Source organism: Gallinula chloropus (assembly GCF_964237585.1).
Source record: "Gallinula chloropus genome assembly, chromosome: 1".
Classification (NCBI taxonomy): Eukaryota; Metazoa; Chordata; class Aves; order Gruiformes; family Rallidae; genus Gallinula; species Gallinula chloropus.
In genome coordinates this window covers 184711631-184855809 of record NC_140085.1, presented here as the reverse complement: position 1 = coordinate 184855809, position 144179 = coordinate 184711631, and the positions used below count along the sequence as shown (strand labels likewise).

The 144179-nt window shown below is 44.0% G+C and overlaps 3 protein-coding genes across 3 annotated transcripts in view; 2 read left to right on the top strand and 1 right to left on the bottom strand.

Moving 5' to 3' along the window:
• TMEM272 (transmembrane protein 272) overlaps positions 1–12989 on the top strand; it is a gene marked incomplete at both ends in the record, with an annotated part of 18358 nt that extends 5369 nt beyond the window's left edge. The window contains 3 exons of the mRNA XM_084277766.1: positions 1733–1792; positions 8633–8715; positions 12627–12989. Of these exons, the coding sequence (XP_084133892.1) occupies positions 1733–1792; positions 8633–8715; positions 12627–12989 (506 nt within the window). The remainder of the gene's footprint in view (positions 1–1732; positions 1793–8632; positions 8716–12626) is intronic.
• Positions 12990–27817: 14828 nt separating this feature from the next.
• Positions 27818–55387, top strand: DHRS12 (dehydrogenase/reductase 12). The gene is made up of 10 exons (XM_084266849.1): positions 27818–27899; positions 28418–28551; positions 33304–33386; positions 38311–38403; positions 39911–39992; positions 49228–49289; positions 50043–50147; positions 50695–50785; positions 52579–52716; positions 55167–55387. The coding sequence occupies exons 1-10, from the start codon at positions 27844–27846 to the stop codon at positions 55292–55294; spliced, it is 972 nt and encodes a 323-aa protein (XP_084122975.1). The 5' UTR covers positions 27818–27843; the 3' UTR covers positions 55295–55387.
• Positions 55388–65667: 10280 nt separating this feature from the next.
• Positions 65668–135769, bottom strand: WDFY2 (WD repeat and FYVE domain containing 2; the record flags this gene model as incomplete). The annotated part of the gene is made up of 12 exons (XM_084279141.1): positions 65668–66793; positions 67439–67547; positions 67880–68010; positions 69841–69942; positions 73252–73357; positions 75247–75373; positions 76285–76397; positions 79895–80045; positions 87478–87532; positions 94601–94674; positions 100033–100100; positions 135633–135769. The coding sequence occupies 12 exons, from the start codon at positions 135767–135769 to the stop codon at positions 66764–66766; spliced, it is 1203 nt and encodes a 400-aa protein (XP_084135267.1). The 3' UTR covers positions 65668–66763.
• Between the last annotated feature and the right edge of the window lie 8410 nt (positions 135770–144179).

Below are 144179 nucleotides of genomic sequence, written 5' to 3'. Positions count from 1 at the left end.
CTTAGTCAAGTGTAGGACACCATTCAAGCAGAGGAAGAAGAATTATACTGTGCAGCATTCAAGAGATAGGAGAGCCTGAGCAAAAATGTGTGTCTGTGAGAGAGAGAAAGAGAGAGACTGGCCGATGGGGAGAGGAGGAGGGGGTGGCACAAAGGAACAGAAGTGCTTTCTTCAGCTCAAAATATCTCCAGTCTCTACCAATTCATAGAGATAACAAACGCGCTGCTTCTGAGAAAGAAAGATGTCTCTCAAGTGCCGAAGTGTAGGATCCTCCTTCTCCGTGGAGAAAACACGAGCAGCGTGTGGGGGGTGGTGTGTTCCCATGAAAAGTGTCTGCGAGTCAGAAAGCCTGGTGGATCTGCCCTGAATTTTGATGCCGCTCCTATGTCCTCCATCCCAGCTTCTCCTCCTGTAAAATGGAGTCAATGATGCTTCCCTTTTTCTCTAAGGCACCCTGAGGGTGATGTTTTGGCAGTGCTGTGGAGTATCCCAGCATGTCATTGTGCGCAGGGTGCTGGCTGCGTCCCCGCTCCAGCATGGCAGGGAAGATGCCATTTGCCTTGCAGAGGTGGCAGTTCTCTGGCATGGAGAATTGTGTGACACAATTTGCCCAGGGAAGGGCTGGTCCCAAACCAACCCCAAATGCTTCCTCCAAGATTTTCTACTTGGAATCCTACTCCTTTTCTTACCCGTGCCCTTCTCGGGCCCTCTGCAGTGGACGCCTACCTCCACGCACTGTCCTTTGGCCTCCTTAGGCATCTACTTGCAGATGGAGCCATTTGCAGAAGCGCTCTGCAGGGATGCTCGCCACAGAATGTCCTCATTTCACTTTGCTCTCATTTCACAGGGCAGGGTTTTGCTTTAATATTGCCAAGTGTTCATGATTAGGCACAGAGGTGACAGCTCTTGTAAGGCAGGCTGCTCACACTGCTCGCGACGCTGTTGTCTCTCACTTTCTGCAAAGGTAAGCATTCATCCCTCTGTAGCGACAGGCTGTGCTGGGAAAATATCAGGGCTCAGATAGACAAGCAGCTCTCCTGGGAGTAACTAAGCACCTCAGATCCACTCATCTGTGGAAGCGGTCTATGTGTGTCCCCAAGAGCATCCTTCCACGTGGCTTAAGCGGATCAGTGACAAGTCCCACTCCTCGCAGCGGGGCTGCTGCCTTTGTGTGCATGAGCTGAGCTGGGGCAGGGAGCGAGGCCAGCCAGAAACTGTTCACATCTCTGAGAAGTTTATTTAGCTGTCAGTGAAAACTCAGTGGAATGAGTTTAAAGCTGCTATTTCCTCAGCAAACAGACACGGCTCATCAGTTGCCATGGATTAGCTGATGCAAAGTTACTTGTCACTGTGCAGTCACCTGGCAGTGGCTCTGAAGCTGATGCAGGCTGAGGCAGCAGTGACTGAGTCCTTGCCCTTGCAATAAGACAGCTAGAAGTAGTAGCAACAAAAAGCAGTTTGTGTCTCTCATTGCTCTTCCGCTGATACAAGGACTAACGATGTACAAGTTGAAAAACAGAAGCTTGAGCTCTGGGAGAGTGATAAACCACTTGCTGGTCCCATCAAGTCAAATGCTGCAGGATAAACAGGATATTCCCACCACATTGGGTGCACTGCATTTGTTGCAACACAGTTTTATGGGTAAGGAGCATCTGTAAAGAGCTGGATGGAACTGCAGGTCCCTACACTTCACCTAGCCCCAGTAACGCTGCTTTTCTTTTCTCGTTCACAGCATGCTTTATATTTGGGCTCCTTGCTTTCCTTGCCTTACCACTGTCCATGACTTTTACAGGTAAGCTGGCTAGTAAAGCAATGTAAAAATACAAACACCCTGGCACTGTGTGGGGCAGCTGAAGGCATCTAGTGGGAGAAAAGAGTCGGAAAACTTAATGAGTAAACCTGTGTGTTGGTGTTTTAGTTTCAAACAGAATCCCAGCCCATGCTGCATGGTGGGGAGGAAGTGGTGCTTGAGTTCTGACCTTATTTGTCTTCAATACCCCTCCAGTCAGTCTCATCTCAGTCTGGGGCGGGAGTCATGGTACTACAAGACCTTACAGATACATTTCTATACCTCACAAGGTTTGGGTTTCTTTAAATTTAACCATAGCTCTGAAGTTTCTGGTTGTGCACTGTTTGTTTTGGGTGCACTGCCCATTATTTCTTTTTGCCCTGGAGCTGCTGGCATGTTCTGAACCTCAGAGTGATATTAACTCACTTTTTTTACTGGTGTATTTACTTCAGCTCAATTGCTGCTCAGGCTACCAGCCCCTGGCAAAGGGCTGTGGGTGTTTTGGCTCTGTCTGTGGAAGCTCAGAATCCGACACATGGGAAGATTTCATTAATCAGAATCCCTCTGTATTAAGTGCACTGCAAAAGGCTCAGAAGTGCAGGGCTGGAAGGGAAGAGATCATCTAGGCTGTGATTTGTCCACCCTTTTTGAAAGTGAGACCTGTTTTTTTTGCTGATCTGCCTCTGTATAAACACCACCACTCCCACCCCCCACCCCAAAAGGCTGGATTTGCAAGTAGCATTTCATGATCAAATATTTGAGAAAGGAAAATCCTTTAAGCTGCAGAATTTTGTACATTTTTAAGCTGCATAGGGCTCTTCTTTCTTAACCATCCCCTTTTCTTCATCATTAGCATAGGTGGGGGTTTTCTTTCTTTTAAAAACCTGAGCATTTTCTAACACTTCATTGTTCTCTTTGGGCCCTTCGCATCCTCCACAGGGGTTGTGGCCCCTACTTGAGGAACATCGGTAGAGACAACAGCTCACCTCTGCTTTCAGGCAGGGCTGCATGTCCACGGCATCCCTGACAGATGTCTGACTTGCCCTTGCTCAAGGAAATTCCACGGCTTCCCAAGGAACCTATTTTAGCATTTTATTGCTCTCTCAGACAAAATATTTTTCCCCATATCCAACCTAAATCTTCCCTGTGGCAAATTAAACAGATTACAGCCTGTCCTACCCACTGTGGTCACAAAGATAGATTGGACACCAGCCTACCCAAGAGAATCTTTGAACTGTTTGAAGGTTGCTATTATAACCCTACTCCCCCCCCTTTTTTTTTCTAGACATCTCAAAACCCTACTTCTTTCAATCTGACCTCACAAGCCACTGTTTCTCTTAGGTTTCCTCTCCCTCTCCCTCTCCCTCTCCCTCTCCCTCTCCCTCTCCCTCTCCCTCTCCCTCTCCCTCTCCCTCTCCCTCTCCCTCTCCCTCTCCCTCTCCCTCTCCCTCTCCCTCTCCCTCTCCTCTCCTCTTTTTCCCCTTCCCTATTTTGCCTTCCTCCTTTGGCCTCTGGAGGTAACTATTTTTCCCCCCCTCAAAAAAAAAGGCCAAACACAGGACTCCAGCTGAGCCCTGAGGAATGAGCAGTGCAGAACAATCAGCTCCTCTGTTTAACATGCAGGATTCCTGTAAACACACCTCAGAATGAAAGATGCTCTCTGCATCAAGTTGCTGGATCCAATTTAGTCTATGGTGCATTGTAAGCCCAGATGGTTTTTGGCAGTGCTGCTCCCAATCAGACACTTCTCATTTTTTATTTACATTGAAGTTTTCTCTCCTATACACAGTGTCCAGCTGTATTGGCTGTTGTCTTGTAGATTTTGGGTGTCTTTTTCCAGTATATCCAGATCACTTTGAGTTGTAAGTCTTTCAGCCCTGAGGAGTCCTTACAATCATTACAGATGGGTATCCTTGAGAAGGCTGCTCACCTTCTGCCTCATTCATGAAAGATGCTGCAAATGAACTTTATCTGCAGATGCTGTGGGCAAGATGCATCCCACCTAGGTTCAGACTGAACACATCTGTGACCAAGCTGAGAGCCGTGTGTTGTCCTTGGAGTCAGTTAGGAGAAAGGGGCACTGCTGACTGTGAAAGCCCCATACCCTTTTTTAGGGATGAGGTTTTTAGAGATCTCATTAGGATGAGATGACTTTGAAGGGAGTGAGGACACCTCACCTGTCAGCATCTATAGTTGACCAAACCCAGAAAAACCTTTGTCCAGCTAAAGGCTGGTGCTGCTTCTTTGAGCTGGGGCCTTCCAAGTACCAGCAACGACCGGAGTAGGATTCTGATTAGGGCATCCTAATTAGGAATTAGGGAGTTCTAATGTGGGATTAAGGAGCAATTAGGAAGTAGGGAGATGGACCGTGCTGTTACATCTCAACAGTTAGGCTCTTGTGCTTATCCATGACTTAAAATTGCTATTTATCCCTTAAGAGGATTTCAGCTTTAGCTTTTCCCCAGGCTGAATATGCCTGAGCTGTGGAAGAGGGGTGGAAAGGTATAATTCAAAGTGTGGTACAGCTTGCACGTAGCTTGACAGCCAGCCTTCTGGAGATGAACCCAGGATTGGAATCTGACCACTCGTAAATGTGATTTCCTTGGAATATTCCATAATATCTTTAAGACCAGAGAGAAGTGGAAAGTGTAGGGTAAGATATTAGCCTGGAGCTCTGGGTATCTCCTGCATCAGATATAGAGCTTTTTTTTTTTTTCCCCAACTGACTGAAATTAAGAGATAATGTCATTGCAATATAGTATTGTCAGAGGATATTGGTTTCCTGCAGCTACATATCTGCAAAGGTTTTTTTAGTAAAATGAAATGTCAAGGAAAATGCAGATATTTAATATCCAAGCAAAAGCCTCTGATTTTCTGTTACCATGATCTCAGAAAGCAACTTGCTGATGTGCCTCCAGTCATTTTGGCTCTTGCTTTCTGCAGAGAAAAACTGTGAGATATTTTCAAATATTAACAAGCAAATTATAATAATATTTCTTAGAACAGGGACATGAATGATTATAGAAATATATTCATATTGCTATTAAATATATTTACATTTTATCTTTAAATTAACATGAAATGTTGTGTTATATTTATTATACCGGTAGCTCTGATAATAATTACACACTAGCATTATACACTTTTAATATTTGGTAGTACTTTAAATCACAGTATAGGTTAGACACATGAAGAGGACTCAGCGAATTTTCCAAGCTCCAGACTTGTGACATCATTTAAGCCACAAATTGTTTAGCAGCTTTCTAACTTTTGCTGCTGGAGATGATCTTTCCTTCCCCCTCATAACACTCCAAAAATAAGGAGAGCTATGGAAGGACCTCTGAAACCTTTTTCAAGGGGTTTTTCTTTTGTTTTGTTTCCAGGACAGTGAGGGATTGCTCCCAATAACACATTCTTGTACGTTGTCCAGACTACCTTTATACACAGTGTTCCCCAGGGGTAGCTAAATCACATTTGAAAGCTGATGACATAGTTTTCTCCATAGGCAGTCTAAATTTTCCCCTGTTCATATTTAACCCAGTGCTACTCCTCATGCTCATATCTACACCAAAGAATTCCTCAGCTCTCAAGTGCTCCCAATAGTTGTCTGAGGTCTATTCTCATAGTCCGGATCTTTATGTGGGGGCCAGTCTTGTTCTTTGAGGGCTGTTATTAACAAAACCTTTTTTCTTGCATTTCAGTCCTTCAGTCACTCACAGTTTCTGTGAGATTCCTCTTATTTTCTGATAAAATGGTACTCAGAAGCCCAGAAATGTAATTGTCAGGTAATTACTCTTCAGCATCTAGGTCCTGGAGTAAGGCCCGCTGTCCAGGACTGAGCAGAGGTCTGCACTGAGTGATGGCAGCTACAGTCATCCCTGGGAACAACTGAAAATGGCCTGGCATGTAGTGTCCTCTGGCTATTATTAGAAGGGAAGGTGGGGAGCAGGCACCAGACACCAGATTAGCCTTGCTGTAGAGCAGCTCTCCTTTATTGTGGAATGCACTTCAGCCATTTTCAGCTGACTGAGAAAAGCAAAGTAGCTGAAAGGAGGCCACTGTATTAGCTTTCATCTCATAGATGACCACAGGTCATAGGGACAGTTGGTTAGTAGTGACCTATTGTGGGCCATCCCACAACACTGCCCAAATCGGTGTCCTTAGGGAAGTGGGCATTGCTCACATCTTGGTCGTTGACACGGGCTCTTTCCACTTGGCTGGAGTCCGTGTCCTAGATCCCACTGCAGTTGTTCTGAGGTAGCCAAGAGGTAAAATGTGCAAGGACCTCTGCTTCCCCAAGCTTCCCATCTCCTTTTATTTTTCGTTTGGACACTGTGCAAGGTATTGGGTATCCTTGCTGTGCCTGATGGTCCAAAGGCTGCTGCCTTATTCATTTGGACTCATGCACTGGTCTGTGTCATAGTAAGGTTCAATTCCTCTTCACTCTAAACCACAGATCACCCTGGCTTGCAGGACACACTGAACTAGAAAAATAGATTTGATCTCTTATGGTCTATATATCTCATCATTAACAGCCAAAGGAGAACACGGCTGGTGTCCACAGGAAAGAAACGGTAGAACTGATGCTATTCTACTAGTTTTGGTGTTCCCAAACAAATCAGGCACATGCTGTGTGTGAATTGATTGGCACATGACGTGTGTGCCTAGATTTCACTGTAACAAGAGTCAATGGCCATCTGTCAACAGCATGTTCATGTTTCCTACTGACCCACAGTGCTGTACGTTTTGAGTTACTACTGCACTATCCCCTTTCACGTCCTTCTCTACTGTCATATCTGCCTGCAATATTCTCCCCAGAACTACAGAGTGGCACTGCCTGTCATTCACCTCCTTCCCAAGAGTAACGGCTGTCATGTTGCATATATGAAAGGACCCCAGAACAGATTTGTCAGGAAAACAGTATCATAGTTCCATTGAAAAAAATATTACATGTTTTCTTGATTAACTTTTTTTGGCCTCAACCCAAAATCTCAGTAATACAGTGGAAACAGCAAGTGCCTAGGTTCCTAAACTGAAATACATTCCCTGAGATCCCTGGCCAGCTGCTCTCATGGTAGGCTATTACAGGGTCAAGGACTCTGGAAACCCTGGCAGTTGCTTTCTGAAAATGATATAATTCTCGACTATTTCCCTGCTGACCACCCCTGTAAAGCTGGGAGTCAGAGCAGGTCTCAGTGTTACTTAGTGGCAAAATGGACAAAAAATTACAGCCTTGAAATAGGGGACAAAAAGGGACAAAGTCCAAATCCACCTACAGTCAGCCCCTTTCAGTTATGAGAAGGTTGTCAATAAATACTGAGTGTAGAAGGTTCCACTGGACTCCATAGCCCTTACACACAGCAGGCTGCAAAACACTGCCCAGTATCCTATGACTAATTTAAGATCCACAGCAACCAACCACAATCCAGAACACATTTATCATGCTATGCAAGGAACACAGGAGAAGTTCAGGACATCACCAATGTTCTTGACCAACAATAGCAGTGGCTTGGTGGTCAGGTTGACAAGATGAAGAGGATTACAGCTACAAAAAAAAGCAAAAAATACTCACTGTCACATCTTTCCCAATCCCTTCTGTTCAGTGTAGTTATGAGCATGAAGGCAAGACATTCCACCCAAAGCACAAAGACCAGCACATTGCTTTCAGCATCCTGCATCCATTTTTAATTCAAATCAAAATTTCTCCTTGAAATAAACAACTCATTGACTTACACAACAAGAATAAAACAGGAAATCCTTTCTGTCTTCAGCAGAAGCCCTTAAACATGGAATCAGTAGCAACAAAATTTTGGTGTAATGAACAATTTAAAATTGACTAAAGATGCCACTGTGTAGGTAGGAGGCTTGGGCAGGGGATTCGTCTCAGCTAACTTTAGATATCTAGAGCTGGCTGTCTAGATTCCTTGTATAGTCACAGAGAGAAAGAGGCACTTTCAGGGCCCAGCTCATCTGACCTATTTTAAATGCCTATCTTAAGATGAGATGAATTGAATTTTACAAGTGTCTATTCGTCCCTATTGACTATAAAGAGAGTCGAGGAAACTAGTTCAGATATGGATGCCTGCATTGCAGACATCTATATTTGGACAGATGAGTCTCACTGCCACAGACCAGTATCACAAGCTTCAGTGTCTACTGCCAGCAATATCCTTATATTGCCATACACTCCCTTAAAACTCACCCAGCTTTCTCTTTCTAGCAGTAGCTTTGAGGGTTGCCAGGATCCCCGGCTCCATAACAACCAATGCTTTTAGCCTCCAGCAACCCAAACAGCCTGGAAACTTGAGCTTCTGTGGTTCCCTGTCAGCTGCCTAGGAAGCGAAAAAGGTTCCAGGCGCTCCCACGGGTGCTGGCTCCCAAGCTTTGAGGCATCTGACTCAGGAACATGCCACACACAGGTGCCAATGAGCAGGGAAGACCTGAGAGAAGCTTATCAGAATTCCTTCTTTTCACAAATGGCTTCGATTTTCAATGAATTTTGTACTGCTGATGAAAATTTCCTGTCCAGCTCAGTCAATCGTTCATTTAACAAAGACTCAGTGGCTGAACCTAATGACCCGTGGACATGGCTCAGAGCCGTAATGCCAGAGAAACAGTAATGCTGTTGTTATCTTTGCTCTCTCCCTTCCTTCTCCTGCCTTTTGTTTGCTCTTGGCCCTCACTCCTGCAGTGGGAGGTGCAACTCCCATTTAATTCAGCCCCCATTTCAATAGATGCTGGGTCTAAGCACCACACTTCACCTACAGCATCTTTAGTTTTCACTGTACAGCTTGCTGCTCTATCTGATCACTTGAGATAACAAACATTATTTTTGCTGTTCAGGAATGAAGTTTTTGGAAGATTGCCCAGTTCAGCCACTAATTCCATTATATCTGTTGGTGGGCGGCGTGATTGGCAGCTTAAAGGTAATGTGTCTTCTATGTGTGAAAAATATTTTCTGTGACTAGACTTGGACATGCCAGTTAAGACATAACGATGGCTCCAGACAGTTATGTGCATGCAGTACTCAAGGGAGCTATCTGGGCTGAACTGTGCTTGTTCCAGCACCTAAAGCACCTACCAGTCAAGCGAGACACTAATGAGTTCAGCATTCAGCATTGTCCCACACATTGTGGTGTGACTTTCTCCTACTTCACAGCATCTGTGCTACCATGCTTACTGAGTGAAATGAGCACATAATGCAGATGCCTGTGGTAAATGGGGTCCTATTTTTACAAGCAGCCCTCCAAGCCTGTCAGACCTTTCATTTCAGACACACAGGCTGAACAAAAAGTGAGATTACTCCCCTAGTTTTGGGAATACTGTAAAACGATAGGTGTTTGTACATAGTCCTTCACAAGTTCAATTTACTCACACTTCAACCTGGCCAGAAGCAGTGACTATGCAGCAGCGTGGCTTCCTTCCAGAGTAAATATATCCTTGCCTCACAGCAGAGCTCATTAATTTAGGGGGGCAGTATTTTCTAACCACAGCTACCTGTCTTCTGTGGGACTGCCTGACAAGTAGAGACACCTCCATACCCATGTTGCAGCCTGGTCTCTATAATGCTGTAACTCTGCGCTGACATAGGATTAGGGATCACCTTGTTCTGACAGTCCCTTTGCGGGCTGGTTTAGTGGACTGCTAGTGGCACGGAGAGGCCTCACACCAGACTGCAGAGTTGCTGTAAGGCTCCTCAGCAGGATTAAACAAAACTGGGGTTTTGCTGCCCAGAGATGTTCCTGCCAAAGGAAGGAAAAGAGGCAGAGCTGAAGGGAAAGCTATGGTAAGCTGCTGCTGGGGCACGGAAGGGCATAAGAAGAGCAAGTGCTGCTGCTGGAGGGATCGTCTGTACTGGCAGCATTAGGTGTCCTGCAGAGCTAACGAGGGCAGCATCAAGCCCACCTTGCCAGGAGCCCTGCACCCAGAGCACACAGAGGAGGACTGGTGGGTTGTGGGCTAATGTTTGGGTACAAGCAGCTTGCCCTTTGAAAGGGAACCCACTAGACTCTGACTTGACAGCACTGCATATAGCACCCAGCAGACACGGCAGACAGGAGCTCACTACATTCACCTTGGCTAACGTTTCCAGCTCTATTTCTTTGCCAAGATAGAAAGAAGGGGGAAAGAATATTCCTTTGCAGGTCTCTGCATCCCCTGCACTCTTTCACATTGGTAACTAAACCCCAGTACATCAGTGGGGTATGAATCATTCCCCTGAGGACCTTTGGTCAGTAAGTAAATGGAGAAAAAGAGAAAGTGCTTAATCTTGTTATAAGGTTTTTGCTATGCTGTGAGTTCCACTGGCAAATGCTTAGTCATTTGATCACACCAGTGGACTTATCTGTATAATCAAAGGTTCATTTAATAATAATTTAGAAAAGATTAGAGCAGAATTGAAAGGAAATTTTCATGCTAATGAACTGAAGCCCTCATCAAAAACATTGACTGTTTCTTAGCTATTTCTGGTTTAAAGTCAGTTTTTCACACCCTACATACGACGGTAAGTGGGTCAGTTAATGTTCCTGCTGATGTCAAATAATGGCTTGAATTTGGCTTCAGCTGACAGCAGGACTGTGTATTTCACAGTCTGGCAGTACATTTAGTCAGCATTCGATTGGCCTAACTCTTGTGTCACTTCATAGAGCTTGAGCTGTAGCCAAATTCTACCAGTTTCAACTCTGCCCTCTGTTCTTTTCCTCAGACTGCACTGACTTCACTGAGCAGTACATTTGCTTGACCTCTGAGAGTTAAAAGGTCAGAGGACAAAGGATGAAGTCTGACTGACTGCTGTCCTGTGATGGACATCATTTAATGGCAAGCCATTCAGGCCCAGATCTCTGCAGGCTTTAGGCTCCTCATCTTGTTTCTCTGCCACTTCTAGTCTTTTAAAAGGCAATGATAATCTACAGATGTTCACCAAGGCAACCAAACCATTCTACACTGTCCAGAGAGGCCTGCTGAATTCATGTCACACTGCTCCATAAATGTATATTCAGCAGTTGTGAGCAACTGCCAGAATTAGCTTCAGGCACGGTTTGGCAACTCAATACGCACAAGAAATAAATGCACTTTCCTGGAACCTGTTAGATACAGTTGAGACCCATAAATCCACCTGGGAGGTTTCTCTGACTTCCCCAAAACCAATGCTCATCTGCCATTTGACCCCATTCCTATTGCTGAGCTTGGTCACGCTTGAGGACAGGCAGCTGCCTATGTGCTGAGTTCGCCTCAAAACTAAGGAGCTGCACAGAGCTTCAGGTCAAGCCACAGGTCTCCATGCAGAAACCTCAGAACCACTGGCCAGGTAGGTTTATCCCTCCTGTGGGTCACGAGTCTACCTAAAATAAATGAGAAGATGCTCTGCTGGTTTTAATGAGCCTGCCAGTTTGAGAGCTCAGCTGGATTGTGAGACATCCAGTGGAGACACAATTTTTTTCTGATATTGGTGCTGGGACTTTAATCTGTTTCCCACAGACTGATACCAACTTCTGGGCTAGAAAACTAGCTGGTTTTGTAAACAAACATTTAATCCTTTATATGTAATTGAACAGGGAAGAGCAAGAGAATCCTCTTCTCAGGATGTCCTGGATCCTCTTGGTAAGCCTTGCCTCTAGAGAACAGGGCACATGGACAAAAGCTGAACCAGGCAGAACATATACACAAATGGGTTTACTTTTGCTCGTGTTTTCACTGTTACTCATTGTCTGCAGGAGAAGGGACAGTGTAAAGGGAGGGCTGCTCCTCTCTCTCATTTCTAACAGAAAAATGAGCATGGAATAAAACTGTGGGAAAGGGAACATGGCTGAGAATGCCTGCTTGGACAGTACATACCTCTCCATGGTCACTTACAAATCCACACTTTTTACCTTTCCCTCCGAATTTTACCCCTGATTGGCCAACTTCCTGCTCAGTTGGTTTCTTAGAGTCCCTTTCCCAAAGGGACTGAGTCCCCACCAAAGGGAGTTACAATTAGAATCTAGTGTCTTGAGGACTGGGCCAAGTGTTTCAGCTGTAGTAAAATAACACAAGTTACACAATGTTGGCCCAAATTCATGTTGCACCCTGTATATACCTCTCATATGAATCTACCAAAATTAAGAAAGTAATTTAGGGGACAGAAATTTGAAAACTTCTCTGCGCTGCAGTCAACCTACCCACAGACTTTGTATCGCCAAGACTAAACTAGAAATCTTCTAAGCAATGCTGATGGGTCCTGCTGAGTTTCCCTGTAGATCCGACCTTCCAAACCTCACAGTCTTGTGGTACATCACCTATTTCTCTACTGGTTTGGATGGAAAGCAGGAATGGAGCAATCTGAGAAAACTACACTTGATTGAAAAAAACTCGACAGTTTCATCCAAGTTTCTGAAGCAATTTACTTGAGGTCAAATTCTAGATACTTCATAATTTTATTTAAACTGATTCACCTTTATAGCCATGGAAAATAGAGTAAGGAGAGACAAAACCACCCACTACAAGGCAGGAACTACTCCAGTCATTTAGCAGTTACTCTGATCTGTTCTTAAAAGTCTCCAACGTAGGAGCTGCTGCCATCTCCCTCCACAATCTGTTCTCATGCCTTTCCATCCTTACCACTGGCAAGTTTTTTTTCCAATGTCTGGCCTAAATCTCAATGGTGAATAAACTCCAGGGGAAAAAAACAAAAAAGCATTATTTTATGCAGGTTCTGCCCCATTTGCAACTCCTCAGCTTTCTCATACATGACTTTCCCACACCCAATTTTAAATTGTCCCAAAGGCTGGCAGTGGCCAGAAGGTGTTCAGACTTTCCACAGCCAGTTTATGTATTGCTTTTTCTCCCCCAATGCCTCCAGGTGACTCTCCTGCTGTACGACTCCACCAGGATGAGGCAGCTGCTTTCCAAGTCTGTTGTGATTGATGATGATGATGACGACGAATATCCCTGGAGGCAGAATGCTCACAAGTACTACATCCATCTAACCCTCAGCCTTTTCCTCTTTCTCTGGTTCATTCTTGGGAACTACTGGGTTTTTTCTGTGTACCTGCCAAATTTCATCCCACCTTTCCATCAGCCTCAGGATTACTGTGACAAAACCCTGTACATTTTTGCTGTTGGTGTTCTCGTTATTAGCCATACTGTTCTCTTTCTCCTTATCTTTTGTAGCTGCTGTATATATTGTTTTTCCAGGCAAAGATACTCTTCTGAAGAAGACTAACTGCCACATAAATAAAGCCCCAGATGTTTCAGAAAGTGTGTACAACGAAGAACAGGCAATAATTCACCCTTGTGTACATCTTTGTTGTACTATATATATGTATGATAGCAGTCAACTGCAAGAGGAAATTGTAAAATACAGTACCCATCTGGAAATAGCTATGCTGGAATACTGTAGAGTCAATGTAAAATTGCTGCTACAGATGCCAGGGTGCACTCTTGCTGACTTCTACATCCCTTTTTTAACTCTTGGGTATTCTATATGGAGTAAGCGCTTGCAGATGGTAAACTCCTTGAAAACCAGATCTTATTATGTTGTTTCAGCATAGTACATCTTTGTTTATAAAAGTAGCCATGTTGTCCTCTTCCTTGGGATCTGAACATCTCTGTAGGCCTGCTGAGGTATGATACTGTCCCTGCATTACAGATGAGGGAGGTGAGATAAAGGGCTGTGTTCGGACAACCTTGCATGGTGCATAGACTTTGACACTAATTTAGATGCTCACTAGAGAGGTATTCAGGCCACTGTTAAACCAGCCAGGAAGTAGATATAATAGCAATCAAGCATGTATAAAAGTCAGCCTGACTATCACTGAATAACAGAATGGTTTGGATTGGAAGAGACCTCAAAGATCATGTAGTCCCAACACCCTGCCGTGGGCAGGGACACCCTCCACTAGGCTGGGTGCCCAAAGCCCCATCCAACCTGGCTTTGAACACTGCCAGGGAGGGGGCAGCCACAGCTTCTCTGGGCAACCTGTACCAGGGACTCACTGCCCTCACAGGGAAGAATTTCCTCCTAGTATCTAACCTAAACCTACCTTCTTTCAGCTTACACCCATTACCCCTTGTCCTGTCACTGTACTACCTGATAAACAGTCCCTCTTCAGCTCTCCTGTAGGCCCCTTCAGGTACTGGGAGACTGCTATAAGGTTTCCCTGGAGCCTTCTCTTCTCCAGGCAGAACAAGCCAAAGTCCCTTAGCCTGTCTTCATAGGAGAGGTGCTCCAGCCCTCTGATCATCTTTGTATCCCACCTCTGGACTCTCTCCAACAGCTCCATGTCATTCATGCACTGAGGGACCCCAGAGCTGGACACAGTACTTTAGGTAAGGTATTGTGAGAAGAGAGGGGCAGAATCACCTCCCTTGACCTGGTGGTCACTTTGGTTTTCATGTAGCCCAGGATACGGTTGGCTTTGCACCAATCAGTATTCCCAAGTTCTTCACCTCAGGGCTGCTCAAAATCTATTCTTTGCCCAGCCTTTAGTTGCATTTAGGATTGTGATGACCCACGAGCACAGCCTTGCACCTGGCCTTGTTGAGCTTCACGTAGTTCAACAGGGCCACCTCTCAAGCCTGTTTAGGTCCCTCTGGATGGCATCCCTTCTCTCCAGCATGTCAACTGCACCACACAGCTTGGTGTCACTGGCAAACTTGATGAGGGTGCACTCGATCCCACTGTCCACATCTCTGACAAAGATGTTATACAGTCAGTCCCAGTACCAATCTCTGAGGAGTGTCACTCGTCACTGGTCTCCATTTACACATTGAGCCATGGACCACAACTCTGAGTGCAACCGCCCAGCCAATTCCTTACCCACCAAGTGGTTCATCCATCAAATCCATGTCTCTCCAATTTAGAGACAAGGGTATTCTGTGGGACAGTGTAAAATACTTTGCACAAGTCCAGGTAGGTAATATCAGTTGCTCTTCTCTCATCCACCAATGCTGTAACCCTGTTACAGAAGGCCACCAAATTTGTCAGACACGATTCATCCTTAGTGAAGCTGTGTTGGCTGCCACCAATCACCTTATTTTCCATGTTCCTGTGCATAGTGTCCAAGAGGATCTGCCCCACGATCTTGCCAGGCACAGAGGTGAGAATGACTGGCCTGTAGTTAGCCATGTCTTGCTTTTTTTTTTTCCCACTTAAAAAACAGGGATTATGTTTCCCCTTTCCAGTCAGTGGGATCTTCACCAGACTGCCACGACTTCTCAAATATGATGGAGAATGGCTTAGCCACTTTATCCACCAGCTCCCTCAGGGCTCACGATTCACCCGGTCAGGTCCCATGGACTTGTGCACCTTCAGGTTCCTTAGATGGTCTCAAACCTGATCTTTTCCTACAGTGGGTGGTTCTCTGTTCTCTGAAACCTTGCCTTTGTCTTCTGCAACTTGGGCAGTGTGGCTAGAGCACTTGTCAGTGAAGACAGACAGAAGTACCTCAGCCTTCTCCATATCCTGGGTAACCAGCTCTCCCATTTCTTTCTGGAAAGGGTCCACAATTTCCCTCATCTTCCTTATATCACTGATGTACCCATAGAAGCTTTTCCTCTGTCCTTGATGTCTCTGACCAGATTTAATTCTATCAGGGCTTTAGCTTTCCTAACCCAATCCCTGGCTGCTCAACGTCTCTGCTTTCCTCTCATGCTACCTGCCCTTGCTTGCACCCTCTGTAGGCTTCCTTTTTGTTTGAGTTTGCCCAGGATCTCCTTGTTCCATGCAGACATCACTGTGTTTTCTCCTAACTTTCTCTTTATTGGGATGCATTGCTCTAGAGCTTGGAGGAGGTGATCCTTCAATACTGATGAGCTTTCTTGGGCACCTCTTTCCTTCAGGCCTTTGCCCCACGGTACTTTATGAAGAAAAGCTCTGAAGAGGCCAAAGTCTACTCTCCTGAAGTCCACAATAGTGAGCTTGCTATGTGCCCTCCTCACTGTCCTAACACCATTTCATGGACACTGAAGCCAAGGCTGCCCCTGAGCTTCACATTCCTCAACAACCCCTCCTTGTTGGTGAGAACATGCCACCACTCCTCATTGGCTCCTGTATCACTTGGAAAAGTGATGAAATCAGTGATACATTCCAGGAACCTCCTGGATTGTTTGTGCCCTGATGTGCTGTCCCTCCAACAGATAGTAGGGTGGTTAAGTTCTCTGATGAGGATCAGGGCTTGTGAACATGAGGCTGCTCCCATCTGCCTATAGAGGGTGTCATCTGTTCAGTCTTCTTGGCTGGATGGCCTGTAGCAGACCCCTACTATACTGTCCCCTGTCTCTGTGCTCCCTTTGATCCTGACCCATAAGCTCTTGGTCATCTCTTCATCCATCCCCAGGTGGAGGTCCATGCACTCCAGCTGGTTACTGACAACCCTGTCTTGTCTCCCCTTCCTGTCCTTCCTAAAGACCCTGTATCCTTCCATCCCAACACTCCAGTCATAGGAAGCCATCCCACCATGTCTCCATGATGCCAATAAGATCATAGCTCTGCAGGTGTGCAAATCTCTCATTCCTCTGGTTTCTTCTCCATGCTATGTGCATTTGCATAGAGGCATTTCACTTGGGCCCCCAGTGAAGCTGATTTTTTGGTGGAATTCCTTTGTCCTGCACTTTAGGTGCTCCCCTGCTGACCTGTGATCCTTATCCCAGGTCTGGGCATCGATTGCTGGCACTGGTATCAAACTGGTAGGAGTAGGCTGGATCAAGGTTCCCCTCCCCTGGCAACTTTATTTTAAAGACCTCTTCACCAGCATGGTAAGCCTATGACTGGAGATGCTCTTGCCCTCCTGGCTCCCAGGTCTTTTCCAAACTTGGATTAGAAAGCATCTATATCTACATTTGGTGCTAAAACAGATAGTCTGAATATATCCATATACATCCAATACATCCACAGTGAGCCAAGGCCACTTGGTAAGTCTTTGGCAGAACAAGGAGCTGAGCTACGGAGTATCAGATCGGTGCTTTAACCAGGGCTGAGCATTCCCCAACCTGGGGATACTCCTTCTTCTTTTCTGTGTGTAACATGCATTTGTCAGTACCACATCAGCACAAAGATGGTTGCCAAATCATTGGGATCAAGTTCATTGTTATATTGGTATTTTAAGTATAAAACACAATAAAAACATGGCAGGGATGTGCAAATTTCAGGCAGATGTGTTCACTCCAGCAGCTCTCTGGTTGTGGCATCAGTGTGCATTTGATTTGTTCCCCTTGGTGCTGTACATATGGAAATCTATACTTAATGGACAGGTGTAACACAAACAGCTTTTAAGTCAACAGCAGTGACAGCTTTAAAAGTACCAGCATGCACTGAGACAATTGTTTTGTGACATGTAAGGGAGCAGCCCCATAACTGGTCCTGGCAGGCTGGTTTGTCATGTGTTGATGAACGTGGTGTGAAAGTGCTCTTTCTGCTTTTGCTTTAATGCAGTTCTGTTAAGACAATCAAAATGCAGGGGCTCCCCCCCTGTGCAAGCATGGGGGCAGCCCCAGGCACAGGAAGAGGATCTGTGTTTTGGGTATTTTCTCTGTTAAAACCCTCACAGCTGAAACCTGTATGTTAGAGACACCTGAAAGAACTATAGGATGGCTGTGGAAGTTAGAGATCTGTAAAAGAACCTCGACAACATGCCACAGACAAACAGGCTCTGCTCAACCTTCCTTCCTGGCAATGAGGCACCTGTGGGAACCACCTGTCTTCAACCATGAACCTTGACCTCAGGGCTATTGTACAGACAACTAAGGCTGCATTTTGTTCATAAGGATTTTAATTCAGGTCCTGGCTCTAAGAATTGTTTATTTTTAGAAAACTAATCTAAGAAAGAAGGTGGGATAAAAGGTGAAATAATCTGCTAAGAGGGCAGCGTGAGTGTCGCCTGCCCTGCAGCAGCCACTCAGGAGTCATGGTCAGGCTGTCCCTGCTCAGAAATTCATGGAATGGTAATGACTAACACTGCTGGCTGACTTAGGCCATGCAAGGTAGTACGTAAGGAGACAATATCAGTGGAAATCTTACACAGATTGTGCCTGGGAGAAATCACAGGCTGTGTTTTCTCAAGAGCTGCTCCACTTCACGCTCTCCACTGCCTCTCTGAAGGTACTACACATTTCAGAAATAATAACTGCTGACAATAATGGAATGCTGGAATTCCTGTTTCCCACCCCAAGTGCTTTGCTGGCTCAGCACTTGGGCTCCCAGATTCCAGTGTTCAGTTCTGAACTGATCTAAGTGATTTAGGTCACTCCTCTCTTAGTGGAGAGCATCTTTCATTCATTAAGATGCCAAAGTGTTTAGAAATTGCCTATCAATCAGCAGCACTCAAATGCAACAAAGCAGCTGTTTATCATTACACATGAACTTTACCCAAAAGCTTGGAACATGCATAAAAAAGACAATGAGAGTTGCTAATGCAAAAGAAATTTAAGAAGAAAATAGCTACATATTCTCCACACATAAAGCTCTAGTACAAACTGCCCTGTTCTTCAAAAATTCTGCCAAAATCACTCCTGATCACAAAGAATTAAGGGCTCATACTCCTGATTAAGCCTGAATTGATTCCCACGTCACTGCACATCCAGTGGCCTTGCAGCAAGTGATGATGTGTGCAGTCTATCTGAGCAAACATGAGGTGATTTTAGTTCAACTGTGAGGGGGAGAGAGCTGGGCTAAGTCACATTGCCTTGTGTTTTCTGCGTGCCTGTGGAAGCACAGTTAGAGCAGCTCAGCCCATGTGCAGCGGTTTAGCCAACTGCAGCCACACAAGGGTAAGCCTGAGGCCTACGCCTCATTCACAGGAGGTGAAGACTGATCCTCAGCTGTCCCCAAGGGAGGATCAGTTCTTCAGGTAGGAGAACCTGGTGCCTTCATTGGCATCTTGGGGAAGTGCTGCCAAATCACAGTGCTAGTCTTCAGTACCCGGTAGGCACAAATGTAAAATGATACAGGAGGTAGTAATGAAGCAAAAGAAACTGGTGAAATACTCTGAAGTTATACAGAGGGAACAACAAAAAGCTTTGTTGGGGTGGGGAGAGGAAAATTCTGAACTGGTAGTATTTACCCTTGCTTCTCTACATCAATAAGCTATGGGACATGCAGGTGTGAACATCATCACCTCCAAAATTGTTGGAGTTCTGTATCCAGAGAGATATTTGTGTGCCTTCTGCACTTTCACTGTTACTGACTCCTTCAGCAGGCTGGATTCATGCAGGTGTGGAGCAGGGACACCTGGTTTCGGGCACACGATGAAATACAGCTGAGTGACAGTGACTTAGCAAGTTACCACTCTTCTTCTGACTCACCAGCAGCAGCACAGTTTCTCTTGGATAGCTCCAGTGGCTAAATAAAGCACTCAGCTTAAACCCAAATGAAAGTAGTTTAATTGAAGGCATTTTATTTCATTTGGGGGTAAACTAGGAACGGTGCATGGTCCACAACACTGTAACTTGCAAGCAGAGACTTTTAAAATTGCCACCAACTGATGGTGTCCCAGACACATGCTCAGTCCCTGAAGGAGTAGGCACATTTCCTCAGAAAGTAGCTGGTGTGGGGAATTAAGTCATCACAGTCCAAAGGCTGAATGGCTAAACATACAATCTAAACCTTGGCATGAAAATGTTTAATATTTTGTCACTAGACTAAAATAATAACTGAAAATGTTAAATTATGCATTTTTTTCATGGTAATATAAATGGCTTCTGGAAATTGCACAAAACACACCCTTAAGCTAATTATTATGAACTCAGAAATCTGTTGACTACAATGCAGAAAACCAGGTATATCTGTTACAGTTAAATGATATCCCTTGAGAAATAAAGTTCTATTTCTAGGAAAAAAATATACATAATTCCAATAGATTAGATAGCCACTGCAATAGATTAGTACCCTCTGCCAGCTGTGGGTACTACAGCAATCTAATAATACAAGGACACTGACATTTCTGCATGCACACACAGACTGGGTGCAGACATATACACATGATAAATGGAATGGTAGTAGCCACGAAATAAATCACACTTACTACAGATTATTGCCCACAGTATATTTCTCCTCCTGCTATGTTCTTTAGCGAAGGGTATAATACTGCAAAGTGCTAAGGAGCAGCTTCCCACAGATTTTTTCGAAAGCAGCAGCCAATGTTTTGTTCCTTCATTCCAAGCACTGAACACAGACAGCTCCTACCTGCTGAACCAGAGAGGAAAGACGAGCATCAGACATATCACAGACCTCATCTCCTCAAGAGTAGAAACAGGAACGTTGTGCTGTTGGAGGACAAACAGGTCTCTGTCACACAGCACTTGCCCTGAGTTTTAGGAGGTCCCAAGACATCAGACTTTAAAAGTACAAGGTGACTGAACAAATAAAAAAAAATCAAAACCCAAAAACAAAATAAAGAAGCAGGAGGTATTCTAGGTTATGTCAAGAATCACTGCAAATGTCTCAGACCCCAAATGTCAACAGTTGGTGGAAATGAGCCTAAATGCTTTGACTTCACAGGCAAAGGGCTACAAAGTTCAAACTGGTGATAACTTGTATATATTGTACAACATTCTCACAGAACCATTCTAAACCAGAACAGCTTCTGTAACTTATCTTGAATCATATCTCTGATTACTTATCTTACGCAGATTCTAGCTGATAGGGACTTTGTGTCACAACCAATGCCCATGTATGTTCTATGTATAATACAGAAAGGATTGTTACATCAGGACTGCAATTGGAAACTGCTGCTTGGCTTAGGTTTCTTGAGGTTCCTGTTCACTGCTGGAAATCCAGTTCACTGAGTGGAAATCCTGCAGGTGCTAGCCCTAAGAGAGAAAAGAAAGCTTTTGTAGAAAGTACAATATTTGAAGGAAAATAAGAAAGGCTGAGAAGTGCAGTCTGATATTGCATAGTGCCAGAAAACAAAGTACAAGAAAGCTGCTAAAAAGAACAATGAGGAAAGTGTGAAGTTCTGAGAAATCCTATCTGTATGTTTCTAACACTGAATTTCTATCAAACGTCTCATTTAAATAAAAATGCAGGGAGGAAGATACAGACCAGTGTAAGTTCATGAGCCTATGTGATCAGAGTTTAAAAATTAAGGTACTTTACATTTACCAGCCATGCTAATCACAATCAACCCGACTGCAATTTCACTGAATAGCTGTATCAGAGTCTGATTTCGCCCACAGGTTTGAATCTAAGCCATACTGACTCTTCTGTATGATCATCAGTACTCCAGCAAAAGGGGAATCTGTGATACTCTTCTTCCTGCTGTAGCACAACAGCTCAAAACTGAGAGATGCCCTGAGATGCAAACCATGGGCCTGTAGGCCAACATGCAAGAAAGCTGCTTTTTAACAAGGTTCTCTTGATTTCCATGTGAATTTTGTCTTATGAATTTGATTCTCAGTCCTTTGGAAAAAAAATATTTAGCCTTAGATTGAGTACTGGGTGCAGTTTTGGGTGCCACAGTACGAGAGGGACACAAAAATACTGGAGAGTGTCCAGAGGAGGGCAATGAGTATGGTGAAAAGTCTGGACAGGAAGCCTTACCAGGAGAAGCTGAAGTCCCTTGGTTTGTACAGCCTGGAGACAAGGAGGCTGAGGGGAGACCTCATCGCAGTCTGTGGCTTCCTGATGAGGGGGGTGAAGGAGCAGGGCTGATCTCCTCTCTTTGGTGACCAGTGATAGAACCAGAGGGAATGGAATGAAGCTCCAACAGGGGAGGTTTAGGTTAGAAGAGGTTCTTTACTGAGAGGGTGGCTGGGCACTGGCACAGGCTCCCCAGGGAAGTGGTCACAGCACTGAGCTTGGCTGAGTTCAAGAAGCGTCTGGATGATGCCCTCAGTCACATGCTCTGACCTGGCTGGTCCTGTGTGGAGCCAGGAGTTGGACTTGGTGATCCTTATGGGTCCCTTCCAACTCAGGATACTCTATACTTCTGTGATACTAAGATGAAATGAGTACACAGGGTGCAAATAGTGGAGAAAAGAAAAAGTCCAGTATGCACACTTACAAGTTGCTCAGTTGCTATATACAACACATTTTTATTATCATAGCTTACTTTTGCTCTTTGTGTTGCTATTCTACTTCTGCATGGACTTCACAAATTCTATTTATTTTCAGACTATATCAGAAAATGACTTGCTTCATTATTTGTAGTGGACTTTTAAAAAATGTTTGTACAACAACAGGTGAATTAAGACTTTTAATAAATGAGTCTGGTGGTTATTTGCAGGAGAGGATTTGGCTCCATAGCTTTTCATGGCTAAATTTTACATATCTCTGTGGTTTCTGTTACCACAGCATGTGGACTGCTAATGGGCACAAAACTTCAGTCTGTCCCTTTGGCATTTCAACACAAGATACAGCAGTCATTTAACCTGAGCTGTGTTTATTTCCCTGCTTGTAGAGATCTCTTGGTGGCTACATACTACTAGGCAGGGTTGGCAACTTAGTGATAACAACTGTGCTGAAATAATCAACCCCAATGAGCTATAAGATTTCCAAGTGAATATGAAAAATAGAAGAATGAAGCATAGCAGAACTCACCTGAGTTAATAAGCCCATGAGCATCCCTGTCCAAGAGCTGGTAGCAAGAACAACAGGATCCACTAGAAGAGTGGCAAGAAGAGACACAGGGAACTGAAGACAATATTAGTAGAACTGCATTACTGTCATAGCCCAGCAACAGACATGTAAGATATTTTTTCAGTCATGGGAATCATTAAATTAATGCTTTATTGACTAAATTAGGTTAGCAACACGTTTAGTGGTTGTTCTCAAGTCAACCCTGTTCACTTTGGGAGGACATTCAGCATTCCCTCTCCTTGTCAGGATATACCTGTCCCCTGGGAGGTCCTGCAGGTTCTCAGAGACCAGAGCCCTCAACAGCTGGTGGAGCAAACCTACAGTTCTGATAAGGCAAAATAAGAGATTCCTTTTACCGGCCCCTGAGTAAAAAAGGAGCCATTGAGCTGAGCTGATGACATACTGCCACATTTGTTTCTCCAGAACAAAGGGCTATTTGGTCTTGGGAAAGCCTGACTGTTCACTGGAAACCACACTGCTGATGACAGCGGCTGGCAAACTTAGCAATGACTTGGGTATAAGAGCGCACAACAAATAGAACACCCAACTGTTCATAAGAACACCACACATGCCAGAGCTTTGACTCCTCCCTGCATTCAGGATGAGCAGCTTCTGCTTCACTCACCCTGCTAATAACACAAACACTTCAGACACAGACCTCCGGGCCTGGGATGTTCCTCTTCGACCACTCGCCAAACCCTCAGCTTCAGCCAGGCAAAAGGAAGAGCGCCAAGTGCCTCTCCCCAAGCTGCTGACAGCTCTTAATTGCTATTACACTCACTGGGGCAGCCCTAGTTCCCAAAGCTGGAGTTTCTGAGTGTTCTGCACCCAGAGCTGAGGCCAGCATGGCAAACACAGGGTTGGGAGTAGCTCCCACAGCAGTAGTGGCTTGCACACAGTTGCTGCTTCCTTTGAAAACCTGGCCCCAATTATAGATGCCAAACTTTTCTGCAAATCTGGCCCTTAAAGCCTGATCCTGTTCCCATTGCAATCAGCAGTGACATTCTGATTGATTTAATGGGGGCAGGCACAGAGACTTAATTGGAAAATTAGTAACTGCAAGGGAAGGAGAGAGAATGCACAACAGCCTGCCATATCTCCAGCTGGAAGCAAGCAAAGGAGCCAGTTGTCCTTAAGACAGACACTTCATCCTCTCAGAAAAAAAAAGAGATCTGCAAGATGGCCTTGAAGCTGCTCTTAAACATCTTGTATAATATATAATTGCTTTTCAGCTCTTGAGTACTCTATCTACCTTTTAGATCTGTCCCCTGGGAAGAAAACATAAAGCATGGTGAAACACACAGCCCTTAACAGCATTAGGTATTTTCAACTTCTCTTTTGTGTTGGGAGGCAATTAAAACTTTTGCTTAAAAGTCCTTGCTCTTTGACAGACAGGTACAAAGATGGACCAAGGCTTAGGTGCGTTTTTTGCAATAGTCCAGCTGGGGGCCAGGGAGGCAATTTTCACCAGCTCTCGTGTTTCCAGAAAATACTGAGATTCTCAATTCATTGCTGTGTGAAAAATCCTAATACCTGGAGATTCACAGTCACAATGCTCCAGAATTTTACTTGCTTTGAGGATTATCTGCATTCATGGAGGGCCTCCATAGCATATACTGGGGCTACTTCTACGCTGGTAGATGCATCATCCTGAATGTAGGTGCAGTCTCAGTCATAGTGCTTGGGAACAAATTATCCCTTGACCAAACTATCCCCCTCCCCTGATTTTGGACAGAAATATCTGTTTAAAACTTAAAATGAGAGCCTGACCATCAACAGTCATTTGCCTAGTATTGGCAATAAGAAGATAAGGACATGGGAGAATGCTAAGACTTATTTGATAGTGTAGATATATCTGAAGTGTTGTAGTCCTCAAGGGGAAGAGTTAACTTGGGTGTGTTTTATTAGGGCTAACCACTGGGTTGTGTTTAGCCAGGGTGAAGCCATTTTGTTCTGTGCTCAAATGAGGGAAATGTGAGGAGCTCAATAGACTTATGGCTCTCTTGATCCACACCCCCACCCTATTCCCGTGGGGGAGCTGGGCTACACATATACATTGGTTGCTGGCTGTGATAACTATCCAAGATTTTGGCTGCCCATCCATAAGAATAATTCCTTGTCTAAAAAATGCCTTATATTCTAAGCAGTGTCCTGCCAGAGTTTAATGCTAGGCTACAAGCAATCATGAAAGAAAACAAAATCAATAGCTTTCCAAATTCCCAAAGCTCAGGAATGGATTCTAATTCAGCTAACAAGGTGTATCAACTCAAAATTCTGTACAAAAGGCAACATGCAGCCAAAACTCCTGATGTGAGCTGACAGTCTGCCTGTGAGAGTACTGCAAGGCAGGCCCTTCATTCCTGGCAAATCTAGACCTTACCTTTCTCCTGCACAGAACCCATAGTGCCTCATCGCTGTGATGGCTGGGTTAGCAGAGAGCACTCTTGCAATCTCTACAGCCTCCTGCCTCTGGAACAACACCACAAAAGCAAAACATCACAGGGGGTGAAATGAGGTAGCAGAAACACCTAGGTGTTAGAACAGTGCGCAACAGCTCGCTTCTGATGTGAAGCTGTTCAGACAGACAGAGAGATTTCATGGCTGAAATATTTATGCATGGATGTGTCAACACTGTGTTGTGATGATTCCTTCCTGGGTTCAAGCTTAGGCCCTCACGAGGGAAAAAGCAAGTGTTTCTAAGCACAAATCTCTCAGCTGGTTGTGCCTGGGGATTGGATTAATGTATGCTGGCAAGGGCACCGTTTCTAGGCATTTACAAAAATCTCCTGAAAGTGGCATTGTTTAGAAGAGTATGGCTAACATCACAGTAGTGCTGCTACAGTACTTATATAATATCCTCAGACAATAGTGTGTGTGCACCAGGGCAACACTGGTTCCCAACCCTACATTCAAATGTCTTCCTAACTATCTTATCTTCTCTAATGGTAATAGGAATTATATGCCGTAATTGCTCATTACTGCTTAAACTCCAAAATATTATGAGCTGCTCCCACTGCCTCCTGCAGTAATGTATTTTTGTGTTTGACTCATGGACAGCTTCTGCCATGCCTACTCACACTGGTTAGTACCTCAGGGCTGCACTATCCAGCACCTTGCTGATTAAAATCCCAGTGGTTTAGCCTGCAAGGAATCCCATGTATCTGCATACTCCTCATTTACTTTCAGAGGTTGGCAGACTGCAAGAATGTACTCCTCAGTCCATGAGAACACAGACTGATACTCAAATAAAACACATCAGAGCCATCATCCAGCTTTCCCTGTACTAAGCCACAGTCTGAATGGTTAAGAAAGGGGGTATGTAAACAAGGAAATGACAAGAGAATGGAGCACAGACGGGCTTACTGCATTTATTCACAGAAACTTCCACAGGGGTTTTGTTTGGGGGTTGCTAATGGTTGTGGGTTTTTTTCCCAAAACTAAAATCTCATTTCCTGCAAAGAATGCAGCTAATTCAGTGGGATAAGGAACCTTGGAAAATTATTTCTCCTAACAGCACACTGAGATGCACCAAGGGTTACAAAGCCCAAGGTGAGGCATCCTCTAACTGTCATATGGATGCAGGGCAGCACTGCAGTTTTCTGCCTGGCTATTTATAACAGCAGGCATGCCCACTTAATTCTCTGGTTTCCCCCTGCTGTGTATTTTCCCTGAGCCAGGGTTTGAGTACAGTAATCAGACAGGCTTGTACAGGCTGTGGGGGAAAGGGAGAAGCTGAAAGGCTAGCAGGGCAAGGGATTGAAAGTAGGGAAGAGGGAACGTTGTCTCAGGCTGCGTGCAGGACTCTCACAAGCCTAACATCTGCTCTGTTCACAGCGAGTGTGATTATCTGACATCATTATAGCAGTCTAGGCTGTGCAGTTTTGGTTGCTAATTGTACATTGTAGGCGATGATCACAAAACTATTTCCATATAGCTCCCAATAATAGACTTACAGACATCATAGTACCTATCTGTAGTTCAGGCTGCCATTCATTTTTCATTGTAGGAAATAACATTCTGACACACATACTATTGCCAAGCCGTTCCTTTCTGGGCCAGAAGTCTCCATTTTGAGCATCAGAATCAGGATGAATTGTTTAGGAACACTTCAGTCGAATAATCCCAGCCATTTCCAAGTACAAAATCAGCTAAAACTGACTCAGGCTGCTGGTTTAAAATAAATTCCTTCAACTTCTTAAAATAAGAACATGCATTTTTAGATTTCATGCAAAGGTATGACATTAAGCTGGATGGTATCCAAAGGGAATAAAACGTTGCTGTGAAAATGTGCCTTTTTGCCCTCTGAAAATTTATGTCACACAGAATACCTAGTACAAGCGGACAGCGCTGAGTTCAAAAATTTTAACTTCATGGTGGGAAGTACCTTTTGTGTGAGCCTAATACTCATACAACATGCTGAGAAAGTGGAAGACTTTAGTACGAGGCCTTTGTTGGAGCGAAGAGATTTAGAAAAAGAAGTATCGGGGTGTATCATACAGGGTCAAAAAAATCAGAATATTCCTATTCCTCCCCTATCTCTCCTATTGAAACCAGGTAACTTAAGCTCTTGAAAACTTGGGGTTCTCAAAGTAGCTTCTCTGAGTGTGGCCCTGTGTGCCACATAAAATACACAAATTTCTCTTACATGCTGAACTTTGTGCACAGTCCTTTAATGTGTTTTAAAATATAATTACACCTACAATGACAACTTCCTTATGGCTAACATTGGCTGTCCAGATGTGCAACTCTTAAGTGATTCTCCGGGGCTTCACAGCTCCAACACACATACCAGAGGAACTGAAAACACATTTTAAATTTCACTCCCCTTACTGCAACAGCCATTCATGTGCCCTGCTAGTGTACTTCAACTCATTAGAAGGAGCCAGGAATTTCACAGGTTTATCTGTTACATAAAATGGTGCTTGGTGTGGTTTGTTTTTCCACATGTCCCTTTGACAGCTTTCCAGAGCAGAGGATACAGGCTCAGACCCTGTAGTGCTGCTTCCGGGTCCCATTTCCAGCCCCAGCTTAGGTTGACAGTGGCATTTATCCCGTGCCAGAGCCCAGGGAAACTCTCCTTCCTTCCTCTGCCACTGCCTTTGCCAGGCACAGCAGTCCCCAGCATTGTAGAGACCAACCGGTGCTCGCCATAACACCCAGCTGGCTGGCCAGAGGCACCCAGGTCAGACGGTTAAAAGCAGACCCCTTTCCCTGCTGGCTAATTAAGAAAGGAGAAAAAATGGCAGAGATAAGAAATAAACAACCCCAAACCGCTGTGGCGGAGGAAGGGGGCACAGCTCCCCCCACAGCCACACACCATCACCCCTCGCACCCCTCTGCCCCTCACGCAGCCAGCCCGCAATGGCGGCGGCCGCAAGCAAGGCGGGGCGGGGCTGCCCTGGGCCTTACCTAACGGCGAGCGGGCGGGCAGGGCTGTACCGGGCCCTTTATGTAAGGGCAGAGGCGGGGCCGCTATTGCTGTGGCGGCGGCACCACCACCACCATGTCCTGGTACCGTAACGCTGTGTGGTTCGTGAAGGGGCTGCGGGAGTACACGAGGTACAGGCGGCTCCCGCGGAGCGCGGCGTGGGGCGGCAGCGGGCTCTGTGGCGGGGCGGGCGCTGCGGCCAGGCTGGGGGCGTTTCTGCGCGGCCGCGGGGCGTTTAACCATTCCGAGCTGTGTGTGTGTGTGAGGGGGGTTGTGTGTTTTTATTCGAAGCCTCCCCGCTCCCGCCGGAGCGGACAGATTTCAGCGCCGCCTCTGTGACACCCGCCCTGGGGTGCAGCCCGGCCCTTGTCGGGCACCCACCCCGGAGCAGCAGCTGGGCCGCCTCCGAGTGTCAAAGTTTGGGCCCTGTGGCTGGCGGCCGGCAGCTGCCTGGAGTTACCGCTTCATCGCTGGTCGCAGCGCCTCTGGCGCTATGTGTGGCCTGTCCCACAAATACAGAGCGCAATTGAGGTGGGGGGATGCTCTGTGTACCCAGAGCTGTGAGGGGGGAGCCCCTTTCAAGGCTCCCACTAGGTCTCTTTGGAAGTGCTCTCTTCTGGCTTCTCACAGGAGTCTCTGATTTACACAGGAGCGGCTATGAGTCTGCTTCCAAGCACTTCAATCCGGCCGATGTGGAGGTGAATGTGGCAGGAAGATCCTTTCTGGTCACTGGTGCGAACAGTGGCATTGGCAAGGCCACAGCCAAAGAGATAGCGAGGAGAGGTGAGCTGGGCTGCCAAGAGCTCTGAGGGGTTCTTATGGAGAAGGTGGAAGAGAGAAGGTTTGGCCTTCCAGGGCAAACCCAAAGATGCAGCTCCCTGGGGTGAGGGGTTGGGCATGTTGTTTTACAGGGCTGTCAGTGTGGGTTAGAGGTTTAAGCAGAGTCAATACTGTGAAAACTGGAATAATGAAGCAAAACTAGTGGAGAGGATCTGTGAAGTGTTTTTTCAAGTATATGTCTGCGCTGTAGTGGCATGTAAGGATGTTAGTGAAGGGTGAAGGTTTGTTTAAGGCTGATTCAGTACAAGTAGCAGGCTGGCAGAATTTGAACTATTTTGCAGAACTTGCAAAAGTATCACGTGGTGAAGGGAAACAATTGGCTTTGCTCAGCTGAGATGGGAGAACATGGAAATAGCAATTTAGTTTTGCTTGATCTTGGCAATAACCTCGAGTCTGTGCCCTTTGACTGATCACATGCAACCATTTTTTCTGTCGCTCTCTGTAAGCAAGGAGATGGTATGAACTGGAGCTAGCTACAGTTGAAAGATAAGCCTAATCCCCTTCAGACTTGATAAAATAACTCCTGTTGTGCAAGAGTGATAGGAGTTTTGGCATGTTTAAAAAACAGGAGGAGCTTGCGGCTCTGCTCTCCCTTTGCCTCCTCAGGTTTCGTAACTACCTTATGAAGGAAAGTAGTGACTCAGTTAAACTAATTATTAGCATCTAAGAGCCTTTGAGTTAAAGATCCCCATCGTTGCCAGTATGGGATTGATTTCAGGTTCCCACTATTGCTGTTTTACAAAATAGCCTTACGTAAGCATTGCCTTGTCTGGTAACTGTTTTGCTCACAAATGGATATGCCTGCCAGGTTTTGCAAGCTGTCAAGCCAACTGAATCTGTACAGGATCTGGTCGCCATGTCTAATATTTGGACTCAAAATGCTTGTCTGATACCTTATGTGGGCTTTGCTGTGCATATGAGGTTAAAATCACAGTATGGTTTGGGTTGGAAGTCACCTCAAAAATCATCTAGATCCAACTCTGTCATGGGCAGGGACACCGTCCACTAGACCAGGTTGTCCAAAGCCCCATCCAACCTGGCCTTGAGCTCTGCCAGGGAGGGGGCAGCCACAGCTTCTCTGGGCAACCTGTGCCAGGGCCTCACCACTCTCATAGTAAAAAATTTCTTCCTGATACCTAACCTAAATCTCCCCTCTTTCAGTTTAAAGCTATTATATCTTGTCCTATCACTCCACTCCCCTGCAAACAGCCCCTCTCCAGTTTTCCTGTGGGCCCTTTCAGGTACTGGAAGGCTGCTATAAGGTCTCCCCAGAGCCTTATCTTCTCTGGCCTGTCTTGATAGAAGAGGTGCTCCAGCTCTCTGATCATCAAGGGCAGAGGACTTCTGAGTTGACCGTGAAGGTCAAGTGGATTGAGGACAGTTTCTTTAGCTTGAATTCATTTTTTCACTGAGTCAATGTCTTATGGGTATTGCAGATTTGGGCTTTCCTGTATGTGTTGCTTCCAGTTTGATGCAGTCTCCCAAGCACTCTGACAATTTGCATGTGGTGTTTAAGTTCAAATAATTGCAATCTTTACCACGGAAACTGTATTTAAATCCCTTTCCTAGCCCATAGGTCACACCAAAACTTCCCTCTCTCCTTAATAGTAAGAAAAAAGATCATATTCCAAGCCCTTAAAACTTCTGTTTTCAATGAATGTTTTCTGCTCTAGGCTGTGAGCATGTTCCTGATCAGCTGGAAGGACAGCTACTTCTTTCATGTATTTAATTTGTACCTGCACACATTTCTTGTGCTGTCTGCTGTGTTTTGGGCAGAGCTCCTTAAATCTCTGCAAGTGCAGGTCCTTAACTGCCTTAAGTTCTGTAATTAAAACCCTCCTTTGCAGTGAAGCCTGCAGACACTGTGAGAATGGCCGAAGAGGTGAGCATTGAACACTTCTGATTGCCTTTTCTCTCAGTTGTGAATTCTCTTCTCCCTGGGGCAAAGGCTGTCTTTCATTCTGGTCTGTATGTATTCAAGTGCCTGTCTGGGCACAGACCCTTCCATACATGGCATGTGTGTAACACAAACTGAAGATGAGACTATATTAAACATCAGTTAGTGTCATTTGCATGATTATCCAAATTTTGAGAATTTTCCACTGCTGCCTGCCCTTGTGCATTTAGTAAAAACCCAGCCAATTCTGGCAGAGCAGTGGAGGAATCAGACCCTGTTAGAAAATCGTAGAATGGTCTGGGTTGGAAGGGATGCCAAGGATCACAGAGTTCCAACCCCCCTGCCACAGGCAGCACCACCAACCTCCAGGCCTGGAGCTACACCAGGTTGCCCAAGGGCCCCATCCAACCTGGCCTTGAACACCCCCAGGGACGGGGCATCCACCACCTCTCTGGGCAGCCTGTTCCAGCCCCTCACCACTCTCTCTGTAAAAAACTTCCCCTAATATCTAATCTAAACCTTCCTTCCTTTAACTTTAGTCCATTCCCCCTTGTCCATTCCCCCTTATCTACCCTTGTAAAAGCTGATTCCCCTCCTGTTTATAAGCTCCCTTCAGGTACTGGAAGGCTGCAATGAGGTCCCCCTGCAGCCTTCTCTTCTCCAGGCTGAACAAGCCCAGTTCCCTCAGCCTCTCTTCGTAGGGTAGGTGCTCCAGCCCTTTTAATCACCTTCGTGGCTCCTCTGAACCCTCTCCAACAGTCCCACATCTTTCTTGTATTGGGGACCCAGCTCTGGACACAGGATGAGATGGGGCCTCGCAAGGGCAGAGTAGAGAGGGACAATCACCTCCCTGTCCCTGCTGCCACCCCTCTGCTGATGGAGCCCAGGATACCGTTGGCCTTGCGAGCTGCAAGAGCACACTGCTGGCTCATGTTAAGTTTCCCCTCTACCAGAATCCCCAAGTCCTTCTCAGCAGGGCTACTCTCTAGGAGCTCTTCTCCCAGTCTGTATCTATTCTTCTGGCCCAAGTGCAACACCTTACACTTAGCAGTGTTGAACCTCATTAGGTTCACCCAGGCCCACCTTTCCAGCCTGTCAAGGTCTCTCTGGATGGCTTCCTTTCCTTCTGGGGTGTCGACCACACCACTCAGCTTGGTGTCATCCACAAACTTGCTGAGAGTACATTCAATTCCATCATCAGTGTCATTAATAAAGATGCCAGAAGAACCTTGATTCTTGCTGCCTGCATCAGCTGCACACCAAGTATCCTTGCTGTAGTGGCACCCAATAGGAAAACCTCTCTTGTAAACAGAAAATCTCATTATCAGACCCCAAACAAGGCTGTGCAGTGTGTGACTGCTCTGTCCCTCAGCTAGAGTTGGTGTCTTTCGTTTGGGCTCTGGGCACTAGAAGAGTCAGTCAGCACATGTTTCTATTTCCACTCCTTTGGGATTGCATTGTGTGAGCCTTCCAGTGATGGGCTGCTGGTAACCCCAAACCACCTTTAATTATAGCTAAATGTAAAGAGTGTGGGTACTCTGATTGACTTGGAGAGGAGCCTTCCCCTGTGTACTGCTTTCATAGGAAAGTTGGTTGTTTGGAAGGGACCTCTAGAGATCATCTTGTGCAGCAGTCCACTTGAAGCAAGGCTGTTGCTAACACAAGATCAAAACAGCTATTGCTTTGTCTCACTGGAACTTGAAACCCCCAAGGATGGAAATTGTGCATCCTCAGGGACAGCCTGATCTGTTTAGAAGAAAACCAGTGAAAACATTTTCTTTCTTAATACCTGGCCCGAGCCTTCTAAGCTGCAATTTGTGGCAATGGTCTGTGTCATATCTCCCACTGCTCAGAAGAATTCTGATATCTGCCATTTCCTTTTCCCAGAGCAGTTCCAGTCACTTGTGTTGTTCATTAAGCCCTTTACTGAACTTCCTAAGGGGTGTGCAAGAGGAAGCATTTACAGTACAGGTGCCTTAGCCTCAGTTTCCAGTGTAGCTCTACTGTTTTGTCAACATCAAACATTATATGCGAATGTGACAGAAAACAGTGTGAGCAGACAGTGCCTAGAGTGCAGTGGCCTTTTCCATGTATGCAGCCTGGTGTGAGGACCCTGTTACAGCATACTTCCTCCTTCCTTCCTGCCTTCATTGAGACCAGAGCCAAGCTGAAATTTTCTAGCTTTATTATTGTATCTGCTCTTTCTGTCCTAAACCTTATGTTTGAAGGACCTTTAACTCAGTCCTTTGAACAGACCCTGTTGGAATTCTTGGTCTGTCTGATGCTACTGCTGGGTCAGTGCCTTTTGGGGAGAATTTGACCCTGAGAATGGCTCAAGGGAGGTGCATGTGGCATTGCTATGGGGTGTGATGACCCTAACCAGCTCCTAGCTTATCAGTAAGCGTGACAAGAGCCCTTGAGAGCCTCACAGACCTCAACTTCAGCAACATTGGATGAGAAGCCACCTGCCTCAGCTCTTGGCAAGAAGAGAATTAGAACCATCGGCTGTGCAGAGCTCAGGAACATTCTCCCTGCTGGGAAGCCCCTGAGGTACTTTGGTGACCATCTGATCCATATTGCCACTGCTACCAGCAAGCTATGTAGATTTCCCACAAGCAGGGCTGCAATCACAAAAGGGCTTTTTGTTTTATTTGGACTCTATAAAACCCCCCCAAAACTAATGCTGAACAAGAACTGTGAATTGCATATCACTTCCTGGCCCTCCCTCTTTGCTGATGCCTCCCCAAAATGCAATTAGCAATTAATTGTCGGATGTGTTTCTTGTCGCAATCCACCAGGTGGCACAGTTCATCTGGTTTGCCGGAGTAAGGAGCGGGCTGAGGTTGCCAAAGGGGAAATGGTGACTGAAACGGGCAATCCGGTGAGTTGTTTTCAGTCTTGTGTTTGCTCGTAGAAAAATTGTTAATATTAAAGACCTCAGAGGCCTTGAGATACTCTGTTTCATCAGTTGGGTGTTGGGGTTTTAATAGTATTTTTTGTATGGACGTGGAAGCATCTAGTAGTTTATTGTCCATATGGTTTGAAGTAATTTAATTTCACTAGGTGGGGTTTTCAGTGATTAATAACATCCCTAGCAGCATGCTGTGTTATTTAATGCTTCTTGTCTATATGTTTTGTGATGTCCTACTTACTATTCCTGACTGTTTGGCTGTGGCTTTTAAAAGTTAATGCATTGCAACACTCTTGCAGCAACATTTATGAGTTTACAGCATTGGAGTTGAAGGTTTTATGTGTCGGAATAACACACTTTTGATTTGCTGAGGTTGACTGCTCTGTGAAGTCCTGTGTGTGGTCCTAATTCTATGCTCTACAGGGGTTTCCACCTCCTTTTCCTACAATAACTCTTCCTTACCTTCTCCCTTTTTGCTCCTGCATGTTTCACCACTCTGTAGTATACCCCTGTAGCTGTCACTGTTGCTTTTGCTAATTGTTAGTAGAGTGTGCTCATGGAGAAGTACAGTCATTGTCTTTCTATCTTGCTCATATTGGTTTTGGCTAGAATAGAGTTAATTTTCTTCATAGCAGCTCCTCTGATGCTATGTTTTGGACGTGTGACCAAAACAGTGTTGACATCCCATGTTTTAGTTATCGCTGAACAGGATACTCACACAGCTTCAAGGCCTTTTCTGCTCCTCACAGCACCCCACCAGCGAGTAGGCTGGGGGTGCACAAGGGGTTGGGAGGGGACACAGCCAGGACAGCTGACCAAAGGGTTATCCCATACTATACCATGTGTTCAGCAGGAAAAGATGGGGGAAGAAGGAAGGGGCCATTCACCGTTACAGTGTTTTGGTTTTCCAAATCACTACTGTTTGTGACAAAGCCCTGCTTTCCTGGGGACTGCTAAATGCCTGCCTCACAATGGAAACTAGTGAATCAGTTCCTTATTTTGCTTTGTTTGCACACACAGCTCTGCTTCACTTGTCTTCTTGCTTGTCTTCATGTCACCCCACAAGTTTTGTCTCTTACCCTTCTGACTCTCTCCCCCATCCCATTGTAAGGGGAGTGAGAGGGTAGCTGTGGAGCTTAACTGCCTGCCAGGGTTAACCCATAACAGCATCTTCATTTAAATAGTGACTTGTGCTTAAACACAGTATTTTGATTGCAGTAGTAGTTTTTTATATGGATCAAAAATGCTGAGGAATTTTTATGGTTAGAGATCCTGTATTGACAAAATTCTCGCTCTTTGGTTTCAGCTCCCTAGTGTGACCCAACCAGCCCTACCCCTCAGTTCTTTAATGGAAGTCACTCCTTATGTATAAATAAATACTTTCCAGCTGTCCATAACTCTGTAGCCCCATGGCTACAGTGAGGCTGGTGATTATCTGTGTTACCTCGTTTTCTAACTGCAGTCAGGCAGCTGGGGAAGAGGGGTGGGTTCGATGACCTCTGAAGGTTCTTCCAATGTTCTATTTTCTGTCATTTGGTGAAACAAAACTCCAGGAAAATAATGTTCTTCCTCTAAAAGCAGCACATTTACTGTATTCCCACCTGCAGGTAGGCTACAGACCTGTAGTTTCTCTAGTCATGAAAGAGCATGAGGGCACTGCAGAGCTTGTTTGTGATGCTGGGGACAGGGTGCTTGTATAGAAAGTAGCGTTCAGTGAAATGTTAGACAAGCTTTACAAGAGGCCCTGTGGGACCTGTGACTCTGTACTGGGAAGAGTCATTTTAATATGGAGTCCACAAGAACATCCTTCTTCATAAATACTCATTCAGAAGCAATCCTGGGAGATAAAGCATTTTATTATCTGCGACTTGACAAGCTGTATCCAGCCTTAACTTGCTCTTCCTGATCATCTGGATGAGGATCCTGTTGTACTGTATGCCAAAGGTTTTGTTCCATTTCCACAGCAACACATGTAGAAGTTCAGTGCTGAAAATGGAGTTACTTTTTGGCAGGCACTTGCACCTAGACCTGGGAAGCTCCCCATATTTGTTAAAGTAGACCTGGTCACAGAGATTAGGTCTCACTTTGAAAATTACTTTGCTACCATCAGGGACTTTTACAGGGAATAGGCTTGTGGGTCCTTTTTCTGAGCCAGTGCCACAGTCTGCAGCAGATAAGTGTTGATTTAGATCTCTCTTAGTCTCTGAAATCACTTGTAATATTGAACATCTGGCCAAAGAACTTAAACTTTTCTGTTCTAGTAGATAATGGTAGTAGCTTTAAAATTATAAAGCTTTTAGAGAGGTATCCAGTTAGAAACAGTAGAGCACTCTCAAATTTTTGGTCAGAAATGAACATATGATGAGAAAATTCTGACCTAACTCAACTAAGCTGAAATCAATGGCTAGAGAGAAAACCATGTGGCTTTTATCTGCAGGGAAGGAGAATTATAGGTAGGGAATAATGCCTTATAATTTTCTCAGCTTCTTCACTTATCTCATTTGCTTGTATAATGAGTATTTAAAGAAGCGACTTGGAAAGAGTGGAGGCCCTTTAATGATTATTTGTTGTTTTGCATGAGAACACATCCTCTGCATAATTATTTTAGAACTGCCTTTTCCTGGGATATGTCATCAGACTATCTGTGTCTTTGAGACTAAGTGCTACCTAGGAGAAGAGTAGGAGTTGACATGCCTTTTGTATGCTGATAAATGCCACTGTGCATGTACTAGGTGGAACACAAATTTGCAAAAAATCAAGAGAATTGCCTGTAACAAACAGGAAAAGGGGTTTTGAAGTTTTGGGGAGAGGAGATATTTCTAGCTTTAGTGGTTTAGACAACTATAACTTTGCTCTTATGTCAAGGTGGGTTTTTTGTTGGTTGTTTTTGGGGTTTGTTTTTGTTTTGTTGGGTTTTTCTACGTACTGTTCCATCCACATCCCTGGCCATAGCATTTCAAAACATTGCAAGACTGTTGAGACATGGGGTGGCTAACAGGGGCTTAGGCATTCATGCAGCAGTTAGCATGGAAGGGGGTGCAGAAGGCACCTGGCTCTCTGAGGCTGCTGGAGTGGGTGCAGTGATTGATGCCTCTGAACACATGCTCTCCTGCCTGGGTTGGAGCGGCTGTGCCTGGCACCAGAGGCTGCCCAGGCAGAGCTCCAGGGGAATCATGTGGCAGATGTTGAGCTGCAGGGAGTGACTGGTAACTTTCCCTGAGGTTGGGGCTGAGGGTGATGGTGGCCTCATCTGTTGGGTTGTGCTGTGGTCAAGGTGCTGGGCTGCCAGGAGGAGCAGCTGCAGATGAGTTTGATGCATAACTGTAGAGAATAAAAACAGGATATTGACGGAGTCTTTGAGGGGGAACAAACTCCATATGGCATGGAAGGAGGAACAGCTAGAAGCTACATTCAAATAAGCAGTGGATCAAGACTCTTAAGATGGGGAAGACTGCTGGCAGCAGAAGGTAGGCTCATTCACTGCCTGCAGATGTGTGTTCACAGGAGAGATATAGTACCATGGTAACAGATGAGGAAGAACAAGCTTTGTCAGGGGAGGTGTTGGAGCCAGATGAGTCTGAACCTTTGTCAGCACTGGGAGGTAGTGGTGGGTAATAATGGCTGGAGGCTTCTTCCTGTGGGAGTGGAGGCACCTGTCTGCAGTCTTGGCTTGATGTCTTGAGAGCTTCATCACTTGCTGGGGACTTAGAAAGTCAGGAAGGTGATTGAGAAAAGTGTGGATTTATCAAGGGCAAAGTTGGCCTGACCATCCTGATCACTGCCTTTGAGATGACTACATATGGACAAGCAGAGAGCAGTGCTTGATGCTTTTCTTAAGTTGCCAAGGTTTTTTTATGTGGTTTGCACAGTATCCTTGTAACCAGTTTGGAGAAATGTGGTTTGAGCTGCTGGATAACAAGCTGGGTGAAAAACCTCTCTGGAACATTTGCCTCAAGGTAGCAACAGTACAAAGCTGATCTGTAACTATTGTTTAGTGGCATCCCCCATGTGCCTTTGTGAGACCACAGCAGGTGTCTTGTGCCCAGTTCTGGGCTCCCCAGAATGAGAAAGTCATCAATGTCCTGAAGTGAGTCCAGTGGAGGGTACCAAGGTCACGAGGGAGATGGGACATGTGATGTGCAGGGAGGGGCTGAGAAGAATGGTTTTGCACAGGGTTAAAAAGGGAATGCTGAGTTGGGTCTTACCATAGTCTACAGCCACGTGATAGGTGGGGTCAGGGAAGGCAGGACCATGCTTTTCTTGGAGGCTTGCTGGGAAAGGACAAGAGGCAGCAGACAAATTGTAACAGAGGAAAAAATCTGGCTAGATTGTATGCAAACTTTTTTTCACCCTGCATGGTCAAACTCTGGAGAAGGTGCTCAGAGTGGCTGGTCAGTCTCCATCTTTGGAGATAAAACTTCCCTGGACAACCTGATCTCAGTTACCTATGAGACAGTGGTGGGACCAAGTGTCATCTGAAGGTCCCACCCAGACTAAATTGTTCTCTAATGGTGTGACCTTGAGCATTGCAGCTAAAGAGGAAACTGCTGTGTGAATTGTTTAAGCAGAAGTTTTGCAAGCTTTGCAATATTTTTCTAGTTCTCTGATATGCCTGGCTGTCTGTCATGGATATCTGTCTAAGTAGGGCTCTCCTTTCAATGCCAAATTTAATAAAAGCTATGGCTCAGAAGCAACTGAATCCAGTGAGGAAATGTGTTTTAAGGACTAGAATTAGATTTCCCAGTTGTGCATGTTAACCATAAGTGGTTCAGTTGTGTTCTGGAGATCATAGTTTTTCATACTGCCTAAACACCTTTTTGCCTAGAGAGGCCTTATGTGACCAGGGTCCCTTCACTCTCCATGTTGATTATAACATTTTTTTTCTTTCATTTAGAATATCTTCTTGCATATTGTGGATATATCTGATCCCAAGGAAATCTGGAAGTTTGCAGAAAAATTCAAAAATGAACATAAATTAAATGTGTTGGTAAGTCTTCATACTTAAATCATAGACTTGTTTGTGTTGGAGGAGACCTTTAAGATCATCAAGTCCAACCATTAGCTCAGCAAGTCCTTAAATCACCTAGTCTCTCCTCAGAGTGTGGAGCTTCTGACCTTGTCCAATGAGTAATCTTAAAATTTTACCATCTGACCCACAGTTCTCTGCTTAATTTTCTCTAGACGTTGCTGCAGTAGTCTCCAAGGTCTGTTTGTCCTTGTTTGTTCTTAGTTGACATGCACAGATATGACATTAAAAAAATAGAGAAATGCAATAATAATTTTAGCTGCATCTTTTGAGGTTCTCACCACGCAGACTTTGTGGCCTTTAGGTTGCACATCAGGCAGCTTGTGTTCTGCTAAACAGAGTATGGCAGGGACTGGGGCCTCCTCCCAAGGGCAGGTTACACTTGCTTTGAGCTAGTCCCTCTTAAAGATTAAACTTCTATAGAAAGTCTAGTTAGGGCAGTCTGAAAGTGAGACAGGGTTTACAGTTCAGTAGTATGGGTGGTAAGGGGCTCAGTACCCTCTCCCCTTTATTTAGCAGTGCAGATCTGCTCTGGGAGCTGTACTCAAACTGAAGTACCTGGAGCAGTTGTTTTGGTGCTTACTAGATGAGGAAATTCTGGTGGAAATGGGAAGGTAGGTTGTGAGCAGTGGCAGTGAAGGACAGGGAGGTATGGAGGGGCAGATCCCTCTTTCAAAATGTGAAAGAAAAGCTTAAGCTGTCTTTGAAATGTAAGGCAGAGAAAGAAGAGTCTGAAAACATGCTGGCTAACACACAGCAAGCTTCTTAATATCCACAGGGCTTTACCTGGCAGTGCATCCATGCTGTGTGGCACGGTGCTGTTTTAGCAGTGCATGAGCCAGGTGGGGTATCTGTGCAGGGTTGCCAGGCAGAGACACTCTGGGGTACAAGCTGGGCACACAGCCTGTATGATGCACCTCTGCTGCTTAGCTCTGCACTTGCAGCACTAACCTGCTGACCTGGCTAAACTGCTGCCAAGTTTGGAGCTGTTTCATTTAATGTGCTGAGGGTTGGGGTGCCTGCAGACTGTTCCACTGTGTGTCATACAGCTTCCCTTAATGGATTTTCCCTGATACCAGGAATACCTGATACAGAGAATACATCACCACATAGCACAGATCATGTGGGATCAGTGTGATCTCAGCTGAAACCAACCAACTACACTGCATATATATATATGTTCTAGCATCTGCTCTGTAAGTTCCACATTACTTTGTGTGAGAAGTTTAAAAACATGGAGTAAGGCACTAAGAGGACTGTTGGTGATCCATTCCTCTGAAGATCCTTTTGTGGAAAACCTTTAAGGTGAGTGACAGCAGTGGGACTTGGAATACCATGGTTTATCCAAACAGTTTGTAAATTTGTGTTGCAGTGTTGGAAAACAGCAAGCTGACCTGGAGGGTTTTATGTGTGGTTTGATTGTAGATATTTGTGTAGGTTGGTTTTGTTTACAGGAGTTGTTTTGCAGATCAACAACGCAGGATGTATGGTGAACAGCAGGGAACTAACTGAAGATGGACTCGAGAAAAACTTTGCCACAAACACTCTGGGTGAGCATTAAAGGCTTCCTTCTGAACTATGTGGTACTTACTTTGGTTACAGATGTGTGTTTATAGCTGTGTGTGAGGTGTGTGTTCCTGCTTAAGAAATGATTGTACCACTGCCGTGTCAAGGAAGGAGTGGGAAAGGCAAAGAAGCAGTATTACAGCTTGTTGGGAGTAGGTGTTTTTTTTTTTAACTTCTCCATTTTTTCAGCTGTTCTAATATCAATGCCTTTATCATAGTAGCAGTGGCCAAATGCAGATAAGATTTAATTAAATTGATTCTGCTAGGAGACTTTGTTCCAAGCAGTGCTGCTAATGATATTCTCTTTGTAATCAGTGTGCTCCCGTGACTTGGCTGGAGCTCGGGGCATGGTCAGGTATTTGGAGACATTCAAGTGTATGGGTAGACCTGAAGAGCCCCACTTGATGTGACAGAAATGCTGTGTAGGAGAGCTGTGCCTTCCATAGTGCTCTGGCCACTCTCAAATGAGACATAACATCTAGTTAAGTGGTTGGGCTGTACTGGGTAAGTCTTAGGTGCTCCAAGTGTAATAGATGTATCCCATGAACTGTGTGGTGGAGGGATGAGGGAGACAACTTAAGGGAAGCAAATAAAGGGGAAGGGGGGAGATGTGAATGAGCAGGGAAGATGGCAAGCAAAGTGGATGGTTCCCCATGACAGCCGTGGAAAAGATGTGAGCAAACAGCCAGGCAGCAGAGAGTAGAGTTGTCTGCTGCCACTGGTAACTGTCAGGCTGAAAGCTGTACCTCTTGTAAAGAGGGAGGTGTAGAGCTTGCACTTTCCTGACACTTTTTTGCCCTCTGCTGCCATGCAGGGTATGTGTCTTTCTCACGAAATATTCTTAAATGTATTCAGAAGTGACACACTAAGGAGGAGCTGTGATGCTTTATTTCTGTGTTTTCCTCCTGTTCTTCAATACCTGGGATGAGGAAGGGGGTAAGCTTAGGCTATAAAGTTTGGGCATTTGTAGAAGCCATTGTTGGGTTTTATTCTTAGCACTTTTCCTGTGTTGCTTCCTTAACCCATAGTTACTTTTGAAAACTAACATTTTAGGTATAAATGTCTTGTGCTTGCCTGATGTGGTGCATACAGCTTGCTTTTTCTGCACATCTGACTATATTAAACTGACAGATAATTCAAGTTTAAAAGCATAGATTCACTTCATTCAAGCTTATCTTCTGCTGACGTTCTTCTGCTTCTCCTAGTCAAAATTCAAAATGAATTTTATTTTGCCCTCAAATTTCCCCTGGCTGCAGAAGTACAAGGGCTTCTACCTTGAGAAATTTATTCACCTTGAGTTAGTTTAACCCTCTTGTGATCCTTCAAACAAAAATCCAGGAATGTGCAAAGGTGCAGTTCCTCCAGAGAGAAGCAGGGTGAAATGCAATAGCCTGAACAGGAAAATGTGTTTTGGTTTAGTTTTAAACATTGAGGAAATTAATTGCTGAGGAACTGTACTAGTACATGACTTGAATTAGATTTTATCACACCCATAGAAGCAGGAGGTTCTGCTTTCCCAGCTGTAAATCAGCCTCACTGGAGATACACAGCTGCACAGAGGAAGCTGAATTATGATAATAGTGATCTAGGAAAGTGCCTGCATTATCTTTTATGAATGTTACAAATAGATCTCCTTTACTCATTTGTCTGTCACTTGCTGCATGACCGTGTAAGAAGGTGAGGGAAGTCACTGCATGTTTGATGAGATGAGGTAAAATGGGTCAGTCATCCTCTGTTGTCCAACATCTGCAGAGTTCAGACAAGGACTGGGTTGTTTGCTTAGATTGGTTCTCTCTAGGCAACAATAAAGATTAAAGTTTGAAGATTTTAGAACAGAGTGGGACTTGGTTGAGCTGGAAAAGGCTATGCAAGAAGAAGCTTCTGTGTTTGCAGGTTAGATACACATGAAGAGCCAATGCTATCAACAGTGCAGGGTTGTTTTTCTTCAAAGTCAGAGATGGGGTAATAATTCACTTCTGCTGGAGCCATAGTAAGAGCAAGCTGTATGGAAAAATGCATGTCAGAGTGGATGCTCTGTTGAGTCATTTCCATAAGCAGGAGGTATGTTAGGGCATGCTTGACTTCAGAGAAGTTACTTCTGTATCAGTAACTAGCTGTGGTTATAGGCTGCCAGAGGAGAACCTGGGTAAGTTAGAAGTGGCTGGTACATAGGTTGTCCACAAGCTAGAATGCAGTCTGAGAGAATGAACTTGATTCCTCTCAGTGCCTCTTTTGTCCCAGAAAAGCTGAAGGATGACATGGGCTCAGGGCCCCTGTTTTGAAAGATCTTCAGTTGTCCCCTTCATCAGCAGCATGGAAACAATGACTCATGGTTGCCTGACTGCTGCTGAAATAAGACTGAATAACATTAATTTTTCAGTTTTGGTTGTTGGGTTTTCTTGGTTTTTTTCCTCTGGATCTTCACAAGCAGGGTGTTCTTTCCATCTTTCTTTCACTGTTTCTATTCTGGATCTTAGCTCTGGTCTCAAAGTAGTGTGTAGGCTGTAACTATCTAAGAACGCAAGACTCTGAACTATAACATGCTTGAGATGCAGGGCAGAGAATTCTGTATCTGATATCTGATTAACATTTACATAAGCTTGTAGAACTGCTCATTTAGGTGTCTAAAATGCTGCATAGCTTTTTTTAATCAAGGCTAAGGGTATTTTCCTCTTGGCTCACTTGTTAGTCTGTTTTCATGCATAATGGATGTTAGAGCTCAGTTCTAATTGACCTCCCAACTTGTGGAACACACTTAATATCCTGATCTCTTCTTGGACATACATAGGACAAAAATTAATGCATAAGCCCTTCAACAGATAAAACGACTGTGTCCAAAATGATAGTGGTTAGAGTAGGAAGGAAACTTTCTGTAATGAGAAATGCCACTGACAGGCTAATTGAGGACAGCTCCCTGACGTCGGAGGTGCAGAGTGCTCTCTGGTGGTGTCAGAATGTACAGGTGGGTAAAGGTCATGACAATGCAGAATGAAGGTCGGTAGTTCAGGCTTTGAATGATTTCCATCTGGTATTCAAGTTCAAACTGTAAACTGCTCTGAGGAGGCAGAGGCAGGGCTCCTGAGCCCTGACATCCTTAAAAAGGGGACTCGGCACAAACGCCACGTGGCTGCTCGTGGTTCTGTTGTTGCTGTCACATGAAGTATCTTACCTTTTCCTCCCTGCTACATCCCCAAGGGCTGTTTCTGTGATTTTTTGGACCTCACTGAAGGTGTGGAGAGCCAAATAGGTATGGAACACTTTGATTGTGGTGTGGGAGCACTAGCCAGACACGAGTCCAAAATGACACATTGCCGATTGAATCATACCTTCTGTATGGACTTGACCCCACTGGCTTGGGGTAATGTGAGCAGATTCCCTGGGGACCTGCCGACCCTGATGGGCAGGTTTTGTTTCTGCAGCCTTTAGTTTGTGTGGTGTTGCCCTTACGCTTCCTCCTGTGGACTGCACTCGGGGTTGTATCCAGGAGCTGGGCAGCGACAAGGAATTGTTTCTTCTGATATGTCTTGCAGACTTCCAGTCAACACTTCTTTTCTTTTTTTAATCTTTTCTAGTTTAACTTTTTTAGTAAAAAAGGCTATTTAAACTGACAGTATCCAGTCATTTTGAAAAACCCCCTGTCAGCATCAGTAGGCAAACAGAGGCAACAGAAGCCTGTTCTTATGGAAGCACAAGGCGTTTAGCTGAAACAGTCCTTGTTCCTCTCTTTTTATAGCCTGCCTCACTTTACTTTCACTCAACACATCTTCTTGCTTGACATGGAAAAATGGCATATATGTTACATTTTTATTGCTACTTGCCAGCCAAGGGATGCTAAAACACACTCAGCCATAAATAAATGATGCTCCCTGTACACATCTCTCCTTCAGTCTCATATTTTAGTAATATAGGCATATACGTTTACTCTCTGTGCAAGAAGGGGTAGGACCAGAGGAAATAAGATGCTTTGCTCCCACAACAGCAGTATGGCCCATTTATGCCAAACTGCCTAACCTGCATGGGTATTTGTCACTCTTCCCTACTTGTAAACCTTGCCTAACTGGTGTTTCACACCAGCTGGTGTGGCCTTGTGGACTCTGTTCCGAATTCCTTGGAAGTCGGGCAACTTGGATACCACATACCACACTGTCAGGTCAGTGGCTGATCTTTGGCAAGGCAGCCTTACCTGTGAAAAGGAGACTCTTTTTGTATGAATTTTATCTCTGAGTAACTTTGAGGCTGACAGATGAGAGGCACTGCATGAAAGGATAAGGTTAAATATAATTGCACATCTAGTAGTACAACTGAAGCCTAGGATCCCAGGAACCCTTGCTGAGCTGAGCTTTGTAATTCAAGGGAAATGTAAACCTTTGGTTTGTCTTTCGTGTTCATTAGCTCTTCCCATACACTCTGTTATTGTTAGTGTGGTGGAATTGGCCCTCAGAGACAGAACACTAAAATCCTCACTTCTGATCTTGTACTCAAGAAACAGACTCAGGGATGTCTCTTACTTGGAACTACAGAAATTAAGGCTTGAAAAGATAACCAGGTCAAGAAAGAATGTCAGTTTGTTCTTCTCCTCTGCCCACCTCCCCCCATCCCTCCCCCCCCAAATTAATGAGCCATTGAATCATGTACAATAAACATGGTTTGGGGGTTTTTTGTTCCTACTTTTTTCACAGTTGAAATAATACTGTTCCTAATAATAATGCAAAGCTCAGGCAGATAGAAAACTTCACTGAGTGTGCTGCTGGCTGTCTGCCCTTATCTGAATGTTAGCAGATTAAAAACCTCGCCAACAATTTACCACTAATTGCCAGATAGATCATCAAGCAAAAACTATTCTATAATCAACCAAGACACTCATCAGGTCTGCAATAATTACATCATCAATTAATTTGATGTTATAAACAGGTAGTGGCTTTACAATATTACTTCTGCTGAAACCATAGTTTTCTTTTCATAAATAAGATTTAAACTGTGGGTTCTGGAGTCACTTTAGGTCTGTTAAGCAGGTAGGAATCTATATTCATGCACCATTCACTATTAATATCCATGGTGTCCTATTGATTTCCAAATAACAACTATGTGAATCTAAATGATTCTCTGAGGTTTCAGCAGGCTAAAGCTGAGTCACACCACCAGTGTTTTGCCTTCACAGTGCTTGTGTGTATTCTGTTAGGGCTGCTCTATGTTTTGTTTAGTTTCGTGTTCTAGTAGAGCAGGCTCCAAATGCAGCCATCTGAGGGCAAGGCCACCAGTGTCTAATACACCAGGAGAACTTTCACTTTGGTTGTGCCGTGGTGGAGATGGTGAGATCCACAGTGAACCACTGGAAGAACCTAACGGTGTTTTCTGTAGAGCTCCACATGACTTAGGTTATGTAAAAGGTGACATTCTTTTATTTAGGAGTTCATGAAGGAGCCAGGCTGATTTTTTTGGTAGTTTTGGGTTTGTTGTCTTTCCTAAACATCTTGGTGTACAGCTGATTGTTTATCTCTGTAACAGCTCAATTTTCTAGTTTTGCTCTGTCATTGTGAGACCACTGAATTCCTGCTCATGCAGGTTGACAGAGGGGCTCACTGTTGGGAGTTAAAAACTGGAGTAGTTAATTAGGTCATGATATCAGATTACTCAACTAAATTGAGAAGATCTCAGAGCAGCTACAAAACAGGCCACAAGGGAATGTCTGGTGATTTAATTTTATTTTTTTATTTTTAGCAAATAAACATGAAAAATAAACACTGATGTGACTGGCACTTAGGAGGGAGCATGTATGAACAATGTGTGCTCTTGCTAAGTGCCATGCTCTTTGTTTTTCCTGGAATTACCATGTTTAATGCAGTGACTGACAACCCCCACTGCCTAATCTGCCATGTAATAGAGTTGGTGGTTGGTGTGTAATAGTCAAGTTGTTGTATCTTTATAGGAAGGTTTTAATCACACTGTATGATACGTGATTTCCTATTATGTGTGCTCAGCTTCAAGACCTAAAACTTGCAGGAATTTTTCCAAAGAAAAACAAATATTGACAGGATGTTTGTCTTTAAAAGAAATGGTGCATCAATCCCAGGAGCCTCTTCAACTGGAGAAAAACGTGGCCAGCAAGTATTGTGTCAAACCTCATTGCAGAGAACAGGGCTGTAGCTTGTCCAGTAGGTTTCAACTTTTCACTTTGGCTGAGTTCAGCCAAGTGAAATCATCTGTGTGGGGGTGATTAGACTGGGCAGTTGTTCACCCTCTTCTGCATTCCTACTGCCTCTGAGCAAGCTCCCCAATTCATACTGCAGCTCGCTGTACTTTGTGGCACAGCCAGTACTCTGAAAAGGAAGGTGTTGTCTACTGTTTCGACTGTTTCTAAAGGAAGTGGTGTCTGCTGTTTCACCGTAAAATTCTTGTCCCCCTTCCCCTGCTCTCACATCAGTGGGTGTCAAGCCTTCAGGCCATGCAGATAATACATATACCATCCTGTGGCAGGACCAGGTGATGTGTAACAGTCTGGCCTCTGTCACACCATCACAGATACAGGTAGTACAGCTGTATGTCCAGCACTGCCTTGTATGTGTACCCACAGCTCCCTGCCCGCTGGGTCTGCAGCCTGTGTGAGAGGGGCTGCTGCTCGAGTTTCCTCCCTGTGAGTAACTCAGAATAGCCCACTCTTTGCCACAGGCACTTGGATCTGTGCAAGAAATGGGCTGTAGTCCAGGAGATCTAGAAAAAAAAAGTTTCAAGCAAGCATGCTAGAATGCTGAAGTATTTATTTAGAAAAGACAAATGTCCAGTACTTGATGTTGATAATCAATTGCTAGGAAAAGGATAAGTAATTTGGATGTTATCTTGAATTCCTTGAGTGGGGATACAGTCTCTTCTACTGAATCAGTCTTGGCTCTCCTTGCAAACTTTTAATTTTTTTTAAAACTAAAAATAAGAAAGCTGCCCTCTCTTTTTGTTTGTTTTTATAACTTTACTGTGATTCATGGGTTTTTTTATAAGGACCATAGGAGGCAATGCATCCATTTGCAGCTTCACCTTTTGCTTAGAAATTAATCTCTGGATTGCAGCATGCTGCCATACAGCTGTGCTTGGCCAAATGCTTGCCATACTGCACCTTGTTCCTGTTTGCTTGAACGTAACCATCAAACTCTGTGACATAGCTCATTAACAAGGTGTATCTATTTACTGTTACTGTGCTAAACTTCTTGTTGAGGCTGTTTCGAAGGCAGTTTTGGGGACAGTAGTTGGAGAAATATTTAGTAGAGGGGGAAATGAAATGTATCAGTCTTAATGCCTGACACATTGCATCTGTGTGTTTTGAGATACCCATTATTGCCAGACGAAGCTGGGGGCAAAACTGGGCTTTATTTGTACTCTGTCTAAATGAGAAGTGGGTTTGTGGGGCAAAGAGATTGAATGCTCTGGCTCTGTGAGATTTACTGAATTCTTGATAAACTTGAAGAGAGGAGATGCTGGCTTTGCAGCTAGTTTGTGGTTTGAAATAAGCACTTAAACTTCTGTCAAGCTGTAGTTGCTGTAAGCAGGATTTTCAGCATTGAACATTTCTCTCATCCAGCTGGAATACAAAACAAACCCCAGTTGTTAATGAGGCAGAGTTACTGCATTCATCTTTGTATCCCTTTAGGATTAGCAAACGAACACCAAGCCCCTTAGAAGCGTTTATTAATCTGCAGGACAGTAAAATGAAGCATCCTTAGAGCTGGTGCATTGCAGCTCTGCCTTTAGGAGCTGCAGCTTATTTATCCAAGACACGATGTTACTTTGCATTTGAAGAATCCATAGCAAATCAAAATTTAATCCAAGCTCTCAGCCTGTACTGAAGTGATTTCTTATTTTAGTTTCTTTCTTACCTGGCAGCACAGACTCCCATGACAATCAGTGGTAGTTCTTGCCCTGATGATGTCATCATTCAGTCTCCCCACCACTACCAGGGGAGAGATACGGGCTCTTGTTATTCACTGGCAACTGCCTTTGCTTGCATTTTCTGCTGAAGACAGGCTGCACTGATTCATCTGCTCTGTGTTTGATTTGGGAGGGGTTTAAATGCGGAGTGTGAATGCGGGTGTCCCTCTGATGATACAGGGAAAATGAAGCCTGTTGTGACTGACAGGGGAACTGAACAGCTTGTTCACCAGGCGTGCAGCACGTTTGACTTTGGTATCATGTTTATAAACATGCTGTGTTTTAACTGGGTGATCTCACTGCCTCTGTGGAAGAAAGGTTATAAAGGCACATGCTGAAGTGCTCCTGTCTGGTGAGAAGCATGGCCTCAGCAGCCCATGGCAGAAAATACAGCTAGCACTGGCACAGAACTGTTCAGCTAGAGCCACTGATGAGACAGGAGAGAGGAGTGTTACACTAGACTGAACGGGGCTGGATCAATTCAGAATGAACGTGGGTTTTAAATGCAGTTTAAAGGAGGGAACAAAATCTAAAGTGTCTCTGAAGAGACAAAACCAAACAAAAACCCCTGTGTTGCACTTGAGTGTGTGAAACGTCTCTAGGTGTGTCTGAGTCAAACACATCAGCTGTTGAACAACGTTTTGAATAACAAACTTTGCTGGTCATGGCAGCAGCTGTGATGGGCTGTATTTGTGTGGTGTGTACAAGTCTGTGCTAGGTGAACACCACTGAAGTGGGTAAGGACACCATTAAGTTCCCCAAGTAATCTCAGCTCAGCCTTGGGCATCTCACATTAATATTTCCCCCCACCAAGGGTTCCTTATCATCTGTAATAGTCATGCTGAGGATTTAAGAAGTCTCTGTGAGTAACACATTAGAAGTGTTGGGGTACTCAGAGTGTTTTCACAGTGGGAAGGCAAAAATGGCTGAGTCTTAAGTTCATATGCAAGTGCCTAAGAAACACAAAGGTGAAGCACAGTTCCTTCTCTTGTTCATGACCCAGCATAGATAGGTGTATGCATGCCACACCTGGAGGGGAAGCATACTCCCTAGTTCTTCCCTGTGGCTGAAGCAATGCCAGTGAGATCCACACCTGAGCTGTTCTGCTTTCACAGCCCTGGCTGGGATGAGGTGACAGAGTTTGGTCTGTCTATGTGCAATAAACATACAAGTCTGTAAAATAAGCAACATCCCTTTTGAACAGTATGCAGCAGTGTGGACCACTGCGAGTTGAATGGGCATATTGCAGGTAAGAAGGAAGCTTTTTTTTAAAAATGAATGTTACTGTTGGTGTCTGTCTTGTAGGTACCTACGTTCTGACAACCGCCCTGCTGCCCCTCCTGGAAAAAGAGGTGGATGCCAGAGTGGTAAGTCTGCTAAGCTGTTTTACTCTTCTTACCTTCTGGGTTGTGACAGCATTCCCTTTACCATGCTAGTGGTTCAGGATTAGTTGTAATGCTGTAAGCATCTCTAGAATTCTTTTGCATTTTGATAACGGCAATCCCCTTTTCCAAGGCAAAGCTCCTGCCCATTTTTCCTCAACCTTTCATTGGAAAGCAGAGTAAGACACTTCCTTTAGAAACTTCCCCTTTTCCTTTCCCTGGGGCAATCCTGATTGCATCCTAATATAAAATACCTCAAACAGGACTGCAGGCTTAAAAGAACCTTATAGGTCTTGGTCTGAGGCAGGGCAGCAGATTCATTTTTAAATGAAAATTCCTGAGTTCTGAACAGTCCCTCTCACTTTCTGATCAGCTTCTATAAATACAAACAGAGAAAACTACAAGAAACTAAGCACAAAAACCACAAAGAGGGCTGTTCTGCTATTTCCTTTCTCCTGGTTACTTTCCAAAAGGAAGAAGCACAGTGTCACCTGACGGGAGTTGACATGACTTTGAATGAAAATCACTTTCTAAAACAATGTTTCCTCCAACTGATCTCCAGGTACGCTCCATGCATGAGCATAAGAGTAGTGCAGGGGCACCCTGCTCCTCAGGACTTCACAATACGGCCTGAAGGGCACACTGCACGCATGGGTGTGGTTGTGGGGAGTTCCTGGGGTTCCATGTCATTCGTTGGCTTTTCAGTCATTCGTTGGCTTTTCATTCATTTGGTTACAGATAACTGTCTCCTCTGGGGGGATGCTGGTTCAGAAGTTAAACATATCTGACTTGCAGTCGGAAAATGGGACATTTGATGGAACTATGGTGTATGCACAAAACAAGGTACAGTCTGTGGTTCTGAACACAGCGCCCAGCACCTGTTTGCCAGGCAGCTTGTACCACCTGCTTTGCTAATAGCCTGTTGTTCACTGTTGCTTCTCCATCACATCCGACCTGTACAAAGCTGTAATCTTCAGGAAATCGATGGTGAGCACTTCAGAGCACGTGCCATCTTGTGTGGAGAGCGTGGCTAGGCCTCACTGGGTTTGATTCAAGTCTCAGGGTTGAGGGGAGGTGTGGGGGAACTGTCTTTAACTGACAGGCCCTTCCTGCCTGCTTAGTTCTTACCTACCTGTGCGGCAGGTAGCCGTGGTCAGTAACAGTAGTGCAGCCACTCAGTGAGCTGTGGCCAGGGTATGGATTGCAGTGACCATGGTCTCTGACAAAATTCTCCAGTAAATCCAGTCAGGATGAGCAAGGCTATATTTCTGCTATACATAACTGCCCTGGTCTTTACAGCACTTCTGGTGTGGTTTATCTCCCTGAGAACTAACTTAGTGGATGGGCTATTGAACTTGCTGCTACTCTGATTCTTTTTGCTCTCTCCTAGAGACAGCAAGTTGTCATGACAGAACAGTGGGCAAAAGCTCACAGAAACATCCATTTCTCTGTTATGCACCCTGGCTGGGCAGACACTCCAGGTAACATCTGCTTGACACAAAGTATATGATTGTTCTGTTTTCAGGGTTAGTGTAAAAGCAGAGTGAAATGAGACTTTCTGGTGGGTTTCTCCAGCAGCTGCAGTGATTTCTTGACTCCAAACCGGTGCTTGAAGTTGTTCGGTACCCCTCTAGTAGCTCTGTTCTGCTCAGTGTCTGCTGTCTGTGTATAGCCAGAGAATAGTAATGGGCAATGAATGGTTCCAGCCCTTGCAAATGCACAGCAGAGCCCCAGTGCGTTAAGGTAGCCTTCAGGTAGGTTTGTAGTGGGGCTGTTAAACATCCAGGTAGAGCTTTTGCCACACAGGTGTTGGGAATTTGCAAGGGCACATAGGAAAAAGGAGCACACACACCATTGCACAAGCCCTGTCCCTCTGCTCTTCTTGTAAACATTTACTGCTGTCAAGAAGCAGCGTGCTTGGCCAGACAGTCCTTTGTCTGAGCTGCAGCTGTTCTTCAGTGACTGTGTCTCAGCAGGCGGGCCAGCATCAGTTATGCAGCATGCATGGTGTGATCTGCAGTGTGTTACCAGCCCCTGACACCCCAGCTCAGGACACAGGCCTAGGTCTTTTCTAGATTTACAGTTTCTAAAATTTGCTTCAGATGACAGAAGCATTTACCCTGTCTATGTTGTGCTTGAAAACTGCACTTTCCAGCTGAATATCCTAGTGCACCTTTTCCTTTAAAACGCACTGATTTTTGCACATCCTTTGTGGATTTCAACCCCAATGAACCATAAAGTTATCCTGCTTCAAGTTCAAGGACTCTCCAATCCCCAAAAATAAACAGCAGCAGGGGCTGGGCCTTCAATCACAGAACAGAATCAGAGAACATTAGGAGATGGAAGGGACCTCAAAAAATCTAGTCCAACCCCCCTGCCAGAACAGGATCACCCAGACTAAATCACACAGGAATGCATCCAGGTGGGTTTGAATGGCTCCAGAGAAGGAGACTCCACAGCCTCTCTGGGCAGCCTGTGCCAGTGTTCTGTCACCCTCACAGTGAAAAAGTTCCTCCTTATATTCACATGAACTTCCTCTGCTCCAGCTTGCACCTGTTGCCCCTTGTCCTATTGCTGCCTCTCACTGAGAAGAGCCTGGCTCTGTCCTCCTGACTCTCTTCCTTCACATATTTATAAACATTAATAAAGTCACCCCATGTTCCCCTCTTCTCCAAACTAAAGAGGCCCAGCTCCCTCAGCCTGGTCTCATAAGGAAGGTGTTCTGCTCCCCCCATCAGGGGTTGGACCTGATGATCTCTCGAGGTCCCTTCCAACCCCTACAATTCTGTGATCATCACCTGTTGACCAAAACAAAAAGAAACCAGAGTTTAAACATGAATTTTGTCATTGGTTTAGGTACTGTTCACTGTACAGTTTTAAATACTATGCTGCAAGTGGTTTCCTAAAACTGGTGAGAAAATAAGAGCTAAAATTCCTGTTACAATAGCTGGGTCTCTGTATTTCTGTTTCTCCCATGCCTTACTACTTTGCAGTTTGGCTCCGGAACCTCTCCCTGATCCTCTTCTTGGCTCCTGCTGGTTTTAACCCCGTAATTTGACCGAAATGAACAACTGGTGGGTCATCTGGCAGTTTAGCACTATTCCACCACAAGTCCTCATACGCCCAGCTGAGGGGAAGTACTCATTCTCTCATAAACTCTGAGGTGCCTTATCTTCTTCCTGCACTCACAATGGCAGTTCTAAGCTGCTCTCTCTCTTTTTTAAACTATTACTATCAAAGAAATCAATCACTGTTCTGCTGTTGCCCTTTCCAGCTGTGAGATCAGCCATGCCAGACTTCTACCAGAAGATGAAGAACAGTCTGCGCACAGAGGCTGAGGGTGCTGATACTGTTGTGTGGTTGGCTGTGTCACCTGAAGCAACCAAGTTACCCAGCGGCTTGTTCTTCCAAGGTGAGGCAGCAGTGTCTTATGCTGTGTGGGAGTGGGAGAACCATAAGCTGCCTGAGCTGTAGGGTCCCCCTCTGGCCTGGAACTCATGAAGGCTCGACCAGCTAACCCTTGTTCAAAGGATAAACCATTTCTCAAAATCCTTCCAAGACTAAAAGCTGGAGTGAGCTTTGTCCAACCAAAGAATGACTCTGTTGTTATGTTCCTGGTTTTGTCCTCTGAAGTAGCTGATAAGAGACTTCAAAGCATTTCTTTAGGGAGGGGTGGCTTTGTTTTTTTTTCCTAAAATGGCTGTATGCAGGGCTGTGCCAAGGGAAGGTGAATCACTGCAGTCAAACAGCATCTTTTATGATGGTGGGAAACAAGCATCCTTCTCACTGAGCACTGGGGGTTGCCTTTGATTTGACAGGCTCTTCGTCCTACCGTTCCATGCTAGTTAATCTGCCAACTCCCCTTTCTCTAATGCTGGGCAGGCACTTGAAGACAGTGGCATTTTTGGCACCGTAATCATAGGGAATGGAAAAATAGGGCAGAGCCTTTCTCTGCAAGTGACAGGCATCTCAGTAGGAGCAGCTGGAAGCATAGATGGATGCCTTAATGATGGTGCAGGTCAGGCTGCAGGAGAAAGGAAGTGCTCAGGGTAATTGCTTGCAGGAGCCCAGTAGTTTTGTTGGATGTGGCCCTCGAGTCCTGATCCGCTGAATTCCTGGCACAGTGTGCAGGAAGCTCAGACTTTTCTGGAGTTGGGTGACCTTGTCTTTTCTGTCCCCCTCCCACACAGTCACACAGCACTGGTTGACAGATAATGAACTAGCGCTTTTCCACGTCACCATGTGGTGCGTGCAGAAACCCTACAGCCCATCTGGTCAGTCTTCTTTAGGTCTGTTTTTCTTGTTCTAGATCCTAATTCAACCAGGCTCTCACCTTTGACCTTTGTCTACACGTGGCTTTAGTAAGCAGGGAGCATGCCTTGGCTCTTTAGCTCTAGATTATTCCTTTTGAGAGCTTTGGTTTTGGTGTGACTGCTCTTGAGGCTGTAAGAGAAGTCCTGTGTCCCTATCCTGTGTTTATCAAATAGTGATGAAGCCTGTTGTTTCTCCCTCTGACTGCCCTGCATTTTCCCTGCTCAGGACCAGAGCCCTCATTTCCCTAAAGGGCTTTGTGCGCAGGAGCGTGTTAGCGCAGACGCTGATCTTCTGGTGGTGGGCAGCCACGTCCTGAATCAGTCACACCTTCCCTCCACTGCCTCTAGTCTCTCCTACTTGGTTCCTTTTGTGTGCAAATCAAAGCCAACTTTTTTTTTTTTCCTGGGGGAAAAAAATAGGAAGTGAGAACATGACTTGTGCAACCAGAATTCTTTGCATCTGCCAAAATAAATAAAACACATTTGACAGATTCCTGCTTGCCAGAGATTAGAAGCATCTTCTCTCTGATGCTGAACTTGGCTTTCACAGAGTCCTCAAACTTCAGCACAGGCTACTGGAAGCACTGCATGTAGGTGGGAAGCGGTTCATTTTCAGTGATGGAGAAGAGAATGTTCCTCTGTGTGTTTCTCTCTCCTCTGTTTTCCATGAGGAGCAGTTATGTGGTGTGTGCAGCCAGTTACCACGTTTGCTCTTAAAAGAACAAACATCTCTGCTCCCCTGGGAAGCCTGATGGCAGCTCGATTCGCTTTCAGAGAAATCTGCCCAGTGTTGCAACAGCTCGTTCCTCGAGTCTTGACACCGCTACTGCGGGAGTTGGGTCTATTAACTAAAGTAACCGTGCTGCATCAGTGCTCTGAGGGCAGCTTCACAGGCATCTGAGAGGTCCCCAGGCTCTAGACACCACAGCTTTGGAGAGAAAAAAGTCTCTTGGAATAATGGTGATACTGTTACACAGGATGAGTGAGGAGTATAACTTGTGGCAAATCAATCCAAACATCAAATGGAGCGAATTCGGACAGTTTGTGTTAGGTTAATTGTGATGATTGAGCAATTAGCATAACTTCCTTGGCAATTAGAATTTAGACATTTAAGGCTGAAAGTAAGCCTTTTTTTAAGATAAGATCTAAATGACAAACTCCTAGCAGGGGAATCTGTGTAGTGCTGGAAGTGTTATCCAGAGGGTGAGGAAAACCCCCACCTTGTCCTGAAAAAGCAGCCTCTGCCCACAGCCCCGGTCTCAAGTTATTGGCCTTTGTCTGCAGGCATTACACCGGTGGCAGGTGTAAACCCTGGGTAAGGCCTGCATTGTTCTGTCCCTGGCCATGGATGAGGTCTCTTGCTCTGCAGTCTGAGTGAAAGAGTGGGTTTCCTAGCTTCAAGACCATGAGGTGTGTTTGGGAGGTGTATTACCTCACAGAAAAATCTCCTTTGTAGCTAGAAGAGGTAATTAAATCAGAGAACCATAAAATATCTCAAGCTGGAAGGGACCCAACTCTCATGAGGACTTTTAAATCTCTTTCCTTGCAGACAGGCAACCAGTCCCCACACACTTACCCCTGGCAAGCACCCGCAGTCCACTGGAAGACGAGGAGAAGCTAATGGAGATGCTGGAAGAATTCTCCCAGAAGTTTAAATCCCCTTCTCCAGGAACATAGTGTCACTGCTGACACCACGTAACCCCAAAGGTTCTCATCACAGAGTGACAGTACTGTAGCATGCCTGCTGCTGAGGGGAAGTAGGATGCCATAGGCCTGTTAAAAATAAACTGTGTTTGGGTGTTCTCATCGTGGGGCAGACTAGTGCCTGTGACTTCTTCTCCTGCTGCCAAGTCTCTCCCATTTTGAGCGTGCACCTGCTGTCTCCAGACACAGTAAGGTTGTGTTTTTGGAATTAGAAGAAAAATTTGTAGGCATTAGAATAAAACCCAAGACTCTGTGATGTTACCCGAAGTGTAGAGCCGCCTTCAGGTGCCCTCCTGGAGGGCTTCAGGAAAGGAGTAGTGAATGTTGTGAGCAATGCTTAGCTGCTGTGTTTGCTGGGCTGGTGGCTTCCTTTGCTGCCTGAGGGTTCAAACCTATGCCAGGGCCTGCCAGAATTCTCCTGCATCGCCTGTTTTGTTTGAATGGAAAGATTCCTCCTGGCCTTCCATCTCTGTACATCAGTGCTGGTATGCAGAAGGGATCTGCTTCCTCCTGTTTAAACACCAGGAATTTAGGAACGCTGCCAGATGCCTTCTGTGTTACTCAGTGGAGCCGGGCCTGAACATTATCCTGTGTATGTCAAGACACTGTGAAGTGGGAGGTTTCACCATGTGCCACACCCAGACAGGGTTGGAGCTGGGGGAGAAATGGCTGAGAGACTCTAGGCAGGAAAAGAAATAGCGTGCGAGGGCCTACGTGCTCTGCCATTTCTGTGGAAGATCAGAGGGAATTGCTTTATTGTTATGGATGGATGAAATGGGGGAAGGGAACACTACAGGGCACAGGTTGTAGAGGAGAAGAACACCTCCTGGTGAGAGGATTGCATTTTGCCTGGAACTGTTTAATTCTAGACAAGGAGGGTGGGATTCATCTTACCTGATCCGTGGACATTTGAGTTAAGCATTAGGCTTCTCACTGTACATCAGTAGCAACAGGCTTTTCCACAGTGATTTACTGGCTCTAGTTTAAGAAACAACCCCCATGTTCCTACATCTTCCTAGTGGGGGTGAAGATAACCAGCTTATACTGAAGACATTCAGGTATGACTTGTTTTGGCTTACATCTTCCTGATTTCCTGCAAAGCCCAGACTATTAATAACAATGGCAGTAACACATTCTCTCCTCAACCTGTGGTGTTTGATAGTAAACTGAGCACAGACCTCCACCAAGCTGCACTGCTGTCATACCTGCCTGTAGACCAGTGTGGTAGGACCAAAGACTTAGACACAAATATAACACAGGCGTTATTGAGCTCTCTATGGCAGCTGGGAGCTAAAGGCCAGGCCCAGGGGCCGAGGAGAACTCGTTACATCTGCTTTACATAATTTACTTTCCCTGAAAGACATCCTGCTGACTGATGCTGTTTGCTCATTATTCAAAGACTCATTATTGAGTATCAGTTTGGAATAAAACCCACCTCCTTTCTGCCTACGGTCAGCCTCCTCGGAAAGAAAAGCTTTGCTGTCAGGGAGGCCCTGGAATAAGTTTTCCCATGTGACACGGTGCTGAGGCACGTCAGGCTGTTGCAGCTTTTCCTGACAAGGCTGGGTCGCCATTCAAACTGTTGCTGTGTTTCAAAGAAAGAAACTTCACTCCTCCTCGTGCTACAGAGCAAGAAAACACCGCCCGGGCTCCTGCAGATGTTTATTTCTGAGCAGACTGGTGTGAGCAATTTTCCATGGTTCAAACTGCTAAGTACAGTTGCTGAAAACAAGAGCGTGGCTGGAAGCATAGGGAGTAACTGCATTTCTCAACCCCAGAGCTGCAAGGGTAATAAAAACATTGGCATTCTTGAGTATTTAAGTCAAGCTGCAGTGCAGAAGTTGAATGAACGTTACTGAAATAGTTCATAAAAATAACCAGAAGTTAACTATGTATTAGTGTAGCAATGCATTTTGAGAGGAGTGGGTTTTGTGGCCCATCCAGATTTATTGCCATGCAGTTTGACTCCTATAAAATCAGGCCTGGGGGTCGAGCGAAGAAGAGCAGAAGTCTGGGACCAAGATATGAAACTGCAATAATGTTAACAACTGCCTTAAAAAGGAACAACGTGACTGTGTTGCCTTAACCAATTATTAGCAGGAGTGTGACACATGTAAGGCAGGTGAACGGAGCATCTAACCAATAGCAAAAGTAACTCGTGCACTGATATAGAAACCTATATAAGCTCTGTGTGTGTTTCAATAAACAAGCTCAGCATTGATCCGAGTTGGGTCCATCCTTCAACTCCTGCATATTAGTCCATGTTCTATGCTGATGTATGTGAACAGCCTGTATTTTCCTTCTTGGTCACAGCTTACACACGAATCCAAAAGCATGACAACTGGTTTAATCAAAGCTTGGTCACAGTGTAGAATCACAGAATCAAAAGGTTGGAAAAGACCTTTGAAGATCATAAAGTCCAACCATTCCCATCCTATGCTAAACCAAAGGACCAGACACTGCAGTTTAAGAGCACTTGTGATTCAAAAGGAAATTACAACACAAGACAACGATCTCAGACAAAATCCAAAATCTCCCCCACGCTTTGGTGTCGCGGTGACGGTGATGTGTTATTTCAGCCCTTCTACACAACAGCACATGCAGTGTGTGGCTGAAAAGCCAGTGAGATGCTTTGCATTAACACAGTCCAGAATGACTTGGACCTATGTGTGAGCAAATACACGTAGTGCCACCTATGAAACTTCAGGGCCGAGAGCCAAACATCATCCAGTGGCAGAGTGCCAGAAACATGAGCTGGTGCAAACTCTCATGGAGCATCATGACCTGAGGCCGAAGGACAAGCACAGCAGCTGTTCTTGCTGCCCTGCCCCTTCCATGCTCAGCCCAAACCCCTCTCCAGTCAGCTTGCAGGTGTATGTGAATGTGACCTCATTCTGAGGGCTTCTGTGTTTTTCTTCACGTTGTGAAGTCACCAAAGGCTTTTGCTCTCGGGGGTTTTGCACAGAGAGGCGTGCTGGTGCCACAGCCCACACGCTGAGGTATGTGTTTCCTCACAGCCTGATGGGGCCCAGCCCAGCAGCAGTGCAGCAGGACGGGCGGCAGTGACGCCGCTGAAACATTTCTCCATCACGGGCGAACATTTTAGGATGTCAGTGTAACAGGATCAAAAGGATTTTGTAAACTGCAGTTCCACTTAAGTTTCATTTCTGGGCCATGTTTATTCTTTGTTTAAAAAAAACCCCAAACCCCAACAAAACCAAACCCCAAATAATAAAATAAAACAACCTGTGCTCGAGTAACGATACAATGATTGTTTGCTGTCTGCCTCTGAACAGCAGAGCATTCCAGCCACGCAGCACTAGTTTGGAGTGAACTGAAATACTGTTTATGTTTGTACCAAGAGACTTGCTGGTTTCTGTGCTGTCCTAATGCTCCATGCTCAGACCGTTCCGCTTACTGGGAACAAGATGGGAGCAGGGACGGCCCTTCCCACTAAACACGACTCAGGCGGGGTGTCGAGCATGCCTTGTCTGGGCTCAGAGAGGGGAGCTTTGCTATAGGTGTCAGTGTACAAATCCTAAAGTCAGTGCTGAAAAACTCGGTGTAAACACTTTATTTGATGGGATGCAGCCATGGGCCAGACACTGCAATTTCCAATTCAATCCCTGACTGTGTTTTTGGAATAGCAGTGATTTTTTAAAGCCATAGCACTGAGAGCAGTACTAGTTTTTATTAACCAAGTTTTCCTTCCAGAGACCAACCCAGCAGTCATTGGGTCCTGGTGGAGAAGGACAGCTAGAAACTATTTTAATTCCTAAATTCCTTTTGGCCGTGTCCTTCCTCCCGTCACTGTGTGTGTTGCTCTCTGACGCTCCCTGCAAAAATAAAACTTCTCATGATGCCAGATCCTACTTACCTGAAACTAGTGCTGGGCAACATCCACCCTGTGTCCTTTAAAATGAGCTGTTATCCCTCTGAATGGCAGCGGGAAACTTTGTCTCTCACCTGGGTCAGCTCAGAGCATTTCCCTGTTTGTCCCTCAGGCTTGTGTTTCATTGGGAGCAGTAGGTAGTTCCAGGTGCCTGTGGGCAGATGCAGTCAGTGGCTGCAGGAGATAATTTTGAAATGCAGGTAGGATGACCTGAAAGCTCTCTATTCCTGCCATCATCCTGACAGAGCTGATCCCGACAGCGAGAGGACGAGGGCATTGAAAAGCCAACATGTCTAACAGGGAGCGAGTCCAGCAAAAATGCTTCTGGGACTAAAAGTGACCAAAATCCGAGAACTTTGGGTTGCCCAGGAGGTCAGTATTTATTCCTTTCTGTAGAGGGAGGCGTCAGGTAAGTGTTTGGAAAAACAATGTCTGGGTTATCCCTCAGGACAAAAGCTGATGCTTGCAAAGAGGTGCAGTGCCAGCCTGACCAGAGGCTGGTTTCTCAGCAAGGAACAACTGAAACCTTTGCTGTGCCAGCAGTGGCAGTTGTGTTTCACAGGCAGAAATGCCACCAGAGGAAAAGGGGTAAAACCATACTGGCCCAAGCTCCAAGCAATTCCCAGGAAGTGACATTTTTCTTGATGGTTAAATATAATCTTGGGAATCTTCTCTTGACTTTCCAGCTGAGAATCCTCGGTCTGTGGGGAGCCAAGGGGCGATGCAGAGAATCACTGCCCAGACACCCTGCTTCCCCTGGCTGCTCACCTGCTGCCAGGCGGCCGGTCGGGATAAGAGTTCATTGCAGCGAAGGAATGACCCTGTCTGCCCCTACAAGAGTGTTCAGTTTTATGCCAAATCATGCAGCAGGTAGATGAACAAGTTCAGCCAAAACTCAGGAACCCAAGTCCTGCAAAGCAGCACAGGCATAGGGAAGGAAAAGGAGCAGCCAGCAGCTGATTGATAGAAGTTAATTTGGTGGGGTTAAGCTACCCCATTTTAGCCTGTTGTGCTGGAGACACTTGTTTCCAGAATGGAACAGGAGCAGAAAGCATTACACTACAATTAGCAGAAAAGATGGTCAAGTAGCTGAGCAGCGTTCCTGGAAAACACTGGCCAGTGAGATATTTTAATGTAAAAGCCCTTTATTCCAAAAGGCAAGATACTTGGTGAGGTTAACTTACTAAGCAGAGATTTGAAGCAATGTTCAGCCTTCAGAAGATTAAACCCTTCCTGAAACTGATGGTAATGGCAGAGATAAATCAAGTTTCTATAACTAATATTTTCCCTGAAACTTTGTTAATTGTTTTGCTGGTGCCATCCCACCACATTTCCCTGTGACAGGACAAAGTCAAGGTGTCAGTGATGGGTCATTTACGTCTGAGGGAAGCCCTGACCTGTTGTTTGTGTTTGGATTCAGTGACAAGGATGAAAAAATGTTGTAAGGAAGCCTGGGAAGTACAAAATAATAAACCCTTTAAGAAATTCAGATGGTTTAAGTATAGGGAGCAAGTAACTCAAGAGATGCAAAACCTTTATCTTCATAAGGCCTGACAGCTCTTCTGCAGCACCTCAGGTGTGACCTGTCTCTTACCCAGCATTTTATGTCAAAGTGCTTCTGCGTTTAACTTATTTCTCACAGCATTACTTCAGGTAGATAAATACTTACAGACAACTAAGCTGAAGAACAAGAAACTGAAGCCAACTCTTCATAGACACAATCAACCACCCCATGTCTAGAACAGGTTTTTATACTCCTCAAGGCTTCTGGATACTGAGCAGGGCAGCTGGTCAGCTTACGCTGCTGGGATGGGGTGGTTTAGCTTTGCACAGTGCTGATGAATATTCATTTCTACACTACTGGCTTTTTTTGTATGCTGATAACACCCTCTCTTGGCATCTCTTCTTTGCACAGAATTTGCCAGTAGACTGTGCTTTCTTGTTTTCATTTTGTTTTGAGTTCAATGTCCCCACATGGCACCAATTTCAATGCCTTTGAACTCAACTTCTTTCTGTTCTTAACAGCACAGTGTTGTCCTGCAGCAAACAATCAGAGATGGCCAAAGAGTGGTCACAAGGTATAGTGCCCCAAACTGGGAAATTGCAAAGACCACACAGAGTTAACCTCAAACTTAAATTCCAGAACTTCAGGTTATTGTCAAAATAGGGACCACATCTTTCTTCTGAGGAGCAAAGCTTTCCTGCCAAATTTCACATGCAATGTTGAAGAGAAAAATCTGTTTCTGCCTCAGTATTACACAAGAGGTCAACACTGAAGGGACTTAGAACATTTATCCACCCTGGAAAGATGAAGTTTGTTGTTACTGTTGCATACTATTGTCACATATAGAAACAGTGTCTTCTGACTCCTAATTGAAAACAGCCCCCCCATCCTGGTCTCCTGGAAAGGACATGGCCCTGTGACATTCCTGTGTGCTACAAAACAGAATTTCCGTTGTTCTTACCCAAATCCTATTGGGAACTGTGAGGACAGCCATCCATAGCATGTGCTAACTTGTCAGCAGACCTAGCATTTTAGATTTAAAAGAGGAGGTACCTCTTATTTTAACCCATGCAGTGGATGCTGATGTTAAGTGGACTTTGCTTTGCTTTATCCAGTAGCTTCATTGCTCTGTTGTACTGGAGAGCACAGAACTGGACAGAGCAGGAAAAAACAGTGGCATATGTCTCTCCAAAAGTGATTTCCTCAGCAGGCATAAAGCAAACTAGGTTTTCCCCAACATCTTCTTTGGATGACATATCCAGCCATCCACCTTCTTATCAGCAACCAACCCCGTGGAGAGGGAACATATCCTTCCTTTTCCCAGTCCTGGAAACATTCACCACACCCCCTTGTTTTTGCTACGCTAAGTGTCAATGTGCCTCATTCAGATGATGGCCTCAAGTTCAAGAGGAGGAGGTGGGGAGGTCACTTGGGCTTCAGTGTGAAACTCAGCTGTGGGCAGGAGCACTAACAGCTGAGTGCACTCACATCACCATCGGTGACTGTTCTCGGTTCTGCTGGCTGATGTTTAGCCTTACACACTACCCTGTTCCAGCCATGTCTAACCATGGTGTTAAGTGTCCTGCAGGCAGAAGGACCATCAGTGCTGTTGTTACAAGCTGCTGCCCATATGCTTCCCACTGTATATATATTCAGCTTAAAAAGACTGAAGTTTGGGGCTCAGGTTGATCTTTCTTCAGCCACCTGAAACCCAAGTGGCTTACGTCAGCTGCTTGGACACCGTGTACAAGACCAGTGCCTGTCCCATCACTTGCCTGAGTGCTCTTAGAGACACTGTTCATTTTCAAGACAGGAATGGCAGGTGGATGTTGTGCAGAAGGGGACACCAGATAAAAGAGAAATGAAAAGCAACTTTTCCAGAGTGAGGAGCGGAGGAAGGGCAGCATTGTTTGCACGCCCCTTGGCACAGCGGGAGAGATCACTAAAAGCCTGCTGCTGCACTTCAGCACCCTGCAGAAAGGGGACTTTGCTTGGGTGGTGGGGTGCTACATCTGTACCAAAAGACAACCTTCTCTTCCTACCCCCCCCCCCCCCCCCAATGCAATTCATTAAAATAGCTCAGATTTGTTATTCAGCAACTGAAATGGAAAGAAAAGGAGCAATCAACAGGGATCCCTTTTAGTGCACATCTAGAAGACAGAAGAAACCGAGCCTGTTGTCCCAGCATGGCAGAACAGGAAGACAGGCCTTTTCACTCTCTGTGTCACATCCTTGTTTCACTGGGAGGTAAAAGAGTTGTTATTTGAATTGGAAACACTAGTTTTCCCTTCATTATAGCTCTTAAGGACATAGCAAAGGGCCAAACTTCCCTTCCCCCCAGCTTTGCTTTCAGCTTACATCATTTTCTAAGCCGAGACCAGTTTGACCTGAGACTGCAATCCAGGGTAGCTTAGTCAGGATAACAGCAAGGGAAATTTTGCAAAACAGGTTGGTATACCCAACATCCACCCACAAGCAGCACTGAAACCACGACTCCTTGGAAGAGAATGGGGAGGTGGGCAAGAGTTTACTGCAGAGCAGTTCAAACACACCTCACTCCCAAATTTAAGTCTTCTTTGGAGTGAGTTCCTCACCTTTGTTTGAATGTTACATGTTCAAAAGGATGAGGTGTTGGCCCAGGAGCAGATCCTCAGCTTGCTGACTCCACCACTCCATCAGCATAAGCGTGATGCACGCTGTAGTCCAAAGCTTGTTGCAACCACTACATCCTAGGAACAGAGTGCTGAATGGTAATTTAAGTTCCCTTTGGTGCTCCCATGTTTCTGCCACTGTAGGAGATCCTCTCTGCACAGCAAAGCAAGTCAGGTCTTCTGCCAAAAGGGCCCAACCCCAAGGTAGCATGGAACAGCGTAGTCCAACAAAGTTTCACACACCTTCTCCAGCTGGAATGAAATACTGGCAGGCAACTTGCTCATCTTGCATAGCTTCGTCAGCCAACAACACTTCAGTCACCAGAAAACATGCACAAGGTGTAATGAAAAGCCTTCCAATAGGAAACAAGCATCAAGCTTCCAGGAGAGAAAGTGGGAGGACTTAGAAAACAATTAACATTCAAGCTGGGAAAAGAATCTTTTTAGTGCCATTTGAAAATATGCTTTAAAATACGCTGCCCAGAGGGGAACCACAACAGGCTGTATCGCCAAGAAAGACAAGGTGCCATCGTTTTGGGGAACATGACTGCAAAATGCTTGAGCACAGTTTTTAGGATGCATGAAAAGAGAATTTTCCCTGAAAATACATGGCTATCGTGCACCCCACAGCCAGAAACCCCTCACCCCTTATTGCAGCAGCTCACCCACGGGTTGTGTTAAACTTCTCCTTTCTTCAGGAGTGAGTTACTGCCAGGCTAAGAATGGAGTCGCTTTATTCTGGCATCATCCCTCAAGCAGAATCACAGAGCTTCTCTAGGTAGCAATGGGCTCTGTAGTAGTAAATGTCATGACCTTCCCTATTTTAGAGGGTGTTGTAGTTTTGTGTGATTGGGTTCTGGTAGAGAAGGGGGGCTGCAGGGGTGGCTTCTACAAGAAGCAGCCAGAAGGTCTCTGCAGGCCCCAGAGAGCAAACACCAGCCAGCTCAAGGCTGGAGTCATTGCTGACCAAGGCCAAGCCCAACAGCGATGGTCACAGCACCTCTGGGAATCACGTTTAAGAAGTAAAAACCCACAAGCAGCTGCATTTTGCCACCGGAGAAGGGAGAGAGAAGATGTAAGAACCCGTGCAGACACTAAGGCCAGTGAAGGGGGAGGGGAGGAGGTGCTCCAGGTGTCAGAGAGAAAGATGCCCTTGCAGCCCATGGAGAAACCCATGGTGGAGCGGGTGTCCCCCCACAGCCCATGGAAAAGGCCAAGACCCCACCCACAGCCCGTGGAAAGACCCCACACTGGAGCAGGTGGAGACATACAAGAGATGCTGTGACCCATGTTGGAGCCTCTGTCAGCACTTGCAGCCCGTGGAGAGAGGCAGAGACACAGAGATGAGTGAGAGAGAGAGCTGTGCCGCAGCAGATGTGCTGGGGGGATGTTGTGACTCCGTGTGGGACCAGGCTGGAGCAGTCTGGGCCTGAGAGACTGAGACATTCTATGATTTATGACTGCACCCCATAGAAGTGACCCACGCTGGGACAGCTGGTGAACAGCTGAAGCCCAGTGTTTTGATGGTACATTGGAGAAGTTCATGGAGGACTGTCTCCCATGGGTGGGACCCCATGGTGCAGCAGGGGAAGGGTGTGAGGAATGCCCCCCACAGCTAAGAAGGAAAACATATCTTGAGGAACTGACCGAAACCTCCATTCCCCCATTACCTGCCCCTCCCCTGACACAATGGGGGGAAGAAGGGAGCAAAATCATGACTCAAGTGAAGTCTGCTAAGAAGGGAGGGGTGGGGGAGGTGCTTTAAGATCTGGTCACACTTCTCATTGCCCGACTCTGGTCTCACTGGGTGTGCAGTGCAGTGTAATAAATTAGAGAGTTTCTTTCCTTTATTCTGTGCTGAGTCTGTTTTGCCCATGACACTAATTGCAGAATGATCTCTCCCTGTCCTCATCTCGACTCCTGAGCCTCTTGATATATATTTTCTCCCCTGTCCAGATGAAAAGGGCAGTGATAGAGCAGCTTTGGTGAATGGCTGGCCTCCAGCCAGGGTCAAACCATCACAGAAGTACAAATTGAGGCATCACTGACATGCTGTGTCACAACAGCTACAGACCACAAGGCCTGGTTAAATAGGAGGTACAGGAAAGCCCTAGGTCTGGTCTGCAGCTCTATTCTTGACACTGGCTTCTTTGAAGTGCATCAGCCATAGCAGGCTAAAAAGTGAAATGGATTAAAGGAACAGAGAGTTGACCCTTCAAAGAAGATCCCTTTGGAAAAAAAGTGGGGTTTGTTTTTTCATCTTGACAATGTCCTTCTAAAAAGGTCATTTTGGTCAATCCAGGTTTTTAAATACTTTTTATTTAAATTTAAATGTAAAATATGACAACAGGAAAATGGGCATCATTCAGCAATATCAGTTTCTGGTTTATAGAGGAAATTAATAAAAAACATCAGCATTTGAAAAAATAAATATGACTAACCGTATGGAAAACAGGGAAATCAAAGTTCTCTTCAACAGCACAGACAGGTATCAACGCTGAAATGTTGCTGCGCAAGGTAGAGGTAGAAGTAAACCAGACATTTCAGACCTAGACCAGTTTTAAGATCTTCCCCCCACTCCATGCATACACTCCCCAAAGTTCCTGTTGCCAGTAATTTAATTTGAATCAGCCTGTCAGCCTCATCAAACTCAAGCGGGTCTGTGTGCTTCGTGTAATGCTCTGAGCTGGAAAACTATTTCAGTTTTCGTAGAAATTAGTTGCTAAGCAACCTGGCCCCCTGGTTTTGCAACTTGTGCAGCAAGGAAAGAGGCAGGAAGCTGGATTTTAGCTACTACAAACCAATAAAATGCTCTCTGGATGATGTCAGCTAGGACAAGTAGACGGTAGAGCCCTTTTGGGAATTGCAACAGTCCATCAGCTCCTTGGTGATGCGCCCGGACAACACGCGGCACCGCGCCTGGAGTTCCTCCACTGAAGAGAGCATGGTCAGCAGAAAGATCCCAAATCAATAGGTACTCACTGCGGGGAGAGCCGATTGCCTTATACAGTATGTTGATACCAAAAACTCCCGTGGCAAGACACACCCCCAGAGCCCCCTGTACAAAGCAGCAAGTATCTCCACACAATGAAATAGAAAACCTAAAAACTGCACCGCACGCGGGTGCTCCAAACCAACTCAAGACAAACGAAGACAGGTCGTACAAACCATTAGTTAAAAAAATACCTTCTTGTATATTTTGAGAGTAAGTGGAAAGAGTCTTCGTGCAAATGTTCAGCCTGGATCAAGCAGAGGACGTAAAATCGTTGTAAACACATTAGTTCCTTTCTCATCCGCCGTATGTGCCCAGCGTTACCTATCTTCTGCAGTATGATTAAGGTTAGGAAATCTGCTTCTTCTGTAAATACCACCCTTCAAGTTCCACTGACGTACCATCAAGACACTACTGGTGTCATATCCCACAACTGTTAATACAATAAAATATAACAGCGTAATGAATAATGGTAAAAGCTAATAAACCATCATGTAAATGCAATCTTGCCATAATCTGCACCTTTTCCTTTTGCTTAAGAGAGGCTCTGTGGTTAGAGGGGGCTGCAGCAAGTGTGAAGAAGTTTGATTTCATTTTCCAGCACCTATGTCAGGCTGGTGGGGGTTGACCAGATGACATTGTGTGTGTCACCATGCTTCTGCCCTTATGAGCCAGATCCATAGCTGGCCTTATGAGAAAACACACCCCCTCCCCACCCCCACTGTACTGATAACTTGAGTAATTAGCTTAACACAATGTGATGATTTTTAGAAAATATATTCAAGTGTTCTTATAAACCTACTCATTATTTTAGCTCTTTCTTTATCTAGCCACACAAGCTGAGATTCCCCATGTTGAAATATAGTTTGTATTACCAGAAGAAAAGCTACAGTTATCACTTGTCCCAGCCCCTTCAGGCAATAACTTCATAGATCAAGACCTCCTTGGTCCTGATTGGGAAGAATTGCATGAGCAAGAGGTCTCTGGGTGGAAGAAAGCAGGTAGGACACACTTGCAACCACATGGAAGAAGAGTAGAAAGTGAAATACACGATTGAGAGCAACCTCCTCACTCCTACCTTAATAACCTTGTCTGTCCCCGAGGTCAGTAGCCATCCTCTGGTGGCATCAAAGTGAACGTGAACGATGTTGTGCTTGCTGTCATGGAACGTGGCTGTGGGTGCTCGCCTGAAGAAAAAAATCTCAAAATCAGCAAAGATTCTGTAAGATTTTCCAAAAAATTGTTCTCTGTCAAGGGAGGAAGTATTTGAATGCTGCTCTAAGCCATTAATTCAGCAACGTCTCTGTAAACCCCACTTTGAGACCTTTCTGGCAGGAAACGAGCAGGGGTGGAGGGGTCTCTATCCATCCCAGTTGGGTAGGCACCCCTTCTCTTGCTGAAAGAGGCCATGGACCACCCCAGAGCTGCTCCCTTCCATAGCCTCACATCTGCCCAGGCCCTGCCAGATGCAGGAGTTCTGCCCAACTCCAGTGCAAGCCAGCTCAGTGTCCAGACTTACTCTTCGTCCGTGATGGACTCGTGGCAGCTATCGCAGACCCTCACTTCGAACTCGAACCCCATCAGCGGGATGGAGGAGCGCTTGGAGCTGCATTTGCCGCACACGGCTTTCCCACACTTCCGGCAGTGGTGCTGCAAGAGACAATATGCAGAAAGGCATCTTCAACACCAAACCCAGAGGTCTTCTGGAGAAGATGAAGGAAAACAGACAAGGACTTCAGAATAAATGGAGGGGGAAAGGGGGGGTCTTACTTTTTTCCCTTCATCCACTATCTAGGGCAAGCAGCAGCTGATCATTAGCATGGACACTGGGAAGTGGCAGATAAAGTACTACCCAGGCTAGGCAGGCTCTGCCTTTCTCCTAAGCTCCAGGGTGACACCATACACCATGCAGTAAATCGTCACTGTCTCCACCACTTGACAGCTGTGGATGTGGCTGTGGGTCAGGGTTACAACACTGCGTGTGAACCATGTTACAGGGAGTTTTCAGCAGGACAGAAGGTGGAAGAGCAAAGTCCGAGGTGTCTTCTTTTTGTTCGCACAGCCAGAGTTGGAAGGATAGAACAGAGTCCCCCTGTGCACCCAGAAGATGTGTCCCAGGCAGCCAGGCATCTGTGGGAGGGCTTGGAGCTTTAATTACCATTGTCCAGGGGAGTCTCATTTTGGGGTGTAAGGGTTGACACCACCAATCAGCAGCACGTGACACATTAAAACATCTCCAGGTTGAGGTAGGACAGCACTACATCAGTGTTGTGTCAGCCTGGAGTCCCAGCCCAGCCTTTAACTACAACCATCCTCCATCTTCTTGGTCAACTCCTTTGGCCATTTTCAACCCCAGAAGCACTAGTGTTTCTGCATTTTGATGCTGTCTGTTTCACATTTTCTCATGCACTGGCTGTGTAGGACAAGATGACTGCCTTGCTAGCTGCAGGACAGCCAGGTTCTGCGGTGATGAGTGTTACATAAAGAGAATCAGAGAATCACAGAATGTGTTAGATTGGAAGGGACCTTTAAAGGTCACCTAGTCCAACCCCCCCTGCAGTAAGCAGGGACATCTTCACTAGATCAGGTCGCTCTGAGCCCCATCAAACCTGACCTTGAATAACTTCAGGGATGGGGCCTCCACTACCTCTCTGGGCAACCTGTGCCAGTGATCTACCACTCTCATATTGAAGTTTTTCCTAATACCCAACCTAACTCTCCCCTTTTCTAGTTTAAAACTATTACCCTTCATCTGACTGCTACATGCCCTCGTGAACAGTTCTTCCCCAGCTTTCTTACAGGCACCTTTCAGGTACTGAAGGCTGCTATAAGGTCCCCTTGGAGCCTTCTCTTCTCCAAGCTGAACAAGCCCTATCTTCATAGGAGAGGTGCTCCAGCCCTTTGATCAGAAGATGCAGCTCAGCTGTGCTCCAGACACTTGACTTCTCCAGGCTCCATGAGAACATCCCCTTCAGCATTTTTATGTTCCTCTCCCAAAAGTCTGCAATCCATGGCTCTCTCCTGCTGGGCAGGAAAATGCAGCAACGTGTTCCAAGCAGACCAATAAACCTTCTCCAAACACAGCCCAAGCAGTTACAGATGTTTACCCAAGCTCATTGAAAACAGCTTTGGCTCCAGCACAATCTCCAAAAATCAGCTGCAAATTTCTTTCTACAGCACATTCAACCAACAATAAGCAAAATCCCTTATGGCTAAAGCCACACATGGCTCAAAACAAATTTGCTCAGCATTTGCTATTGGGACTGGCTGCATTTTGAAAAACCCAAAACAACAAGAAGTAAAAAGGAAGCGTGTTCCTCTCACCCACAACATCAGGCCTGATCAGAGGGCAACTCACCGTCCCACTATGGAGTACTCAGTGTAAGACCAAAGTGCAAGGTCTCAAGGCTTTAGGGGGGGAAAGACCTATTATGAGAGACTATTTGCACCATGTTAGCACACCAGAGGACCCATACAAACCTGCCTGAGGCCTATTTTCTTGCTGTCCCACATTTGCTTGAAGTTCCAGAAGAAAGGTTGGTCACATTTTTGACAGGAGTCACTGTCCAACCACTCTGGGGTCTGCAACACACAAGCACACAAAGCAGGAATGAGAAACAGAGAAAAGCTTCCAATGGAGCCCTGAGTCAGGACAAGAAAGATGTCTTGCAGTGTAATAATGTGGTCAACTAAACTTGACTAAAAATCAACTAAACTTGACTAAAAATCCCCTTTTTCACAGGAATCCATTCTAACTGTTCCATGCAACATGTTTTTTGGCTCAGCTCTGAGCCTGAAGGACACAGGAGGGACACGTCTCGCCCAACTCACGAAGTAGAGTTGGATTATAAAACCATAAAAATAACCCAGGAACAAACAAGCCTCCCCCACCTCTCCAAGTTTGGAATTAAGCATATAAAAATATTCTGTCCTGTCCTGTCTGGGCAGTATTTACCATCTGCTGTTACCTCTGGTGGGAACTGGGGGCAGGTTTTGTTTCCAATAGCAAGCTATTTGTCTGGAGGAAAGGGGAAGGTGCCCAAAATGCTGATGTGGGGTTCCTTTTTGTTCTTTCTCCCGATGCTGTAAGAGGCACTCCTGCTGCCTGAGGTATCTGTGCTACAAATCACACATAGGGATGAGAAAGAGGAGATTCACCTGAACCAGCCTAAAACCTAAAACAGGTCTTTTCCCTGCTTTTGCAGAAAGACAATGGAAGGAAAGTCTTCCTCTTCCTAATGCAGTGCACAGCTTTGCACACACGCTGTGGGTGAAGAGGGTAAGAAGATGTAAAGAAAAGAAAGAAAATATTAAAGACACTTCTGTCTCCTACAGCAGGTTTTCTGGTGTGGAGTAGCATGGATCAGATGCCCTGTAGGGAAGCAGGTCTTGCCAGATCCTGAAAGAGCTCAGGAAGCTCCTGAAGTGTCAGGGGAACTTGTGGACGGGCAGTGAAATTCAGCCCCTACATTTTGGTTCCCTGACCTGCATCAAGGTGCTGGTGGACATGCCATGTGTCTCCCTATAATGTTTAGGAACTTCTGTGGGTGATTGGAGACTCAGGAAGAATCTTGACCCCTCTCCGGCTGGCTCTCTGTCTGTCCTAGCCTTGCCTAGCAAGTGACAGATGCTCCTTCCCAGCAGATGACTTCTGCTCCTTTCTCCACCCCACCAGACCAGATCTCAGCCCAAAGCTAGTGGTGGCAAGTGGGTCCATCCCCTGCCAGCACTGCCTCAGCACCACTGCAGCATGTTCCCACCAGCTATTCCAAGGCCACAAAATTAAATAAACACTAAATAACGTTTAATACTTTGTAAGGAAGTGCCATTAGCAAACTGCAGTTGTGTTATCAGAGCCACCAGCTTCTCAGATATTGCAATTTAAAATGGCAAGAAGCACAGCTGAGATTCTTAAAAATTAAAACTATTACCAAAGCCAGGCAGAGTTGAGGTAAAGCTGATGGAGAACCTCAACTCCCCAGATAGCTTTCACATCCCCCCCCAATAAGCAACCAGCTGCTTCTGCCAGTTACTCTGAAGGCAGTTTGTTCTGCTGGGGCAAATCCCACAACAGTCTTTCTGTTTAATGCCTACAGCTTTACATCTTCATGGACAAGTTTTCATCTCTTGAGCTACAAATGAAAGGAAGAAGACATTTTGCTCGGGACAAGTAACTGCTTTGTAGTCAAATAGAACACGGCTTCTAGTTAGTATATGTTGTCTTCCTACAGGTTTTTAAAAACAGTGATTAAAATAAAGAATCAAGGGTTAAAATGGCTTAATTAACTTTAATGTAATCTCAGAGATGTAGGAAAATCCAATAGCATCAAAGGGAGTGCTGAGCACACATTACAAAGAGAAAACCCTTAAATAAGAGCCAAAATACCAAAGCCAAAATCTGTAAGGAAATGCTCTAGGACTCCAAACCCAAGGTTGGTATTAAAATCTCAAAGGTTCATGTTTTGGGGGTGGTTTAGCACTGGGGACACCCGATTGTGCTGCTGGTAACATGAACAAGCCCACATAGCCATAGTCAGAAAGCAGGGCACCCGTTAGCACCTGCTGCTAAGCCCTCATTTAGCTAATTATATTTCTCCTCCAGTTTTTAAACCAGCCTTCTCGCAGCACTGCAGCCTGTTTTACAAGCCAATCTTAACCCTTACAGTAGCCTTCCCAAGGCAGGGAATAAATAAAGGTTTTCATTTCTGGATGTCTGAGTTGCAGCAAAAAGGAAACATCTGTTGGGAAGGAGGAAGTCACTCTGCTTTCGTTTCACTTCTGGAGCTGATGACATAATTGGCCATTAGATTAGCAATTAAAGACAGTGAACTGGAATGCTAATTCACATAAAAAAGGGAGCTCAGTTCCTGCCTAGAACTATTTCAATGGGTTTTTTTTAATCCAATTTTCCACTTAGCTCTTCCTCCTTGCTCCAGGGAGACACACACGACCCGGGGAGGTTGAAACCCTTGAGAATCAGCAAAGCCGGTGAAAGCCCATCCTGCCACACCCCTTGTGTAGTCCTACCCCCTGAGGGGACTCAGGGTGCCTTCCTACCCCCTGCGGGAAGAGGGCAGAGGTTTGCTGTGACTCACGTCGCCGGGGCCTGACTCACTCAGCACGGCGCCCGCTCCCCCTCTCTGAGTCAGGCCTCAGAAATTGCCAAGCGGGGGCTGTTCCCACAGCACTGAAGACCCTGGGTGCGTTTTTGCACCCACTTACATTTGTTGGCTGCGCAGCACAAAAGCAGTTAGGAGCATGTGGGTGAAATCTTACTGTCTGGATCAGAAAAGGCATCATTTTCCCTGCTTCTACATGATTACACCAGAGGGATGCGAGACCGAGCAGCGGGTGAGATTGAAGCTATAGTTAAATGTCTTTTTAGCAAGAACGGGGGGGGGAAAAAAACCCTGGATTGCAGGTTTCCAGAGATGACAAAGAGCTTGCTTGTTCTGTTTTCTTAAAACCCCCTAATAATCAATCCATACATTTACCTCTGAACTGATAATATTTTTCATGATGTTCTGAAAAACGAAGCGGAACATCTCCCAGTGCCCTCCTTAGGGGATGTCTTTTGGAGCAGTAATGTAAAGGGTAAGAGACATTTAGCAGCCTACTTAATACACATTTTCTGCCAGACAATTTCCCCTGTACCATATTATCAAAGGCACAGCATAATTGCTGTATAACAACTGGAGCATGTCCAAAAACATTTTTAAAGGCCAGAATGATCTTGCTCAGGTTGAAAGTTGAACATAATTTTCGAAAGGCCCTTTCTTCCCCCTTTTTGGGGGTTTGGAACTCTATGATCTTTGGGGTCCCTTCCAACCCATACCATTCTATGATTCCCAACACAGTTTCAGACCAAATCAACAAGAACTGAGTATCTACCTCCTGCCTCTCAACATCCATGTTCCAGACGACGATTCCCCCATCTGCACCACAGGAGATGAGCTGCCGAGTGTGGTGAGCGTAAGAGAGAGACTGAACTTTATCACTGGAAAAGAAACAAGACAGTTACTAACCAGCCATCTATGGTTAGTACACAAATAAATGTAGAATATACAATAAGCCAGTATAACCCACTTGTTTGCCTATGTTTCCCTCCCATTCTCACTGTACATGGCACTCACTGGATGCAATGCAGTCTTTGCTGTCCAGCTGGGACTAGAACCAGTGTTGATCATCAAGGCAGCATCCACAGAAGCAAAGACTTGTTCTGATAACTTCTGTTGCTGCTCCTGAGATGGGAGGTCCCAGCTGCACTGGAAAGCCTGAACAGAGCTGCAGCTACGGGCCTCTCCAAAAGCACAGCTGGATGTGTAAATGCAGCCCTGATAAGGCACCTTTCTGTCAGAAAGTCAGTAATGACTTTGTTGTTTTCTCACTGAGGAACTACTGAAGATTTTCTTTAGCACTAAGAAGCACAGAGAGTTTCATATGTTAGGAATCACAAAATCGTTCCTAAGCCTTCCCAAGGTAAGATGGAAGATTTAGGTGCTTTTGCTGCTTCTTGTAAGGAAAAAGTAATGTGGGGGAAATAATTCAGTTTAAACCCCCGAAGTTGTGCTCATTCCTTCCTAAAAGAAAGAAAAATGGGCCTCATTTCAAGCTATTTACAAGCTGGGAAACAAAGACTGTACAACACTATTATGGAGAAAAAAAGAGTTCTGAGGAGCCTGTAGCTGAGCATACAGCAATTGGGAATTACCCACAACATTTGGGTTTCTTTGCTACCACCCCTGGCCTTGTCTACCCAAAGGACTTTCATGCTAACACATTTGCTTGTGCATATGACTGCTTCTCCAGAGGCCAATGTGTTTACAGGACATCTTGGTACAACACAGCTGCCTTCACAGTGCCTGTAGCAGCATTGGGTGACATGTTTCTTAAGTCCCGTAGGACCAGGTCTCTGTGCTGTACAGTGTCAGCCAAGCCCTGCCACAGATTAAGATCCAGGGGCTAACTTTGTCTTAGGAGAATTAAGTGCCACAGCAATAAATCTAGCAAAGATGCATTAGCAGGCACCACTGGTGTGATATAAGGGTGATTTGGGAATTTCATCAAAAGCTCTGCAGTGCTCAGAAATCCCACAGCATCCAAATTGCTCAGCAGAGTGCAGCATCACTCAGAATCATATGAATACGTAAGAAAGTGTAAGACCAAAACCTCCCTGGGATTTTGCCTCTCCAGAGCTGAGCCTGGCATGCAAGTCCCACACACGTGCACTCCCAGTACACTAAAACACACTTGTTGCATTGCCAGTTTGCAAAGGCTTGGAGGTTGTTGCAAGTAGAGTCATCCTGATCTCTGCTGATGCCCAGCACAGGCTTACTCTCCTCCGAAGAAATCTACCAGGCTACACAAATGTGAGGGCTGAACATGAAAAGATCCTCCGCATTGAGGAGGTGGTGTAGGCCCTTCTGGGTAAAGCACATTGCTTGGAACTCAGGCTGTCGGCAAAGCAGCATGGAAAAAGTTAGTGTGGAGGAAGAAGGGACTAATTGTTCGAGTGTGATGCTCCCTCTAGGGGAAGGAAAGACCTTGGCACCTAAAACCCGAGAATTTCTCTGAAGCTGCTCTCAAGTGAGGATCCTCCTCTTTCCAGCAAAGGTGCAAGCTCTGGTGTAACACATTCAGGCCTGTGTATATATTCTGTATATTGTGCTTTCCTTTACCACCCTTTGCAGACTCTCAAACCAGCCTGTTGGTCCAACGCTGAAAAACTTACTATAAGCAACTTATTGTTGCATGTGGACGACAGAAAATCACACATACAAGCTCGAGGCATGTGAAGACTGTAACCTTTGGACTGTTTGTTTCCAGATAGGGCTTCCACCTTGAGCTTTTCTCCCATAAAAGCAGGAAGAAGGGCTTTGAACCTACTTATGTCCTTGCAGCTCGATGGCCGTTCCTTTTCTTCCTCCAATATCCCACATTATAATGGAATGATCAGAACTGCCTGAGAATAAAACTCGTTGTACTGGGTCCCAACAGAGAGCAGTGACACCACCTGAAAAAGGAGATGAACACAACACACAACAGCACAGGAAGTGGGCAACAGGAACACAGTGAAATACATCTATATATTTATAACTCTACAACAAAAAGCTCAGAGAAATGGTGATTAAAGGGCAGGTAGGTCTCCTTTGGAAAAGCCATGCCAGCACTGTGCTTGCCACTTGAAAACTAACAGCCTGGAAAACCTACTGAAGCCCCATCCTGCTCTTCTGTGGGCAGAGGGCTCCGCTGCCACTCACATGGGTGAATCTGCTCAGCAGTGAAGTGCGGTAGAAGGATGGTCACGGTGTGCCTACACAGCTTTTAATCTCCACTGTTCCCAGGAGATTACAAAAGAGAAGCAAGTGTGGAATACTATGGGCATCTTCAGACTGTCACAGCATGAGGACTGAACTATCTTGTGCTAACCTGTAATTGAGCTATTGGTGTTCAAAGAGGAGGGATATCGAAAGAAAATGCTGAGGAATGGCCATGATTTTTTCTGCCAGACAGCAGTTGGTGCTTTTAAAGTGGGTCAGGGCACAAGCCCCAGCAGTGAAACAAGCAGTTAGTGCCTCCAAGATGTGCCTATTCCACTTAGGCAAAAGCATCCACAAACATGGAATTCGAGGAGCATTCTTTCCCCCCTAGAATTACCAGAACTTGTTCCAGTCTCATTCTGCTTTAATTAGCTGCTACTGATTGTTGCATTTTCTGCCACAGAAGTTTTCTGGTCGGAAGTCTGATTGCTCTCATTTTTACCAATAAAGAATAAACTTCCTTGAGATGTTGTGATAATTTATGGTCTATGTCCCTTCCATGCTATGCACAGACACAAGCCATCCTAATGTTCCCAGGAGGGTCAAACATGGTGACACCAAGCACAGGTGAAGAAACAAATTGGGTTTCTTCCTGAGGCCTTACCTGTGTGTCCCTTAAATGTCGTAACAAGGCTGCAGGACTCTTGCTCTAGTTTCAGTATGGTCACTTGCCCAGAGTGATCACCAACAAACACATGCCGGGTTTCCACATCAAATCTGATGGATAAAGGCTGAGGAAAATACATACCATATGAAAGAATCATATCATAGAACAGTTTGTGTTGGAAGGGACCTCAAAGATCATCTAGTTCCAAGCCCCCCACCACAGGCAGGGACATTGTCCACTAGACCAGGTTGCCCAAAGCCCCATCCAACCTGGCCCTAAACACTGCCAGGGACAGAGCATCCATGACTTCTCTGGGAAACTTCTAGTGTCTCACCACCCTGACAGGGAAGAATTTCTTCCTAATACCTAATCTCAATCTACTCTCCTTCAGTTTAAAGCTGCTACCCCTTGTCCTATCACTCCATGGCCTTGTAAACAGCCCCTCTCCAGCTTTCCTGTAGGCCCCTTTAGGTACTGGAAGGCTGCAGTAAGTTCTCCCTGGAGGTTTATATACATTGGTTATACGCATTTTGCATTCCTTTCATGACTTGTTAATTCTTTTAATATGAGTACACTGGAACCTTGTGAATAGTGCTCCAGTCCAAATGAAGTATTCAGACCATACTTTTAGGCATCAAGCTCATATCAGTTCATATTCATACTGCAGTCTCCCTAAGTAAACCAAAGAGTGAGCAAACATGAGACTATTCCAGAGGACACAATCAATGGTTTTGTTATGAAACACCTTTGAAGTAGCCCTTCACCATGAACAGAGGAGTCATCTCCCCAAACTCTCCAGCTTAGCTGTGAGAGTTGGATGGTGTCCACTCTCATTTTCCCTTCCCAAAATTGTATAAAGTGACTACTACAAGTTTTCTGCTTGTACTGGGTTTGCACAGCAAGGTTTTGGTAGTGGGGGGATGTCCTGGTTTTGGCTGGGAGAGAGTCAATTTTCTTCCTAGGAACTGGTATAGTGCTGTGTTTTGGATTTAGGACAACACACTGCTGCATTTAGCTGTTGTTTGGTAGTTGTAGCATCTACACCAAGCCGAGGGCTTTCCAGCTTTCTGGCAGCTGGGAGAGCACAGCCAGGACAGCTGATCCAGCCTTGCCAAAGGGATGTTCCTGCCATCAAACATTCTGCTCCAGGTAGAACTGGAAAAGTGGTGGGAGGTGGGATCCCTACTTGGAAACAGACTGAGCATTGGTTTGTTTTTGCAGGTGGTGAGCAATTGCATTCATGTATCACTGCTTTTATGTATTATTATTGTTGTTAATTTTATTCTCTTCCTTTGTTATCCTATTAAATTGTCTCTCTATCCACAAGTTTTGGGGTTTTTTTCCCCATACTCCTCCCCATTCCACTGCAGGAGGAGAGGGGTGAGCACAGGGCTGTGTGGTGCTTAATTACTAGCTGAGGTTAAACCACAATGGAGGGCTAAAGGGGTGGCTTCTGTGAGATGCAGCTAGAAGCTTCTCCCATGTCTGATAGAGCCAATGCCAGCTGGCTCCAAGACAGACCAACCGCTGGCCAAAGTCAAGGCCATCAGTGACAGTGGTAGCATTTCTGGGATAACACAGTTAAGAAAGGAAAAAAACCCTGCACAACTTCAGGTGAGAGGAACAACTCTGTAGATACCAAGGCGAGTGAAGAAGCAGGGGGAGAAGGTGCTCCAGGCACTGGAGCAGAAACTCCCTTGCAGCCCATGTTGAAGACCATGGTGAGGCAAGCTGTCCCTCTGCAGCCTGTGGAGGCTGATGGTGATCCTGTGGGAAGACTGTGCTGGAGCAGGTTCCTGGCAGGACCTGCAGCCCATGGAGAGAGAGGACCCCATGCTGGAGGAGATTTATTGTGGGGGACTTGTGACCCCGTGGGGGACCCATGCTGGAGCAATCTGATCCTAAAGATTTGCACCACAGGGAAGGGATCCATACTAGGGCAGTTGGTGAAGCTCTGCAGCCTGTGGGAAGGACTCACGTTGGAGAGTTTGGTGGAGGACTGTCTCCTGTGAGAGGGACCCCACCCTGGAGCAGGGGAAGTGTGTGAGGAGTCCTCCCCTTGAAGAGGAAGGAGTGGCAGAGATAATGTGTGATAAACTGACCACAACCTCCATTCCCCATCCTCCTGTGCCACTGGAGAGGATAAGATCAAGGAATCAGGAATAAAGTTAAGCCCAGGAAGAAGGGAGGGGAGGAGGGAGGTGTTTTAAGGTTTGGTTTTATTTCTCATTACTTAATTCTGATGTCATTAATAATAAATTAATTTTGCCAAGTCTGACTTGCATGTGACAGTAAATGGTGAGGGATCTCTCCCCGTGCTTATGTCAACCCAGGAGACTTTTGTTATATTTTCTCTCTGCTGTCCAGCTAAGGATGGACAGTGATAGAGCAGCTTTGGGGGATACCTGACCTCCAGCCAGGGTCAACCCACCACATTGCTTCTACATTATAATTAAGTTTATGAATGCAACAGAAAGGTATTATTTTACGTTGCATTTGGGGAAGCATTGGCTACATCAGGTGCATGACACATCATATTCTAAAGTGAATAAAATCTGGACCCATTCAACCACCTACCTGGACAGATTCTGACCTCTTAATCCAATTTATTTCCACATTCAGAGTCTATACTAGATATTTAGGGAGCAACTGCTTAGCACTGATTCTGTTCACACAGGACACAGGGGTAAAAAGTGCTGAGCATTTTGCAATATTTGTCAATGATTCTCCCTGCTCCTGCCCACCACCAGCATGATCTGATGGCCCAAATTAAAGCGTCTTCCGAAATTTTGAATACTCTAAACAGTTTTGCATCACACTTTAAAAATTATTTCTCTTTTTATTAAAATTTAAATTTAGTCTTTCTGCCATTTAGATGGGCTGAATGACCAGACAATATAAAAAGCAAGTCCACGTTCAGAGAATAATTTTGAGTCAGTCTCAGTTCTGGCACAATGCACATCCCCTCTACCACTTACAGGGCACGAAAAAAGTCTGTTTATGCTAACGCCTGGTTTCAGCCTAAGAGCTCACACTTCTCCACTTCCCTTTTCATTTGCAATAAAGCTGAATTAATATTTCTTTTATTGTCAGGCAGCTGGGGCAACTGTAGGTGAACAAGCCGCTTGAGTGCCATTTGTGGAGCCATTTATTCTTTAGTTAACCCAAATTCTCAACGCACAGTGAGCTGTTCCTGAGTGAAGGACAAGTATTTTATATTAATGCCATTTAATTTTTACCATGCATGCACACAGGCATGCTGACCTGAGCACCGACCTACTTTGCTACCATTAATTCTTCGAAGAAAGCATGCACTGCATGTTTAAATGGAGGCCCTGTCCATATTTATTACAATAGACCACAATAGGTCACAGGTCGCCCATTGTTTTGCTCAAAAATGCATAGACCTAAATATGCCACCCCGCATTAAGTAGACCAAGCAAGCAGTACAGACAGTTTTTCAAATTGGCTTTAAATAACAGTTTCTCTCACAAAGCACTGAATTTATATAGGGAGGAAAATTTGGAGACCGACTAGAAAAATAAACTAAAAGGGCTGTTTGAGTGACAAAGAGCAGAAATAAAACGGAGAGCTCAGCAAAGGATACTGCAGGCCACAGGCTCCTGCGCTGGTGCGGTACCCTCCCAGCCGCTGGCCGCTCTCTGAACAGTGCCAGGTAAAGTGTTTGTCTTGTCCAGTGCTTAACACCCACTCCATCTCCAGGACAAACAGAATCATCATGACCCTGCTTTGATGAGCTGAAAATTAAGCAGACAGACATACATTTGCATCACGGAGAACAACACAGGAGCAGAAGACCACTGCAAACAACAACCGCATGCAACTCCTCCGCTCCTCACCCACACGCTCACCCTTCCCTGCAAGGAACTGGTGTTTAATAGTCCTGATGACAGGAGCTACCGTGCAAGCTTGTAAGGTCCCTGCTCTGAGCCTTCAGCAGCATTTGCATGAGAAAGAGCAGAAGCCAGACTTAATTTCTTCCATGCCTATTGCAGCCATTTATCTTCTACAGTAGCCCAAGTCTTCCTTCCATCATTGTATCATCACCAACAAAGCTGCCATTGTGGAAAGCACTCTGGGCTCTACTTAAACTTCTTTTGAGATGGTTTTATGACAGCAGTGCAGATGCCTGTGCTGTCATTCCTCCCGCTGTGAGGTCTGGTGGTTCTGGGCTGCCGGTTGTGTTATCCCAGCAGAATGATAAGTTACAGCACAGGCACAACCCTGTGCTACAGCAGTTTTAGCATTGCATGTAAACCAGCTAAAAGGAAATTGGAATAAAATAAAATAAAACCTAAAAAGATCACAGCTGGGCAAGATGAATAAAAAAGCTGAAGGAATAAATTTCAACTGCTACCTAAATAAAGCCATCAAAAGCTTTTCATTAAAGCAAGGGGAACCCCGGCTCATACAGACCTTTTTTTGTATGAATGGCTAGTGGGTATGGTCATGAAGTGCTGAGTGAGCCAACTTTTTAATAAAACAAGTGGCTAGAAAGACATACAGAATTATTCCCAGCTGTAACTTAGCAGTGAATGCCATACCCCCTCAATCCACAGCCCTACTGGTTTATTACTGTTCTGAGACCCGGCAACATGTGTCGCACAAAGCAGGCTTCTTGTGTTTGTTTGTGTAAAAGCTGACATACTGGAAAGATTAAATATCTTTGGATGCTTAAAAAAGGAGCTCAAAACCTCCGTTTGAAATACAGACACATTCTGCAGAATAGCACAGGAAGATTTCTGCCTGCCCTATATAAACATATAGCACAGATGAGAGCTGTGTGCAAACCCTATGAGGGGAACCAGTTGTAGCAAAGAATAAGAGGCTAACACAAGCCAACAGCTGCCCCAACCCACACTGCTTTTTAGACCCAGATGCCCTGGGGAGAAAAGTCAATAGATGCATTGGCACAAGTTCCTGTGTGATTTAGACCCGGTGATCCTGCTTTGGCAGGGGGGTTGGACTAGACGATCTTTCGAGGTCCCTTCCAACTCCTAATGTTCTGTGATTCTGTGATTCCCACAGCTGTGACTGGCAGCTGGACTAGTTTACAGCATCAGACTTGAACTGTGCCCGGACGCTTTCACCCTCACCCATAGAAGAGCTTAAATTTTGGCTCTCATTTCCACACACTTTTAAACTCCAGGTTTGTAATCAGGACAGAGGGATGGGGACCACCCAGCAGTCACCTGATCTCTTTTAAACAGGTTCTCTGTTCTCTCCACCCTACAAATTTCTTCTCTGGGAAGAAATTCAGTGACCCTGTGGGTGACCAGTGCTTGTCTTTACCTATCTGCTGGTCTCCCTGGGAGCACCTGCACTAGCTGGTAAATGGAGAAAGGGCCATGATGGGATGCATCCTGTGATAAGTACACATGTCCCTGGGGCTTGTGTGCCCCAGCAATGCCATAGACAGACCCACACACTTCCACTGGACATGCAAAGTTGACTGAGATCAGGCCATTCAGGTCCTATCCATGGATGTTTTCTTAGCTTGTGGTAACTGCTACTGTTAGTGTTGGCTTCCCATGGTTTGAACTGGCTGTGGGGATAGCTGGCAACACCCAACTCTCCCAAATCTCCTCCTAAAACTTATTCTAAAAGGCAGGGTTTGTACCTTTTGCTAGAAGTAATGCCAGTGGATGGTGAGGCAGCTATCTGGCAAATATAAGCAGACATTAAAGAAATGCGTATATGCCAAGAGGTGGAAGGTGTATGTGATAGTTTTGCTTATCCTGCCTCCCAAAAAAGAGCTTTCAGTTCAGCACTCCATTGCCCACCTGCAAACGCTGCATGTATTAGTTGGTGCCACCACACACATGTCCATGGCAGAGATAGCTGAATCAAGTGAAAGAGCACCCTGGAGGACATCTAAGTGAGGGAGGAAAGAGAGGACAAATGGAAGTAGAAATTCACTTCTCATTTAAATAGAATTTGACCCACATAAGGGTTAAAGAAGCAAGATGTCAGAAGTCTGGAGGTTGATAGTAGACAAGGAAGAGGTCTGGGCCCTAGGATTAACAGGGTTCAGAATCATGCAGGGGCAAACAAAAAAATAGTCCTTCATCCACAGAAGGTTTGATCACCATTTGTGTGCAGAAAAAAAGTGCAGCAAACACTTCCAAAGCTGTTCACTGAAACAACAGCAGGATGGAGAAGGGGGTGCAGGGAACATGTACAGAAAAACATGTGGTCACAGTACAGAAAAATCTACAGCAAGTACCAGGCAAGAACAGATCTGTCCAAGCAAACATGAGAAGAGAGCCCATGGGTGGTGGAAGATTGTACTGTCCAGAAAGTAGAGAAGCAGCAGACAAAAGAAGGGGGTAGGTCCACGTGCAGCAGGAGAGTGGGAGGAAACAGGAGGGCTGATCTCCTGCTATGAGAAAGCAGCATCAAGCACTGTGCAGAAAGGCTATGCCTTGAGAAAAGCAGCTGCAGCCATGAGGTGCATGCGGAGATGTCTGCAGCCAGAGCACAGGGGAAAGGAGGGTCTGTGCTGTGTGTAAAGGGAAAGGTCTGAGAAGCAAAGCCAGTGAACGGCCATGCACAATGCAGGGAAAGAGGCTCTGCTGAGCAAACAGTGAAAAGCAGCAGGAAATCCTGGAAGACGGGTGGAAGTTATGGAAGTAGTAAGAAAGAAAAGTTTGGCACATGCAAAAAAAAAGCACAGGAGAAAGGGGAAAGCAGAAGGACATGGCATGAACTGGCCTGAGAGTAAGGAAACAGGGGGACGCCTCCAAAACGGGCAAGCAGCAGAAAGCATGAGGCAGAAGCAGCTCTACAAATTCTGCCTGACAGAACAAAAGCACGATGAATACATTAAAAAAAAAAGACAAATAAAAAAGCAGGAACTGTCATATCATCCAGAGGGGACATGGACTGGAAAAGTGGCCCCTGACAAGAAGGTGCAGTTGCAAGGAGCGGGTTGGAGAAGGCTGTGCAGAGCCTGTGAGGGGCTGGAGGGGGCTGGCAGGGCCTGGAAGCTGAGGCTGCCGAGGGGAGGGAAGGGTTCCTTCAACACCCGTATTCTCACAGGAACATGAGAGGAGGTTCCCCAAGGAAGGAGAAGGTTGCTGTGAGCAGTTGTCATGCCTGCAGCTGGCAGTGTGGTGGAAGAAGAGCAGAGAGTGGTATTTACAAAAGACTGAGATAAAATGGAAAGTTGAATTTTGCAGTGTCCCATTTAAACTCTTGTACCACCCCTCCTTGCGCAAGGGATGGAGTTAGTGCGTGTAAGAGGCCAACGTCCCATGACCCACCCCGGAGGCCTGACAAACGCTGTGTCACATCCCCAAGCTCTGTGTGTTAAAAAACAGAAGGTTTTGCAACACCAGACACAGTGTCACAGCAAAAGCTCCACAGAGGCTGGCTGGCCACATGCACTGCTGTACGACACTGGAGCTGGTCATAGACCCCTGCCAAGACAAAAATGCAGCCTACGAACTCGCTGTCATTCTCTGTCACCAGCAGATTGTTTGGCAGACATATTCATGGCCTTTCAAGACACAATTAATGTTTGTTAATGACAACTGCAGCTTCAGCTACTTATAATAATACCTTGTTGGGGGAGACGATTGATAGCCCACCAGTTGTCAGGCAAGGTGCTACTGTTAAGAGCACTGCTGATCATTTGCAAAGGTAGCACACACAAAACCAGCCAGCATGGCTAAGCCAAAGCCCCTTGGCATGCTAAGTAAATGTATTTATTCCCCTTAAAATATTTTAAAATAATGTAAAGGTCTTACTTGAAAACTTTAAACAAACCCAGCATTTATTGAAAGTAAGGCTTTTAACAAATAAACCACTAGAAGGCCACCATACCCAACAAAACTGCATGTTCCTTTTTAATTATGTTTTTTCCTGCCTCAGGACTTTGCCAAAATGCTTATACCAGCCCTATGCTTTGGTACAGCCACATGAGAGAAGCCTGCTACAGGAATGGGATTGTGGAAGGGAGTCCTGGACTAGGTGAGAAAGGTTGTCTCTGTTGGATCATGACATGCCTGCACAAAGGACTATGTGGCCCTTCCCTGCATATTCTCCCACAGATCATGGTGAACATGGGGCTCTTTCCTCCTTGTGCTGTCCCAACAGCACTACTGGACTCTAGCCCCAGTAAGCCCAGATCCAGTGTCCTGGATGGAGGCAACAGAGGCAAGAAGAGCATGAAAGTGCTTACTGCTGCATGGTCTGATGAAACTGCAGGAACTTGTGACTGAAAGCAGCTCCCAGGGCATCTTGCTTTCACACCCCAGACCTCCAGTATGGGTCCGGCCGAGCCCAGGGAAGTGGTGGAAGGGGTGCTGTGCTCCCCACACCAACATGTGGTATGAAGAGTGGAGAATCAGGGATCATGTCTGTATGGATGGGGGTGGTGGGAGGCACTGTGCTGCAGAGCAGCAGGCAGCCACAGGTCATCAGTGCACTGCAAACTGTTCTCCTGCCTTGTACCATCAAAAACCTGCCTGCAGCAATTGCCCTGCAGGACTTTCCAGAGTGAGCTAGTGAGACTGGTGACACTGATATTGTCCCTGGGTATCTGTAACCTTCTAAGTGCCATGTCATAGAATTGTAGATTCATAGAATTTGGTAGGTTGGAAAAGACATTTAAAGGTCACCTAGTCCAACCCTCCTGCAGTAAGCAGACACCTTCACTGCTGGTAAGGAGAGAGGAGCAGCCCAAAAGTGTTTGCATAACTCAGCATGGGTTGCCAGCACTGCTGATAAGCTGGGCAGAGCATTTCTTTGTGCAGAAGCTCTCTTCCATCCCCACATCCTGCCTGTTTGTGTTATGGCAGCTGTTAACCAGTGTTCCAGGGAAAGTTTCCTGCTGAATGACTTTGGAGTCTTGTCCCTCCTGTAGCAGTGAATCAGGACCTGCCTTTCCTCCTCTCTGGTCACCATCTCTACTGCACTCACAGCAGTCTGGCTTCCCTAAGCCAGCAGTGGGGGAAGATAAAAGGAAAAAAAAAGAATCTGCAACAGTACCTGGAGGCATTTTTTTTTTTTAAACCAAATTTTTACCCACATGGCTGGCAGTGTGCAGAAAGCAGAACTCCAGCTCCATTGCTTCTTTAACCCTTGCATTACTATACAGACACCCACACTAATTTGGGGGATGCCAGCAGCCTGGGGTCACCACACTTTCTTTCCACTCCCAAAACTAGGTCACCTGCATATTGTCACTATTTTTTAAATTCAGGTAATAGAGTTTTCATCAACTTAAACAAGGAAAAGACCAAACATCAAACCATGGAAGTGAGAGAAGAGAACATGGCAGGGGCTCCATGTGCCTGAGAGACACAGCAGAAAGTGAGTGGCTGACACTGTCCACTGCCAGTGACTGCTGTGGTTTGGGCTAGAGCTGAAATTATGCTGATTCTGGGCACAAGTATTACTTCTCTTACCCTAAAGTAAATCCATAGCTTTCAGATATAATCTGCTAACACATCATCTGATGGTTCTGGCACAAAATGGCCAGAACTGATCAAAAAACCTTCCCATGCTAAGACAGTCTAGGAAGGAGGTGACCCCAGTCAGGCCTGTGCTCAGTTGTACTGCCTCTCTACTGATGTTAATGGACCCTCATTAGAGTCTTCTGTTGCCCAGTGTTGGGGGGACTCTGTCTGAACTCTTAGGGTTCTCCTACAGGATAACCCATGGAGGTTCTCCATTGCATCTTCCTAATCAAGGGTCCCCTCCAATGCTCTGCAGCAGCACCTGTAGTACACTGGAGCAGAAATACATGAGACCAGCCTTCATTTTTTTTAATTTTATGAGGCAGGATCCCCAGGCCTTAGGTGGGCTGGCACAGTCAACTGGGGGTTCTGCCATACTGCCAAGATATATGTTCCCCCCTTCCAAAATTTTCACCCTTTTCCCTGAAGAGCTTGGCAAGAAAGGTGGTCTCATGCATATGTTGTTCTGCATATGCAGAAGAAAAGATTCCACCTCACCCTTCTTAGGCTGTGATAAGCCTGCAAGACTGAATCCAAGGACGCGAAGGGATGAGTTAATAACAAAGGGGGCTACAGAACAGTCAGTAGGGTTATTCAGTGCAACAACCCTTAACTAGGAATCCTAGGTGTGACAAACTTTGGTGACTGTGGAGCAATCACAAATTTGTGAACTAATTGCACAGTCAGACTGCAGCAATCTTTAAGATTCCCATGTATTTGAATATCATTGACTATTTTTTCTTCCATTTTTACAAGCTAAGAAAAAAGTGCAGGCATTCCAGCTTCATTTTACAACACACCAGGCATTCATGAAAGAGCTGAAGTGAAACACTCAAAAGCCAATGCATGTTAGCTATGCTCTGCAAAAATCAAGATTCTCTTCATACCTTAAAATCTAAATGTTACAAAGTGATCCCCGGAGATTTAAATTACCCTCTCAACGTTTCAAGGTATAAAACTCAACATATGTGAGTAAACACATATTTTTAAATGTATGTGAGAAATCTCAAGCCAGCAATGCAGAGGTTTCTACACAGAAACACATTTAGCTTATAAGATATGATAACATATAATATCATACCAACTCCTAGTCCAACATCAAAAGAGATATAAGAATAAGCTGCTGCATGTATTTGTTACTTTTGTAAGAATACCTTTCCAAGTGCAGTGTACTTCAGAGGTTTGATGCAGACAAATAGCTAGGTTTCTTGAAACATCACATCAGTGAATATCAGCATACTATTAGGAAAGGTATGGATTAGCCTTTCTTGACCTGTGGCAGGTATTTGCTGATAATATTGATACTACTGAAGCTGGCAGTTATTGAAGTATAACCAAACTAACCCCAAAAGATGCAGTCCTAAATGCCTCAGTCCTAAAAGTTTACATTGGATTACTAAAGATTAACAATTAATACTCCTCTTCCCCAAATATGGTCTGGATTTTTGGATAGTTAGCTGTCTAGAATGAAATTCCAAAGAAACATTTAAAAGGAAAAGGAAAACATGGAACAGCTCTTTAAAAGTCTTATAATCTCAGAACAAAGCACATCATGAGTCTATTGATAAAAACAGCATTTATATTAGTTTAAAAATATATATATAAATCAGTCACATTAAAGATTTCTCTCCATTCACACTCCTTAAGAGAACATTAACAAAAATTAATGACAATACAAACCAGTTAACATAAATCATGTTCTTACCCTGGTAACTTTTCACTAGTGTCATCTTATTGTAATCTTCTGATAAAATGAATTCCTGAGGGAGGGAAAAGAAAAAAAAAAAGAAGCTGTGCTTAGAGATGTAAAGTGTTTGAGAGTGTTTTCATTTGAAAACGTTACCAAGGTAAGCTCTCCCTTTTTTGCAACCACAGCTCTGTCTATACTTCTGCTAATTTTGAGTACCTCCACCTAAAACCCTAAATTATTTCACTTTTTAAGGCTGCCTGAGAAACAACATCACGAGTGCTTCTGAAGAGAAGAGTGGAGATAGAAGAGGAACCATTAAAAAAGAAGTCAAAAAAGCTGACAGAAATGGCTGTGAGCTCAAGTGCCACAAAATGAGAGACCTGAGAACTGGCATGAAGCAAACCCCTATCGTTCAGGTACCTGCATGTGCACACAGCTACGCGTGCACACGTGTGTGTACGCAGTTATCCATGCTTGTGCATACACACTACACCCCAACCTGAACACTCAGGAAACTCAAATATGTAGGAACCCCTTGAAGCTGCTCGGTCCACACTAGGTACTGCTAACCCCTGGTGGGAATGCATTTCCAGTTCCTGTTCAAAAGTCTGCCAGCGCTTCGGAATAGACAGAAACACAGGCTTTTTGCTCCCTTGATTTTATCCCACTAATGGCTAATATTTATTCTGGTATCCCAGAAGCAGATTTTCTAGCTTTGCTACCGCTTTGTTGTGGTTAACAAGCAGCTGTGCATGGGATGGAAGGTGGCTTAACACACGCTGTGGCTGCCTGGGGAGAGATGCGTGGTGTGACCTAGCCGGGCTCACTCCTGCTTCCAGGAAAAGCATCCCAGTGGGGACTGGCTCTGTAGTCCTACTGCCTTGCTGCTGCTGTTTAACCACTGATACCACTTTTGCATGAGGAAATGGTGAAAACAGCAACTCAGAATCTGCATGGCAGCCTCGGCTCCTGGAAAATCCCCGTGTGGTTAAACTGACTGAGCACCTGGGCATCCCTGATGGTCAATGGAAAGAGGAGAGTTGCTCCAAGCTGGAGAAAGAGAGGGACCACAACAAAACCCCTGCAACATCTCTGTGGAGGAAACACCCAGGCAAAGGGTAGGCTTTGCAGCACCACTGCATGAATTAGCTTTCAAATTGCTGTCAAGTATCTACATGTGTACACCATGTGCTCAAAGAAACACAAAATAAAAACAAGGAGTGTAAACCCACATCACATTAATAATTTATAGCAAACTATGCAGAAACTCCCTGAACTAATCTACCTTGGGGACAAAGTAAAACATCACTCATTTAATCTGGATATGGGGTGAAAATAAGAAAAGCATTGTATATAAACACAAAATAAGCTAAATTTTAATGCATACATTTGTGAAATATTAATGTATAAGTACTGTCAAAAGCACTGTGCAACATCAGAGAAGACTGAACTTCAGGAGCCTACTGACTGTATTTAAGACAAACCAAACATTTAGTTCAAAACTGCATGACAAACACTGTAACCACTGAAAAGCTGGTATTTACCCACAGTTTCCAAACCGGAATTAACAAAAAAAAGTCGCTCTGCATTTTCTGTGGGGTCACTGAAGGTAGAACTATCTGCATAGTTTTCCAGCAACAGGATTACCCTAGCACATTACAATACTGCTTGGCACCATGGTGAAGAGCCTGCAATACTCATCTGTAAACATCTACTGATCCCAGCTTCCAGCAAATCAACTGTGAGTGGGTTGAAACAACTACGTATTTTGCTGTTTCTAGGTGTCTGTTTGTAAGTTAGTTATAAATTTGTTCTCTTGAATTGCTCTACGTCATCTTCCTTTCCTTAGTCTGCTCCAACTCCCATTAGCTTTCCTCTGGCAGCTGAGGACAACAGTGGGGAGTGTTATTTAAACAGCAGTAACAAATCAATTAAGTCAGCTGGATTTCTATACCAGGGTCACCTTAACTCTGCAAACTACTGAACGTTAAAAATCTGCTATACCTCCCTAGCTACTTACAGGGGAAGTGGTTTTCATTAACCACTGCCGGAAGAATGCTAAATCACCACAAGAAATGCTTTACTACAAAGCCTGCTTGGAGCAAGACCCTTCGCTGTGAATGCTAACCTTCTGCTGCCATTACCTAAAGAGAAATGGCTTCAATTGGTGCAACATGTAGTGCGACAATCTGTCTGCCTTTCCCACCAATCTAGTGTCCTGGTACTGACCCCAGCTTTCACTGTGGTGACACAGAGGTGCTGGTGACTTCAGAAGGGATGAAGAATGTGGTTTGCATTCTCATTCTCCTTTGCATTTTCCCCTTGGTAAACGTGATGTGGCCATTTTCTTCCATGATCTGAACTGTTCTACAGTTACAGTGGAAGGCTGAAAAGGCTTTTGAGTCTCTCCGTTATAACACAGTGAATCAAACACAATTGCAGTTCGTGAGGTTTACCCAAGTATCGATTAGCTCTGTATACTCTAATACAAACCACAGCTATGTACCATTAATACATTGCACCATCCAAAGGGACACAGTACAAAATAAACACATTTCCATTAACTGGATATATTTTTTTCTTCTTTTTTTTTTTCTCCCTGAGGATTTCTTGCTTCCCATTTTCTCCCTTGAAAGCATATGATAATTTGCAATGCATTTTCTTGTTTTGAATTTTCTAATCTTCCTTCAGGCCTTTTACTCCCTGCTACCCTTCACACTATCATATGTTCTTCCACTGCACTCACTCCCCCTTCCTTCCACAAGGCCAAATGTATTAGTTGTGTCAATACACAGACATTATAGCACAGGGCACCTTGCTCAAGAAATGCACGCCCTATTGCCCATACACTGTGTCACCTGCACTACAAAAACACCAACTACATCTCTTTAACATTGTACCAACAGAAACTGGTTTCTTATCCCTCCATGCAGAGATGTGTTGCTCCTCTCCGAGCTGCTGATGCTCAGTCCCATTAGGCAGCTTTTTGGCTCTTCTTAATGAGCTAGAAAGGCTGGGGCCACCCACACTCAGTTGGTGCTTGTTGACAGAATGGAGCAAGATTTCTGAGTCCTGAGAGAACTCTTTTTCACAGGAGGGGCTGGGATATATCACAGAACTCAGGATGGCAAAACCAAAACCCCTCCTTGCAGGGATTAAAAACATTTTTTTTTCCCTGCCAAGAATCACCTTTGCTATTCAGAGGGATTTTTTGGAGATACTTTATGACCTTTTTTGACATACTGAAAATTTTAGAAATCAGCCTTGGCTGTTTCAGGTAATGTTGGCAGTGATGGTATCACGAAAGCCTTTTCAGAGCAGAAAGGAGAAGGCTTGAGAGTTTGAAAAGACTCTAATTTAGTGCCCACTGTTGTACAAAGAGCCTCAACTATATCTTCATGGAAGACACCTCCCTCACACTGAAACACATACACCCACCACCACAAATACAACTCTGTAAATCCTCACCCTGGAAATATTATTGGCATCTTGTTTCAAATAACGCTTGTTAAGGCAAACAAAACCCATAGTTAGATGTTTGCCAGTTCAGTTGGCCATGGGGCTGGCTGACGTGGCCCAGGGTCTAAGGAAGACCCATGCCTTTCCAGAACTGCAGGAGGATGCCAACTGATGTATCCCAAATAGCACTAGAGACTTCCGCTTAGGCAACTGAATCAATTTCTGAGAGATAATAATCTTTATATATTAGTTATTTACTATCCATTCACAATTTTAATTCCTACACCAGGGAATTTAGTTTGGTAGATGATGCCATTTTGACATTGCAGATCTCCTGAAAGGCTTGACTTTGTCCTGTTAACATAAGTGACTGACAGCACTCTCACCACGTCTTCCAGAGAACAGCAAACCCACTTCAGAAATGGAAGAGTATGAAGGCTCTTAAATCTACTGTCAGACCCTTTATCTATGTCAGTTGCAAAGAAAGCCCTATGACATTATTACAGTGTTTTAATCTTATAAAGTATAAAATCTGGGAGAAGACAAAAACTATCATGTACTTTTGTTGAAGGAAAAAATAGTAAGCTTCCTACAGTAGCAGAGGAGATGGGTACACATCAGCGGGTAGAGCCTGACTCAGTCTCAGGTATTCAAAGTGCTACAGCCAAAGCAGTAGACACCTGCAAGATCTAATTATGTGGAAGTTGAGTCTATCTTAATAAGTATCATCCCCAAGGAAGAACCCTGAAGGGGTTATTCTAATGCCCTGTTTTCCTTCTGGCCTTGCTTGAAGCATGTAATAGATTTATCTAGACACAAGCATGGTCAACAAAAAAAGATTAATTTAATTCTGCTTCATCTACCTAAAAAGTAAATCCCTCATTTAAATCTCCCTAGAGATGAGGAGAGAGATTTATGCAATTCTAAAACAAGTTCTAGGGTAAGCAACAAGGATGTCTCCAAAGGCAATTTTCCTCTCATCTACTGGCTGCAGAACCTAATGATTAACTTTATCTAGAAGCTAACTTTCAGATATATGACATTAGATGAGGAGTCTCATCTTGGCTGTGGAAGTCTGTCTATTGCAAGTAATAAACCTTTCCTCTGTTTCTTCTTCTTCTTCTTCTGGTATCTTGAGAGACTTGTACCCATTAAAACATGATTTTCTCCACTTCAGAGCAAGGAATATATGACCATGATAAAGTCTTTTGGCTTTCAAAAGGGACCTCAGGCATAAAGTAACAGAAATGCCACTTTCACTCAAAAAAAAAAAAAAAAAAAATTGCAAAGTGTAAAAAAAACCCCAAAAGCCAAAACAAAAAAAACAACATAGCAACTATTTTTTTTTGTAGTTTATGTACCACTGCTCCTCAACCATGATGTTAGACAATGTTTGCTCAAGAGAACCTTCCACTGTGCTGCACGAACCTTTGTGTTGAGAAGTTACAAAAGGCTGAAAACAATCTCTTCATTTCTGTAGAACCAAAATTGTCACTCTGTTTCACAAGGAAAGGTGGCCAGATGAGCTCACCTCACGGTGGCTTTGCTAGAAGAGTTTTCTTTGGTAATGGCATCACAGCCCGTCCTTCTCAAAATGCACCATATGCATATGTCTGAGGCAGCAGGCTCATAACCAAAATCCATACAGTTTACACAACTTTAATGTCAAAGAAAAAGGGCAGTTCCACTTTCTTATCCCCATTTACATCTGAAAGTACAAGCAGTACTTCCTTGCACGGCAAAAGTCTGAGATTATGTGGCATTGTCATGACCATTATATCAGCTTGTAACATGACTTCATCAGCTTAGTCCTTGCCAGGAGTTCTTTCCTTCTACACAAAGTGAATTTGGAGAATGATTTTCAGTATTGTTTTTTGGTCCTGCACCTAGCATACACAAGGGTTCTGGGCATTACCAGAAATGCCAACACGGAACAGCTGACTAATTTCCAAATATTTCAAGCTGCTCAAGTTGCCTGTAGTTTCCCTTTGAGGGCGGGCACCAAGGTCATCTTGTTGTAGTAAATTCTCTTATTCTGTGGTCAGTGTGCCTTGCTTGTATATTCCTGTGCTAAACAAACATCTCTGTGCCAGACATTGCTGGGACTTGAATATGGGGCTACCCTTCCTCTTCTTCCATTCCCACCTCCACCACTTCTTGTAGCACATTACAGCTGTGGCTTCTCTTTCAAGCCTTAGGTTTGCTACATTTCATTGTTTGTGGAAGTCCATAGAGAGCATTTTCTGCTCTACCACACAACTGCCCGCAGCTACAGGGAACTAAATCAAGCAACACAGACAAACCCTTCCCCCCTCCTCCTCTGTACTTGTATCCAGAAGACTGGGAAAAGCAAAACCCAGCTTAGCAATGGAATATGCCTCAGCCATGGCAATATATACCTATGAGAACCCAAAGTCATATGTTGGTTTACCACCTGCATGTCTCATTTACTTTCTTTAGCTTCAGAATGGAAAACATTTTAACTCCTTTCAGACTCAAGAATCCCCTGACTTTCCAAGGCAAAATGCCCCGAAGACAAAGGGCACATCTTTTCCATCATGCCAGAGTATTTAAATACCTTATTTACAGTCGCCTTTACATTCCTCGAAGGCCTAGTGAAAACAAAAGTGTTTAGTAGGGCTGGCAAATTACAGCTATTTCAGAGAGTGGGAAGGAGGGAATTTCAGAGGTGCAGGGAATTCTTTGGCAGCTGTCCCTGTCCCTAGATATAATAGGAGAAATCTACAGGGACAACAAAAAAAAAATCTCTGCTACTAGCCATTAATAGCTTTATAGGTCAAAACCTTCACATCTTTGATACAGCTCACACGCAACAGCTAAAAGGGTCACACAGCCTTTCCCAAATACCATCCTGGCTTTAGTGTTGACAGCTGCCCTTATGCCAACCTGCAAATACTGATTCAGTTATAAAACCCATAAGGCAGAGAAAACAGTGGTAAAAATCTGAAATGATGGCAAAATGATCCTAAACTGGAAGAGGAGTCTATAGATGAGGCATAGCTGAAAAATACCTCTCTGACCCGTGATCTTTCCACAAAGTGATACAGCTTTTACTCATCATCCCACAAGAAAAATCCAATGAATAAGGTCAACTGCTACCCTCTGTTCCAGATCTAGAAGGCAGACTTTCGTTTTAATACCCAGCTTCCTTTCCACAAGCACAGATTTCTTAGATGTTAATGAACCAAATCTTTCAGCACTGCCACTTTGCAGCAACTCCTTTAAAGAAGGGGAGAGGAAAAGAAAATCTGATTCCCAAAGTTTGGAAAAGCAGCTAGATATGGAGCAAAAGTCCACCTTCTGCCTCTCAGAAGATATTTTTCCCCTCTTAATTGTTGCTTTCAGAAAACTTTGCTATAGTATGATTAAAAAGGCACTGAAATTTAATAAAACAACGGCTGGTTTTCTGTGTTGTTATTTTTAAAAGATATGCAAATTAAGACAGTTTGTTTAGTTGCCTAATAAATATTGCAAACCCCACTTAATCTCTTTCTGACAGTTGTAATTTGAAATAATCTGCCATTTTCTAGACTACAGCTTTAGTTTCACTAGCAGTAAAAAGTCTGCCAGACACTATCAAAAATATCCTCACCACAACATCACACATATACTTCTCAAAAGGGAAGCATTTCAACTAGAAATCTTTGGATGTACTTACTGAGATTGTACCATTGTCTAGACCTATGGACAGCCTTCTGGTTTCCGGGTTAAAAGACATGCATGAACATGGAGCTGAAAAAAATGAACATGTTGATGAAGTTAAAAAAACTGCGATTCTCATTTTCTTGAAGTTCTGGAAAGCCTAAAACTAGCTAACATGCTTTATGATGCTGTTCAGCATTTTGCCCCTTCCAGTAGACAAACATTTAAAAAGCGTTTTGCAATTCATTCAACCCTATCCTATTAGGACATGGAACAATGACTATTTCTTGCTCCAGCTCCTTAATTTTTTCTTAATTAATTATCTGAAAACAGGCATGCCATACAAGAGCAGTGGTGGTGTTTTGAAGTACGAGGCTGCTGACATTTCAGTATAAATCTGAGAGATTTCTTAGCTGAATAATTTAGGGGGTTACATTTGCTTAAACTACTGACAATAAAAAAACCCACAGTTTTATGTCAGAGACTTGTATCCTATACCTGCAGTAAGAAAGTTAACTTATAGGAATCAACATATCAACCAATATTAATGACTGTGACTCCAAATGTTTCCTTCTCAAGTTTCACTACAAACAATGTAATGACAGTATCACATATTATGGTCAAAATAAAATACTGTATTGAAAACTAACCATTGTTTTATCATATCAATATTACCCTAACAAACATTAGGACATAGAATCATAGAACCACAGAATATACTGAGCTGGAAGGGACCCATAAGGATCATCAAGTCCAACTCCTGGACATCCTTTTAAATTGCACACAGGTCAGTCATACTACACTCCCTCGAGGATCTAGCAGGGTAAAACCAGAATTTTCCTGCAAGACTTCAAGAGCTATGCTTGGTTTAATTAGGAAATTGTGAAGTTGCATGCAGAAGGCAGGGATTGTTTTTACTGCTCAACACAGCAGCATGAGGCTGGGAGTCCTGCTGTCCCAACAAAAAACTTCAGGAATACTTTTTCAGCAGCAACTGCCAACTGCAGTTATGGGCTGGCATTCTTGCTTCTTCAGCAGTGATGGTGGTTTTTAAACCATATTCTTGTGATAGACACAGAGTACAGTCAGACATGCTTTTAGTTCTGCTTTCCCCCTTCCCCTTGGTTTCTGCTCTCCATTGTGATTACTCAGTGTTCTTGTTGCTAACAAGCAAGGAGTCCTCTCTTTTCCAGTAGTGTGTAGCTGGTACCTTCTCAATTTGTGTAATGTCCCACCTAAGATTAAATACTCCATAGCTCAGAAAATCTTCCTCAGTAGTTTAGTTGGCAGCAAAGCTATATGGAGAAGAGGAAAGTCTGTGCTGACTGTTAAATAAAACTTGTTCTACCTTCAGTATTGACTCCCTCTTGAAAAGTTTCCTAAAGGACAGCCCACCACAAGCAGAAAGCATGCTAGATCCACATCCAGGCAGGCAACTCAATTTGTTTCCTGGAAGGGTTCACTGAATTAAATTAGGGAAAAAGCTTCAGTTCAAGGAAACTACCAGAAAGGAAACACTTAAATTAGGGCTACTAACAATGACAAAACTGCTCCTTCCTATACTTTTCTCTTAGAGAAAGTGAACCCAAATCATGTCTTTGGAGGGTGGTGCATTACTGTTATTATGTTGAGACTTCTAAGGTTGTAGCAGAAAGACACAGTTGTAGGAAAAGCAGACAGAAAAGAAAGCAATTCTAAGCAGAATGAACATCCAATCCTTTTAAAGGCACTTAATGCCATTATGGGCATATTCTACATATCAACTTTCAAATGCTAGACACTGTGCACACATACATTGAAACAGCCACTAAAAACTCTGAAGGCAATAAACAGCTTGCAAAGAGTAAGCCTCAGGTAAATTAGCTATTTGAAGTATGCTTTTCCAAAGTAGCCTGAAACACTTCAGACACAAAAGGTACAAGCAACTGCTTGACGTGGGCTGATTACAGAAAAGTCACTTCTAAATTCCAGACCCACGTGTACACAGTCACAGCAGTGTAGATATTTCTTTTGCTGTAATTGTTTTCCTAAGGGAATTCTTCAGAAACACGTGCTCTTGGAAAAATCAGTATGTCAGCACTACAGTTATGTTCACACTAGCAACACTAATGTAGGTAAAGTGATACCAGTTGTAACAAGAGTGAAGCAGCTCATGCTTTTGTGAAAGTAACATGACATTCAGATACTTAAGCACTTAATGCTCATCAGGAAGAGTAGGAGAAAACCAAACCAAACCAAACTAAAATACCCAAACCCTACACTTCTGAAATGTTTAACATCCTTTTAAAATAATAGCCAGAAAAAATAACATCACTCCAAAGGGCCTTGAATTCAGTATCTAGCTAGGATTTGGATTTCAGGCTGGAAAAAAGATTGATCTGAACCACAACAGAAGATGGGTAAGTATATTCCTGATGTGGAAGTTTGGTGGTAGTCTTTATCTTAAACACAGGGCAAATATGCCCTGATCTTAGCCTTTGGAGAATTCATTATGGAGAAAAAGCCCAATTACGTACTTCATGCCCTCAACAGTGTGTCACCTCTATTAGAGGCTGACAGAAGCAGAAGAGAAATACAAACTTTGGACCTGCAGTTTCAGGGAGCCGTTTTGAAGTGCCTAGAAGTGGCATAGTTTAAGACTGAAGGAGTGTGTTTTGCTTTGCAGTCTTTTTATCCTCTTGTTCAAAGCAAGGTGTTTGCTATGATAACAGCTGACTATTACCTGCCTCAAAGTCTGGATGCTCCACTGTTCCTCACTACAATAAATCCTTTCCTCCATTCCACATCTGTGAGAGGTGCTTGGTTTGGTTTGGGTCTCTCTGAGTGGCTGGTTGGGAGGTTTTTTGCATACTTCACTTGACTACAATTCCTTCCCCTTTCATGCATTTGTGTCTACTAAGCTATTTGGGGTTTTTTCCTGTACAGACACTGCTCAAAAGTCACATATCTGCCCATGGTTACGCATCTATAACTCATGTTGCACATGAGGAGGGTTAATGGGCTCGTCAGATGTTCATGGTTAAGTGTTCAGGGCCAGGTTGGATGGGGCTTTGGGCAACCTGGCCTAGTGAAGGGTTTCCCTGCCCATGGCAGGGGGTTGGAACTAGATGATCTTTGAGGTCCCTTTCAACCAAAACCATTCTATGATAATACGACTGTTGATAAAACGCTGTCATGAAGGAGACATGTTAACCAGATTTCCAGCTTACACAGTTTGCCCTACTGATGATGTAACAGCATGTATACAACACCCACAGCTCTTTCTTACTCATGGGCTAGAGGAGATGAACAAAAATGTGGCCATCAATTTGACCGGAATTTCCCAACCATGGAAACACCCATAGACAGGGCATGAAATTTAGTAATTGGGGAATCCCACCTCCAAACAGCAGCAAGTTTCACTACTCAGAAGGGATCTACAATCTTGATCTTTTTTCCAGTTATTTAATAGATTGCACATTCACAATGCACTGATGGCCCCAATTGGGTGCAGAGCTTGACCAAAGGACATGTCTGACTTGGCCCAACTTCTGATCCTCCTCATCTCCCAGGGTACACAGGGAGCAAATTCAGTTATTCAGGCTGCCTGATATCACATCATAAAAGGGTGTGGGTCATGCACCACCACGATCAAAGTTATTAGTTATGCTATAGGTGGGACCACCACTCACAGCTTGACTAAACTACACAAAGGCACCATTGTACCTACTACATTTTTACACAGAGAACCTCTGGGCAGTCATTCTCTAGACAACAAAAACCCATGTGAACCTAAAGCAGAGGTCCATTAAAAAATGATCCACACAGAAACAGAAAAAACGTTCATTTCTAGTCAAGAGCAAACTTGTACAGAGGCTGACTCAGAGTCCTTCCTACGATTTCCAAGCTTAAAGCCATGGTTGGTAACAATGTAATTGGCATTATTCCAGACATTAATTATACCTGATCATTCTTGAAATTGGTGAATAACACAGCATAATTTTAATATCTCTTGGCTCAAATGCTTACCAGCCTTCTAAGTAAAAGAGCAGTGTCAGGTGTTCAAATTTATGAAGGAGCTTTAAAGTGGTCCCCTTTGAATGGCTTTGGATCTACTCCATCCATCATTTCCAGTGAAACTGTTATTACTGGCAAAAATGCAGCCTTACTAATACCAGAGAAGGACCTAACAAGATTTTAAAATGCAAATGTATGCAAGAACATCACATGGAAAAAGAGAACTATCATTGCCAAACTGTTAAAACAGCCATTTCGTAAGAGTTTGACTGGGGAAAGCAAAACTCTTAGGACACACAGGTCAAGGGAACTCAGGCCACTGCCAGTGACAGAGCTCCACAGATTGCCACTTTATTAGCTTCTTTCCAATAACTTTTTGTGCATAATCTTGAGCAGAAAGGACCTTTGAGGTTTGACATATTCTTATGAGCTAGTCCATCAAAGGAAGGAGAGACATCCTCCTCTCTACCAAAGGAATGCTTCCTTAGGTGAGGCAGTCAAACACCATGGCCACTCTAAGGTCCCAATACGATGTTGAGGCACTAAAACATACTATTTAAATATTTTACTTATCATGGAGACAGCTGTCTCTTCCAAATCTAGCTATCTTAGCTTACAATAATTCTTTCTCCAGACAGTAAAAGCACCTTGATGGGACTTGATAAATGCTCCTCAATCTGTGGATTTCAGGTCAGCCTCATAAGCTTCCCAAGACAGGGTAACCCGGCACATCTTGCGCTGACTGAGAAGCATCACCCCTGCTGCTGGTGACCTGCAGAGTTATCCTCCTGCACTCAATGCAGGAGTAATGACAGACAGCCATGGCTGTGATTTCTTCAACAGCCTCTTGGGAAAACGGACGTTGACCTGCAGTTTCTTTTAAAGCATGAACGCTCTTTCGGGGAGAAAGCACAGAGCAGATTATACTGAAGGGATCCATCAGTGAAACTTGGTTTTCCACATTTAATTGCAGAGGTAAAATGATTCTGCTTCTTCACTGGAAGGGCTGCCTTCCCTGTCTAGTATTGTCTCTATCTTATTAGCTGCTGCAGGATATTAAGTTCTTATCAAATAAAACCATTTACTCTAATGGACTGAGCACATGTAGTAGGAAGGGCAGAGTGATTTATACTGGAGACTTACAAAGCTTTATGGACTCCATTAGTGGCAGAATGCAAGACTACATTTTGAGCTCCCACATTTTTTAATCTGTTTGCATTTGCTCATCCCTTGCTAGTATATCTGTATCCTTTTCCTGCTGTAATCCCTGATGCCTCTCAGAAGCATTAGCATGCAACTTGGTAAAGCTTCATAGAAACCAAGAGGATTGTTCAAGAATAATATTTAACACAGAGTGGTAAGCTTGCAAATGGTAATAAACATGAAGCTTCATCAAAACCAGAAAAGCCGTTTTGCAAATACACAGTAGGTAGTGAATGTCTCTATACTTACATGGCATTGCATGGTATATGCTGGGCCAGTACTGCCCACTGTCTCTCTTCAGCCAGACACGAACTGTCCTACAAAAGAAAAAACATAGCACATGTAAGGAAGAATGAAAAAGTAACCATGAATGAAAACAAAGTGGTAACGTTGAATACACAAGACATTCTTCAAAACGAAATTATTTTGCTGAGAGGGAAAACAAACATGCAAACTGCTGCAGCAGCCTTATACATCAACCTCAGACTAACCCCTGTAAGGTGAAGGTAGTCCATTCCTTGGTTCCACATAGTACTCAACATATTTGCCAAATACATCAAAGCAGTATTGAGAATCATTGTTTGCCTTCAATGCCTCACATGAGGATTTGGGACATCCTAGGTAGCCAGAAAGCACTCCTGTTTCAGCCCATCCAACCCCTTGCAGAAACTTTCCTCCTGCTCTCAGGGTAGCCCTTAGTCCATCTGCTTTCTGTTATTACATTGTTCTGCTTCAGGAAAACCTCTAAGCTAATGAGGGTCTGATATTTTCATCTTCTATTTACTAAGTTTATCATAGAGCCATAGAATGGTTTTAGTTGGAAGGGTCTTCAAAGATCATCTAGTCCCAACCCACTGCCATGGGCCGGGACACCCTTCACTAGCCCAGGTTGCCCAAAGCCCCATCCAACCTGGCCTTGAACACTGCCAGGGAGGTGGCAGCCACAGCTTCTCTGGGCAGCCTGCGCTAGGGACTCAGCACCCTCACAGGGAAGAATTTCTTCTTAATGTCTAATCCAAATCTCCCCTCTTTTAGTTTAAACCCATTACCCCATTACACTCCCTGATGAAGGTCATTCTCCTGCTTTCCTATAGTCCCCCTTTAGGTAGAAGGCTGCTCTAAGGTCTCTCCAGAGCCTTCTCTTCTCCAGTCAGAACAAACCCGTCTGTCTCAGCCTCTCTTCACAGGAGAGGTGCTCCAGCTGCCCTCTTGATCGTCTTTGTGGCCTTCCTCTGGACTCACTTCAACAATGCCCATTTATGCCAACAATGAGTTCTTCAGCTTCAGTACCTTCTCCTCTCCTCAGTGCACTCAAGAGTGCTATCAGACGCCCATTGAGCATCAGGCTGAAGAAGCCAAACTCTTATCTTTCTCTGAAGACGATGACCAAGGCGGTGGGCAACCTTGCAGCTCTCCTCTGTCCTATCAGTTTGGAGTCACTATTCTTGACTAGAGGCACCTAGAACGACAAAGTGCTTCAGCCCACCCCGACAAACTCTCCAGTGGTTTCCTCTCTGTTAGAAGACCTTCCCCATGTATTTGAAGAGTAATTTTGCTTTCTCATAACCATACAATACTGGCAGCTCCCTGTCACTCAATCCATGCCTTTCACACACGAGAGGCTTGTTGCTTGTTGTAGAGGATCTGGACTGATGTACCATCTGGGTCACAATAAATATTTATTATTTCAGTCCTTCACTTGTTTTGGTCCAATCTTTGAAGCGTCTTTCTCATTGAAACTCTCTCTTAACTTCAGTTCAACACCTAATTTAATCAAAACATGCCAAGTAACAAGTGTCACCAGTTAAAGCAGCAGGCAGCCAGTAATCTCCTGCCTGTTCTTGCATAGCCCACCGCCATCTCAATTACAGCCAACTGCTACTTGCCTTGCTGTCCCTTAAATCCTTATCATCTCCAGTTTTAAGCAGTAAGTTCTTGGTACAATACTGTGCTTTACTGATTTACACAAATGTATTAACTAAATTTTCTAGAGAAGGTTATCTGAGACAGCATCAAGATACTGTAGCACAATAGAGTTTAACATGTCACCAACTTTTATTTAGTCTTTTCCACCAAAGTATGTAATAGGAGATACAAGAGAGATCTAAAAATCTATTGTTAGACATAAGATTTATCTTCCTGTTGCAAATCTATAACTTGCACTTGACAGTATTAAGGAAGTGGGGGAGGGAAACAACGCAAGAATGGTTCTTTCCAGTTGATGAAATATGTAGAAATACACATTATGGAGAAGACTACACAGGGATTCCTATTGCTACCTTTCATGGAAAAGCAGATTTCAGCCCTTTTTAGCTAGTAAAAGTTTAGAGCCATATGCAATATAACATAAAGTGATCTAAGACATTACGTACACAAATCAAGTTTAAACAGATATGCCATGTAATATAATAAAGTAATTCAAAAACTAAGCTATCCTGCAAACTACAAACTAAGGGCTGCACCACTGTATGTTCCTGGATTGCATCTATCCAAAATCAGGTTTCTGTTCATCCTGCTATGCACTCAAATTCATTTTTCAGCAATTAATTCAGAAACCTGTGTATTTGGGCACTACACAAGTGGTATCATTATAGAAATGTCTCATGAGTACACTTTGACACAATATCTAGCTCTAAAAACTAACATTTCACTGGGTCAATAAATGCCACAGTGAGAAAGCGGTCACAAATTACTCATAACATAAAATTTGGTATAATTACCTCCTAAGTCTACTAGCCTTTTTGCAATCAACACATCAGCACCTCTTCAGTAGATCTGAAGCAAAACAACCAATATTTCTTCAGGGACAATTCATTAGCTGATAACAATGCTATCATATTTTTGATAGCAAATCCTTCTATTACTTCTCACTGTAGCTAACCAAAGCTGTTGCCAGAGCAGCACTCTGTGTCTGGACCTCAGCACACAGGTCTGGGAAGACATCCACAGCCACAGGGCTGTACACCCTGTTTGGGATAGGGTCCAAAAGCTTTGGGTTCATCTTTTATAAGAAGGTGGTCATTGCAATTCTGGAAGAAAATCAACTGCCCTGTTTCCCAAATAGGTGAGCTCTTATTAATGGGTTTATCCTTGACAAGTGAAGTTATCTGGGGAATGAATGAGTGTGCACAAAAAAATAATGTGATGAATCAGAGGGTGCTGAAATACCTCGATATGAAGCAGTTCTGAGGAGATGCACCAATAACCCGTGACAGACATTTCTTTCTTGACCATCCTAACCTTTACCTAAGGTGCTATTGGTTTAACGACTCCCAGGCTTTGACAAGGTTTCCTCTCCTCTCCACTTTGAGGCTCTGGCAAGCAATAAATCTAGTCCAACAGCTAATTTAGCTTAGTAAAAAAAGGACTACATAAAAGAAAAGATCTTTCAAGAGCTGGAGGAAATAAAAATAAATTTTATTTGCAAAAATGGCAATACTTCGGATGTTTTGGTTTGGTTTTGTTGTTTTTTAAACTGTATTGATTGTAAATTTACTAATTATTTGACAATTATGCCAATGTGAAGATCGTTAGATGAATGATACTGAAACAAAAAATATATTAAGCTTAAAATAGCCCAAAACACAAAACCAGTGGAAGTTCCTACTTCAGAGTGAAACTACTTTTACTAATGTGGACGTTTTCTGTAGGTACACAGTACGGTCATTTCTTTACACAGTCAAGTATATTTCCATTCAGTGACTGATTCATGCAAAATGAGAAACAAAGTATTCGAAGAATGAAAAGACTATGAAAAGATGCTATCTAACCCCAAGGTGTGTGAAAGGGAGCAAAACCAGCAAGCCAGTTCATGTAACTCATTACTAGAAATACTTATCTCCCCAGTAAACCATTTTACATAAAGGAAAACAAAACATCTTGGAAATCACTTATTTTAAAATTAAGGACTTTAAAATAAGCATTTAATAGTTATGTTAAACATTCTAATGGAATTCCAGTATCTATGTATAAGCTAATGTAAAAGTGTAAAAAGTCATCCTTATGTCAGAAGTGATGAGTCATTCTTTTTTACTCTTAAGACCACTGGTTAGATAATTTAGAATTTTAATAAAAGAAGAAAAACAGACCTCAGTTTATGAAACTTTTTTGGGTAACTTTTTCTCTAAGTAAATTCAGTCTAAAGTATAAACTATGCCAACAACTGAACTTGGGAGAAGCCAAATGGTCTTGGAAGACAGTGTCTTTTTTTCCAGCTGCAGTCCTGCACATTTTTGTATACTACTTAACACAACACTACCCACTAGACATGAAACCGAGAGCTTCTCAAGCTTCTAAAGAATGGAAAGGAAAAAAAAAACAAGCATGAATGAAAATATGCTTTTTTATGGATGTGTATCATGAAGAGTACTTACTGGTTGCATGGTTACTGGACTTAAACACTGCACCCACCCAGATCAGGATCCACTCTTCAGCTGCTATAGAGTGATTCAGATGGCATCACCATGGAAATGAGTTGTCCCTTCATTTTGCTGTCAGTGGATTGACTTGGAAAGATTTTTAGAACCTGTCAAATCGATGGACACTCTTCTACTCTTTTCATAATGGAGATGATTTCTTTTAAAATGGGACAGCCCATAGAGAAATAATTCTGCCATGCACAAGACAGGGTATTTCTTGATATATTAAGGAGATGCAAAAAATGTATATTTTGAAAGAAAAATTGCTGCTCTCTGTGATGCTCAAGAATATGTGTATGAAGTCCAGGTAGCCATGGTCATACTGGCGTGTCTCAAATGCACTACCAGTCTGTGCACGTGTGCAGGAGATAAACTTCATCTAAGCACCCACTGCTCACAGAGGGGAGGGGTCTATGTCAATGGCAGCACCACTGACATAGTCCATCTCAGCATGGCAGCTCTACGCTTCACCATCTCCAGAAACTTATTCAATCAGTGGTACATGCCATGGTATATTCTTTCTGACAAAGACGTTTTTCTCATACAAATCCCAGTTTGTGCGTTTAGGTTGCAGTGTGCTCCATGAAAGTCTGCACAATGCTGCAAGGAAAGATGCAAGAGTCTCTCTCTGATGGAGCCCTAGTCTGGCCATAGCTTCTTGTCAACTCATTGCTGGAAAACATTGTCACCTGGAGCTGTAGAGTTGAGTCTCTTTGACGGACTCACAGGCAGGATTCTTGTCTTTTCTCCTTGGTGCCTTGTGTGAAATTAATGGCAAAAGACCAGAGCTGGTCTGGCATATGGTACAGACATATCAGACATATCTGAACACTGTCCCAAGATGTTTACATGTTGCAATATTGTCAAGTCTGTTGTAGAGAGACCCAACTCCACCATTAACAAGAGGAATGAGTTATCCCTACTTCACTTCCCCAGAACATCCACAAACCTACCAGTTCTAGTTGTACAGCGTGAGCGAAGAAATCTGATTTATCAGTTTCCCACAACAGATCCCCACTGTCCTACTCATGAATGTTTTTCCTTCCTCAGCTCTTCCTTTTTAAACATTTCACTTTGCTGAGATGCACTTGTGCAACGCACTATCGCCTTCATGACCCAGGCATATGCCAGCTATATAACAGAGCAGAGGTACCCTCAACACATGCAATTTGCTACAATATTTTGTAGGTATTCTTATCTCCTGGAAATTGTTTTAAATGGCATTCTAACATAGTCATTATTGTTTATACTTTGGACCATATATTGTGGATATTTTAGATCTCGTCTTGCTGAGGGGTGAGCATCAAACCCAGTTACAAGGCATGAAATTAGCTTTATTCCTATTTGTAGTGGGCTCTTGGGAAAGAAATTTTCATCTGTCACTTTTGAAAGTAGTAGCAGGCTCATTCAGAGATCAATGCCTGCCCCGTGCACATTACTGCTCCTTGGGAAAGGGAGGTTGGTCATCAGTGAAAATGATGTCACATGGTTAAAAATAGACATCTTCAGTCAGCTGTCCTAACCACAGAGCTGATTTAACACTGTTACAGAACAGTTTCCAAATAGGAAAAGGAAGACATTAATCTATTCTGGAAAATTCTTTAAAATGCTCATCTTGCAATTTCATTGACAGCAGAAAGGAAAAGAGATTAGGATAATATTCTACCCAGGGTTAGTTCAATCTGTGAGGTTTCAGGTATACCTAGTGGAGTATTTGCACATATTTTCACCATCAATATAGTGAAGATTTTTTAGGGTCGAAACAAAAAATTTTAAACGCCTGCCTATTCCTGAATATCCAATAATAGACAGTTCAGAAACTGAAGATCTGCATTGGAAACAGCAACAGCTTTATCTGTTGACATTAAATAAACATGACAATAGTAGTATTTGAAGTCCAAGTGCAGCACTGGCAGTTTTACTGACTTTAAGAGAGACACTGTCAGTAGAAGTGGAATAAGGAAAAATACTTATATGACTGCATTAAAGAGGTACGGTACTATAACCCCCCCCCAGCTTCTCCAGGGACTTTTGTGGGCAACAGATGTGAAAGATTCTGGCTCCCACCAATTAATGACATGAGCTGCTACTGGGATTTTCTGAAAGAACAAAAGATCTTTCACATTTAGTGGCAGCTCATGAACCACTGCCACTGGAATGAACCACTGGAACCTGCTACGAGGAGTTTTTGAAAGAGAATATATGAAAGCAAACGTCAAACCGAGGATTGATTTCTGAGCCAGCCTGTGTTTCAGGGAAAACAGAATATTGAAACCTCAGGCACCAAGAGGATTTTATTTAACAGGTGCTCATCCTATGTCCTCCTGAAAAAACAAACCAAACCAACCCCCCAACACTTCAACACCACACCCACCCCACCCCTCTCCAATACAAACCCAAAGTCCTGAGGAAGTATATGACTGTTTTAGGCTCGCTCTTGCTCGTCCCCACATAACTCTGACAGAGGGTTTTGCATAAACCTACAATTTTGGGGTGCATTCCAGGTTCTACCTCATTTTCATTGATTTTGAAGAACAAATGTGCAAATTAAACCCACTCTCTCTAAGGGTATGGGATGGTGCATAGCTGTATATACATCACTGTAGATCTGTTCCACATTCTTTCCTACAACAAAAGGGCAGGCTCATTTTCTATAATTAAGTGCAAGAGCTACTAGTTCGGAAAAGGGGCACAATGAGTGGGGAAATATTCAATAGTTTTGAAAATTGGGCTTTATTTCAGGGCTGGTTTAGAGTCTCTCTTAGCACCGATTACATATGGGCATTTCTAGAAGCTACAATATCTTTGTTGTAATCTCAGTCTGTAACTCAAGCATTGGGCTTGCTACAAAATAAAAGCCTTTTGAGCAATAATTGCTCTCTTTACTATGTAGGCCTCAAGGCTTGCAACAAAGCCATAGGAGCAGCAAGGTCTGGCTTCAACAGGAAACTGGGAGAGCTCCCAACAGACAACAACTTTGACATCCTACTGCTGTATCCAAAACACCACTGGCCTTGCCTCCAGGCAAGCAATCCTCGTGCACTCAGAAGTGCCTGAGAAATATGACTGCTGCAAGGAGTTGCACCAAATAACAGGGAGCACACCAAAAAAACACACAGAAGCAACTGGAGCTGGCAGCAGTAGCTCAGGCACCAACTGTGCAGGGGTAATGAGACTGATCAGTACTTCACCAACAGAGTTCCTGACATGGGGTCTGTTCTTCCTGCACTGTCTGTGGGGCTCCCAGGTTGGCAGTTCCTCTTCATTCACAGCAAAACCATCAGTAAATAGAACACGCTCAGTTTCTGCTCTCCAGGATTGCCGTTGGAAGCAATTAGGGCAACAGCAGTTCAATTCTAACCATCCCTGTAAGCTCCAGCAGCAGCTGTCAGCCCATTAACAGCCTCAAATACCCTGACTCTTCTTTGAAACTGTGGTGGGTTGACCTTGACCACGTGCCCATCAAGCCGCTCTATCACTCCTCTCCTCAGCAGAACAGGATGGGAGAAAAGACAGAAAAAACGTCATGGCTATAGGTAAAGGCAGTTCAACAAAGCAAAAGGCTGCCCATGGAAGCAAAGGAAAAATGAAAGACCTATTCTCTGCTTCCCATCAGCAGATGATGTCTGGCCACTTCCCAGGAAGCAGGGCTTCAGTATGTGTAGTGGTTGCTCTGGAAGACAAACATTGTAAATTACAAATTCCCCCATTCCTCCTCCTTTCTCTCAGGTTTTATTGCTGAGCAACCATCATGTGGTGTGGAATATCCCTTTGGTCAGTTGGGATCAGCTGTCCTGGCTGGGTCCCCTCCCAGGACCTTGCCCACTCCCAGCCTACTGCTGTGGGGGAAGGCTGGACAGACAGCCATGGTGCTGTGCCCGCCCTGCTCAGCAGTGGCCACCACACCGGGATGCACCAGCACCCTGCTGGCTACTGACACCAGCACAGTGCTGAGAGGGCTGCTGTGGGGAAATGTAACTGCACCTCAGACAGACCACATACGACTTGTCAGACTTGGGTCAATAAAATTCAGATTTCTCCTTTCTCCTTCTGCCACACAACAAGGATGCCAGATGCAGAATTTACAATGCAAGCAGCCACCTGATGCTGAATAGGGACCTCAGGAGCAACTCTGGTATGAAGTGTAAGGAAGGGGAAAAAATGCACTCCTGGACTTTTTTTACCAACATCCTGGCTTGTATCAGGAATAGCATGGCTGGCAGGATTAGAGAAGTGATTGTACCCCTGTACTCAGCACTGGTGAGGCTGCACCTTGAGTACTGTGTTCAGTTTTGGGCCCCTCAAGGACATTGAGGTGCTGAAGCATGTCCAGAGATGGCCAACGAAGCTGGTGAAGGGTCTGGAGAACAAATCATATGAGGAGCAGCTGAAGGGACTGGGATGATTGTTTAGCCTAGAGAAGATGAGGCTGAAAGGAGACCTTATCACTCTCTGCAACTACCTGAAAGGAGGTTGTAATGAGGTGGGTGTTGGTCTCTTCTCTCAAGTTACTAGCAATAGGGTGAGAGCAAATGGTCTGAAGTTGCACCAGGGGAGGTTTAGCCTGGATATTAGGAAAAATTTCTTCACTGAAAGAGTGTTTAGACTTTGGAACAGGCTGCCCAAAGAGGTGGAGTCACTATCACTGAAGGTGTTCAAAAACCCTGCAGATGTGGCACTCCAGGACATGGTTTAGTTGACATAGGGGTGGTACTGGACAGATGGATGAACTTTATGATCTTAGTGGTCTTTTCAAACCTTAAAGATTCTATGATTCGATGAACATCTGGTGGCAATGAATCTGATTTTCACAAACTTTAATGATTCTCCTTATTAAATCTAAACAGTCTTATTTGCTCTCCTTCATAAACCTCCCCTGCAAATGTATCTTGCCTCATCTGTTCTCAGCATCACTACTATAGTTCCTTGCCATGGGACCCAGCAAAACCCTGCATCCTACAAAAAATAAAGTATCTATGTTGTATAAAACTTCTGATCATGAATAAACTTATTTTGAGCCAGCATCTCCAGAAAAGACAGGGAATGAGCTACTTAAGTGTTGTGCAAACTAATCTAAGAAGTTAATCATCTCACAGAGTATTTAATAGTTCCTTTCTGTTTAGGAAGAAAACAGTGGATAAGTCTTGGAATAAAGCTCAGTGCAAAGGTATGCTAAAAACTGCAAACTTGAAGCACTGCACATTTACCACCTATCTGCAGGAGAAAACATTGCACAAAACAGTACACCAAGCAAGGAAGTAGACAGACAGAAATTTTTTCACATGAAGCTTACACAACATCCTAACCCAAGCCATGCTTTACAAGACATTTGCCCATTTAATTCATGCTGCTCTAAACTAAATGCAAATGCTTCTTGTGTAATAGGGGAAATGTCAAAGTTTTGACAGGTTATATGAAGCTAGAGAATTGCATGGGTTTGTCAGGGAAAAACTGTTATAGCCATCAGTGATAATTAGACCTAAAAGAGAGAGACACCACTTTATTTAGCACAGTTTGGGTTTACAGAGAGGGCTTACTGGGTATTTTGCAGGAAGTGGCTAGAAAACTAAGATTCATAGGAGACAATCTCAGGAGAAACGGATTTTTTATGACCCCCCCCCCCAAAAAAAAATGATAGTGACATGACAGTTTTACTACTCAGCTGTGAAAGAGTTTCCACCCATTTTTCAGTTTTCTGGACAATGAGCAATGCAGTTCAGTGATTTTTCCAGTTACCCGAGCACATATGCCTGGAAGCGGTGCATGCTCGGCTGTTCAGGCACCGTACCAAAAATCAGATTCTGACCAGTTTCCACAGCAGAAACTTCAGGCAAGTAAAAAGAGACCAAAAAAAAACCAAACCAAAAAACCAAAAAGCAACCAGAAGTCACAACCACAGAAAAATACTGTGTTACTTTGAGGTTACTAGCACAAGGTTCAGAGAGCTGAGCTGCCTCAGGTCTTCAGCGGCTCCACAAAAGCACTGTTCATCATGTATTGCATGAAGTGGGGAGGTGACTACATCACATTCCAGCAAAAATGCTCTAGGGAAGCTAATTTTATCTGAAAATGGAGGTAAATGCAGGTCTGGAGTTCCCAGTAAGCAGCAACCTACAGCTCTGGGAATTATTAAACAACATGCATTTATACCACACTACAATTTTTCAAGTGAAGTTTTAAAATTAACTCCTTCCTTCAGACCTGTGCATCAGTTTTCCTTACAGAGCTTTGGAGTAACAACACGACCACCCTTCCCTCTTACCAAGAGCCCCACACACTTGCATGCCACCTAAGGATTTCCATCCAGAACAAATGCAGCTTTGGTGCTTTTTGTGCTGATCGATTCCCATTTGAATTCGAGAAGCATAAACACACAACCTTTTGAAGGTAATCACACTGGATGATTTAATTATTGCAATCCAATCACTTTCACCTCCTTCCCACATTCAAATGTTTCAGTAATGGAAGTTATTAGAAAGATCCTCATTAGATTAAAGTACAGGCCTGCTATGCACTGAGTGACTCAGTGGAACCATGATAAAAATACTTAGTGGATCCACGATCTGCAAGAAAGCAACCCTCTAGCTCCCCTCTGAATTGCCCATGTAGCAAAAGCAAAGAAGAAGAACCTAGCAGGTCACCAGACCACTTCCAGCAGCCCAGTAGGAACACCTGTCCAAAAGAACACTTTGTTGGGTTTTTTTTTCAAAGCTGCTTTGGGCTATCAACAAGGCTGATGTTGGTTTTGAAGTAACACATGCTTCATTTTGCATTAAAATGAATCAATTGCTCAACAGATAAAAATGTAACATTATAGTTTTGAATCTCTGAAATGAAAGCAGGACACCCCCACTTTCAATATACATAATAACAGCATGACATCCCCACTTTCAATATACATACAACCAGCGTGACATTTCAAAGAAATTGCAGTCATATGCAGGTTAATTTACAGAACAAGATTGATATTTGATCCCAAGCACTAAATTAACTAGTTTGCTTCAGCATTAAGTATTTCCTCAGCTTTACTCTTCTTTCCCATTCTGCTCTGAAGCAATAGCACGGTACCAGTAAGAAAGCAACACTTCACCACAGAGGACATATAAATACATGCAAACTTTTTTCTTCTGTAATAGAAGGACATTCTACTCTGCCTTGGTCAGGCCCCACCTGGAGTATTGTGTCCAGTTCTGGGCTTCCTGGTATAGAAAAGACAGGGATCTCCTGGAGAGAGTCCAGTACAGGGCTATGAAGATGATTAAAGGACTGGAGCATCTCTCCTGTGAGGAAAGACTGAGTGAACTGGGGCTGTTCAGCCTTGCGAAAAGAAGGCTGAGAGGGAATCTGATCAATGGTTATCAATATCTGAAGAGTGAGACACAAGGGAAAATGGCCAGTCTCTTCTCAGTGGTCTGTGGGGACAGGACAAGGAGCAATGGCTTTAAGTTGGAGCACAGGAAGTTCCACACCAATATGCGGAAGAACTTTTTCCCAGTGAGGGTGACAGAGCCCTGGGACAGGCTGCCCAGCGGGGTTGTGGAGTCTCCTCTGGAGATATTCAAGATCCGTCTGGACGCCTCCCTGTGTGACCTGTCCTAGGGAGCTGCTTTGGCAGGGCAGTTGGACCCAGTGATCTCTGGAGGTCACTTCTAACCCCTACGATTCTATGATATGGAGGAAGAAGAGATATCCTGGCTCAAACAGTCATACCCTTAGGCCACAATTTATTTTTCATATAAACATTTTCCTTGGTTACCTATACAGTGCAGCATCTAGTAAATTATACATTTACTGTGGGTAAATCCAGATCCATAGCACGATGCGCTCTCTCAGCATTTTAAAGCCTAAGTGTAAGAGATCTGCATCATCCATTGCAAAAGACTAAATTAAACCATTAGCTGCTTCACTGCTTCTTGGAGGAGACTTGATGTATTAAGCAGAACATAACCATTCATCGCAGATATTTGAGAATCCTGGCATAAGGAAGATAGGGTCCTAACTACAAAAAGACAAGAGCATCCACTACCTGTAAAAGTGTTATTTTCCCTAAACAGTGTACTTAGTACCTTCAGGCAGAAAGCACCTAACATTTAACTCATACAACACACAGTTGTAGGGGAAACCCTGTGTTTCTCTGATTTTGAGAAGACCATCAATCATATCCCAGTGCAAAAGAACCCCTTTCCAAGCAAGCAGCTGTTAAGTCCTAATATCCACACGATTCCCTCTCAATTTATACATGTATTTCTGTCACTAAATGAATTTTCACTTTAATTCTTCTTTTTCTATGGTTTTGTTCTTTGTGAAAAAAAAAAAAAAAAAACAACCCAAACAAAGCCAAAACCAAAAACCTAGACAACCCTCATACCTGTACAGTACAGGTAAGTTTTTTAGCCTAGAAATAGGACAATCAGCTGGTCACATGAGGCTGTAGATGCTGAAGGCTTATTGAAACACCTCCACTTAGAACAGACAGACTTTTATTTTTCAAATATTATGAACAATTACAGCACTGTTTTTCCAGAGACAGCAAATACAGATGTATTCTACTTGGAATGTATTTGTGCTCTGTGCCACACCAAGATGCCTCTGGAAATGCTCTCCTTGGGGCATCAAAGTCTCTGCAGAGGACTTCCATTTCCAGTTCCTCTAGTTTATTTGAACGTGATAGTTGAACTTGAACAATGATTCACTGGTAATAAAATGTTCCCTCAGCTTTTCTGCTCATTTTTATTTTACTCTCAGGGCAGACAGACTCAGAGGTATTTTCACTGCCATTGCACAAACCTGACTCCTACTTGCCGTGCTCTGCTAGAGGAGGCAAGAAACCACCGCTTCTCTGACACAGCAGGATGACTTGGCTGGGGAGTCACAGTGCTCTCTGGGAAGGAAAGTGGCATTTAGTGCCAGCAAAAAGGGACAGAGAAAGCAGGGCAAAGCAATGCAAACCCAACCTATCCTGAAAGGTTTGTTCTTCAGCTGTAAAGGAACTGCAGCCTTGCAGTGCCTTGCCAAGGGTTGTCAGATTTCTTCTTATCACACATACTGAAGAGTGCCTTGTGAGGTGCCAGCAAAGCCTAAACCTCTGACTCTGTAATTCAGAGATGATCTGATATTTCAAGGGCTTACAAGACATTTACAGTTTGTCACCTCTGCATTCCTGTGGGGATTGTCAGGTGAGATAGAAAACAACACAAGTGAATAAAAATTGTCTCCAAACCTGTGTCACAAGACTGAGCAGCACCACATCCTAAACTTTAGGTTTTATTATTAAAAATTTCCATCTCAAACATGTAATTCCTCTTCACATCCAGTGAATTCTTTCATAGACCCTTGTTACAGCTTTCCTGTTTTTCAGCACCCAACTTCATACTGTGCAAATTTTATTCTATTACCTTTAATTTCAGTTAACATCCTTTTGCTTTTGTGTTACCAGATTGGATGTTTTTGTTGTCTGTACTTTCTCCATGGATTAGTTGCTGCCCTTACTCCTCTCATTTCTTGTATGTTTCCTCTTGAAGATAATCAATCTTTCCAATCTCTTGGGAAAACTGTTCTTGTGCCCTGTTCTCCTTACCTGTCTTCAAATCCCTCTAATGAAGCAATATCCTGTCTGAACTGGTGTCTTCTGTACTAAACACAGCAATCCAGACACAGACAAACCTGCTAAATTATAAGAGCATTATAATTTTCTTTATCCATCTTCTCCCCTAGCACATACCCAAGAAGTGCTTGCTTATTTGCCAACAGCAATACACGTTTTTTATTCACACTGGCTTGATTTAGAAATTTACAAAACATGTATGGGAGAAAAATGTGTATTTATCAATACTAAATTCTCTCTGTGACACATTGCTATCCACTTACTATGTTCTCCTGCAGTTCTTCACATCTCTCCAGACCAAATCAACTTATCTGTTAATTTGGGGCAGATAACTGGCCCAGCCTGTGCTGGTAGGAGAGGAAACAGAACTTGCCAGCTACAGGTAATCCCAGAACCACATGCTCCTGGCAAGAGAGGTGGAAAGAAAATCATAAAGGAGAGCAGCAAGCAGAAGCAATCACATGCCAGGGAAAACCTTCATGGTGTACGTCACACTTTCTCCTTGTGAAGATGGGACAGGAAAGTCACATCTATTACATAAGTGTAAGGGAGGACACAAGCAATTCTTTGCAATAAGGGACAGCTTCCAATTCATGGGAAAAGCATCAAACATTATAAAAACCTCTCTGCTAGCACCTGCTTACTAGTTTAATGACTTATTTTTCTCTAGAGGGTTACAAGAGGAGTCCTCGGCAATTCCTGTCCAGATGCTGTCTTAGCTTGCACTCTACTGATCTTTTTTGCTGCCATTCATAGGGGAAGTAACAGTCTTATCTTGGAAGAAACAGATTTGAGGTCTTGAGATAATATCAGCTTTAAAGATCTGCTTCTTTGTCTTGTAACTCCTCCCATTTAAATCTTATTCCAAGCTAATACATACAACAAGGCAACATCCTTCAGTTCAAAAGTGGGGAGTTCTTTTAAGTCATGCTATTAGACATCGTGATCACAATAAAGATGTTAATATTTATATATGCACAGGAATGGGGGATTTGAGGCAAATACTTTCAAAGCAAAGACTTTACAACATCACTGCTGATTTAACTACTAAGCACCTGTACATGTTCACTGGAAAAAGCAGATCAGTTTTTCCCATCCTGAATAAAGATAGGGTTCCTAATCAGAGATCTTTCATTGCAGTAAGCTCCCACACCAGCCTGCCCAAATTCAGACAGTCAAGGATTCCCAAACTCACATTAAAAAACACTGACAGAAAGGTGTCTGAGGTAATGACTTCGGGCTGTTGGAAGCAAAGGATGGCAGCAGATTTAAGCAGACTGGGTCCATCACTGACCTTGGCAGAGGACACCAGATTTTAAATGGTACAGGGTAGAAGACAGCTAGAGACGACCCATTGGGCAAGTAAATCCTTGTGCTATTAGTTAAAGCATAAAATCTGCTCACAGCATCTGCCAAGGAAAAAAGATGAGCTAAGATGGGTAAAGGCAGTAAATAAGGGAAGGGTCCTTTATGATTCCGCTGCCTTGCAGGCTCAGCAATGCCTGAAAAATTAAATCAGGTCTGTAATTCTGGCTCAGCTATTCACAGGTCAGACAGGGTTGCTTCTGATGTGGATGTTGGGGAGGGGAAGAACAGCATTCTCTGCAGGCAGTTAAACTACTATGAAAAAAGGCTGAGACAATATGTGCAATTACCTCAAGCCATGAGATATACTACCTACAAACTAAACCCCACTCTTTTGGTTTCAAAATCCATGTGTGTTCTGCTGTATCAAGCAGTTCCTCCTCCCACTCGCCTGTTCTGGTATCTGAGACATGTTGAAAACATCCAGGTGGAACAACCAGCCAGTCCAGTACGTCTCTTCCACATGTCATAGCTAATACAAGTAGATTGTGTCTCCTTATCAAACACAGAGTGAGCTTTGGAGTGATACACGAAATTTGTGAGCAGTTATCAAGAAATGTAAATCATTAACAATCTGTAGCAGATAAGGCAGTTTACTTAATTCAGAGATGTCCCAACTAATGAGCATCCAGGCTGAGGCAGCACACATGGAGGGCAGTATTTTAATAATTTACTCAGAAGCCAGTGGCAGGCGCCAGTTTTTCTATTTCCATTTGGAGGGGAGGAGAGAGAAGGCATTAGAAAGAGCTGTCCTGTGGACAGGATCTGGCCCCTAAAAGTAGTTCAGCTGGACAGTTGATCTAAATACTACAATAGTATTGGAATAGCAAGTTTACAAGGAAGACCCAAGACAGTTATGGTGTTGAACACTGCAGTGAGCAAATAAATGGGTTGATGCATCTTTTCCCACCCTGGCAATGCACCTTTAAAACACTTACTTCACCCACATATGTTAAAAGACTGAGATTTGTCTTTGCTTTTCCCACTGTACTGGGTCTGTCTGAGGTGCAGTTACATTTCCCCACAGCAGCCCTCTCAGCACTGTGCTGGTGTCGGTAGCCAGCAAGGTGCTGGTGCATCCCGGTGTGGTGGCCACTGCTGAGCAGGGCGGGCACAGCACCGTGGCTGTCTGTCCAGCCTTCCCCCACAGCAGTAGGCTGGGGGTGGGCAAGGTCCTGGGAGGGGACCCAGCCAGGACAGCTGATCCCAACTGACCAAAGGGATATTCCACTCCACATGATGGCTGGGCAGCATTTTGCTTTAATAAACTTGACACATGAGGGTTTTTTCCATCTTATTTTCTCCTATCCCCATTCTGCTGAGGAGGGGTGACTGAGCGACTTGGTGGGCACCTGGCCTCCAGTCAGGGTCAACCCATGACACCCACAGATCTTATTTATTCTTTTCTGGACAGAACATTTAATCTTTTGGGGTTTTTTGATCTATTTTTGAAGTGAAAATATTTCCGTAGACAAAAAGCTCATGCTATGGCAGCTTATGGCTTATGCTAATTAGGAGCCACTGAACACTGAAGATCCACATCCTAGCTTTCCCAGCAGCCTACCAGTAACCCCTGCTTAAGACACAGGAACCAAAGGCGACAGTCCAGTAGCCTACTTCAAATTACGCACTTAAAAGCTTAAAGACATTTTTCTATCCTCCCATCAGTTCTCCCAGTCATCCCACACTGTCTGCTCCTCTGGCACCCTTCATTTTTATGCACATTTCAACCACGCTATTTCTCCCCCAAAGTTTTGGCTCCAGCACTCTGGTTCAGCAAGAGCTGACAGTGATTTACAAGACCTGCTAGACTTGGTCTTTTAAAAATACTCACACTATTGGCAAGAACATAAGCTTCAGATGTGCATGTGTGTGGGAGAAAGGTGCAGATACTCCCTCTGCATCTCAGTCCTCCTGTTTTCAGAAACACACATTAACCAGCAGGTACCAGACTACCAAGGTCACCTCTCCTTGGCAGTAGCAAGCCTTCAGCATTTGTGCAGCTCCAAGCAACTGCAGAGGTAGCCCAGAGGTAGCTGCTCAAGCAGCTGTTGTCCCCTTCCTCACCAAGTCAATCATGGCTTTGAAGCAGTGAGACAAAGGCAAATATTACCATTCCATCCACCTCACCACAAAGGAAAAAAATTCATCCTATTTGATTTCCATTTCTCTACTGCTTGGATCACTCCAGCCCACTCCACATTGCCTGAGAGGCATCACACACGTACTGTCTCTCAATTACCCAAAACAATTGAATAAGTTTTATTAATATTTAAAGAGGTTATAAAAAATCCAGTAATAAACTGGGAATTTCTATGGACTGCCACTGGAACACAGAACGATACAGTGGGTAGTTCTGTCAGATAAAACCAGTGAAATATACCAAACACCTTTCACAAAAGGTGTTTTTTTACCAGATTTCTGGTGCCAGAGTTTTTTCCAATCCAAGTTGTCCCGTTTCACCTTTGAGATGACTGCTGGATATTGGTATTTAACAGTATACAGCGTTAGCAAGGGGGTATAGCTGCTCTGAGTTTGTGCAGGAAGGAGACAGCTTGACAGTTTGAATTCCAAATTGATAAGAAGGGGTCATGGAAATAATTAATAAACAGGAAGGTGAGGAAAGGAGGGAGTGACTTGAGAGGAGTTGTGCTAGAGATAAAAACATGAATGGGAAGAACAAGCAGTAGGGGAAATGTTATAAAGTAAAAATGATACAAAGACTACAGGAAGGATGGCAGCAAGCATCTGGTTCAGTAACCCCCAGACAAGAAAACAGTATAGTCTTTTAGTAATCAGACATCTATCCAGATGGAGTCAACAGCCTGCAGATAAACCCCTCAAAGCCCAAAACTCTCTTTGCACCCCAATTACTGTGGTATCAAGGCAGCTTTGTGCATGAGGTCATCAGAAAGAAGGGAGAAGTCCAGCTCTACAGTTTGTATTTATGAAGCAGCTTGCTGCTGTCAGATGTGGTAATGAAAACTCTTTGAGCTGCACTCAACAACTGGGCATTTCCCTGCATGTAACCTCCAAATATGTAACATGGAAACTATTTCCCACACCAAGGCTTCTCCAGATAGTGCACTTGCACTTACCTCAGTACCTCACAGATACCAAGTTCTTACTCTATTACTTGGGCCACTAAATGCATTGGGCTGTATCAGTTTTCTTTTAATAGACAGGATTATTGTTAACTTCTTTTTTTTCCATTTTAGACAAACAAAAGTTCGTTATCTATTACTGCAAAATCAGCATAGAGGAAAATAAACAATGATTTGAAGAAGAAAGTCATGACCAATGCAAATTCTCTGAATTCAAGTGATCTTTTTCCAAATGCATACTGCAAAATTTATTCTCAAAAGAACTCCCTGTACATTTTTTTTTCAGGGAGCGAAAAATCTCCACTTCAGCTGGCTTTGTCTACAGTCCTTGTAACAATTTTCAAGCCTCAGCACTGTCTCTCAGCTAGTTCCTACTCTCTTTTCTTCCCCAACTTGAGACAAGTTACTACATGGTCTCAAGAATCAGGCATTTTTCTGTTCAAAACAACTTAGCTTTTGAATAAACACACATGGAATCAAACTTGGTCCTGTTCAGGAAACATTTACAAAATAGGAATATCAGGCAAAAATAAAAACCATGTGTTTGACATGCTTCTAAATCAATCCTGGACAATTAAAGAAAGTAGCACCAAGGCCCAGCTCCACAAAAGAACAGCAGGGCAGTGATACCAAACACCAACAGATCTAAGGTAAGAGTTGGGTTTGGGAGCATTGCTCCCACTGAAGAGGTAGGTACTCAAAAATGGGACTGTCACTGAACCATGGCAATTCAAGCCAACCTACACAAAATGGCCAAAAGATGTGTGAAATCCCACATCCTCCCCAGATCCAGACACACTCCTGCAATCCTAACATGGACTGCATAAGCTCAAACTCCTGCCTCATGACACCCATTTTTACTCTGTAAAGGCTTTAGCTGTAAGAGCACTCACTAGGAGGACAGGGCATGCTGTGAGATCTCCTTAGTGTGTGGGAACTGACATCACCCTGCCCAGAATTAAATCTCAAACATAGGTCTGGGGGGTGCAAATAATTAAACAGCTGATGCTAGGCCATCTGGTAGGATGGACACCAGCCTCACTATTTTTCCCTCAGGAGACTCAGAAGTTCTTACAACAGCAACTAACCACCACACAAACTTACCAAAGGTGCCTCCATTAGCTCCAATGGCAGTTAAAAACCTCCCATTGAGATTAAATACACATCAATTTAAGAAGAATTAAACTTCCTTGCAAGGCAGGATGGATAATCATACATTCCCTCCCTCTACACAGAAACTTTCAATTTCTACTTTTAGCTTCAGCAATTGATTCCCTCTCCCCTGCCCCAGTTGCCCATGGTTTTTTTAGATAGTACATAATCATAATACCTTAACGAATGGCAACACTGATGTCACTCTGATCTGTGATTTCAGGAAACAATATCAATTTTAGATAGGTAGGAGGAAAGGGAGACCAGTTAGACATCTTATTCTGGTTATTTTTATGTTACTTTTGCATATTTGATAGCTATTCATAATTTAAGTTTATTTGACTCCAAATCTGTTCCTCTCTCTTGGCATCCAATTAAAATTGTTGTTTCCACAAGATTTTATGCAATGGAGACCAGGCAGAATTTCTATTTCTATCCAGAGTAAGAAAATGCAATCTTGTGGTACAGCAACAGCAACAGATTTTGTAAAAAATGCTACAAAGACTGTTGTCAAATCATTATGTTCTACGTATTCAAGGTACCTATGATTCCAAGGAAATATTGTTGCTTTCTTGAGGCTCTGATCTTGGAGCTTAAAAAAGGAAATAATAATCTTATAACATTCTAGGGCTGGTCTGAAATAATCTGACACAATTTCCTCAGTATCAAAGGACCAGAGGATAATTTCAGACCAACTATCTTGAGAACAGCTGAAGTGATATTAGAACCCAAACAAGAAACTTTTCATAGAAAAGGAGTAAACACAAAAGGCTCCTACAACAAGCACTCCACCTAAGAAACCCAAACTAGAATACATAAACTCCCTCACAATCCAGGAAGGAACAATAATACAGATGAGGAAAGCCCAACACTCCGTGCCACTGGAAACCCTGGCTCCAAGACACAAAACCCAGCTTAGCAACTTGATCCAAGCTCAGGAGCAGGAAGAAAACACAACTATCATGGGGCAGCACCGTGCTGAAGAGCAGCAGAACAAAGATACTACATCCAACACATATTTTCTGACTCGACCACTGCGCCCCATCCCAAGTGCAGTGGCAGCAACAGCTAAGGGATGCCTATCACCCTTCTGCCTACCCCAGCAGCTGTAGGTGTACTTCTCCAGTAATGCAAATATCAGTTCTGAAACACTCATCTGACCCTGCTCACTGAGAGATCAGCAGCTAAAACTCTCAAATGACACTGGAGCAGGATGAAACCAACCGTGACAATTTTAGTGTTTGTTTATATATTGAAGCGAAATCAAATTACTCCTACTTCCTAACGGGAGACATACCAGTGTCCCCACATCAGTGGGTAAAGGAGGAGAGAAAAAAAGAGACTGAAATAAAGATCATGTGAATCCCCAACCAGATAGCCAAATGGAAACAGCTTGTACAAAACCACATGCAAGTTCTGTTACATTGTCAGTAGCAGGTAAAGTGAACAAGGCAGAAAGACCTACGCGATAGTTACAGAACAAGCTTCTCCAGCTGTACAATGCTTTCTGCTGCAAGTTGGTTTAAAGATTTGATTATTGTACCTGAACTTTCTTATGCTTTTCTCAGGTAGAGAAGTTCACAAACTGCTGAAGTAACACACTTCCCCTTCATGGTTCCTTTGTGGCATCACCGGTTTTACTAAGAAATCAATGTTTCAATCTTCTGCCCACCTTGAACTATTAAAACAAACTTTGTGTCCTATTAGAGTTTTCCATAGTCATTTGGCAGCAATACCAAAGATTTTACTGAAGCCTTGGTTACATTGAAAGATGTATGGGTGGAAAACAATGCTTGGAATAAGGTTTGTGGCAACTCCATGCCCAAAATATTTCAGGAATTTTAGGGACTGAAAGGAGCAGAAATGTCATTTTTTATGACTGAATATCTTTGCAAAGATGAAAAACCTCTGTGCAGGGGGTCTCTGGATTTTCTTGATCTTCTCCAAGCTTGTCTCTGAATTTAGATCACCTTGATGAAGAATTCTCTCTTCAGCATGTAACACTAAACTGCATATGTGATTCAAAGGGGTAGAAGATTGGTGGTTTGCCCCTCACAATTGGTCATTACTACAGCTTTGCACTGCATGAGACTTTGAGAACACAGAACTAAAGTTTTCACTTGACCTGAAACAGTGGAGGAAACACCAAGCCCTATGGAAGGATGCCGCCCCAAGAGAGTGTAAGCAGGGAACAAGCTGGCATGTAAAGAAGCATTCACATCCAGTCTCTCAGAGCTATAGGACATGATAAAACAATGCTCTGCTCACATCAGTCAAAGATACTTCCCTGAGTGTCAGAAGCAGCAGCTTGTGGAGACAAACTCTCCTGATTGCTGTTGAGGAGAGGTACTCACAAGGGTGACAAGTCCAATGCTTGGGCCTCTGGTAGTGCAGCAAACAAACACAGGGCTCTGACCAGAGGACATGACCAGAGAGGCCACAAGTGCCCGTTCTACACTCCAGCAGGGTTCCAGCCTTGGCCCCGCAGGTTGCTGGCTGATGTCACATGCAGGAATTTGGCAGCCTGTACAATCCTACTTGGTGTCGTGGGCCTGGGAGATCTGCCCTCCCCCAGACATCTGGTTGAAGTTAGTCTTAAGAATCTTCAAACTATTTTTGTCTCAAATTCAGGCTTTTAAAACTTATTTTTACAGATGTCAGATCAGTAGAAAATTTTACAAGCAGACCAGTTTCAAGGTCTGTGTGTTGCTTAAAACAGTGGCTTACTTTGGTGTTTGGGTGGTGGTGTTTTTTTATCACAGAACCAATCTGACTCTCCACAAACAGGTACAGCCACATGACTTGGGTGCTGTGGAGATATGAAACACACATAAGATTAATAAATGGCACAGGACTGGGACCAGCCTCCGGCAGAGAGGTCACCTGGCATGAAAACCAGTAGCTGCATCCAAGCTGCATACTGGGAACAGTTCCTGGCCCAAGCTGACTCCCCAACCCTGTCTGTGAATTGTTTGACCCTGTGTGAATTGATTCATGGCAAGAACAGTGCCTGATGCAAGCAACCATATGGTACAGCCAGGGCTAGATCCCTGTGCCCCAGTATATACCCTCACACCATTTAATTTATCAGTAATACAGTCATTATAACAAGTTCCCCTGGGATCAGCTGTCCAGTTCTCCCAGCTGATTCATGCCGTTGTTGAGAAGAGGAACAATATTGATCCCACTGAAGTCTGCCCTACATACACCACCCTGTGCAATGCTGGGCTTGTTCAGGAGAATTGGAAGGTCAGAACAAGGGTTTAGCTATCTCTGCTCACAGGAGCCCTCCTTTCTTGCTACCTTATGTCACAATAGTGTCTCCAGGTGGTCCATAATTAGCCACTTTCCCTCCTTCATTTCTTTTAGCCTGAGGTCGGTCTGAAGGCATTGAACAACAATTGGATAATAGTTAATAGCTTAACTAGAGTCATCGCATGCAGCCAGAAACGGAAATCAAACTAAACCCAAAAAGACAGCCATTGCCAAGATAATGCTTCAGAGTATCACAACAGCTGGCTTTCCAATTAGGAGCCTTCCTGCAAACACAGGAGCATCATTCATTTCTGGAAGAACACCACTGAGTTTGAAGTGTCAGCACAGGCTCACGCACCACTCTTTGAAACCACCGTTTGCACTTCTTAACCCACATGTGAAACACTCCAACACAGAACACTAAGCAATTCCCCATGTCATTTGTTTTTCCTACATCCAGAATATTTTTGTCAACAAGGTTATTTCTTTCTTTCTTCCACATCAGTTTATACACAAAACACTTGCCTACATAGTTAACAGTCCTGGGTTTGTGATTAAGAGCTGATTTACACTTGTTTCTAAAAGATTTGGATTCTTTAAACCATGTAAAAATGACTGTTCATGCCAAAAAACAAACCAAGTTTTAAAAGCAAAGGAAAGCCACTGACAGAGGCAGACCAAGCCATTCCTTAGGTTTACCTAAGCTTTCTGTAAGTCACCCCAACACTTGTAGTCCTTGGGCCTCTGACTCAGACATGTTAACACCTTGCAAAATGCAGACAATAAAGTTCATTCCTGATTCCTCAAAAAAAAAAAGTTTATAAGTCATCAGATTTTCAGAGGGATGAACACAACCTGTGACCCAAAGGATGCTGTGGATGAAACTAGTCAGGGATGGAGACTTCTTGGCTTGGCTTGTTAACGAAAGCTTACTAAGTAAATCCTCACCAAGCTTATCTCTTACCCACCAAAGAACCTGCTCAGAAGGAGGGAAAGGAGTAAAAGCATCCTAAATGACAGAGGAGCTTTCATAATTCATGTAAGTCTATACATTTGCAGGAACTATGGCATATAAACTTTATTTCCAACAATCAGTACATTCATAACTGCCTTTTTCTACTGTTTTCTGTGGTGTTTGATATTGGTTAGCCACAGTATTTGAGGAAAAGTTGACTGTTAGAAACCTAAGGAGCACGACTACCAGCATTTATAGCATTTCTTTTTTCACAAAAAAAAAAAACCAAAACAAAACAACAAAAACAAACAAACAAAAAAAAAAACCCTACCTTTGCTTTTAATCTTCCACTCCAAAACCATCTTTGGAACTGAAGTAGCAGCACAAGCTAGGATGGGACTTCTTACCTTCCTGCTGGTCACACGCTCCACCACCATAGAAGCAACCATAAAGCATGCAAAGGGGAAGATGAGGTCCCAAATAGCAGGGTTCCCATGTGTCCCCCAGAGCAATATCTGTAGCTATGCAGCCTGCAAAAACCCTGCCTGCAGCAGCGCTGAGGACGTGTCTCACCAACAGCCCACCACACTCAACAAGGTTCCTCATCTGCCCATACTTTGCACTCCAGGAACCACAGCAAGCTCTTCAAAATTTTAGGTGCTTTTGGTTTTTGGCTACAAATAAATCTAGCAACAACAGGAATCAGAACATGAACCTGAAGGTTCAGTGTGTGATACAGCTCTGAGCTGATGTCCCTGCTGAAGTTTGGCGGGATCATTTACTAGTTGATATTCTGAAAGCATGATGAAGGATTTATTTATTCCCTCTCATTTACTGGCATTTGCAGAAGTTAGGGAGGAGAGATTTGTTTATGAAACCAGATTCATTTCCTGAAGGGAAGAGATTGCGCTCTTCTTCAGAAATGGATTGGTGCCTATATATTGTGTAACCTACCAGTGCTACATAACATGCTGTGCCAAGTACAGTGGTCTACCACACATTGCAGCTGATACTCTTTAAGTTAGCTGCTTCCCCTGCTTTCTCCTGCCTTAAGAAATCCAGCATATGTCCAGTCTTAGCTGGCAATGGCAGCTAATACAGTCTCAAAACCTGCTATTACTCCTGACTTCAGATGCTCCACAACCTAGAAAACATGAGGTAATATCAGAGAGGCTTTTGCTCACCATACAGTGCTAAAAGCCTCAGCTGCTAAGGCAGCACGCAGAATGGTCCAGACAAGACTCTGATAGACCCAACATGCACTTTTGAAGCCTAATTATAGTTATTTTGACTGAATGGGACACAAAACTTGGCTCAGGGGATGGAATAAAATGCATAATTTCACTGCAGCAAAAAACATCAACTTTTGAATTCCAGTCATTAAATGATATATTCCATGTTTGGGGTACAACAAAGCAAGTGGTGTCAATTGTTACTTGATGGATACATTACCTTCTCACCCCTCCTCCCTCAGCACAATTAGTGTTGGAACAGCATTAGTCCTCTTTTTCCCCGTTAGCACCTACAGTACAGCCTACTTCCATCTCTAGCTTTTAGCACAGGCAGAAGTAGATACTGATGAAGAAAACCATTACCACAACATACTAAAAGCAAACCTTCAGCTCTGGAAGCCAAATGTAGGGCTTTTCAGCAACAGCCCTGCCACCTTCCTTTGAGCTCCTGGCCAGCAGAAAGCAGGCTACTCTGAGACCAAAGGCTCCCCTGACACAGGAGTTTGAAGCAATGGAGTCAATAGGACAAAAGCAGGTATAAGGGCCGTGTGCCCAATATTGGAGAACAGCACAGCCATGAGATTTCCTACTGGACTTCCAGTGACCACAGAAGTGCAACTGGCCTTTGACAGCAGCTGATTGCTGGTGAAGCTGCTGAAACAGTGAGTGACATACAGCATGATTCGTAAGTTGAGCCAAGACGCCATGCAGAGGTGTCTCCCCTGCCATCAAAATGCTGCAGCTGTCTTCAGTCAACCCTGCATGCAGCCAAAAGCTAGGATGGACCACATGCTATGTCTTTACCATCAAAGCAGAAAACACCTCCTCAGAAATTTTTCTTTCATCCTACACCACGTGCAGGCTGCTACAAAGCACGAGGCCTTTGCAATGTCAGTTTGAACCACTCGTTGGTTGACTCCTTTGCCCACATCTGCTGTAGCGAAACACAAAGCTGAGGGGGACAGAATTCCCCTGTATCAACCAGTAAAACAAGGACAAAGTAACAGAGTGAGAAGTTAACAGCTTAATAATACTGAGGATCAAGAGGAAAATATCTAAAGTGAGAATAATCCAGCACATAAGCAAAACAGGTGCAAACCAGTTACAAATAAGATGTAACCCCTCCTTTCCAGTTTCATGGCACTGAGACTCCTCAAGTTTCCAACATGTATACAGGGAGCAAAACAGTTAATGGAGACCTGTCTCTTAAAGAGAGATAAGGGGCAACTGTTTAAAATGAAGACAATCCCTTCTGGATCTTTGTGTAAACTGGCCCAGAAACACACATGTAGACAGATACCTTACAGAATATTGAGTTCAACACTACATTCAGCTAAAATCTGCAAGGCAAGAAACCTCAGTTTGTACGTTCTCAGAGAAACATTCAAATCAGAGGAGACATCTCTAAGATAAGCTTTGCTGTACTGCTTCAGAAAGGCTAAACAGTAATGAGAAGGAAAGCATCAGAACAGGCTCCTTTCCAGTGCTCTCCTACTTCATCTTATCTTGCATCACAATAAATCTACTGGATCTCCCCTTTCAGTCACTGCCTATTTCTTTTTTATTCCAAGACATGAATAAATAGCATGGAAGTTGAGTGCTGCTGGTACCTAGGTACCCAACTCTTGAAACCATTGTACCAGGAGGTTACGTACCACTTACCTGAACCAACACCAAAACCATCTCTCATCTCCCATTCTCTAGCATGCATTAGCTTGCATAAATGTAATGATATTTTCACTACACCTTATTACCTTCCAAGCTAAAGTAAAAGCTTTAGCATCAACTCATGATTAGACTTCATTTGAGCTTTTAAACAAAACCCAAGAACAACACAAAAGCTGTTTAAGACCCTAAAGTAGCCCACAAGGCAGATGCACCACCTGCTTAAGAATACAATTAAGCCTTTATTTGCTATTATAGGTCAATTTGAAGCTGAAGGTAAATTTATCAAATTTGCACTCACTGCTGGAGTTGCAAAAAACTCATTATCTGTCATGTTCTAAACACAGGCAAGAATCTTCTTTCCATATCCCTTCAAAACAGGGCACTCTGTTTCCTCTATCACTTGAATGCAGATAATTCTAATCCAGATAATTCAACCTGGTGGCAAAATAGGCCAATTCACATTAGGACAGCCTTTTCGCAGATTTGTCTCCACAGGACTCAACTCCTAAGGAAACCACTATTACAAACCTGCAAAGGTCAAAAGCATTGCCTTCTGGGGCTGATCGATCACTACAGTGATTTCAAAAACCTGCTAAGAACATCGATCTTTTACATCACAGTAAGAAGGAATGGTACAGAATTTGGAGAATAAAAAGCAACTTTGGATCAGACTTGTCAGTAAGCTTGGCAGCAGAACAGCCATGCTCTTCTACCCAGAACTGTGCTTTGGCATTGCCTTTGATTCAGTGCTCAAAACCTTAAGAGTTCCCTGAAAATCTTCGTTTAAGTGGTGAATACACATGGTATGACAAGCAAAGCCCATATGTTCAAAGTCTGGCCAAGGTTAGTTACACAACACTATTTCCTGCAGCCTGACTAAGAGAAAAATTAAAACACCATTTTTTAAAACCCAGCCTCCACCACTGTTCTCCCTCTTATGAGAATGAAGGATATATTTTGTCCACCTAAAACTTTCAGCACAGCCTAATTTGCAAAGTTTATTATCTGCTTTCTGATAGCCAAATACCTATTCTGACAGTTATTTATGTGCAGTTTCAAGCCATCAGGCATGCAGACTGTGACATATGAAGAATTCAGAGAGATGCATATGGTTTTGTGATTATGTAAGGCTCCGTCCCCAGAAGGGTGCCTGGTAAACTGGCCTTCTCCTGCTTCTCCTGTCATGAAATTGTCTTCTTCCTTCTCCAAGCTCGCTCCAGCCACTCACTCAACCTGCTTGCTGGGGTACTTGCTGATTCTGTGCAGATGCTTATTTTATAGTTTTCCTATTTACCTCACAAATGTACAAAGGCAGGACTTTTATTTTCTCTTTCCTAAAATGATCCTTGCAGGACAAGACTCTGCTTAACAGGATGTGTCCCACCACATGTGGCTGTTCTCATTGCCTCACAGCCACTTCTCCCATCCCCTTCCACGGTGGCCCATCGTAGCCTGCCACATCCTGCAGCACCACAACTTCATCCATCAGTCCCTCACACCATCTGCAGAAGAAAACAGCTGTTTTTTCTTCCTCGTGTTTTTGCAACAGACTATGCAAGGAAATACTGCAATTCTCATTAAATTCCTGGGCAAATACGTACAGAGTTTTATATAAAATCACTTCTGTATGACAGGTATGTGATGGAAACATGATGGGCAAGGCACCTAAACATGGTTTCTGTAGTGCTTTTATGCAAATGGCCTTCAGATGTCCAAGAAGTACAGGACACAGAACACAGTAATGTACAAGAAGATTCTTGTGTAAAAGCCAGTTTCTCTCCTTAGGGCATTACACATCATTTATGAAGCTTTTAGAGCTCCTGAGCATGAGTGGTGCATGCCAGCATTACACCCTCCCATTTTCTCCTTCTCATTTGTTCTCTTAAGACTATTACAAACAACAGACTGAGAGAGTCATTCAAACTGGAGAAGAGAAGGCTCCAGGAAGACCTTAAAGCAGCCTTTTAGTACCTGAAGGGGCCTACAGGAAAGCTGGAGAGGGGCTGATTATCAGGGACAGTATTGATAGGACAAGAGGTAGTGACTTTAAGCTGAAGGAGGGTAGATTTTAAATTAGAGATTAGGAAGAAATTACCAACGGTGGAGAGGCCCTGGCACAGGCTGCCCAGAGAAGCTGTGGCTCCCCCCTCCCTGGCAGTGTTCAAGGCCAGGTTGGATGGGGCTTTGGGCAACCTAGTCTAGCAGAGGGTGTCCCTGCCCATGGCAGAGTGGTTGGAAACAAATGAACTCTAAGGTCCCTTCCAACCCAAACAATTCTAACACTTAATAAAACTTGTGCAATTTTTGAGCAGTTCTCTTGCATTTATTATCATGTAGCTGAAAGATGTTGCTGGGAAACCCGTGTACAGATCCCTGTCAGCAGATACCATGCAGGAGCTGGTACAGCTTGAGAGAGGGAAGGAAAAAGAGGCTGCTTCAGTATCTAAAGTACTATAAGGTAGGTCAAACAGGCTACTGACATTTCTATTGTGCTACAACTTCACATGTTATTTGAGACCTTCAGCCTGCTAAGTGACCCTCAATGAAAGAAAGTAAGGCCAGCCTTACCAAACCAGCCTGGTAGCTTCAAAATTCTTGCAATACCTTTCTTTTTTATGGTATTGCAACCGTTTAATGCTGTAGCATTACTGCCTCCTCTAGTCATCTTCAGCTTTAGGAGAAAACTCCCAAAATTTCCTGCAACACTACATTTTTAGTTCTATGCCAGCTCTGTACTGCACATACTCCATAACCAGCATTTGTTTTTCTCCCAGGGGCCACAGGGCACACACAGAGGCGGCATTGTGGAGTCCCCTCTCAGCTGCAGAAATGGAGATGCTGCAGGGGAAGGTCACCGAGCCTGACAGATACAAGACATGCTGATGAGAGATCCAGTCTCTGTGTAAGCAGATGCCAGTGAAATTAAGACGGGGTCAGGGAAGACAAGAAGGAAAACAAGAACTGGTTAATATGGGAGGCAGATGCACCATCCTGGAACCTGCTGCAACTCAAGAGTGCTATTCAGCAACTGGCAGAAGGAGAGGTTACCATAAGGCAAACGGAAAGTGTGTTAAGTAGCACTTCTTATTCCAAATAAAGCTTCTAAGATAAGATACATTTATCTACACCTTTTATATAAAAATAATCTTTAAAACAGAGAGGTAAGTAAAGCACATTGCATCTCTGACTCTAAATGGCCAGTCACCTAATGTTCTGCCCTGGTTTGATGCTTCATTGCTGAAACTGGGTCTGTACAAGTCCTGGTCCAAGCCACATTGTATGACATTTTTTGCAGCTGCCACGTTGCAGTTAACAGATGAGCTTCAGACAACTGCAGGAGTTGCACCAACTCCTGCACTGACCTGTGTGAATTTGCAGTTGGAGGACAGTGCGAATCAGAAAGACTAAATGCTAATGCTTTAATTCTTTAGCCGACACTAAGGGAAAGTATCATAAGACAAGGGATATACAAGCTTTAGCAAACTCCAAGAAGTTATGTCCTCGCTTTGTGCCACAAGGGTTTAAAAAAAACATTGTAAGGTTTCCCACAAGTTACAGGAGTTTATCATTCCCCACAAGTACTCAGCAAAACATTGTATATGACAATCCCAGGATATTGGCATCTCAACAGGATACATGTTACTCAAATCAGAAACAGTTACTTTTCAACATCTGCAACAATTTTTGATTCCAACAGCTTTTGGACCTCCTGTCCTGTCTTAAACCTTTTGCCAGCATCCACTTCATCCTCTAAAACAGCCAGTACTAACCTCCGCCCTGAGGTTCATTCCAAACATACGTCATCAATTGCAACACATCCAATTAGTTTAAAAAAAAAATAAAAAAAAAATCAGACCAAACAAGTTGCATGTACAGCAGTAGGTTTCGTATGAACTTTTCATAGAATCACAGAATATCCTGAGTTGGAAGGGACCCATAAGGATCACCAAGTCCAACTCCTGGCTCCACACAGGGCCAGCCAGGTCAGAGCATGTGACTGAGGGCATCATCCAGATGCTTCTTGAACTCAGCCAAGCTCCATGCTGTGACCACTTCCCTGGGGAGCCTGTGCCAGTGCCTGACCACCCTCTCAGTAAAGAACCTCTTCCTGGTGTCCAACAGGACAATGTTTAACATAGTTCCTTCATTTCTTCTCAACATTTTTATCGGTGACTGATGTTTTTAATCAAAATTTAAAGAACCTCCAGGCAGGGACAAATCTTTCTACGCCTGTGAAGAGCATCCACACCTTCTGCAGTGCTTTAAACTGCTGCTCATGCTGCAACAACCTGGGTGAGAAACCTACAGGTTTGAACTGATAAACATACACAAACACCCAGCATCGAAATCAGCTCTCACATCACCTGCACTTCAGCTGCAAACCAACAGCCACACACAAAGCAGCATGGCCAATATGACATAACCCTGTGTTTAGATGAGAATTACAAACCTGTATTGCAACCACAGCTCTGCAAAGCAATTCCTTTCTTACTCCACCACAGGAAAAGGGAAACTCAGAGTTCCCCGAGTGCCAGCAGTTCCTTGTGTCCTGCCTGGATGCAACACTGAATGTTTCCATCAGATGTATTTTACAGACATGAATTATAATGCTATATGCTTTATATCCTGGTTTTGGATAAGAAAAACACAAAGGAGCAGAAGGTTGCCACCCTTCTTCACACTAGAAGGCATGTCAGCAGGACATGAAAGACTTTCTCCACATTTCTCGTCACATATGCACATTCCCATTCCTAGTTCACTATTAGTTTAGCAAAGTTGAGTTTTCATGTAAAAAATAATAATTTTTTTTTTTTTTGTACCCCCTAAAAAGCTGCTAGGTACCATACCCAGAAGCCAAGTCTTGGACAGCAGCTTAAGTGCACATCTGTATTTGCAAACTTCAAACTATAAACCAAACCTAGAAATACAAGCTCTGTACAGTCTTTGCTATGTGAGATGAAGACACTAATATGAACACACATGGCAGACTGTTTGGGTTTATACAGTGATGCACACAAAGAAGCTGAGATATCTCAGTTCAAACGGAACTGACACAAGATAGTGGAGAAGACAAAGGTCTCCATTCCCTTATTTTAAAAAAAATAATTTAAAACTTCAATTACATAAATATTTTTCTCCAACATTTTTTCACCTTCCAAGAGACTAGAATGTCTCTTTTTAAAAAAGAATGGAATTTGACAATTTTCTATGTCTTTTACCCCCCATGAATATTTGAAGGAGAACATGTCTTGACTGCAACACCTACACTTCCAAGGTCATAGCACGGAAGTAATCGCAGAACTCCCACCCAGAGGGGGACACAGACCAGAAACCATAATTATCAAGAAAGCTGCCTACACCAGCACATGTCTAGGATTTCCTCACCTACAACACAGCTAGTAGAAAAAAAGATGGCTAGTGGCAAAGCACAGGTTTACTATGAGGACACCTAGCCCCCTCCTGCCAGCCTTGCACAGTGACAAGCGATCAGCACATCAGACACCCAGCTGAATTAGCACTCACAGCACCGGCAGACTCTTGAGAAATGCAGAAGTGTGCCCACACCGAGGAGGACTGCTTGCACCAAAAGCTGGGTGAGTCATTGCACCTCTCCCACCATATATCCATGCTCAGGTAAGATTAATGACACTAAATCTTCTTTGGAGCACAGAGTTAGATATGCCTGAACTTGACATGCCAGTGACCTACTTTTCAGACGTGCCCAACACCCACATCTCCCTCTCAAGGCAACAAAAGACAAGGACGCTCTGTAGTTTTGAAATGGTAGCAGATGCTTTTAACAAACAAGAAGCTGTTGACAGCTTAGGGCCAGCTATGCACATTTAGGAAAATCTCTCTTTAGCTTCACATGTAGCACCTGGGGCATTCAACACTACGGATCACTCAAGACTCTACACCGTTGGGTATATGTCTCTGTTAATTCCACCCCTGTGCTGGCAGGCAAAAGAGCATGGATGAAAGCTAGTAATTTCATTCTCATAACCTTCCTGCACCAGGTTTATACATTATTAAGTAACAAATGCTGCCACTCCTATAACTCTCACCTGCCTAGACAGGTGCATCCCTTTTCCTTAGAAGAAGAACCCAAAATAAAAATGTCTCTTATCCCTCCCAGCACACACCAGTTGTACTGCAAAGAGACACAGGCTCAGTCTATTTTGCCCTAGTAAGAAATCAGTCAAATTAACACAGATTAGGATACAATACACATCACTAAACTAACATGACTGTCTAGGATTCCAAAGAGAAAATACATAGATTACACAAGTGATGCACAGTGAAAAGAAACTTCAACCTTGCAGGTTATGCAAAGTTTAGATAATCTAGTTAAATATGTAAACACACACACATTGCTGGTGTGTCGTGTGTCTGTCTGTCCGTGTGTGTGTGTCCCCCTGGGCTGCTTTATGAGGAACAACCACACTTTCTATTATTACTTAGTTGTTGGGGTTTTTTTCCTTAAAATATGTGCATGTATATATACTGCAAATACAACAATTCAGGGCTATATATTGCATGACTGTGTCTGCAAGCTGTAGCTGAAACCACTTCCGCATCTTTTAAAACCAGATAAAGCCACTGGTGCCATATAGAACAGAGACTAGGCACCAGGTCTTGCTTTGAAGAGGTTACAGATGTGAAGCCACATCATGCACCAAAGGAAGACCTTTAAAGCAGTACTTAGGAGTCGTGTACGTTAAGACTACTTGTAGCTTCCACAATCGTTCAGCCATTAACCAGCCACCTCCCTGCTCTTCAGCAGACCCATTCTCCCCAGCCTGGAGCAACTGCTGGAGATGGCAAGTCCCTCACCCTAGCTGCAACCCTCTGCAGACGTTTCAGAGCATTTCTCTCCTATGACCAACACACATCATAGCTTGGGATACGTGGCCAAAACTTACTTATTTGGCTAACAAGAGACAGATAACATCTCCAGAAGCATTCTTTACAGTTTCCAGGAATCTCTAAAAGCCTTACACATTCCAAGGCCATTAAATATCCATGTCAAGCACTAACACTGGAAGGCATGTCCAAAAGCAGCAAAAGGTACCAGAAGGATCCACTCAAGCTTAATAAACCACAAGTGTTGAAAGTCTAGTAAATGATGCTTCCACCTCAGGTACCCTGAAACTTCCATCCTGTGACTCCCAACCTGCTATTCCTTCCAAACAAATTTTAGACTCTGAACCTTTAAAAATGTTAATGCAGGCAGAAAATGAAAGAAAAAGCCATCAATCAACATCTTCATGCCTAAAAGAAAGAAAAGGCATGGTCATAACTTTTAGCACCTCAAAGACACTGCAAACTAGCCCCACAAGTAGGCAAATTACCTGGTTAGTGTTTTTAAACAGAAAATAGCCTGGGAACCTCCAGACTTAGTGCGATATATTTTAGTGTCCATAGAGCTATCCTGTATTACCAGCTATCTACCAACACATCTAGCAGCAGATTTCTTTCCCTGGTTTCATCACCAAGCAGGACCCAATTGACCTACAGCAGGGGTTTGCTCTGGGACGGGAAGGAAGAGGGATGGTTGCTCACAAACTAGCAAGTTTCTTAGTGTGAAACCCATGGGTTTTGCCTCATCACTTGTTTCTTGAACCTGACATCTCAGTTATTAGTGAAACAAAGATCTCTGATAAATCCCTTTCTCTCTATATACATACCAACTTGAAGCATCAACCTATTCTCAACAGCAGAAGCTATTGAGAGGGGGAAAGGCAGAGATTGAGAGACACCTATATGAGAGCAAATGAATTTCAGGAATACTTCCTTACAGGTAAAAGAAATGGCTGAGTAAGTCTAACAAGCTACAGTGAGCCAAAACACACTCAAGCTTTATTCAGCTTCACAACAAATTCATAAAAACTGTGAAGACGATAAATTCATGCACAAGGTAAAACTGCTTAAAAGTCTCTTTGACAGCAGACTTGTTTTACACTTGGTATTATGCATGAGAGTTCAATTGGAGACCACAGCTTACATGAATATAAATGATCTTTAAATTTGCACACATTTGACAACTACCTGAAAACTAACTTACAGTGAGGATGAAGACAAGATGAAAGAAATACTGATGATTTTTCAGAAAGCTATGAGAGACATAAAACCTGATGCTCAACGGGGTAACAGGCATCCAAGAGAAAGTCCACAAAAAACCTTGAGAATCAAATTATATTCACTCACTCGTCAACATTTGTCTTTCGGGCTGGGGACACAGGTTACACCATGCACCCAAGCTGCAAAGAAAACTCTACTTAAAATTACTATTAATGGACTCCATAAGAAAAATAAGCTCTTATTTTAAAAGCAGGCATCTTCAGGATGGAGTTTTGAAGCTCCAGCTGTAGGGCTGCATTAAGTTTGAGCTCTTTTAGAAGAGACAGAGCTGCCTCTGGGCAGCCTCATACCCTGCACAGCACAGCTAAATGGCCTGAAAACATTCTCCCCCTTTGGCAGCTTTACAACACAGGGGCTTAACTCCAAGATCTTATCACCAAGACATACTAATTTTAAATAATTACCAAGAAACATGTGGAGAAGGGAAACAGGAACTAAAACTACTGCTTTAGCCAATGCCACTGCAATCTTCAGGCAAGGTCAAAGACCTTCACGGTCTCCTCACAATCCTTGTTATGAAGGCTATCCCAAATCTTGCTTTGAAGGCTCTCTCAAATCTCATTTTACCCACATTAAGAAGAGTTACTCAAGTCCCTCAAGTTTCATCAGCACGTCAGTCCACTCATTTCTCTGACCAACCCGGCAGTGGAGGACGAGACCAAGCTGGAGACCCCTGCCCCAAGCTCCATCCCCTCCAGGACCAGATGTGGCTGCCTAAAAGGAACGTCCCCCTCCTGGACCACTACGGCAGCTTTGCCTGGACTCCGGTGGTGGTGGAGCCTGCAGTCACATCGGGGATGGTGGTGGTCTGTCACCACCATCCTCCATCGGTGATGCTGACGGGCCACGGCCGCAGGGGGGGCCCTGTGGTGATGGCCCATCCCCGCCACGAGTGCAGGTGGAAGGTGACAGGCCACGGCCCCACAGGACCTGCGCAGGTCCGCTCCCCGGTACCTGTCCTCTGAGACGCTGATGACCCCGTCCTCCTTGGGCACTATCGCTGCCATGTTCACCACCTCCTGCGAGCCCTCCACTTTGTTGAGCAGGAGGGGCTTGCGAGTCAGCGCCTTGGGCTGAGGTTCCGCCGCCATGGGCGCCGCGGAGCCGGCGGGCACCGCCGCTGCGGCCGGAGAAGGCTGCGGCCGCGAGAGGCGGCCCGCACTGCTGAGGCGAAGGAGGGACTTTGCCGGAGCCCGGCACCGCCGCGGGCTCCCTGGGAAGCAGGAACCAACGCGACGGCGGCAACAACACCAGCACCGCCCCCGAGCCGGGCTGGGCCGGGCTGGGCCAGGCCGGGCGGGGCGGGGCGGGGCGGGGCGGGGCGCGGCGGTCTGACGGGGGGGAAAATGGCGGCCGCCCGCCGCCATCTCGTAGCGTGGGGTTGTTGCGCCGCGCCTTTGCGAAGGAAAGCCACCAGGCAGGCGGTAGTTTGAGCGCACATCTCCTTCAGTGGTCATCTTCCCAGGGGTGCGGGCTGTCTGGGCCGAGCGGGGGTACGCCTCGGGTGGCAGCGGCCGGGTAAACTTGTCCCGTTCCTGAGGAGTGCCGGGTGCCCCTCCTTTGGCGCGCTTAGGCTGCTTTGCTGTCGGTCCCGTTGTCACATTGCTGTGAGCCCTTTTGTGACACGGGGAGCAAAGATTATCCGGGGAGGTTGCTTCTTTCTATTTCCTGTCCTTTTTCCTACCCGAGTTCATCTCGGGATTGAAGGTCAGCATGAGAGGTAAAGGCAGGACTTGTGCAGCTACTGTGCACAGTAGGACCTTGTTGTATAAAACTTGCTGTAGTATTTTAGGCATCACATAGCCTTTATATAACTGAGCAATTTCTAGGTGAGTTGCAGTATTTGGTGTTGGAAATGAGTGAAATAAGATGTGAGGCCGGCTCGGGCAGAGGTGTAAGGCAGCAGGCAGGGGTTAACAGCAGGGCTGCTTGTGCCACAGCAGTACAATTCACCTCCACAGTGCTTATTCCTAAGGGAAACACAACAAACTTCCAGCAGCTCATCGTTTTTGGCAAGACACTACTTTTCCCCTCACTTGTCCTGATGGATTCATTGGCGTCCGAGGAGGTCAGAGAATTTACACAAAGCTCTGTACTAAAGCCAGTGAGAAAAAGCACTTCTACCCAAGGTATACGCCAAACTTTCATAATCTTTCTCAAATGAATATGGAAAATCATGCTCAATGTATGAACTGTTGTCCTACATTGCAGAAGTTGTCAGCAGATTGAGGAGCATTATTTCAGCTATAACTTTAGGTTCACCCACTCTCAATCAGGAAGCAGCAGTCCTCTGTGAAAAAATCCAGTGCTCCTGCTCACCAGCAAGAAAAACCTGAGGAGACTTATAGAATCATAAATCATAGAGTCATTAAGGTTGGAAAAGACCTCCAAGATCATCTAGTCCCGCTGTCCCCCTACCACCTATATTACTTACTTGTAAGAGTTCGGGTGTGACAAGCCCAAAGATTGGGAGTTGACTTTATCTCCTGCAGTATCAGCAGTGTCAGGAAGAGAACAATTCTCAATTGCCCACTCCCTTCTCATGTAGAAGAAACAGGCAGCAGGAAATATATAGTAATTTTGGGGGGCGGAGGGAGCAGAAACAACATTGTCATGATGTTTAGCAGTCTGTGTTATGTTAAACAAACAAGCAGTATCAGCAGGGCCATAGCAAGGCATTTATCTTTTACCTGATTGAACTATTAGAGGTTCACATGGGTACTGTGGAGGGAAAGGTCTGGTCAGCAACAGCTGATGGCTGTATAATGGCTTATAGGAAATGAATCTGCAGCCTTGAACCATTTCCCAGAGGACGTGTGATCACATTAGATAACATCTCTTTCTCACAATTCTTAGAAGGGAACTACTATTAAAGAGACAAAGACCAATCCTCTTACTGCTACGGATGACCCTGCATTCCTATCCTAGACCTACAGCTAGAAATGCTTCTCTTGCTATTTGATGAGACGTGTGAGATATTCTGTGAAGATGTCAATATACTTGGTAGTTTTCAGAACAGATGTGTATCTAAAAAGGCTTTTCCAAACTCAAATCTGTCAAGGTCTGTTGTGTTTGCAGTTGTTTGCATTGAAGACTGGGCGCTGTGCATCACTGGCAGATAAACAGGGCCTGAGAGTGTGCTGGAGACAACAGACTGCAGGCTATTCGGGGCCCAGAATACTTTTTGCCAAAAAGGCCTTTAAGGAAGCAAATAGTGGAGAAAATGATGTCTAGATGGGCAAAGGCATGGCTCACAGGACTGGAAATATATCTTACGTATCCCCCAAATTATCTGGATTTTCTTCAATTGCCTATTGGAACATTACGTTTCCTATTGACCTTGTGTCTTCTATATCCTTAAAGAGATTCAGGTCTAACACTATTCCTTCAAGGTTTGAGACACTGTTTGCAGGAAAACACTGAAAAGGTGACATGCATTTTGGACCAGAGTCCAATAAAAATACACTGAAATAAAATATTTTCGATTTTTGCTTTTTGTAAAGGTTTAGTCTTTGGAAATAAGTTATTCTTCGGGGGGGGGGGGGGGGGGGGAACCCAACAAAACCTCAAAAAAAAAAAAAAAAAAGCAACACAATACAAGAAAGGATCTAGTAGCCAGTCAAGATAAAAATCTTAAGGGCATGTTTTAAAGCTTATTTGTACTGGTGACTTCCTCCAGAAGCCCAGGAAGGCACTTCAATAATAGAAAGATGTCCTGAGGTCTAGTACATCACTTTACCAGGTGTCCAAACTTGAGGTCAATGCTCTACTCTATCTTATAAGATGAAGGAATATGGTTGGGAAATTATTGCACACAAAAGCAGTTTTTCTATGGCTGAGGGAAGAAAAAATAATGTGTGGAAACCTGGGGAGAGGAGGAAGGGAAGCAGAGAAGAAATAGAAAGATTTCAATGTGAAATGGGAACCTGGAGCTTCCTCCTGCATCCCACCCAACAGACTAAAAAAATATTGTCATATTGGTGGAAAAGGCAGTGAAATTACCAACAAGACCCAAGTGTTCTCTCAGATCTAATATAGTCACACACGATTAGAAAAAAAAAATTAAAACAATTTTCCCATAATGACAAAAGCTAATGGACAGAAAGACTTCAAGTTAGAATTGCTGCAGACATCATGTTTAATGAGTACCTACAGAAGGAAAATTAGGGTAGTTTAGAAAAGTGTTTCTCCATATAATAATAAAAAAAATCACGAAAATAAGTCTTATATATACTTCATAGGAGGTGTCTTTTTATTTTCTGTGATAGCTTTCAGGTCAAATTGCACGGATAAAAAATATTACTAGGACTTAAAGCAAGATGACTTAGTCATCTTAGAATCTGAAGCCAAGAACAGCAAGCTTATTCAGTACTTTTTCTACATTCAGAAAACTGTAGGGTGAAGAATTATATGATGTTCCTCTGGTATGTGTGTTTTGCAGGAAATTACATGAAAGGAGGTTCAGATGATGACATCATTTAAATGTTCTTTTTCTTGTTAACATAAATTCTGAATTGGTAGAAAGTGTGGTTACTCATGGAGTATGCTTTGACTATTTGAAGTTTCTTAAAAGATTATGTCAGTCAGTAACTGGGAGTGAAAACCAGATGAAAAATGCAGCTTACTTTATACTGAATTATTACCTCATCTTTGTTTCTTAGCATAATTTCTCTGTGTTTTGGCATGCCCCCAAAGGAAATGAAACATCGTTCCCTCTGTTAGTTTTGGCCTTTATTTTCTTGATGCAGGTTGACTTCCACTCCTTTGATTTGGACAGAGCAGCATTAGGCTGCCTACCTATAACAGTGGCTCATATATTCAGGTACAGGTTGATGACAGAAGACCTTTGGAAAGAAGCAGTGCTCGTTTGAGCAATGCTGATGTGTTCACACACAGTGAAGCCGCTTTCTGAGCCCTCCTACCCCAGTTGTCTTGGAGGCCTTTCTCCAATTCCTCACCTGCAGTCTTGCTCAAAGCTTAGGAGTTGGAGCAGAGCTCCCCATCTTCTCTGGCAATTTGCTTTAAAAGCTGCTCTCTGGCTCCACCTTATGTTTTGTTTGTTGGGTTTGGGATTCATTTTATTTATTTATTTATTTATTTTGGGTATATCGGGCTGTGATTCTTCTGAGTTTTACAAACTAAACGTGTTTTTAAAAAGTAGGCAATCCTGTCTTGTGTGATGGTTCAGACAAGCAGGACCTGCAGACAAAACCGGTGGCCAAGAGAGAAGGTGGCTGTAGGTCTCCAGCTCTCTGCCAGCCCTGCTTTTGGATACTCCTGTCTGCAAAGCTGTTACTTCTGTAACAAGAGGAGAGGAAGGCCAAAAAGCACAGCAAGAGGTTCTGCTTTGGTGTAATTGTAACTTTTCGGGCAAAATTGTGATCATTATGTGATCTGGAAACATAGTGACATTTTGCATACCTTTCAGCTAAAACCGGCAAGTCCTGGGGCCACTGAGTAGGAGTGGGACAATCCTGTAAACAAACCGGCCTCTTTGCGGGTACTGAGAAAACCAGTCCCTTTATAAAGTGCTCGGCAGTAATAAGAGCCATATTAGTAATCCCCAAAACAGGCCTTTAATAAAGAAAAAACCTATTTTATGGCAATTAAATTTTAGGCCCAAACTATTCAGTGTGTGGCCCTTTGAGCCATTAAGTAATCTGATTCCAGTTGCTCTCACTCTGCAAGAGGGGGGACCAGTGTGGGAGCGAAACTGCACTTTGACTGATTCAGTGCTTAAATTTAAAACTGCTCCGTTGACAGCGAGCCAGATTTCAGCTTTTGAGGCCTCTGCCTCAATCACCCATGCAAAACCAAAGAACTTACATACACAAAAGATAACCACATAAAAAAAGGTAAGACCACTTGCCAACAAGTAGAGCTGACTCTCAACAGCTGTCGAATGTGGCAGCGTTTTATCCTCTCCCATGCTTTTCTTCCCTGCCTATTTGTAAACTAAACATTTTCCAGCTTTACAGTAGATGGGATTTACAATGTCTTCAAAACTTGCACTCCTGTGTAGCTGCAAAAAATGTGTGCTTAAAATTCTCTCCTCTGGTTTTGTCCACAGTGATAGCCTTCATAAGATAGTTACAGAGAAATAGTTTTCCTTTCAGATGCTACATCATTCTTGGAAGCATGTGGGAAACAAATATAGATGAGCTCTTTATATAGAAAAGCAAACTTCACAGAGCAGCAAAATGTTCTGTGGAAAATTCACTTGTCCATCTTGCTTAAAAATATACAACCTGTTATAAAAAGGCACCCTAAAATTCAGACATTGCTCCTTATATTGCTCCAGGTATTTATCAGTCACACAGTGGATAGCACTACCTATCAAATTTCTATTAATAAGCCCTACATGCTCATTATGACAGTTTTCTTTTATATTTCAGTAGGGTTTTTTTCTGTGGGCATTCAGAAAAAGAGGACCTATAAGAAACAGACTGAATCTGCTGTAGGTTAAAGTTATGGGGGAAAAAAATTAGCCGCAAAAATATGCATGACAATGTCACCATGTAGCACCTTATCGAGAAGAAATACCCTCATTTTTAGCTGTCATGCAAGTGCTGTTGGCTTTGTAACTGACTGTGAACATGTGAGAACAGAAAAAAGTGATGCTGTGTCAGTGTGTGGGCTGTAAACGAGAACTCCTGGCTCACACATTTTGCCCCATAAGCAGTTCTGGCATTGTATGCAGTCTTATTGCTGTTTCCTTTGTCCCCATTGATCCTACTATAGTATTACTCACATTTTGGGCTCTCAACTTGCTGTGAAAAAAACCCTGTAATTTAATTCACTGTCTTTTTGGTGGAACTTTCTGACCACTAATTCTCTAAGCTCATTATTCTTGTATTTTTCTAGGCCTCAGAACTTTGGAATTTTTTTCCCTACATCTTCCTTCCCTCTGTGATATTAAAGAATCATGGGTTATCATCAAGAAATAAATTTTCTATCTGGAAAATGAATTAAAATAACCTATGTAACCTGCTTAAAAGGTAAATAAATTTCTCTTGCATAATGCACATGCTATAAAAAAACTTTGAAGTATTTCCTTTTCTTTCAACTAAAGTGTACAATTAGGAACATGTCCAGGGAATATGAGGGAACATTTTCTTACAACAACTTTTGTCTTTTAGCTTTATTTATTTTCTCACCTTTACTACACATGGGCCTATGGTGGGTGTTTTTAGGCTGACAAAATGCTTTCAAACATCTGAAACCTCATGAAATTCAATAAGGCCAAGTACAAGGTCCTGCACCTGGGTTGGGCAATCTCCAGTTATCAATATAGACTGGGGGATGAAGAGGTTGAGAGCAGCCCTGAAGAAAATCATTTTGGGATGTTTGTGGATGAAAAATTGGACATGACCTGGCAGTGTGCATTTGTAGCCCAGAAAGACAACCACGTGCTTTGCTGTGTCAAAAGCACTGTGATGAGCAGGTCGAGGGAGGTGATTCTTCCCCTCTACTCCTCTCTCATGAGACCCCACCTGGAGTACTGCATCCAGCTCTGGGGTCACCAACATAAAAATGACAGAGACTTCTTGGAGTGAGTCCAGAGCAGGGCCACAGCAATGATCAGGGGGCTAGAGTACCTCCCCTGTGAAGACAGGCTGAGAGAGTTGAGCTTGTTCAGCTTGGAGAAGAGAAGGCTGAGGGGAGATCTCATTGCAGCTTTTCATTATAAAGAGGGCTGACAGGAAAGATGAAGAGAGACATTTTACCAAAGCCTGGTCTAGTGGAGGGTGTCCCTGCCCATGGCCAGGGGCTTGGAACTAGATGACCTTTGAGATCCCTTCCACCTCAAACCATTCTATAGTATGATTATGTCCTATGGTATGTATTTTTCTCAGAGGGGGTTGGAACTAGGTGATCTTTAACAGTCACCTCCAACCCAACCCATTCTGTGATTCTATGATCTGAGCATAGAAAAAGAAAATCAAGCAAGAAAGCTACTACTAAACACTGGGGCTATTTGCATGCTAATATTGAGAATACGTTATAAATGGGAACGAAAGAATATTTTACCAAAAAAAAAATGTCTGATATAATTTATGGCCAAAAAGATCCCAACAATGCTACTGCTAACAAAGTTGTAGCATCACTTAAATATGCATTTTTCAATAGAAAGTTTTGGGGACTAGGCAGTTTTCTTGAATTCAAGCCATTTTGTAGATTACCTCTTACTGCAATTACATAGAAAGCTTCATATTGTATAAAACAAGCATCTGAGAGATATTTTTTTAAATAGGTAGACTGTCACTAAAGCTGCCAATTTTTCTCAACTCAAACCTGTGCCAAAAGATTGTTTTAAAAGCTTGAAAGGCTTGTGGTTCCTGAAGCAGGGTGTCTGAACTTATCCTTTCTGTAGGAAATTACTCCAGCAAAGAAGTCCAAAGAAGCAGCTTGAGAGTAAGATTGCCGAAGTTTCAGTGCATGACTCAGTACCATAGGGCTGTGTGAGGAGTTTAAACAGAATCCCAGATTGTCTAATCAAACTTTTTCATTTCTTATTCTGTGAAAATGTTATGAGTCACCTTCACTTCAGCAGGTAGGTCAGCATTTCTGGCCATCTCTGCAGGAAGGGGTTCCTCAGCCTGTGAGCACATATATTCGTCCGGGTGATGCCACATTCAGATGGGCAGTATTGCAGATGGTGTCGTGGAGCATTTGGTTCCCTGATTACCTCGTGGCCATACCTCATAAGCATCATATTTATTCTAGATAGATTACAGCCAGAATGTCTGATTGCTTTGAACATCTTGCACAGTAGTAGGCCCATATGTCTATAGTCAGAATCTACAGACTGCCCTTTGATTTGGAAGAGAGAACCATATCTGAGTCAGGTTTAGCTGCTTTGGGGAGACATCCTTTGGGATATGAGTGGGTGTGGAAGCACTGGCCCATTCCAGGATAGCCACCAAATGAGAAAATGCATCAAAGTGGGAGAAATGCTCTTTATTTCTAAAATAGTAACTGCTCCAAAGACAAGAGACCACATGTGTTTAGGCAAAACCAATTTCAGCCACATCCTCATCTCTAATTTAGTGACCTTCTTGTGTAAAAATATAAGCTGACAAGATAGTAGAAATACCTCTGTGAAGACTTGAGGAACTGATGAATGTACCTCTGAATATGAATGGGGAAACTCCAAATGGGAAAACTACGATAACCCCCAAGTCATCCCATCCATGACTGGGGGTGGGGAGTTGGAGGGGGTGGGGATGGGGGGTGAGGGAAATAAAAAAGAAAAAAAGAAAGAAAAAAGTCTGAATTAGCAGTAGTTTTGATTAGCTCCTGATGTTCAGGGTAACTGGCCCAGAATCACCTCTTTATTGTATACTTAATAGCAGCACAGGACTATTTTCACACAGAGGCTCTTAATCAGGTATCAGTGTCAAGACTAAAGATGTTCAAAAGGCACCATATGAGAACAAGTGATCCTCTTGATGTCAGAATAACTTGTATGGTGTGCTAGATCCATTCCCAGTAAGTGAA

What these genes read in the sequence shown, in the direction of transcription:
- DHRS12 (XM_084266849.1), top strand. Translation starts at nt 27,844, where the DNA reads ATGTCCTGGTACCGTAACGCTGTGTGGTTCGTGAAGGGGCTGCGGGAG. An exon ending in TGGTGTATGCACAAAACAAG is followed by an intron (nt 50,148 to 50,694) that starts GTACAGTCTGTG and finishes GCTCTCTCCTAG; the next exon opens with AGACAGCAAGTTGTCATGAC. An exon ending in CAGCGGCTTGTTCTTCCAAG is followed by an intron (nt 52,717 to 55,166) that starts GTGAGGCAGCAG and finishes CTTTCCTTGCAG; the next exon opens with ACAGGCAACCAGTCCCCACA.